This window comes from Castor canadensis, chromosome 6 (genome assembly GCF_047511655.1).
Source record: "Castor canadensis chromosome 6, mCasCan1.hap1v2, whole genome shotgun sequence".
In the NCBI taxonomy this organism is placed as follows: domain Eukaryota; kingdom Metazoa; phylum Chordata; class Mammalia; order Rodentia; family Castoridae; genus Castor; species Castor canadensis.
In genome coordinates, this window is record NC_133391.1 from 45,249,763 (window position 1) to 45,369,322 (window position 119,560).

At 37.3% G+C, this 119,560-nt stretch overlaps 2 protein-coding genes and 1 pseudogene across 10 annotated transcripts; 1 reads left to right on the forward strand and 2 right to left on the reverse strand.

The window, feature by feature from the left end:
* Window positions 1-7,509: 7,509 nt before the first annotated feature.
* Window positions 7,510-87,346, reverse strand: Btbd8 (BTB domain containing 8). 9 transcript variants are annotated; one of them, XM_020159537.2, is made up of 18 exons: window positions 87,020-87,346; window positions 81,047-81,244; window positions 67,581-67,777; window positions 61,520-61,637; window positions 51,166-51,255; window positions 43,398-43,478; window positions 41,658-41,754; window positions 36,268-36,356; window positions 35,780-35,882; window positions 23,209-23,391; window positions 22,339-22,485; window positions 21,358-21,487; window positions 18,955-19,016; window positions 15,152-15,824; window positions 14,718-14,805; window positions 14,185-14,321; window positions 10,383-12,701; window positions 7,510-9,105 (listed from the first exon to the last, which is right to left on the reverse strand). In XM_020159537.2, the coding sequence occupies exons 1-18, from the start codon at window positions 87,163-87,165 to the stop codon at window positions 8,636-8,638; spliced, it is 5,328 nt and encodes a 1,775-aa protein (XP_020015126.1). In that variant the 5' UTR covers window positions 87,166-87,346; the 3' UTR covers window positions 7,510-8,635. The 9 variants fall into 9 exon arrangements, with proteins under 9 accessions (XP_020015126.1, XP_073932586.1, XP_073932587.1 ...); XM_074076484.1 differs by having other exon boundaries at window positions 7,511-9,105; window positions 22,348-22,485; XM_074076488.1 differs by having other exon boundaries at window positions 7,526-9,105; window positions 81,047-81,123; window positions 87,020-87,153.
* Window positions 39,435-39,520, forward strand: LOC141424562 (small nucleolar RNA U13; annotated as a pseudogene).
* A 20,923-nt stretch (window positions 87,347-108,269) lies between the features above and the next one.
* On the reverse strand, window positions 108,270-116,767 carry LOC141424100 (lysophosphatidylcholine acyltransferase 2B-like). The gene has a single exon (XM_074076492.1). The coding sequence runs from the start codon at window positions 116,632-116,634 to the stop codon at window positions 115,051-115,053; it is 1,584 nt and encodes a 527-aa protein (XP_073932593.1). The 5' UTR covers window positions 116,635-116,767; the 3' UTR covers window positions 108,270-115,050.
* Between the last annotated feature and the right edge of the window lie 2,793 nt (window positions 116,768-119,560).

Below are 119,560 nucleotides of genomic sequence, written 5' to 3' on the forward strand. Positions count from 1 at the left end.
CCAAAGAACATCATATATGTATGGAAATATGAGAAAACCCTCACCTTGTACAATTAATGTATACTAATAAAATAATTTAAGAAATAAAATGGTGAAAGATCTGATTAGACATTTCGCAGGTGACATGCAAATGGCCCCAAAGAGATCTGGGGATGTAGCTCAGCAGTAGAGCACTTAGCTGGCCTACATAAGGTCCTGGGTTTGATCTCCAATACCACACACACGAAGCCAAGAACTTGTATGAAAAACGCACATCATCATTATCATCATCAGGAAAATGCAAATTAAAGGCACGAGATAAAGGGATTTCATTATCAAAGAAAAAGGACCATACTGTTTGCAAGAATGTAGGCAAAAGTTAACTCTTATGTACTGTTGGTATGAATTTAAAATGGTATAGCCATTGTGGAAAAAGAGTATAAAGGTTCCTCAAAAACTAAATTATAAAACTACCACATGATCCATCAATCTCCTTGGGGGTAGACTGTGTTTCAGAAGGAAATGAGATCAGTATCTCAAAGAGAGAGCTGTATTCCCAGGTTTACTACATTACTATTCACAACAGTCAACATATGGACTCAACCTAAGTGCCCAACAACAGATAGCTAGATAAAGAAAATGTGGTAGGTACTAAATAGAATCCTAATCAGTTTTTTTAAAAAAGGAAATCTTGTGACTTGTGATACGGATGAACCTGGGGGGACATTATGCTAAATGAAATAAAGCAGACACAGAAAGCCAAGAACTGCATTCTACTTATATGTGGAATCTAAAAATGGTTTAACTCATAGAAGCAGAGTGGAAGGATGGTTGCAATGGGCAGGGAGAAATGGGAAGATGTTGGTTCAAAGGGTATGAAGTTCAGTTATGCAGGATCAATAAGCTCTGGAATTTTAATGTACAGCACAGTGACTACCATTAGTACTACTGTATAGTGTACGTGAAATTTTATGAGTCAGCCTTAAATGTTGTTACACACAGGCACACCAAGAAAATTGTGCCTTATATGAACTGTGGGCACAAAAAAATATGCACACGCAATTTGGGTATTTTTTCTCAGAAACATCTTTCCTTATTAGATTTATGAAGCAATTTTAATCACTGCATAATGCATTATATAGATGTATCATAAATTATCTTGCCTTTCTTCAGTGTACATTTAGTTACTTCTCAACTGTCACTATTATATCTGACTTTCCAATAAGTTTTTTTTTCAAATTCAGTTTTTTAAAAGTTTTATTATTAGCATATAATAGTTATACAGGGAGTTCATTGCGGTATTTACATAATAAACATTATTTGTAGATAAATCTTTGCCTGAGATTGTTATTTTATACTTGGAACAAGGTCGTGACCCTCCTGTCTCAGCCCCCCAGGTGCTGGGACTACAGGCATGTACCATTACGCCCCACTTGAGATTCTATTTCTTTGCTTTCTTCATTTTACTTATTTATTGTTTGGGTGATATTGGGTTTTGAACTTAGGGCCTCAGTCTTGCTAGACAGGGCTCTACCATTTGAGTCAGGTCCCCAGCCCTTTTTTGCTATAGCATTTTTGCCCTGGGCCAGCCTCAGACCTCAATCCTTCTGCACTGCTGGGATTGCAGGCATGAGCCACAAAACTTCAGCTTATTTGTTGAGATGGGAGTCTTGCCAACTTTTTGCCCAGGCTGGACTTGAGCTGCAAGCCTCCCAATCTCTGATTCCCAAGTGACTGAGGTTACAGTCACCATGCCTGGTTCCAAGATTCTACTAATTTCTTAATGGCAGATCCCAAAGGTGACAGGACTAGGTTAAAGATATAAAGTTATGAACACTCTCAATATAGAATTGCTCAATTGCTTACTGAACTCTCCAAACAACATTATGATCCCAAACTTGCTACACTGATTTTCTTAAAAGCCCTTTAAAAATACTTGCAAATTTGAGGGGTCAAAGTAGAATCTTGTACTTTGATTTACCCTTCTCTGATTAGTAGCAAGATTATACATTCATCACTCTTTTCTCTTTACCTTGGCTTCTTGCTTCTATTTCTGAATACTCCTTTTTCAGTCCTCCTTTGGTTTTTTTTTTTTTGACTATTCAGCAGTATTTTTGTCCCTTGAATGTCCCACAGACATCTCAAACTCAGTATGTCCCCAATTAAACTCATTTTCACTCCTACACTTGCTTCAATTTTTGGCTGATGATGCCATCAGCCACCCAGGCATCTTAGTCAGAAAACTAAAGCTTCTAAGATGATTCCCTTCTCTCATTCCCACATCCAGTCAGTAGGTTATTCCAATTCTACCTCCTAGAGCTCTCAAATATATCCACTCTTCTCTGCCTCCATTTTCACGGCTGAGTTCATGCCTTTATTACTATAAAAACTCTTCACTAGTCTCCCTGCCTTGTCATCCTACTCTGTTCTACCTTATATACTTCTACCAGAGGCATCTGATAGAGATCAGTTCAAGTTCCTCTCTGGATTCTACTTTCCTATCCAGTTTCATCTCTTGACCTCTTCATCCATGCCCTTCTCACCAGCCATAAAGGAACAACTGGAATTCCTCAGTGCCTCTGAGCTCCTTTTCTCCCAAGAATGTTTGTCTGCCTTTGTCTTGTGAATTCCTACTAATTCCTAGAGTAAGAGAGCCTATTTGAGCACCCCTGAATCACTTCTCAGCTTTATATACCAATTGGGCTTTGCACAGAGCTTCATTATGACACTTAACACTGCAATTTTACCATTTTTATTTATCAATCTCTTTCTAGAGAGAGATTAGACTGAGATACTCAAAGACATCTTTTTATTTCCAGTCCTAGTGAAGTTCTCAGAATATAGCAGGCTCTCATCATGTGGGATGAATGTTATTTCTGATAGAAAATTTAAAATTCCTTTCCATCTTCTCCTGCCATCTGATCATTCATTAAGTCCTATAATGTCAACCTATATAATGTCTCTGTTACCAAATCCTCCTCCACTCACTATTTCTGAGGCTAACAAAGTTATTGTAATTATATCCTAATAGGTTTGGATGCTTCTCCAAACCAGGTGGTTTTCTTTATGGCTGACAGTTATCTTTCTAAAGCACACCTGGTTATACTGCCTACGTAAAAAAACCAAGCAACTCTGATGATTACTCATTGTCAGTTGTACATGGTTATTTACTAAGAACACAGGAATTAATAGAAGGAAACACAATGCCTATCAAATCCATGGCTTAGAATATTTAAATACCTTGAAGATAGTCAGTACCTCTCAAATCCAGCTCCAGCTTAGCTCAACTATATCTCTTATTACTCTTTCTTCCTGTCCTCAATACCTATCCTGGTCAACATTGCTCAGTGTGCTGTTGTATACAGACTGCTTTATCACCATGCAAATTTTTACTCACCCTTGAAAGCTTGCATCAGATCTCGCCTGGTTGCTCTAAGAAATGGTACAAAGGAGCTGGGTGTGGTAGTACATACCTGTAACCACAGCTACCCAGGAGACAGAGGCAAGAGGATCATGAGTTCAAGGACCAGACTAGGGAAAAGTTAGCCAGACCTCATCTCAAAATCAAAGTCAAAGAGCTATGGAGACAGCTCAATTGGTAGACCTCTTCCCAGTATGGCAAAAAAAGGGGGGCAGGGATAGGGACTTTATTTTTTTTTCTTTTAAATGCTAAAATTTTAATTTTTCTTAAAAATATATACATTATTTAGTAACTAGAAAAGAGCACATGCAAGTAGAATCTGACAATTAAAAAAACTTATTCATTTATTCACATGTGTGTACATTGTTTGGGTCATTTCTCCCCCCTACTTCCCTCCCCCTTCCTCCCCCCTCCCTTCCAGCAGAACCTGTTCTGCCCTTATCTCAAATTTTGTTGAAGAAAAGATAGCATAATAAGGAAGTCATAGCATTTTTGCTAGTTAAGGATAGCTATACAGAAAGATTCCTAGCATTGCCTTCATGTACAAATGTGTTACAACCCACGTTGATTCATCTCTAACTGATCTTTACCCTGGTTCCTGATCCCCTTCTCATGCTAACCTCTGTCACTTTAAGGTTTCTGTATTAGTTCCTCTGGAGTAAGGACATCAAACACTTTCATGTTTTGGGTTTTCTACCTATTCCTGTATCTCCCGTATGTGCTCTCCCCTTGTCATGTGATTCAAGTCCAACCACATGGCTGCATTTGCCCTAGATCTAAAGTCCTCATAAGAGGGAGAACATACAATTTTTGGTCTTCTGAGCCTGGCTAATCTTGCTCAGAATGATGTTCTCCAGTTCCATCCATTTACCTGCAAATGATAAGATTTCATTCTTCTTCATGGCTGAGTAAAATTCCATTGTGTACAAGTACCACTTTTTCTTGATCCATTCATCAGTAGTGGGGCATCTTGGCTGTTTCCATAACTTGGCTATTGTGAATAGAACTGCAATAAACATGGGTGTGCAGGTGCCTCTGGAGTAACCTGTGTTGCATTCCTTTGGGTATATCCCCACAAGTGTGATTGCTGGATCATATGGCAGGTCTATGTTTAGATTTTTAAGCCTCCATATTGTTTTCCAGAGTGGTTGCACCAGCTTGCATTCCCATCAGCAGTGTAAAAGGGTTCCTTTCCCCCCACATCCTTGCCAACACATGTTGGTGGTGGTGTTTTTGATGATGGCTATTTTAACATGGGTGAGATGGAATCTTAAGTGTGGGTTTGCATTTCTTTTACGGCTACAGGTGGTGCGCATTTTTTCATGTGTTTTTTGGCCATTTGAATTTCTTCTTTTGAGAAAGTTCTGTTTAGTTCAGTTGCCCATTTGTTAATTGGTTCATTGATTTTAGGAGAGTTTAGTTTTTTGAGTTCCCTGTATATTCTGGTTATCAGTCCCTTGTCTGATTATAGCAGGCAAATATTTTCTCCCACTCTGTGGGTGGTCTGTTCAGTTTAGAGATCATTTCTTTTGTTGTGCAAAAGCTTTTAAATTTTATCACTTCAAACTATATTACAAAGTAATAGCAATAAAAACAGCATGGTACTAGCACAAAAACAGACATGAAGACCAGTGGAACAGAATGGAGGACCCAGATATGAATCCACACAACTATACTCACCTCATTTTTGACAAAGGTGCCAAAAATATATGATGGAGAAAATAGAGCCTCTTCAACAAGTGTTGCTGGGAGAAGTGGTTATCAGTCTGCAAGAAACTGAAACTAGATCCATGACTATCAACTAAAAATTGATCAAGGACCTTAATATCAGACCTGAAACTCTGAAGTTAGTACAGGAAGGAGCAGGAAACACTCTGGAATAGGTATAGGCAAGGACTTCAACAGAACCCCAGCAGTCCAGCAACTAAAAGAAAGGATGGACAAATGGGGATAGGGACTTTAAACTCTCTCCATAAGCTCAATCTGTCTTCTTCAAACAACCCAATTCAAAATTTAATTCTTTTGGATGAATGACTGGAGTTTTGCAATTTCACATGAACTATGTGTAAAAATATCTTTTCAAAAATATTTATAGTTTTATTGATCTGCAACATACCATGTAGAAGTTCTTTTTAAGAAACTGCATCATCAAGCAAGTCCTTTGGCCTTCACTTCCAACTGATCACTCTAAGTTCCTTCTTTACAGAAATTCTGTTATCTTAAAGTTCTGGGAAATGAACCCAGGACCTTGTGCATGCTAAGACACTCCTGAGCTGTACCCGCAGCCCACTCTTAGAGAAATTCTGAAGCAGTCACAAAACTTGGCTTGACCTAAGTTTTCTTTTCCTGACAAGCTCTATGACTTCTTCTGAGTTCCCATAGTTCTGACCATATACAATGCTATCTTACTAAACAATAATCCAGTGTTATTTTCTCTTTTGGTCTCTTCCACTATGGTAATTCATCCTCTCCATCAATTTGTTCATGTGAAAGAAAAAAAGGGATATAATTTAAAATTTTTTAAAAGTTTCTTTTGTGTAAAATATAGATGGTAAGACTTATCTCAGAACTGTTGTGATAGCAAATGTGCTGATGCATATTTAAAGCATCTGTCACAGTGCCTAACATATAATAAATGCTACATAAATGTCAGGAATTACTTTTCAATATATGATGGAGTACTAGTCCAGAGAGTCCTACAGGAAACAGTGGTAAATACACAGTTCACCAAAGATCATGATATGAAAACACAGTGTGCCCTGAAATTCCCCAAGTGGTAACTACTTAAGCACAAAGCCTTCCCAAAGACTCTGCAAAAGTCTATTTGCAGAGATGACAGGAAATTGAGCATATTTTAATGTACAACAATTTAAGACAAAGTTATTAAGATCTTAAAACTGCGAAAGAATTGAAGTTTCAATTGTAAAATTTCAACCTTCTGAGGATATTAATTAAAACACTTAGAAAATCTTGCATTTGGGAAAAAAGAAACACATCTTGGGTGCTGTCTTTGACTCTACTGTGAAATACATCTTTGTTCTCAGCTTTGGTGAAGTGTGTTGCATGGTAGAGATAACAGCAAACTGGAATTAAGGATACTGGATTCTAGCCCACCATTAACTGTGGGACCTGCAGCAATGTTTTAACTCCTAGGGCTTTAAAACCTCATTTGGAATTTGAAGGTACTAGACTAATCTCTAAATTTCCACACAGCTCTAAAATATAAAGTTTAAAAAATATGTATTAATGTATTGTAAACTTTTTCTTACATGGACACCCCCCCCCACTAGAAACTGGATGCTTTTTAAAAGACAGGAATAAAATCTTATTTTCACATTCTGGTGCCTTCATCCAGTGCCTATTTCTTTTTTTTTTGGCAGTTCTGGTGTTTGAAATCAGGGCCTTGTACTTGCTAGATAGGCACTTTCCTACTTGAACCACACCTCCTGTCCTTTTTTATTTTTTGGATGGTGTTTCAAGTTTTTGACCAGGGATGCCCTGGATTGTGACCCTCCTACCTATGCCACTCACACAGCTGGGATTACAGGTATGTGATCCCAGCATGTACCTGGGTTTTTGGTGGGTTACCACCATACCTGGGTTATTGGTTGAGATGGGGGTCTCACTCAGTTTGTGCCAGGCTGACCTCAAACCATGATCCTCTTGATCTCCTGAGTAGCTGGGATTGCAGGTGAGCACCACCATACCTGGTCCCTATTTCTTTACTCTGAATCAGTGAGTTAGTAACTTTCTCAGCGAGGGGTGGTGCCTGCCTATAATCCCAACACTACAGAGGCTGAGATAGGATAATCAAGAGTTAAAGTCCAGCCTGGGCTACAGAACAAGTATATACACCAAGACCCCATCTCAAAACAAACAAACAAAAAAACCACCACCAGCACCACTACCACCTCTGCCACCAAAACTGTTTCTTAAATGAATGCATGGTCCCCTTTACAGGGCTCCTAGTTTTAAAAAGACAGAAAATTTATGGTATAACAAATTACCTAATACTAACATAATTATGCTATTTTAGAACAAATGATTATGTACTAATCTAATTGTTGATGTTGAATGTATTTAGATTCTATTATTGATTGTATTTAGATTGTATTATTGATCACTGCAGTTTTTGCTAATTTAGAAAAATTCTAACCTAAAAGACTTCCCTATCTCTGGCATATTTTAGAAAAATTATGAGTTAGCTATAAAGCTTTGAGAGAGGCTAACATATGAAATGCTATTATCCTAAAGAGCAATAGCCACCAACATCAAAGGTACAAGCATTCACTTCCCAGTAGCATTTGGAAGAAAAGGTTATTATCTCTGCCTTTCTACCAGAATTACAGACTGAAAGATAGTTTTATCAAGCAAATAAGGAACTAAAATATATAGACATACTGAGAAAGTATGCATACACACATGAGCACACACAATAAAACTCAGCAACTAATCAACTGCCTCATTTACCCATTTTCAAGTTGATATTTAATGCCAGCTTACTGCAGGTGCATTTCAAAAATATTCCTAAATTGAAATGTAAAATGGCATGTGATTAACTGTAAGGGCTGACCTATGTAGACAAGAGTATTTTCCTAGTGCTTTCGAATGAGGGCAAATGCCTCTTTCTGGATATATCCTCAAAAGAGAGAGACAATATATTATATTTCATCTGCTTTAGTAAGAATGTGGTTGATACTTGAGGCGTACTTGCTTCACGATTTCCTGGACCTGAACTATTAGGAAGGCTGAGGGTTTTTTCCCCAACCCCTAAACAGCCTAAAACCACCCCAACCTGAGTTTGAATGTTATTCACAGATTGTCTTTATATAAACTGACACAAGCATAGTAAGTTTTTATTGTTAAATTGTTGTGGTACCATATGCAGAACCAAAATTAAGAGGATTGATCTATTTGCGCATTCACATTTTAAATTCTTGAATAATAAACAAGTTAATAAATGACTAGGTAGAAAGGAAAATGAATCAAGGGTTTCCTTACAAGTCTTCTAATTTCTCTAATAATTATAGAAAACATGCTCAGAACTTTAGAAACACTTTTTCCTACATGTCATATTGAATTAATAAATAAACTATGTTTTCCTCAATAAACTGGAAAGACTGTCAATATTAAGGACAGTCTATATCTGGCTAATGCAATTATAACTTGGATATGATACAGGCATGAAGAATAAAGGGGTGACATAGCTTAAAATTTTCCAGAATGTTAAGATTTTTAATGCTGAGTTTCCAGTTCCAGAATTGTCCATTCCCCTTGAGGTGAACAATCTTCAGAGGAAAAACTAGCCATGGTGATACTTGCTGAGGAATTATCAAGTGGAGATGTTAGTTCACTCCACCTGTTCAAAGTGTCAACATGTGCTATACCCTGAGGTTTTGAGCTGTCTCGTGCTAAACGTAGTGTCTGATTGATTAAATACTGTGCTAAATTTAGGTCTTCAGGAAGAGAATTTGTAATATTTAAGTTTGAATCCTGTTCAGAGAGCAGTTGCTTTAGTAGTGTCCAATCTTGTTTCGCAAAGTGCTGATTATCTTCAAAATCCGTATCTGTAACATGTGTTTCTGATTCCATTTTCTGCTCAAATGCTTCTATTACATCCATCTCATATATTGGAGAGAGGGTTTTTGAAGGCCGGTGGTCAAATATGCGGGTTTGTGCCAGTGTGTCACAATCATCTATGTCTCCTGAAATAATTCATAATACTACACAATGTAAAAATTGTTCATGTTGGTACCGCTCAGAGTTTTGTAGAACAGTATTAACATCATATAACAGTGATAGTTCCTCCCCCAGAAAAACACAAAATGGGAAAAATAACATTTATACAAAATTGACAAAAGTTTTGAGGCATTTATTTTCCTATGTTAAAAAAATTCAAGGGTAATGGTTAGCAGCAAAATCAACATAGATAACTAACAATAGTTCTCCACACTTTAATTTTAAAACTTATGATACAAAAAATAACAAATTATTTAAACTTTTAAACATAGGAAGCACACATATATCTAATTCACTACAATAGAAACTTTAAAAAAAAAGATTTATTTGATAGTGACTTTAAAAATAAGTCAGTTCCAAAGAGGGAATAAATACATTTTATCTAAAGGTTTATTTGTATATTGAACATGCAAAAGAGTTTGCAAGCAAGGACAAACAAACATAGAAGTACAACTTTTAAAGATCTCCTGTTCTTATGATTTTGCTGAATAGGGATTGCTGGTCAATATTTTTCTGTTATGATATACAATAGTTACTCAGTCAGCCACTATTGCATATTTTAAATGTGGGTCATTAGTCTGAATTATTGTAATTAGGAACACAAAAACACAAAACAATTAGACAAGAAACCATCTAAGCATATGAAATAAGCTGGGGCTTTTTTATTATCATTGCTTCTAAATATAATCTCTTTAAGGAAATTTATCTTTTTACTTGAAAATTTTAGAATAGAATTATATTGACCCTGAAAGTCATAATCTATGCAAAATGTATAAATTGTAATAATCCATCTAGTTGTCAAAATATTTCAGTGCATTTAGTTACATATTACTATAGTTATTGCACATCCCTCTTAGATATATACTAGTAGGTCCATAAGTAATATCCAGAGTATAATAAAATTTCTAAGAATTCCTATATTAAATTAGACATAAATAATGAAATAAGAACAAAATTTTGTTTTTTCATGTAAAATCTCCTAATAGGTTATCTCTGTCTAATAAACAACCAAATTTTTTACTAGATGTTAATTCTTCACTGGAATTTAAAGTGAACAATAAAGAATGACTAACTAGTTAATTCTTATATTAAGAAATTTAAACTTTCATTTAAAATTTGAAACTGTTGCTTATATAATTGTTCTATATAACTAAAATATAACATTCAGAATTATGTACAACTTTAAAATTCTATCAACTTATTTTCTTATGCATTTATTAGCATTCCTATTTCTGTACGTTACCTGCAGATAAAGCAATATTAGCTGTTGTTGCAGAATGGCTCTCTTTCACTTGACCTTCCTGAGGCAAAACCTGACTCCGAAAAGAGTCTAGAGATTTTGTAGAACTCATCTTTGGTATGTCAGAATTTGGTTCTCTTTGATGAAGCTCCAAATGGCACGGTCTTTCTTGAGATTTCGTATCACTATCCAAGAATTTGCTACGTTGCTGAAAATCATTATCTATATCACATCCACTGTTTACTTTATTTTCTGGAAAAAACTGTCTGCCTCCTTTGGACAGGGCATCTAATGTGTTCTTTTGGTATGTGGCTGAAACACTCTGTTTATCTTTTCTTGAAAAGTCAGTGCTACTAAGACCCAAGAGAGTGCTTTCATTTTTATATGCACTATTTACTTTATCTTGTTTACACTGTAAAATACTATCTTCACTTTCTTGTGAGAATCTAGAATAGCAGAGCCCTCCACGATGTTCATGAGAAACACCATCAAAAACATCAGAAGGTGAAAAAGAATCTCTAGAAGGCTGAAAGGGAGTATGGACTTCCCCTTCATCAGACCCCAGTTCTTCACATTCATCTACTGAGAGCAAAACAGACCTTTTAAACTTTTTTGTTGCAGAAAACTCACGACTTTCGCTTTCAGCTCCATCTTCAAAAGCTAAGTTAATTATTCCCTGAAACTGCTGGGGAGCTGGGTTAGAAACAGAAAAAATTTCTGCAACATTTTCTGCTTCAGATCTTTCATCTTCTGTTTCATCTGCTGAAGAAGAAACCTGATCTATTTCCTGAGCAAACTGGACACTGCCTCGAGGATTATTTTCTTTTTCTCTCAGGTGAACTATTGTAGACCGAGACCAAATTTCTGGCCTTTTCCTAGGAATCTCATCATCACTTGTTGAGTTAACTTGGAAAAGATCATTACTACTTTGCTTTTTCATTTTTACTTCAATTCTTAAGTTACTATCATATATTTTTAACTCTTCAGGAGTACTGGTATCACTGCTACTTCTTCCAAGAAAATCACGGCACAGCATAGTGCCACATTTAGAAATGCCTCTGTCATTTGACCCATCATCATCTTGTGATCCTCCAGCATCATAGTCTTCAGATCTGGGCTTTATGTCATCAGAGGATGTGGTAGCACTGCCAGTGTCAGATTCAGGACTCTCTCTCTGGTGTATAACACTGGTACTCAAATTCCAATGACCCATGAATGGACCATCTGGAGTTTCATGGCTCTCCAGAGTTTCTGATATTTCCATATTTTTAGGAAAATTTTTTTCTGATGGTTGTACCAAAAAAAATTTGGAGGAAGCATCTAAGTCTGATTTATCATGTTTATCTTCCTTCATGGCAAAGTCACTGCACATCTGACTAGAAATTGTTGTTTCTTCAACATTAATTTTAGATTTTCTGTCATCTTGAACAGAATCTAAGGTACCATTTGTCCTTTCAGGAACAGAAGACAAAACATCTTTCACACATTTCATGCTTAATTGCTTGTTTGTATCCTCTTTCCCTACTTGGTTCTCTCTATCTGATATGAAATGGATTTGCTCTGCATTTATTGAGTTTACATTCCAAACTGGATTAGAGTTTAAGGAGTTTTCATCTTGACTTGAAATCATAGATTTTAGAACAACTGTGCAATCAAATTTTGAATCTACATTATCACTCCCACCAGAATGAGAATATATTTTAACTGTATTGCAGTGATTTGTACCTTTTTGATTGAGAAATTTTGTTTCACTTTTATCTGAACAAATCTGTTTTGATTTCAGTTCGTGCTTTATTAATTTACCCAGCATTGAGGTATTTTGGCATTCTAACACCAACTTCTCTTTTTCTTGGTTGCTTAATGGCATTTGTGGGTCAAGTCTGCATGAAGACTGGAATGCTTCTGGGCCACTGATCTCAGATGGGAGATCAATCAGAGGTCTATGAGGCTTCTGTTCAGAAACAATGCACTTGTTATTATCATGTATATCATGAGGCATACTTTTTTGGACAACAGATGCTTCACTTTTTAAAAGTCTTTGAGAAGAAGACTGAGTTTTCAATATAGTCTGTCCAGGAAGAATTTTTTGCTTTGATTCTTTATTATTCAAAGTTTCACCTTTCTTTGATAGAGTTAGGTTTTTAGGCACTGACACCACTTTTGCATTAACCTTTGGCAAAGCTGTATACCCTTGTTTGACAATTTTTCTCTTAGGTGTTTGTTTATCTGTAGTTGTACTGTGGTTCAACTTTGTCACATTTTCATCAGACTGCCTTGAAGAGACTGAAGATTTTACTGAATTTGGTGACTCTCCTTGGGAACCTAAGAAAAGAAAGTTCAGAAATACAATATACTCTAATTCTGAGTGAAATTCAGTATGTTTTAAAAGTCACCATAAGAAAAATAAAAACAAAAAAGGGTAATATTTCCAATATCTATAATCAAATGGACAATTACATATTAGGAGTTAGTCACATATTAAAACTGAAAAAAAAAAAGATTTTTCTGCTAAAAATATAACAGAAACTATCCCAGGTCTTAGTAAAAATTGTTAAAATAGGATCTCTCTTCCTCAGTAAAGAACCTTGAACCTTGTATCAAAATTGGATTTGCCTAAATAAATGAGGGTAGAAATATCTGGTTTTCTTATAACAAGAAAGGTCTTCCCTTTGAAAGTATTTTGGGTATAAAAAAAGAGAAAAAACTGTGTTCTACATGGCTAGAAAAGAGAATGAAGTCAAATATAAAACAGAAAAATTATTACAGTTCTTTTTTCAAGCATGAATAAAACCATTTTACTTCTCATAAGATCATTATTATTGTAGATCATTTGGGTTAACTACTTAGATCTGCAGTGGAAAACAGAGCTGTTGATTAGAGGGAGCAAGGGATTCATTTTGGAACTTCATTTGTTTATCCTGTTAAAAGTCTTAGAGATGTTATTCTGGGAATTTAAATCTGTCAAATAGAATTACCTTTTGTTTTTGTTTTGGCAGTACTGGCAGTTGAATCGGAGCCTTGCACGAACTAGGAAAGTATCCTACCACTGAGCTATACATACAACCCTATCAAAAACTTTTAAATGTTTAATTTTCAACTATTACTGAGATATGAATAATTTTCTCTTCCTTATTTTTGATTGACTTTCAGTGTTAATTAATAATGAAAATCAAAATTATTTTTAGGATTTTACAAACTGCTTTTACATATGTGAATGATTAACACATAAAGAAAAGTAATTTTAATAATCAGTTATCATTATATGTATATTAGCAAATTATGCAACCTAATCAGTACTTTTTTTTCTTTCTTAGAACATTGAAAAACAATGGGCAAAGCATAGATTCCGGGCAAAAAATTCTTCCTCCCTACATGTTACGGCTGATTAGATCACAGCATTATTTTAAGTGCTCTTCAGTGCTAGTTTTGCAAATGGGATTCCTATGAAACTTTCAAGAAACATAGGCATACTCTATTAAAGATCAGAAATGCAGGTAAATGTGTGTCTTAATTAATTCTACTATAAAGAACAAAAACCAAATTCATGCCTCCCCAAACATAAAATACTTGTCTAAAACGTAAAAGTATTAATTCTCACCTCTACAGTGTGAAACAAATGTTAAAAAAGTGAGTGCCTGCCTACCAAGTGTGAGACTCTGAGTTCAAAACCCAGTACCAAAAAAAAAAAAAGTAAAAAGACTGAAATCATGTTTTATCTTGCTTATAAAGTTCCAAGTCAGAGTTTGCTTATCCAGCTTACACAAGGAAATAATACTCATGAGACTCAGGACTATTTCAGCTTTACCTGGAGTTTTAACAAGATTAGATGAGGCACTCTTTGTCCTTTGCTGAACTGTAGTACATCCATTACTACTTCCTCTTTTCTTGAGAATTGCTTGTACTGGATCACCACATCCTTTGCCAATGACCTTCTTTATTGCACTAAGAAAAATGATTTGCATTTGCCATTACAATGAGATTCCAAAGCATGAACTTATAAAAGATCTATGAAATATGTTTTCCTCAAGAAATAAAAAGTATGCTGCTTCTGAAAATGGAGGAACCATATGTTCATAAGCCTTTAAGTTTTAAAAATATAGGGTCAAGTATGATAAAGCAATGCATGATCACATGCTATAAGTATAAAGTAAGATACCCCTTTAATATGCTGTTGCATCAATCCTCTTGCATAAATATGAAAATCATTTAAAATATCACTGTATAAATACATTAAATTTTTTAATGATGAAAAGATTCATTATAAAATTTTAGCTAGTAGTATATATAATTAACTTTCAGAAAGTTAACATATAGGTAAAGCATTGAAGGGAGATCTACCTATTATTTATGTTAGCGTCTTGTTCTTGAATGTTTTTTTTACTGGAAGTTCCATTGGTAACTCTTGAAACAGGTCGAGATTTTAGTGCTATAAATTAAGAAAAAGTCAGTCAGTCAGTCATGAGATAGAATACAAGAAATATGTGACAAATTAATGACATTTACTGGTTAGATACTATAAACAAAACTAAGTGTTAAAATGGAAGAACTACTTTTTACACGAGTATATATATATATATAAATACTTTTTGGTATTCAAAAGTAAATAAAAGCCCCTAAGGACCATTCTTTCTAGGAACTTTAACTGTCAGGAATTATTTAAAATTAGTGTGCTTAACCTCCAACACAGGAAAACAAAACAAAACACAAACAGTGTTGAAGGTGTGCGTGTGCACACACTCAAGGTTAAAAGCATTACAAGTGCTAAAACCCACCTGCAGTGGAACTTTTGACACCTTCTATACTGTTTTTCACCATACGTCCTGGAGGATCGCAAAAGTTTAGCTTTGGAGCTGAAGACTTTTCTTCTCCTACTGATCCATTTTCTTTTGGTTCATCCAGACATGTAGGAGGAATCAATACCTCCGCACTTGAATTTATAGATCTACTGGAAGGTCCTGGCCCTTTTTTCAGTTTTGCTTTGGCATGCACATTTAAGTTTCCAGAGAGTACCTTGGGTCTGGCTCCTGTAATCTGCCCTTCCTGATTTCGTACTCCTTTTCCATTTAATGAATTTTTCTGTCCAGGTGCTGCTGCTGCTGATCTTTCCACAATTTCTGGTGACATGCTTTCCAACTTTGCATTATCATTGTTTTCTGCTTTGGGCTTTATTACAGTGTTGGGATTTCCAGAAATATTTTTCTCCCCAGTTTTCAATTCTTTTGTAACCTTAGATGTCACTTTTGTACCATCCTTTTCCTTTAAATCATTATGCTTCAAAGTTTTATTTATACTATTTCTATTGGTATTTGATGAACGTGCAGATGTTCCTAATCCATCGGATTTCATCTTTTGATTAGTAGAGAGATAACTCCAACACTCTTTTTTGTTATTTTCCCTCCAAGATTTGTTTTTTATAACACTAGAGTCAGAAACTTGTCTCCTTTGCTACAAAGAAGAAAAAGAACTCTGTAAATTGACTAAAGTATTTGATAGATAGCATTGTTTTGATAAACCAATTTTTCAGAGGAAAATATAGCAAAGTTCATAGAATGATTTAAGATCACACAAAATTCGAATTATCTTTGATACTTTTCATTAAATTTTTTATCTCTGACCATATTACCTTAGTCAAATCTCAAATAGAGCATTAAATGTTTATATAAAAGGCACTTTATTTGAATTTATGGGGTTATGATAGAGTTAATGCCTAAAGGTTCAGGATGTTTTGAGTAAATGATGAAACCCAAAATTTTTTTTGAAGGCCTACCCCCAGGTCCATACTAAACCTTTTTCATACATCATTTTATTTAATCCTTACAGCAATCTTATGAAATTGCTCCTGTATTTATTTTCATTTCAAACACAAGAAACTGGGAAGTAAAGCAGGTATGTGACTTACCCAAGGTCACATGCTGTTAGGGCAGGATTAGGACTTGAGCTCATAATTTATTACCTCAAACATACAGTAATCTAAATGGCATAATTTTAGGGGAATTATAAAGATTTTCACCCAAAATTCTCTCTTCAATTCTATCCCAAATGTCAGAAATTTTATTACTAAAGACTTAAAACTATGATAGTTCTGGAGTCCTCATTAAAAAAACACTCCCAGGAAACACAACATATTACATTTGAAAAGCCTGGTTTCTGAAAAAGTAAGACAGTAGTACAGTATTGGCCACCTGGAGGATGTGGAGGAAAAAAGTTCTAAAAACAGCTAAAATGGAGAAAGGAGGAAAACAGAAGGTACTAAAGACAAACACGACTACATTTTTCTTAGCCACCTTGATAAAGGAAAAGAAACATTTTTAAAGTTAATCAGAATTTTAAATTAAAATGTTAAGATTGTCATTCCTTCTGTATGTAAATGTTTATGTTTTCCAATGCAAAACTGTGTGAGACTGTAGAAGTATGAGGCAGAACCTATGTTGTATTCATCTTTGGCATTATTATTATTATTATTGGCGGTAGTTGGTTTTGAACTCAGGGCATCCCACTTGTGAGGTAGGGGCTATACCAATTGAGCCACACCACCAGACCCATCTTTTGTATCTATTCATTTATTTATTTTTGTGGTGCTGGGACTGAACCCAAGGCCTTGAGTATGCCAGGCAAGTGCTCTGCCACTGAGCCACACCCTGAGCCCCATCTTTTGAATCGAAAACCCTTGGCCCCATACCCATAATATACTAGGGACTCACAAAAATGTTGGCTAACTGTTGTTAAATAGTTATAACTGTATACTGATATACAGTTCAAAGTCTATTTCTAAAAATGAAAGCTTCTAATTACATAAAAATTGTCTAAGATAAACTAACATAAATATGCATGCACATGTAAGTATGTGTATACAGACAATAAACAAACACACAAACTTGGCTAAATTTAGGGAAAAACAAAGTATGGTGATAAAGAAATTACTAGACTCTGATCCTGGCTTTGTCTCTAACAAAACTGGGATATTTAAGAAGTAACCAACATCTCTGGGTCTTAGATTTTGCATGTCTACAGAGTGGGAATGATCTTCTTCAGAGCAGTGTTCTATGATTCTAACATTTATAAAGTTCAAATAGGCTTGTTCCTCATTTTTATTTTCCTGATCAAGTCTTAGCTCAAAAAAGAACACTTCTCTATTTTTTAATACCAGCCATGTTCTGCTTTTAGACCTCTTTCTCACCTTTAAGACTGATCCACGTAAGAGGTGGGTATCAGAAAGATCAAGGTTTGAGGCCAGCCTAGGGCAAGAAGTTAACAAGACCCCATCTCAACCATTAAAATCTGGGTGTGGTGGAAGCACAAGTAGGAGACTCAAGGTCCAGGTCAGCCCTACCTCAAAACTAACCAATACAAAAAAGGGTGGCAGAGTGGCTCAAGTGGTAGAGCACTTGCCTTGCAAGTGCAAAATTGTGAGGTCAAACCCCAATACTGCCAAACAACAATAACAAAAAACCTGACCCTACTTAATTTATTTTATCCTTAAATCTACTTTGGAGTATGCTTATGGGTGAAACTTATATGAGATTAAATACTACTTTAGAAACTTCACCATAGTATGGTTTGATGAGGATTCAATGTATATGTGTTTCTAAGCAGCATCTGATTTATAGCTGCAGAGTTTATATATAGTTCTTATAAACACAGGAACAACTGGGAACAGTCACCACATTCTATTGCTAAAAGTGAAGAAAAAGAGGATTAACCCTCTAAAGCATTCTTCTTACACATCTCTTCCAGTACTATTCTTTTCTTTTGGTTAACTTTTTTCTTTTTTGAGAACAGGTCTTGCTGTATATCTTAGGCTAGTCTTGAATTCTTGATCCTCTCCCCTCAGTCTCTGAAGTACTGAGATTACAGGCACACACCAACCACACCTAGCTGGGTTAACTTTTTATTACCAAAAAATTTAAACATAATCAAAAGAAGTTAAAGGTGCTAATATCCACCTTTAACACTTGCCAATTCATGGCCAATTTTATTCCGTATATACCTGTACCCATACCCATTTTATTTTGAAGCAAATACCAGATATCATATTTTATCCTTAAGTACTATAGCACTATCACAACTGCCTTTTCTATACCTACCCGTCATCCCTATCCCTGGCAATCACCATTCTACTTTCTGTTTTTAAGAATTTAATTACTGAAGTTAAGAATTTAACATTAAAGTATAAAACACAACTGTGCTCTTGGTACTTTTTACACATAAAAATGTTATGTAACTTAAAATATTAGAAGAAAGAAAACTAGAACAATTAAACCCTTCTTTTGTTAGAAGTAGGTTAATTAGAAAAATAGTGAATTAGGTCTAGAATGCTAAACAATTCCTAATGCACAAGAATAGCTCTAGCATGATACTTGCCAAAAAAGGTTTTCAAGGAAATGAAAAAGGCAGATACTGCCCATGCCAACTAGATATAAAAAATTCACATCATTTAAAATTTATATTAAATATTCACTGATAAAATAATTTTAATCAAAGGCCATATTTTTAAATTATTCAGAAATATAAAATAGTAAAATTTAAAACTGTTTGGTATCTTTTTCATTGGGATCTATAAATTTTGAAAGTTTACCTGAGAGCTACTGAATATAGGCTTTTTGCCAAGTCTTCGATCATCACCTTTATCAAATGCAGCTGTAGAAAAAAAGTGGCAATTTATTTTTATAGGAAGCATTACTATTATTATTATCATAAAAGTACTGGAAAAACAGAATGCCAGCAGAAAAAACATTATATTTTGATGAAAATAACACACATACACAAAAACCCTGAAACCAAACTAGTATAGAAAAAATGTCCTGCTAGAATTTTAGTTTTTTTAAAAAAGAATCTCACTTTTCAATGGTCCTTAAAATTTTATATTTTTTACAATTAATAAGAAATGTAAAAATCTCACATTAAAGATTCAAATATGTATAGAAAAATCCAGTTGTTTTCCAAATTTCAAAAAACTACATCATATTATGTAATATTTTATAAACAAATATGAGAAAATATTTATCCTAAAAATATAAAAATGCTCTGTTGAAATTAACTAAAAATGTTTTCTGGTTTTGCAGGTATCATGATAGAGGAAAGAGAAGAGAAAAAATCATGTGTTTCTGAAAATAAAACAAGAAGCAATCTTCAAATTTCAATCACCCTTTGAGAGTGAAATAAAATTCATTTTATAAGGTAGGTTTACATGGAACTATTGGGGAACTCCTGTTTGCTCTAAAAATAAGAATTTGAATGGTACCAGGAAAATATATAGGAATAAATGAGAGCTATAAATATTTTAGTGAATATATTTCTTTTTTTGAAGATTAAGGGCTTTAAGACATGCTTTAAAGAAATACACATAATTTCCCCAAACTGTGTCATTTTTATTAGAACAGCTAATAAAATATATTAAATTATTGGTAACTCCATCACACATCTTCTGCAATCTCTGTTCTATACGGCATGTGCTGTAACACAAAGCAAAATCCTGGAAGTGGCATAGTAAAGACTGACTTGCCGCAACCAAATGACTGCACAGTGATATAGAGAAAGACATCAATAAAAACTTCCCCCAAAGGTCAGTAACTCAACAAGAACATAAGAACACTACAACAAAGACAATTCAGAACCACTCCTTTATCAGACTTCCCAATGCCTAAGTAAGGATTCATTATAATTCAACACATTTAAGATTTAAAAATATTACTAAACTGATGCAGTATAACAGAATGAAAAGTTCCTATGCTAATTAGTTGTATTACCAATGCCATTTTGTTTAGATATGTGTGTGTATATATATATATATGTGTGGGTGTGTTTACATGTATTTGTAATTAGAACTTTCAAGAATTAAAGAACGCTGTCTGAAATTCAACTTAGCTATGAATCCTCTAAAGTAGGGAAAAACAAAGTTTGCTACCAATCAGAAGAGGGTGGAAGGACACTGACTCAAGCAATGCTCATCTTATTTTGCTTCTTCACATTGTATAGAATTTGTAGTGAAGATAAACTGGATAGAAATAAGCACAAAAAAAGTCACAAGAAAAAATTTCCAATTTCTAAAGATCCCATGATTTTTATTATTTGTAAACATAATTTCTTTGAAAAGTGCTCTTCAAATTACATCTAGTTTTACCATCATGTTATAATGCAAGACAGAGCAGGTCATATTCTGACTATACCACTAAAGAATTTAATATACCTATGCATTATCAAGAATATATTTTATCACAGATGGCTTCCATGTTTCATAGTATTAAAATATTTTCTACATAAAATACAGTCTCTTAGCTTAAAATGTTTTTAGAGGTATATCTGCTCAATATGCTAGTATTATTTCTAAGGCACCTGCTTTAGCCCAAAAAATAGTCATGAAGCCATTTTTAGTTCCACACCCTGAATTTTTTATTTTAATGTTTTAAAAACAAATATGCACTCTGATTAATGTATGCTTTCTTTGATGCTGATGTTTCAAATGGTACCTATTAAATGTCAGAGACCACTGTGCAGCATCCTGAGGGACACTCCGCAATAGCACACACCACATCACTGAACCAATCAATTGTGAAATAAAGCCATCTAATCTAGGCAAAAACTATTAAGAAAAAAATAGGAAAATCTTTAAGGCAAAATATATTTTAAAAGACAGAAAAAGTATGTATGGTAATCTATTCTTTGTGGATCATATTCTTTTATACTTCTAACCTCTTCATAAAAATGCTTTTAAGAAAATTTGGCTGGGATATTATTGCTAATATACAGTAGGATTAAAAATTGGTATCATACACAAAGGAAATGAGTTTCATTTTCTAACAGCAAAAAATAATGATTTATTAAAACTGCCCAACATTCTATCACTAGTTTTGGTTAGCACCCTATTACTGAACAGAAGCACACAAATATTAATCTGAATAATGGATTCAGAATGCCTTCAAAATATCTGCTGTCATAAAGATCATAACCTGAAAATAGAAACATTTCAAGGCTAACATACCTGCTTGAATTTTCTGTTGATCATCTGTGCTCATTAGTTTCCAGCTTTGTGTGTGACGAACAGCATAGAAAGACTGAACCAGGAAGATCCACAGCTTATCACGCAGAGCCTGGATCTTGCACGTAAAACCCTGTGTTCAAGCAACAAATCAGCAGCTGGTGAGAGCCACATTGTCATAGCAACCAGTCATTATTCCTTTCTGAATCTACTTACTCCTAAGCTAGATCAATGATGTCATCACTTAGATTTTTAAGATCGCTGAGTACATGTTACTTATGAAGGCTAGTTCATTAACAGAATTTTAAAGGGAACATTAAGCTAAATCTTATCCTTTCAACTAAACATTACTTTAAAGCACCACTGACTATTTTATGAATATCTTCTATAGCCTTTTCAAATCAACTATGACATTACAAGGTCAAATACTATATGCAACAGTAACAAACATGATGAAATATTTTATCATTTTTATAGAATAAAAATACAAATAATTTATAATTAGCTTATTGTCACTGATTATATTTTAAAATAAGTCATTTTAATTTTTGTTTTTCATGGTTAATATAATTTTAAAATATAACTTTTTGAAGAGAAAAAGGAATTAGGGCAAACTAATAAAAGTCTAATTATTAAAAAATTCTAAACTGCACACTTTATATCTATAAATTTAATATAGTGATCAGAGAGAAATACTAGACTTACATTTTGCTAAATAATATTGCTAAGTACCAAACTATGTTTAGAATCAATGAGCCAAACTTCCAAATTCTAAACTTTTATAAAAGTCCATTTGGAGGGGAAAAGAATTAAAAATTTTTTATGTTATGAAAAAATTCCAAACATACACAAAAGCAGAGACTGTAATTAACTTCCAGGTGTCTACTGCTCAGCTTCAATGACCCATGCAACATTTCAAATGCACATGCAATTTAAAATCTTAAAACATGTCAAAAATTACATTATTTTAATGAATTTCATTACATTTAGTACCATTTCTTTTGTGCTTTCAGAATTCAGTAATGTGTCCAGAGCTATAAGAAGATAGCAACTATTTTCAGTGGTAATATTTTCTTCAATAGCTTTTAAAATTTTGTCCAACAGATCAGGCGTGCTGCTCATTGCTTGTGACTATAAAACACAGAAATTGCCATTTAATAGAAATATATGTAAAATATATAAGAAACACGGAAGTTTGGCATAACAGCAGAACCACCATCAAAACTGGCTGTATGAAGACAATCAGAAATCATATTTGCTAACTCCCTTTCCTTTGTTAAAAACCTTGCATTATATACCTATACCTTCATACACACTATTATTACGGTCCAAATAGTATAAAAACAGAACTTAGTGATATGCAATAGGAGTTCTTTATTCAATAACTAATTTTAGAAAAAGTAGCTCCTCAGTAAGACAGGGAATTCTGCATGGATTATAATTATATTACTGATCAAAACAGTATCTTGGGCTGGAGGAATAGCTCAAGTAATATAGTACTTGTCTAGCAAGCATAAAGCCCTGGGTTCAACATCCAGTACCAAAAAAAAAAAAATAGTAATCTTTCTGATTTGGTTTCTAAAATGTGGCTATGGTGATTGAGGGACAGAGTTGGCCAGAGTTACAATGTGCCTTGCCAGGGCATTCAAACCTGTCCCTCCTGCCTTCCTTATCTTGTGAGCCAAAAAACATGTCCATCACTGCTCTACATCTGCTGTTAACATGCCATCTGCTATGGAATTTATTTACGTTGTATTAATTTAGTAAAAGGCAACTTGTATTTAAACACTCTTATGTAATTAAATCAGAACACAATGATGGGACTTAAGATAGGTATAATTTTAGACATCATACCTGTAAGAGAAGAGTGAAGTTTTCACTCTGAATGATCTTGGAGAAGTTTTCTACCACAAATGCAATGCATTCATCTTGGAGCTGAGATGCCATAGCTAACGCTGTTTCTGTCCACTTTACTCTGGGTAAACTGATGATCAGTTTGTCACTTTCCATCAGAAGAAAAGCAGCATTCTTATCATTCTAGAATTTTAAAAAGATTGGGAAAAAAGATTAGGTTGTATTAATGCTTATAAAATAACTCTCTAAGCAAATCAAATACTTTTATTTTGTGATTTTTTTCTACAAAAAAAAACAATCCCAAAATTCCAGGTCGGTACTATCTTTGTCATTAGTTTTACTTTAAAAAAATGTATGTATTCACTCAGAATAAATTTATGTGCCAAAAGCCAGTTATAGTGGTACAGGCCTGTAATCCCAGCATTCAGAAAGTGGAGACAGGAGGACTGTGAATTTGAATTCAGCCTCAGCTGCACAGACAGATTCTGTTTCAAAAAACAAACAAAATAACGTGTGCCTATAGATATCATTTAATTGCAGGGCTACACTGATTTGGCTTTAATTCTTTTATGTATATAAAAATATCTTCCGTTTTTTTTTTCTTGGTGATCAATTGTACTCAAGGCCTTGTATTTGCTAGATAGGTGCTCTACCATTGAGCCACACCTCTAGCTTTAAAATATGTTCTTTATTGCAAATTTAGAAAGGCTAAAAATTACTTATAGACCCTCATAACTTTCTTCCTTTTCTCTAATTTGCTAAGATTCTACTTCTTATATTTTATTCATTTAACAATGATTTGTTTTTGTCACAGAAAAAATGTTCACAAATACTGAATTCTATGAAAAATGGAATGGCAATTCACAAATTCTGCGTGCTCCAAGAGAAAAAATGGCAAATTAAAAATTACTGTATTCGGTACTGATTTCTAGTTCTTAAAACAATTCTTAGTAAATAACTAATTTTTAAGTAACTATTGGACTGTAGCAGATTGAAACAAAACATGACCACAGTTCTTTGCTGCCTCAGTCATCTCTTTCCTTATGCCTTGTACATGGACTGGACTTTTCACTTGCTTTAACAAATAGTGGTGATGTGCAAGTTCCAGAGCCTAGGCCTCAAGAAGCCTTGCAGCTTCTGCCTTTACCCTCTTGGAATGCTGGGACCACCAGGTCATAAAGAAGCCTGGTAAGAATGTCTATGTGGGCTGGGCATGGTAGATCACACCATAATCCCATATAGATGGGAGGCAGAGATTAGGAGGTTTGCCGTTCTAAGCCAGCTCAGTCAAAAAGGTACTGAGACCCCAATTCAATCAGTAAACGGGTTATGATGATGTACATTGCAATCCCAGCTACTTGGAGGAATAAATAGGAGGATTATGGTCTGAGGCCAGCCCTAGGCAATAACGCAGACCCTATCTGAAAAATAACTTAAGAGGAAAAAGGCTGGGAGTATGGCTCCAGCAAGTATGAGGCCCTAAATTCAAACGCCAGAACTATGAAAGAAAGAAAAAGAGAGAGAGAGGGAGGGAAGGAGGGAGGGAAGAAAATGAGGGAGAGAGGGAGGGCGAAGGAGGCTCAGCCTCTCAGTCTCCAGCTTAGCCACCAGCTCAGGCAAGACCAACTAAGCTGTAGTTTTAAGCCATTTAGTTGTGGGATGGATTTGTTTACACAACAATGAAAACAACAGACAGAAATACTTAACACGAACTGTATGAGGTGGACTCTACATACTGTCTATAACTTCAGATTTCAACCACAGCACTGTCTTCCCTAATCCCTACACCTGTATCAGAGTTCTTTTACCTCAGAGAACCTGTTCCTTTTTTTTTTAAGTACTTAATTCAATTGTAATTATTCAAAGATGAACATAACATGACTATTCATCTCCCTCATTATGCTGTGTGTTCAGTGAGTGAGAAACTATGCCTTGTTTTGCTCACTATTATATCCCCAGGACCCAGCTGGGTCAGCAAAGATACTCGAGTACTCACTGGTATCTTACCATGACCAGAGACAAAGAGTCTATAAGTGAATTTCTAAGATAACTTAAGTTTAATTCTTGAACATGAAAACCTTAAAACTTTACACTTGGCAAGAATTCATTAAAAATTAAAAATGTATATGCTAACACTGCTTTAGTAGAGGAAAAAAATATTATGATATAATTCGAGGGTTTTTTAAGTACCATTATCTTTCCTCCTATGTGACCTCCTCAGTAACTGTGCAATTACTCAGAATGTTAGGCAACAAGCCCATTCTGCTCTACTTTAGGCATTACTTTGATAGTGGAGCCAAACGTAGGCTATGCAAATAAATTTGGCAGCTATCTATGAGTGCTTACTATATGCATAATGCTATGTGCTCTGGCAGGAATATTTTTAAAAATACAGTCACAGAGTACAGTTTATAATTTAGCTTAGAATCTATTAGAAAACTAAAATATGGACACAGTTAAGTGACAACATACATGATATGTAATTTTCCATAGTGATTTGAATATATGACAAACATTAAATGTTAGAATACCTCAAAGAAGAAAAAAAAAGATTTCCTGGCCAAACAAAATTTTAATTTAAAATTTCACATGGTTCAAAATTCAAATATTAAAAAAAATGTATAAAGAGTATTACTAGAAAAAGTCTTATCTCAAACCACTGATTTTCAAACATACATACATATATATATATAATTTTCCCCTATTTTATTCAAATGGAGGCATTCATGCACATTAATTGAACTTTGCCTTTTACATCACCATACATCTTGAAATTTTTTTCTAAATGATGTATAGAAAGCCCTCTTATTGTTTTGGGTTTTTTTATTTTTTCTTTTTGTGTGTGTGTGTGTGTGTGAGAGAGAGAGAGAGAGAGAGAGAGAGAAGACAGGAGAGATCAGGAAAAGAGGAGAGGAGAGGAAAGAAGGAAAAGAGGAAGGGAGACAGAGGGAGGGAGATATCTGTATCTATCTATATCTATATCTGTATCTATCTATCTAGAGAGAGAGAGACAGAGAGAGGGAGGGAGGGAGGGAAAGAGAAGTATCTGTCTAGGCCAGGCTGGCCTCAAACTCCTGACCCTTCTGCCTTAGTGTCCCAAGTGCTGGATTATAAACATGAACACCATGCCCAAGTAGCTATGTAATAGTCCATATTATAGATGTAAATCATTTAAATAGTCCTCTATATGGATATTTTCATTGTTTTGAATGTGGGTTTTTTGGTGTAATTCATTATTCCTTACATATAGTGTTATTTTATATATGTGCAAATATATCTCTAGGCTACATTCCTAAAAGTACAATTAGTGGGTCAATACTACTTGTTTGAACCTGGGTTCCATCTAAAAACTGAGTCTGAGAAATAAGCTTCCATACAGACAGCTTATTTTGGGAGATGATCCCAAAGGCATTCAAGGCCCTGGAAGAATGAAAGGGAAGGGAGGAAAGCAAGTCCAACAGTGTGTCTTCTAGCTTCTTGCTAGAAGTGTGATCCGAAGCATTAGCTTCAGCTAGAACTTGTTAGAAATAAGGAATCTGTGGGTCCTCCTTTTATTGAGTTAAAATCTGTACTTAGACATACCCCATAAGTGTTTCATATATACATTAAAGTTTGACAAACACTGATAGAGTATATAGGTGACCGGGACTCAATCTTGTTCAGAACTTCCTGAAGAGTCATAGAGGATGCATTTTGAATTAACCAACTCAAGACACAGAAAAGGAGTTAACATTTCACCACTGGCTCCCATTACTTTGGGTCAAGACTTGCCCTCTGGGTAACACTCCCTTTACTTGCCAGGATTACACAGGTTCAGAATTGTTAGGCTGAGGATATAGCCCAGTAATAACCCTGCCTAGCATGTATGAGACCCTTGGTTCAATCTCTAGCACCGCAAACAAACAAATAATATTAAGTCCAGAATTGTTGAGGTGCAGGTATTCCATGTGGAGCAGCACTAAAGTGAGCACAGAGGTAAGAAAGATGTGTGATGAAGCTGAGGGATTACTGCTGTGTGCAGTTAGATGCTGCAACAATGGCTGAAGTAGAAACATGGGACAAGAAGACATGAGGTGGGATACCAGGGGTCTCCTAAACACTGACAACATACATTCAATGGGGCACTGAGGTACAAATGGCAGATTCTTGAGTAACCTAGAGAAATGTATTTAGTGGTTCATAATCAGTATTAAAAAAAAAAACAAAGAAAGAAGGGGGAAATAAGAAACATCCTATATAATAAGCATATGAGTATTTTGGTGAAACTTATGTTTCAATTCTATATCTATTAGTATATGGATTACAACAGGAAAAAAATTTTTGTCTGGGTCAATCAAAAAGGGTCACAGCCAAAAAAGTTTGGAAAATAGAGCAAAAGCTGTGCTAATTTATTCCCTTCCAAGAATGAATAGCAGTATTTATTCTCTACATTCTAACTAATATGATACAGATTTCCTTACTTTTCATTCTGAAAGGTAGAAAATGATACTATAGTTTTAATGTCCATTTCTCTTAAAAATATGAAGCTGAGGATCTGCTCATAACATAAAACAGATATTTACATTTCCTTTTAGAATCACTTAATTCTATTAGCTTTTATTTTTTTGGCAGCATTGGAGTTTTGAACTTGAGGCCTCATTTTTGCTAGGCCAGTCGGCACTCTACCACTTGAGCCACAGACATAGTCCATTTTTTGCTTTAGTTATTTTTCTGGTAGTATCTCACATTTTGCCCCAGCCTGGCCTCAGACCATGATCCTTCTGATCTCTGTCTCTCAAGTAGCTGGGATTATAGGCATGAGTCACCATACCCAGCTTAACTTTTATTTAAAAAAAAATCAACTTATATAAACTCTGTGTTAGGGAAATCCTTAAAACTAATAACATAACATGTGTGTATATGTGTGTGTGTGTGCTATTACTAAAGTAAAATTGTATGTGCATATATTGTGGTTATAATCAGCATTCAAAAATTAAATAAAACATACCTATTTTTGTTTTTACTTTTCTAAATTAAAACTTCACAATTGGATTGTTTTTAAAAACTGCTTAAGTGAAACAAACTATTTAAATGATGACTTGAAATAGTACAAGTTGTTTCATAGTAAAGTTGATAGGGAAATTTTACTTTGAAGCTGGCAGGGAAATTTGAAACATCTTTTCACTAGAATCCCTACCTCTGGCACAGAGGTATCCAGCTCCTAGCTTCTTCCTGGAGAGGCAAAGAGTTGGACCAAACAGTAAACATCCTAACTTTTCCAGGGTCTTCCCAGAGAAGTGGCTATCTCTTGCTTGTCTTGGGGCAGTGACAAAACCCGGAAAAATTTCCTGGGGGCTATTAAGAACAGAGACAGTAGTGAGGTTACCTGGCCCAAAAGACCAAAAATCGTATGTTCTCCCTCATATGTGGACATTAGATCAAGGGCAAACACAACAAGGGGATTGGACCTTGATCACATGATAAAGCAAGAGCACACAAGGGAGGTATGAGGATATGTAAGACACCTGAAAAACTAGATAGCATTTGTTGCCCTCAACACAGAGAAGCTAAAGCAGATACTTTAAAGCAACTGAGGCCAATAGGAGAAGGGGACCAGGAACTAGAGAAAAGGTTAGATCAAGAAGAATTAACCCAGAAGGCAACACACATGCACAGGAAATCAATGTGAGTCAACTCCCTGTATAGCTATCCTTATCTCAACTAGCAAAAACCCTTGTTCCTTCCTATTATTGCTTATACTCTCACTTCAACAAAATTAGAGATAAGGGCAAAATAGTTTCTGCTGGGTATCGAGGGGGTGGGGGAAGGGGGGGTGAGTGGGTGGTAAGGGAAGGGGTGGGGGGAGGGGGAAGAAATGACCCAAGCATTGTATGCACATATGAATAAAAAATAAAAAAAAAAAGAGAGCAGGTAACAAAAATCAAAAAATTAAGTGAGACTGTATCAAACTAGCAAAGGAAACAAATTAGTAGAGTGAAAAGTCAGCTTATAGATTGGGGTAAAATATTTGTAAACCATACATCTGATAAAGGGCTAAATCCAAAATACTTAAGGAATTCTTAAAAAAACACCCTAATACCCTGACTAAAAAAGAACTAAAGATTTGAAAGACGTTTTTCAAAAGAATAATACAAATGCTCACAGGCATATGAAATGATGTTCAAGAGCACTAATCACAAGGGAACTACCAATTAAAACCATGATGGAGTGTCACTACACAACCATCAGGGTAGTTAAACTAATTTATTTAGAAAAAGACAAGTGCTGGTGAGAATGCGGAGAACAAAAATGATGCAACCACAAGGGAAAACAGTACAGAGAGTCCTGAAAAATTAAAAGTAGAACTATATGATCTAGCAATCCTTCTAAAGGGTATTTATTCAAGAGAACTGAAATCAAGATACTGAAAAATATTAGCACTCCCAGGTTTACTGCAGCACTATTCACAACAGACAACATGTAGAGGCAACTTAAATATCAACTGAAGAACAGATAAAGAAAATGTGGCATATACATACAGTGGAGTATTACTCAGCTTTAAAAAGAAGAAAATATGTAACATGGATGAACCCTGAATACATTATGCTATGTGAAATAAGTCAGACACATAAGGACAAATACTGCATGATTCCATTCAAATTTGATATCTAAAATATTCAAATTCATAGGATTAGAGAATGGAATGGGGCTACGGCATTGGTGGGAAATAAATGGGGAATTGTTATAAAGTTATAAAGCCTGTTAGGTAAGATGAACAAGTTCTAGAGATCTTCAATACAATACCGTCTATAGTTAATAAAACTGTAAATACTTAAAAGTATTTGTGAAGTGGCTGGAGTATCATTCAGTGATAAGAACAAGGCTTAGCATGTACAAGTTTTCAGTTTAACCCCCAGCACCAAATGTTAAGAGGACAGACCTTATGTTTAGGACAAATGATAAGCAAATACATGTAAAATACTACTAATGAAGCAGAATGCTAACCTGTAATTTGTATGTTAGGTAAATTAACTCCCATAGGTAAAAACCATATAAATAAGCATCAGTCATAAGCAATGCTTTGTGAGATCTGAAATAAAAAATAAATTTCTGAAATTGCAATTCATTTTTAGTTGACATCAAGTATATAAAAATGTAACACAATCTGGAATTCTTACTTTAAAAAGTAACATTACTAATATAATATATACATATTAAAAGACTTTCTAAATGGCCAAATGTTTAAAAAAAAGGAGACTACTTATTCTTTTTTTCATTTTTCTGGATAGCATTTCAAATTTAAATTTGAAAAATTAAAATAATGCTATTTTTATCAGTACAGCTAAATATATTTTATTCCTATAACAAAATAAAAAGATCATATCAAATTAATTTTTCTTAAAACCTTAGTATCAGACTAGAACTAGTGTGGCTCAAGTGCAGAGGCCTGCCTAGCAAGTGCAAACCCAGAATCCACAAAGCCCAGTGCTGCCAAAAAAGAAAACAAAATACAAACCTGAATATCCTCAAAGAAAGACAAAATTTCAAAGTTTCACAACAATCGCCACGATATCAAGTCTACTGATCAAACAATGTGTTTGGCTATTCCAGTGTTTGACTTTTTTGTCTGTCTTGAAAGAAAAAGTCAAGCATTCACAAAATTTGTAAGGACTTAATTAGACTTATAAAATAAAAACAAAATAGTGGAGAGACATAGTTTGAAGAACTTCTTCCATTAAACTCTCATACCACTTATGAAAAAATCAAACTCATTAACAAGACATTTAGTTAAAATTCTTTCCAACCTAATCTTAATCTGTCCCTAGACTCATTTCTCATTCCAGAGATAGCACAGTACTGACACTACCAAGTCTCCATATCCCTGGTCACATTACTCATCCGTAGAAATAACTTAACCTAGTTCTTTATTTTGAAACTGTACTTTATCTTCTGGTTCATTCAAATTGCTTCTTTTATTATTCCAGTCAGATTGATTATTTTAAACTCTGTGATCCTATGTATATATTTAAATTACAAATTATACTTATTCATTTACTTATCTATTTGACAATTTATACTGAGTGCCTACTATGTGCTAGGCACTGTTAACTAGCTAGGTTAACCTGGGAAATAAAGCTGACATGAGATTTAACACTAATACCCACCATAGTCTAACTTATGTTTTAATGAATTATTTACATGTCCATCAATTTGTGAGTCTCCCAAAGACCCAATCTCTTAAAAAAAAAATCTTTGTGCACATTGAGTTTTATATTATCTCTAGGAATGGCAGAAATTGGTTTTAAACCTGGCTTTGTCATTTACTGACATTGTGAACCTGAACAAAGTACTAACTCCCAGGTTCCCTTTTCTCATATGTGAAACAAGGATAATAGTACTTAACACTAAACTTTACCAAAAAAAAGGCCTGAAAAAAATCCACTAAATAAATGGATGTACTAAATAATTACTAATGTAATTATTAGTAATTACATTACTAATAATAATAATTAATTAGTAATGTAATTACTAGTAGTAAATATTTCTACTTCTATTGAACTTAATTATAGTTGGGACAACTGTTTGCCTTCATGAACAGGGAGTAACAATTCAATTACTAAGGAAACTAATGCTTAAACAAGCAGTTAGCTTCATTATTTGAATGAATAATGACCCGTGACTTGGGTGATATAGGTATCCTGCAGATTATGGCACCTTTCATTACCAGGTTGAAGGCATACCTGATGAAACGAAAGAGAAGCTAAAGGAGGAGGCAGGGCAAATTGGACTAGTTACCGGCCTGACTGCTGGTTCATGCCCACAAATGAGCCAGTAAGTAAGCAGCAACATGAGACCTAAAAGCACCTGCCTTGGATACAAAATCAACTTACATTGATTACATTAGTTTTTTCTATACACCAACAATGAACAAATTGAGAAAGAATATATGGAAACAATTTCATTTACAATAGCCTCAAAAAAAGTCAAATACCTGGGAGTAATCTTAACAAAGGATGTGAATGACCTCTGTAAGGAGAACTATAAACCTCTGAAGAAAGAGATTGAGGAAGACTACAGAAGGTGGACAGATCTTCCGTCCTCATGGACTGGTAGAATCAACATAGTAAAAATGTCTATACTACCAAAAGCAATCTACATGTTCAACGCAATTCCCATCAAAATCCCAATGACATTCATCACTGAGATTGAAAAATCTACCTAAAGTTCATTTGGAAACACAAGAGAACATGAACAGCCAAAGCAATATTCAGCAAAAAGAGCAATGCTGAAGGTACCTGACTTCAAACTATATTATAAAACAATAGCAATAAAAACAGCATAGTACCGGCAGAAAAACAGACATGAAGACCAGTGGAACAGAATAGAGGAACCAGATATGAATCCACACAGCTATGCCCACCTTATTTTTGACAAAGGCGTCAAAAACATACGATGGAGGAAAGACAGCCTTTTCAACAAATGTTGCTGGGAAAAGTGGTTATGTGCCTGCAGAAAACTGAAATTAGATCTATGTTTATCACCCTGTACTAGTATCAACTCAAAATGGATGAAGGACCTTAATATCAGACCCAAAACTCTGAAGCTAGTACAGAAAAGAGCAGGGAATACTCTGGAAGCAATAGGTATAGGGAAAGACGTCCTCAACAGAACCCCAGCAGCTCAGCAATTAAGAGAAAGGAAAGACAAATGGGACTAAAACTAAAAAGCTTCTACACAACAAAAGAAATGGTCTCTAAACTGAAGAGACCACCCACAGAGTGGGAGAAAATATTTGCTAGCTATACATCAGACAAAGGACTGATAACCAGAATATATAGGGAACTCAAAAAACTAAACTCCCCCAAAATCAATGAACCAATAAAGAAATGGGCAACTGAACTAAACAGAACTTTTTCAAAGGAAGAAATTCAAATGGCCAAAAAACACATGAAGTGCTCACCATCTCTGCCTTAAAGGAAATGCAAATCAAAACCTCACTAAGATTCCACCTCAACCCTATCAGAACAGCTATCATCAAAAACACCACCAACAACAAATGTCGTCGAGAATGTGGGGAAAAAGCAACCCTTATACACTGCTGGTGGGAATGAAGCTAGTACAACCACTCTGGAAAACAATATGGAGGCTTCTTAAAAAACTAAACCTAGATCTGCCATATGATCCAGCAATTCCACTCCTACGGATATATCCAAAGGAATGTGACTCAGGTTACTCCAAAGGCACCTGCACACCTATGTTTATTGCAGTGCTATTCACAATAGCCAAGTTATGGAAACCAAGATGCCCCACTACTGACGAATGGATTAAGAAAATGTGGTATTTATACACAACAGAATTTTACTCAGCCATAAAGAAGAATGAAATCTTATCATTCCAAATAAATGGATGGAACTGGAGAACATCATCTTAAGTGAAGTTAGCCAGGCTCAGAAAGCCAAAAATCATATGTTCTCCCTAATATGTGGACTTCAGATCTAAAAAAATGCAGTAATATTATTAGACACATGTCACATGCTAAGGGGAAGACACATACAGGAGGAATAGGGAAAGGGAGGAAACCCAAAACTTGAAAGTGTTTGATGTCCCCACTGCAGAGGAGCTAATACAGTAACCTTAAAACAACAGAGGTCAATATGGGAAGGTGACCGGGAAGTAGTGAAGAGGTCTGGTAGAGATGAATCAATTCAGGTTGTAATACACATGTGCATGGAAGCAATGTTAGGAATCTCTCTGTATAGCCATCCATATCTCAAACTAGCAAAAATGCTATGTCCTTCTTATTATTGATAATGTCTTCTCTTCAACAAAATTGGAAGAGGGCAGAACAGGTTCTGCCTGGAAGCGAGGGGGCAGAGGGAGGGGGCAGGGGAGAGGAAGGGTGGGTGGGGCAGGGGGAGAAATGGCCCAAACAATGTATGCACATATGAATTAAAAAAAAAAAAGCACCTGCCTTAATTACTTCTGCCTTTTAAATCTCACATCAAACTGTCTTGTGGCTCCATTAACTGAAAATATACACAGAAGGAGATTTTGGAAAGATCATCGTAGCCAGGCTAGCATGTTATAAAGACAATATAGTCAATCCTTGTTAACCTGGCAGTCATACTTGGTTCACAAAGGAAGACAATATATCAGTTATTTTTCTGCCTATAATGATATAATAAACCCCATCCAATAAACATGCTAACATTTTTCTAAAACAGAAAAGTTTTTTGTTTTATTTAGTATTTGTTTATTTGTGGTACTGGGGTGTGAACTCAAGGCCTTCACTTGAGCCACAACCATGGCCCTTTTTTGCTTTTAGTTTATTTTTCAGGTAAGGTCCTGCTTTTGTTTAGGGTCAGCCTCAGACCATGATCCTCCTACCTATAATTCTCTCATAGCTGAGATTACAGAGTGTAACACCATGCCTCACTTATTGAGATGGAAGTGGTCTCACTAACATTTTGCCTGAGCTGACCTCAAACTATAATACACCCAAGTATTAATAATACTTGGTATATTGTATGTTTATATTCTAACTTTGCAGTACACACTTCTACAACTGGTACATAGTCACAAATGTTATTTATAACTATATTCTTCCATTACCCTCCATATTCTCTTTGCCCTCAGCAAGTACCTCTGCTGTTTATAGTTCCTTACCTGGTAGAATGGCCCAAATATTCATTCCTGAAGAATCTGGGCCATTATCAGCACTGCTGAAAAATTAGGTGGTTATAGGTTTTTTTTTAATGGATTTTACTTAGAACCTGGTAGTACTACATTCCAGATGTGTTCTTCCTTCCCATAAAGTATAGCAACAAGCCAATTTCCCCTTATGGTCAGACTCACCTATCATTAATTCTCATTTGCATGTGGATTTACAAAGTGCCAGAGAAAGAAAGTCTCAACTTCCAGTTCAGTAAGTCATTACTATGTTCCTAAGGTGGAATCCTTGTCTTTGGAATGAAGAGAAATAAATATATGTGTATATATGTGTATCTGTAACACATATATACACATACATACATACATACACACACACACACAAAAACACCCCCCCACTAATGGTTTTGCCTCTTTGAACCCTGACTGCAATTCATGAATTGGATGCTGAGAGTAGTTTCATAGGAACAGAATGTTTTTTGTTGTTTTTTTTTTTTTTTTGGCAGTACTAGGGTTTAAACTAAGGGCCTCCTGATTGCTAGGCAGTTGCTCTGCCACTTGAACGTCACCTTCAGGCCTAGAGGAACAGGATTTTAAGGACAGCAATCTGGAATTGCTTTTCTTATCTTGCTTTTATAACAACATTCTACATTTATTTTTAAATCATTGAAAATATACAAGCTGGGTGCCGGTGGGTCACACCTAGAATGATAGCTACATAGGAGGCAGAGATCAGGAGGACCATGGTTTGAAGCTAGACCAGGCAAAGAGTTTGCAAGACCTTATCTCAAAAATACTTAACACAAAAAGGGTTGGTGAAGTGGCTCAAGGTGTAGGCCCTGAGTTTAAGCCCCAGTACTGCAAAAAAAAAAAAAAAAGGTACTATACAAAATTGAATAAGCTTTTTGATGGTTATACTTACTAAGGACTGAATCAACATATTAAGACAACTTTTCTGAATCTCAGGGGGTACATTTGAAAAGCTTCTTTCAGACCAAAACCTTGAAAAATGTTTTATAATCCACCTGTTAAATAAAAGGATCCCAAATTAGAGTAATGAAAATATTTTTCATGTTAAAAATCAATATTTTTGTTTTCAATTATATAAATTATACACATACATGTTTTAACTGACCCTTACTGTTAATTTTGATCTCTATACTTGCTTTTCTAGAAATACACATATTTTAAACCTATGTTGGGTTATGTGCACAGATTTTAACATAACCATGATTCAATTTAAATAATATCTAAATCAATATTTCTACCCAATTGGTACAGCTAGATAAGCAATAAATTCCTTGCATTGTGCCCAAGAAAACAGACCAAGTCAAAAACTGCCAGCAAAACAAGGAGAATAAAAGAATAAAAATCCCTAAATTAACAGCAGCACTGCTTGAGATAACTTACTTCATGCAGTCAGCAAAAAGGCTTTCCACTCCAACTGAATGAGCAATAATTAGGCATTCTAGTATAGATGTCAATGTTCTGGGAACAGGCTAAAATTGATAGAAAATATCACATTTATTTTTTTCAATTTATAGAAGGTGAAAGAATTTGGCTTATAAACATGATTTGATTTATATACCTCACCTGTAGAATACATACATACAATTCATTTTCTACACTTAATTTGTTATCTGGAATCAACTTCTGCTAGTATTCTATTTGTAGTCATGCTATAACCAATGTCTTAAATTTTTTTCTTAAAAACACCTTTCTATACAAAACCTGTAGGGACACAGATATTTACAGCAGCTTTACTCCTAACTGCCAAAAACTGGAAGCACCAAGATGTCCTTCATGAGAGGAATGGATAAGTCAACTGTAGTATATACATGCAACAAAATATTCAGCATTGAAAAACAAGCTATCAAGCTATGAAAAAGGAAGAAACTTTTTCATATGAAAGGAGGAAACTTTCATACATATTATATTAAGTGAATATTAAGTAGAAGCCAAACCAAAAAGTTGGAATATGATTCTAACTATGTAACAATCTGGAAAACAGTCTGTGAAAATAGTAAAAAAAAAACAAAACAAAACAAAAAAAAAAAAACGTTGCCAGGGGATAGTGGAGAGGGAAGAATTTTTAAGGCACTGAAAATACTACATAATGTTACACATTTGTCCAAACCCACGACTGCAGAACACCAAGAATGAGCACTAATGTAAACTTCAGACTTGGAGTGATAATAATGATGTGTCAATGTAAGTTCATTAATTGCATCAAATGTACCGCTCTGGTGAAGGATGTTGACAATGGGCAGCATGCGTTGAGGAAGCTGGTAGATGGGATATGTCTGTACTTTCCTGTCAGTTTTGCTATGAACCTAAATTGCTCTAAAATTCATCTTTAAAACTGTTAGTCTTTTAAAATCAAGTATCAGTGATAACTTCTACTTTTATAGACTACCATTTGAGCTTTTTTAGTTGCCAGAATGTACATAATTTTTATTCTAACTTCTTTTTAGTAAAGAAAAATAATATAATAATTTCTAAGATATTACATTGCAATACAATGTATCTAATATGCTTCCTAAAGATAAATGTAACAAAGTACACATGCAATGGAAGACCCCACACCGACCTCAGAAAAAAGAGAAAACTTGGTCTGGCACTGTTGGCTCAGACCTGTAATCCTAGCAACTCAGAAAGCAAAGATGAGGAGGATCAAGATTTGAGGCCCATGTGGGCAAATAGTTCCTGAGACCCTCTCTTGAAAACACTCCACACACACAAAAAAGGGTTGGCAGAGTGGTTCAAGTGGTAGAGTGCCAGCCTAGAAAGCATGAGGCCACCAAGTTCAAACACCAGTATCACCAAAAAAAAAAAAGGAGAACTTAGTTAGATCTTAATATATAATGTATTTTTAAAGAACATGTATAGAAGTAATGAATTAAAGTAAACAATTAAAATGTAGATAAAAGTAGGAAAAACAACTTACTGCTCTTGCTATTAGGCATCTGTGCCCATGCCATGTATTTTCAGGGTTTCAACTATGCTCCTAGGCACACTTATTGCCAAACTAGGTTGAAATTCTCTTCATACATATTTATTAGTTGTAGCTTTGGGTGTATGTGCTTAAAGACCAGTATAAGCCAACTTGTCTATCTAGTATCTAAATATGTACTTCCAAAGAGCCCTTGCTCTCAAAGCAAAACAAAAACTTCTTTGGAAATGCCTCTAGCAAAGTCCTAATAAGGTCAGTCATTTCCAACTTTTAAATTATGAACTGCTATTAATTTGATTTTCTAATATTCCCTCCCAAAAGACATGATATTAATTTTTAAGAATTAAATGTAAATATTTTGCTCTGCATATTGATTAATTAGACAATTAAAATCCATGTAAGATACAGGGTAACCTAGTTACTCTAGGTTGTCCTAAAATCAGAAATGACTATCACTATTATATAGATTATACAGTGATAATTCTACAAAGTTAGTTTTTTTGACCCACTTCAGATGAGAGTATCAAATTAGTACGAGAATAGGGGCTACTTGTGTGGACATACTTTATAGCCTAAAAGCACCCAGAAGTCTGAAAAATTGCTGAAGTATAAACAAGAGTTAAAAGTTCCAGCAGTGTATTTTACTTAGGAATTATCAGCTTCAAGTACTACAAAATCTACTATTTGATACAAAGCAAAAATAATTTTCATAAAAATTATCAAAATACAAAATAATTTGCTGCTTAAAGCAGAGGCTGGAAAACTACAACCTGTGGACCAAATCTAATCTATCACTATTTTATTGAACCCTACCATATTATTTCATCTATATATTACTGACAGCTGCCTTTGCTCTACAGCAGCAGAGTAGCTGTGATAGAGACCATATAAACCATAAAGCTTCAAACATTTTCTATCTAACCTTTGACAGAAAAACATGCTGATTCCTGGCTTAAAGGAACAACTCTGGCTATCTTGAGAATTTATTTATATGAAAATGCTGATGCCTAAGTGTTTTTGTAGTCAGAAATCTGACCTTCAGTGATTTTCAAGACCTGCTTATAGAATTTGGGAAGACATAAAAAAAATCATTTTTCTGAAATACATTTTAATGGATAGTAAAAAATATTAACATAAAGCCCATTATAGCCCTACAAATGAAGCCCAAAATTTCCCAATTGTGTAAAGTCCAGTTTTGTGAAATTAATATAACTAAGGCTAGCTTCAATCAGGTGTTCTTGGGCTGGTTTCCCACATTATACTCAAATTTGTACTACTGTAGAGTATTATTAGAAATTTATGACATTTGATTAAAAAAAAGAAATTTATTATATCTGTAAGTCACTGAAAGGTGAGAACTAAAATTAAAAATTATATATATTCAAAAAGTATACATAAAATATATCATTAAAATATATAAAGTAACAAAGTTTAATGATGAGATAAAAAAACCTCAGAACCTATTTTTTTCAAATATCCATTGCCACAGTAATATAAGACTATATTAAAATAAATGAATTATAGTAAAAATTTTTTCATCAAAATGCCATGCTAATAAAAAAACCCTTCTTATTGTTTTAATAGAAAACAATATGCCCTTTGTGTTTGTTTTAATTAAGTAGAAATCCTTTTGTGGTTCCTAAGTGTGATGATTGGGTTTTTGTGACTCTCAAACTTTGTTACAATGTCAGCCCATGACCTGTCTTGACTTAAAAAAAATTAAAATTAAAAATAGAATAAAATTAAGAAGATTATTGAAAGTAAAATATAAGAAGCTACATATAATCACTACTCATAAAATATCAAAAATAGAGGCAAAAGTACAGGGATTACTCATAAAAGAGACTATTTTTTCAATAATAGACAGATGTATTTGGCTTCATAAGGAATCTCGGCTCAAAGGAGATACTAAACTAAAACTTCTTTTTCCAACTAGTACTTTTAAACATGTTATGTCAAATGTCAGATACCCCCTCTTCCATCCCTTGATGACATTATAAGCTGATTTTGTAACTTTCTGGTTTTATTGGCAGAGTGGTTCAAATAAAGTACCTATCTAGCAAGGCCCCGAGTTCAAACCCCATACCACCAAAAAAAAATTGTAAATCTTCCCTCCCCATCATGGACTAGATTTATGGTTGGGCAAATTTGGAATACAGAACAGAAACATGTTCTTATTTCCTGCTCTTTCATTTTTTGGATCTAACTCCTGTGGAGTTCCATTGACTGGTCCTATGGCTATGGTTGCCTTACGCAATTAAGCAGAGACTAAGATGGTAGTAGGATTTTGGTCCTTGATTTTTCTCTAACTTAAATGCTGGTGGTCACTGCTAATTTAGGAGCTCTTTTAGGAGTATCAAGCTTCACTCTAGACTATGTATGGGTAAGGACTCCTCCCAGGGGTTTATAATGCACAATGTCTCCCTGGGTGAAACACTGTCACTTGGCCCTGTATCATTTGCCTCTAATATATATTCTGTACTCTAGTGTAACTGGGGTAAGAGTGAACTCGCCATTATTGTCCCTCTGGGTAGTACTTACCACTACAATAGTACTCACTTCCCCAGCAAACCTTCTCCCTTTAGAAATCTCCACACTCAAGGATATTCTCACTGGCTTCTCAGGCCTATTCTAAGCTTCCTCAAGAAAGCTCTTATTTTCTTTTCTTCTTTGATAGAATATCCATGGTGAAATGGTTTTACAGATACAGTAAATGTCAGTAAGAAGACATCATCTCCTTATTGCAGATATTCCCTAGCTTTAATTTTTGTGATTCACTTGGATATTCTTCCTAACTTTCACTGATTAGGAAGATGGGGGAGTGATATGATGGAGAAGGAAAAGCCTACTCTACAAAGCTAATGATACCACAGCTGTCCCCCTTCTTTCAATTCCCTTATTTAAGGAGTCTGGAGTGAATTGTTGGTTAAAGGTAGCTGAGGGGTTTAATTTTCAGTAAACCTTACACAAGGGGTAGTACTACCCAGTTGTTTGACTCTTTTTTTAGCATGTTAGTGTTTCCTTAGATACAACCTGTAAAGAGGTAGGAAATACTCTACCCAACACAAAAAGCTATTTAAATGTTATTAAAATAACCAAATTAAAATTCATACAATGCATATTATCTCAAGTACCAAATAAGAGGGAACTATAATGTAAATGATTCTCTTATGATCTGTTTTTTCTTGATTATTAAAATAATATGTGCTCATTGTAAAAAATTTACATAATGCAGAAAATCATAAGAAAAAACCCTACAGTCATATGGTACATGATGGATCTAAGAATAATGTATAAAATAGTATTGAAATGCATAGTATGAGATAGTTCTTTAGACAGTACATTTGCATTTGCATTTGCATTAACTGAAATTAAAAACAATATTCAGACTCCACCTGGGGAAGACAGGTAGAAGAGAGCTGTGTTCTACCTCGAGTATATGCTTCGCAGAAGTGGTAGAAGGAAGGAACACACTTTTTAGAGAAAAGAACCAATGAACCACTTGTGGAGCTCTTTGATAAATGAAAAGGGTAACTGTATTTCTTAACTTCCTTTCTCCTACTATGAAAACATAATTGAATCCCAGCTGTACATTCTATCTTTGAATTATATAAGATATTCTTATAACTTTTCAATAAACTCCTCCCCATTAATGTATCTTACTTAAAATGATTTGAATTAGTTTCTGATTTTTGCAATCATACATGTTATTTCTCAACTAGAGCCCCTATTAGTTACTGATTTAATATTTTTAATATTTAAATCACTAATACTATCAACATTAAAAATCTAATAATAATGGGTAGGTTAATGTACTGGGGAAAGATTTCTGAGACTTAATAATTACCTTCTGAAAGAAATTACAGTAATCTCTTCTTAAAATATAGATTGCTACTTCTTTTAATCCTTCTAGTCCATACATATCAGCCACACTGAGTATCTGACTAAAATAAAAATAGATGTACTGTTAATTAGCAAATTTAAAATCAAACCATAATAAACAGTAATTTATTTATAATACTTAGTCAATTTAGAAAAGGGTATCTCTAGTATTTTACTTTTTTACTTAACATAATAGATATTCCTTACGGATTATAGAAATGATGTGGGGCAAAAATTGAAAGCACTAACATATAATTTGCTTGGTGAAGGATAACAAGAAGCAAACTTGGAGATGTTTCAAATTCCCCTCATATGTTCAATGCCATACAGAACAAAGGAAACTGCTTTAGAGACTGTAACTCTTACAAAAATCTTTGCCACAACTTTGTATAATAAAAGTTCTGAAAGGGAATTTATTGATGCTTATCATATTGAAAGTGCTTATAAATGATTCTAATATTAGAGACAGCATCCAAAGACCAGAGAGTTTTCATTTAGTAATTCTGAAAACTTACACGTATTTTAAGTACTTAGCTTACAAGCTTTGGCTGTATATATTAGCTCATGTCTGTAATCCCTACTTAGGAGGCAGAGATTGGCAGCATTGCAGTTCTAGGGCAGTCCTGGTAAAATGTTGGCAAGACCCAATCTCAATCAGTAAGTCAGGCATGGTGGTGTGCACCTGTGATCTCAACTATGCAGGAGGCCATGGGTAGAAGGATCATTGTCTGAGGCCAACCCTGAGCAAAAATGTGGGACCTTACCTGAAAAATAACTTTAGCAAAAAAGACTGGGGGCATGGCTCAACAACTAGGGTGCCTGTAAAACCCTACAAGCCTTGAGAACATAATAAAATTTCATTTAAGTTGCCAGAGGATAACGCTTTAGTACTTAGTTACTGTGACTCATGGTATGCTATCCCCCAAAATATATTTAGTCAGTTCGTAATTAAAGAAACCCCAACCAGTGTTTAAAGTTAAGCAAACACCTTTAATTGGTCTGATGCTAAAATAGCAAGGTAAGGGAAGACATTTGGAAAATTAAAAGAGCAAGGTGGAACTTCATTCTTCAGCAGTATTTCAGAAGCTCAGATGATATTTCACTACACAACATGTAAGCATCACATAATTGCTGGTCTTTAGGATACCTTATATTCTTTAATAGGTTTAAAGGTTTTTGTCTTGTCTTTTACTGTTTTAAAAAAAGACAAAGTAGCCAAGCATGGTCACACATATTGAAAATCTCAGCACCCAGGAGGCTGAGGTAGGAGGATCATGAGTTCCAGGACAGCCTGGGCTACATAGCAAAATGCCATCTCATAAAGATCCCAAAATTAAAAAATAAAGCAACAAAATAATATTCAAAGCTTTATTGATTGATCGACTTTATTTTATAAAAATCTGTCATTTACATTTCAAACAAAAATAAGGTTCTTCTACTATAATTAAATCTAAAAAGATTTTTCTTAATCTTATTATTATGAGTTGTTACCTCATAATACCTCATTTACCTTTTCTTCTAAATAAGGTGATTTGCTTATTATTTTCAGCTATTCCCCAAACATACTCAAAATATGGCAAAATAGATAATAGAAGTGGAGCTTCTACTTCACTGACATTTTGTAAAATAGTTCAACAATAGTTCAATAATATTTTGTAAAATATTAACATTTTTATATCTAAACTTATTAAAATGTAATACATACCCAACATTAGCTTTGTCTGGAAAATCCAATGTCCCTCCATATATAAAATGCATCATAACATTCATTTCCACATGGTTTATACTGCAAAAATAAAAGAAAACCCAAATCCAGAAATAGTTAAGGTTTAACTATTATCAGTAACATTCTATTTTTCCATAAACTTTTAGCTAAGATAATGTTCTAACTTCCATTCTTCAAATAACTCCATGTACATATATCATTAATTTAAAATAAACTGCAGCTATAGATTTTACATGTTATAAAATACTGTAAGTATAACATCATTTTTTATTTTTTGAGCATCTTCTTCTACAGACTTCTGTAGTTAGAAGGGACTTTAGTGTAACCTCTAGCTCATTAAGGAATTTTCTGCTAGGAACCTAGCTTAGTAGTACAGTTCTTGCCTTGCATGAGTGAGGTTGTAGGTGTCATCTCTAGCACCACTCACACAAAAAAAATCCCCTTCTCAACACCTTTGATAAATAGCTTCTGGTCTTGCTTAAAGATAAACAATTCTATTTTATGCATACACATTTCTTAATTTGTAATACCTATCAGTGGCCCTAGCTCGGTCTATGTCCTCATTATACAACTGAAAAAGTAAAGAAATATATGACTTACATAGTTCTGGAGGGCTGGAGGAATGGCTCCAGTGATAGAGTGCCTACTAAGTAAGTGGAAGGACCTGAGTTCAAACCCCAGTACTGCCAAAACAACAACAAAAATAGTTTGGAGTGATGACCTTTTTTGAGCTACTGTTTAAAGTGAATTGATGGATTCTACTGTGGTTTAAACATAGCTTGTTCCCTCCAAAATTCAAGTTAAAATTTAACCCCCATTATGAGACATTAAAAAGTAGGACCAGGTGATAATGGCTTGGCTGTCATGAATGGATTAACAGATTAACAGGTTATCTCTAGAGGGTCTGCTATAAAAGACGTTTTGACTAGGTCTCTGATTCTTCCCACCATTGGACACTACCAGCAAGAAGGCCATTATCACATGTGGCCCATGGATGTTTGTGGGCTGACTCAGAGGGATATAGTAAACAAGCCAACTTGGGTTCTTGCATTCTAGGTTTTTAACAGTAATAAAATAAATTTTCTCTTATTTTATATGCTGATTGATTCTTCTGTTTCATTCTGAACAGGAAGAAAATATGCTATTTATTGGGTCCCCTGAAAACTCTCACATTATTTATCTAGAGCCCAAGTCAAAATCTGAGGTTAGCCAGGTGCCGGTGGCTCATATCTATAATCCTAGCAACTCAGGAGACAGAGATCAGGAGGATCACTGTTCAAAGCCAGCTCAGGCAATAGTTCCCAAGACCCTATCTCAAAAAAACCCATCACAAAAATGGACTGGTAGAGTGGCTCAAGGTGTGTGTAGGCCCTGAGTTTAAACCCCAGCACTGGGGGTTGGTGGGGAGGAGAATCTGAGGTTAATCTTAGTTCTCTCCCTCGTTATATTCTGTCATTTATACCTTCAAGAATTTCCTGAATTCAGCTGCTTCCCATTTTCCATCTCCTGTCCTGCTTCAGCTTCATATTTTCTCCCATCTGAACTACAACAGTATCCTCTCATATAGGTTTCCTGCCTGAAATCTTCTGCTTGCATTCCATTACCCACACTGCTATTAGAGTGCTTTTGCTAAAATGCATATCTTATATAGTCTCCCACTTCTAAACCTCCGCAAGTATTCTCCAAAGCCCATTAAAAAGTCCAAATTCCTCAGCTTGTTACATAAAGTCCTTTGTCATCTACCTCCAGTTCTCTCTAGTAGCTTTTCCAAGATAAATGAACTTAACTCATTTCCTATACTTAAACTATGTGAAATCCCTTATATATCCATGCTTTAGCACATGCTGTTCACTGTGCTCAAAATGTTCTCCATCTTCATTTATTTTAACTTTCAGACACAAGACATATGGCTATCTCTTGACTATTTCCCTAATGCTCCCAAGGCAAAAACAAAAACACACTGAGTGTCAAAAACAGTAACTAACATTTATTGAGCACTTAGTATAAGCCAGCTCCTAAGCTATTATATACTTTGAATGTTACTGGCTCATTTAGTTATCATAACTCTATAGCAAATACTATTATTAGTCTTGTTTTACAGATTTAGAAACTCAAATTAAGTAATTTACTCAAGGCCAAATGGCTAGCAATCCACTGGAATTTAGGCAGAATCATTCCAAAGCCTTGCCTCTTAAGCAGTATTCTACACATACTTTTATTATCATATTTACCAAACTGACTTGTAATACCTTTGCTTATATATTTTTTCTCTTTCTAAACTGTGTTCTGTAAGAGCAATACTCATATCTTATGTATCCTTGTATTTCTGTTTCCAGAAGAGTGTCAGCACTGAATTAAGGCCCTCTAGACCAGAAGGGAGCCTTGTAGTAGAATCTTGACAGTGCCAATAAGACCCTCACAGGTTGTTAAGCATAGTAGCTAATATTTGCTAAAGGACCAAAACAAGGAAGGAAAGATAAGAAATGGAGTCCCAGAGGGAAGGACTCAGTCAAGTGTCTACTTTGATTTTCTGTTCTTAAATAATATATGTTCAGTAAATGTTTGATGAACGGTTAAATGAATGGCTTATTTGGACACTTATAGAAGAACCCAAACCTTCACAGGAAAAGAGTTGAAAATACGTGAATATTAATTTAATAAGTATTTACTAGCCTCTAATACAGATAAGTACTAGTTTCTGCTTATTCAAATCTCTGCAGCTTTAATACTTAGGAAAAAAGTGAAATAACTAAGATTCTCATTCATACACTGTGGCTGTAATAAGAATTAATCTCAAAATAATTAAGCCATATATTACTTATAGTTTGTTAATCTAAAACACTAGCATAATTACTACAATGTACACACTATCAATATAGCTTTCTTCAGATTTCTCAAGAGCCATTCATATAAACATTAACAATATCTGGCTATTTATATTGAAAGAACAGTTTAAGACTTGGTATGTTTAAGCAAAAGAAAATGACCAAGTAAAAATAGAAGTCATTTAAAAGTAAGCAGCATAATCTAGACATCTGATCCTATATATCAATATATGATAGCTATAAAAACAGTAAGAAACCATTTTCCTACTGTCTTGGCAGATGTTTCATCAAGCTGCATTATTATTATGTTGTAAGTCATTTGTGTTTTTACTAAAAGTGTTTATAAAGACATGATTAACTGACCTAGAAAAACAACAAATTACTCCAATAGCCCACAGTTTAAATGCAAAGATTTAAAGCATTATTCCAACTAAGATGTTACCAGGATAAAAACTTATAGGAGATGAAAACATTATAAATAATCAATTAGAATAAAGAAATACCGATGAGAGAGCAATAATCTAAGATCAGTGACTGAAAATACACTTGGTATATGACACCGAAGTGCTTTATGTATGCTTTCTAAAGTTTCAGGTTGCTATGTATGTGGGATAAGGTAACATATAGACTCTAATTGATTCAGTTAATCATTCATCTGTTTAATCTGTCCATCCATTCTCATTCACTCATTCTTTACCAAATAGGCTCTATTCTAGACCTTGGGATACAAGAGGCTCACATTCTACAAGGAGAACATGGAAAATAAATATGTAAAAAATATATGAGGAAGATGTTTTTGATGGTCAAAGTGTCATGAATACTATTGGGTAATATAAAAGAGACCAAGTGATGAATTGGGCTGTTGTTATATTAAGTAGGGTATTCTTGGAAGGTGAAACTTGATCTAAGATTTCAAGCATTAGAAGCCAATTATACAAAATAGTAAGTAAAAAAAAAAAATTTAGGCAGAAAGGATAGTAGGTACAAAAGTCCTGAGACAAGAATGAGCTTAGTGGAGGAAAGACCAACAAATAAAGAAAAGAATGATTAAAAAAAAAAGAAAAGAAAGAAGCCAGATCATATAGGTTTGTAAGTTTTTGGCTCCAGCAGTAGAGAACCTGCCTAGCAAGTACAAGGCCCTGAGTCCAAACCCCAGTACCACCAACAAAAAGAGTTTGGATTTAATTCTAAGTGTGATGAGAAGATAGAGCAGGATTTTAGTCAGGAGAGAAATATGATTTATATTTGAAATGATCATACTGAAGGCTCACAACAATCTTAGAAATATAAGAGAGATGAGAACTCCAAATTTATGCTCCAAAGCCTAAGTCACCTCTGTAAGCCTTCTATTTATAAAAATGGAAATACATGGAGTTCCTTCATAGAAGCGTTGGTTGTGGTTCAACTTTCATTCTAGCATGCAGGCTCTCCCCTTCATCTTATTAGAACAGGAGAGAACTTCCTTCCAACTATACCCTTCCATTCCCCAACTCTGGGGCATGGGTGGAATTGGGATTATAGGACTATACTGTTCAAACCTCAATTTATTGAAAAACGTCATGTGTATTATGTTTCTGAATAACTAACATTAAAACACAGTGGTCCTTTCTATAAGGACAGACAGGATTTAATTCTAATCTATTTCTGGACAACATCCTGTAGACATGTATCAGCTGCACAGTTCCAAAAGCTGCTGATGATCATGCAAAATAGGCACTGCTATCCTGGTATTAGGAATGGTCCTCATTTAAACCTTTTTCTCTCTAGAAAATGAAAAGATTTAATCTAGAGAAAGAAGAAAAAGACAAATGTTAATTAGCACTATGTTAGGTACCAAGCAGAATGCCAGTCTTTCCTTACTCTATCTGTCTTAATACTTTCAATAACCTCAGGAAGCTCAGGAAAAGTTAAGGAATGTCCCTAAAATCATATAACAAGTTAGAGATGAATATAAGATCTCCTGTAAGGACACCAAAGTTCAAAATCTTTCTATTAAACCACACTCCTCATAAAAACATCTAACCCTAACCAAGTTTAAAAATATGTTAATGGGAAAATGGAATTTATTTTGTAGATTACCTTATTATAATATAAAATTCCTAAAAGATAGATTTTTTTGAAAAGTAAAGTTTTTCACAACAGCTTTATATGCTATGATACTAGTCACATTTCAGGTGGTAATGAGACAATCAGTTTGCTAGGTGACACAACAGGAAAGGAAAGACATATCATAGAATTGTGTGATGATAATAATGATAAAGGATGTAGATAAAGCCATGTACCCATTATCTTTCATTTTAGTGTTAGAAAACCTTGCTTTATCAAGGAAGATAAAAACTGCTGAACCAAAAAAAAATGTATCATTATTTCCAGTACAAGAGCGTTAGGTAAGTGCTAATGAGCCAATTAGGAGTGAGTCTCCACTGCTAATGAGGAGCTTTGGGTAATATGAACCAGTAAAGATTACCAAAGAAGTGAAGGGAAAATACTGTAAGACGTGTGGGCCTGGTTGTGGTTGGCACTAATACAACATACAGTTTGCTTATTTTGATGACACTTTTTTGGCTACTTCTATTTTGCTTGAACAAGCTACTAAAATTGGTCAGTAATTAATGAGCCACACTGTAAGAAGGCGTATTTATCTACTACTTCCATTATGAATTAAAAATGGAAAATTACAGGTGAGAAGAGTAGAAACTAGCAGTAGATGCCACTGTTTCTTTCTTATCCACTGACATCTTTAAAAGCTGAGTGTGTAAATGCTCCATCATTTCATGAGAGGTGATTAAGGAAAAAGGCAAAAATAAAGTATTCCCCTTGCCTTCATTCCTAAACTAAACTTAGAGGTCATTTCAAACTATGTAAAACAGATAAAAGTTGAAGGAGCACTCGGTTCCAAATGGTCTTCCCCTTACATCCTAATCCCATACCTGTTTCCTAACACACTTCCCAGGAACTTTAGGGTTTAATGAGACAAATTAAATCAGTCATTGAAAATGACTGATTTTAACAGTAGAGAAGAGTCTCTGAGCTAGCTAAAGAATACAGTATGCCAATGGGAAAATTTTTTAATTTGTTCGATGACTGTGGCAGAATGAACTCTTAATTAAGAATTTATATGTGATTTACAGTCAGCATAAGCACTTACTAGAAAAGAAAGACATTTAACTTTTCTGGTCTTGTTTATACTCATTTGAATTTACCTCATCTCAACAACTAACTGTAAAAAATTAAAGAGCATAGTGAATGTAGAAGTATAGAAACTATAAAATGCAATTGTCATGCATGATTACTGCTGAGGACAGGATCTATTTGGAGAAAGGAACAAAGATATACATAATAGGTGTCAGGTAGTTAAAACTGTCACTAACCAACTGGGCACCGGTGGTACGCCTGTAATTTGGGAGGCTGAGATCAGGAGAATCATGGTTCAAGGCCAGTCCAGGCAAACAGTTTGTGAGATCTCAATCAACATGTGGGTACGGTGACATACACCTATCATCCCAAGCTACCTGGGAGGCTTAGACTGGGAGGTTTGAGACTCCAAGCTGGTGAGACCTCATCTCAAATCAAAAACAGCTGGGCATGTCAGTGCATACCTCTCATCCCAGCTACAGCACGAAGCATGAAATAGGAGGATCATGGTTCAGGCCAGCCTGGGCAAAATGCAAGACCCAATCTCCAAAATAAGTGGAGCAAAAAAAAAAAAAAAGGGCTAGAGATGTGGCCCAAATGGCAGAACAAGAGGGAAGCCCTCAGTTTAAACCCCACTACCACAAAAAAATAGTATGAAGAAAGAGAAAAACAGGAAAAAGAAATAAAGAAAAAGTCACTAACCTACAAAAGGGAAAGATTAAGCTTGTGCTCTCTATAAATGACTTTCTCCTGCTGAGGAATAAGATTCCACAGTCACACATTTCTTTTGACTTTTGTCAAATAGAGAATCATGTAATGAATACCAAAAAGCTGCACTCTGAGTCAAACTAATATTTTCCTTAATTCGAATTTTTATTGAATTCAGTTCTAATAAGAGTGGGTTGACTCTTAGTAGATCTGGTCAGGTGTGGTGGTACATGCCTGTAATCCCACTTACTTGGGTGATGGATACTGGAAGGATCATGATTTGAGGACAGCCTGGGAAAAATGTTAGTGAGGACCCCCCCCTTGCATCACAACAAACAAGCCAAGAGAGGTAGTTCATGCCTGGAATCCCAGCTACACAGGAGGCATAAGTGGGAAGATTGCTGTCAGTGGGTGGGGGGGAGGATTGCTATCCGTGGCTGGCCCAGGCCAAAATAAAAAAAAATATATGCAAGAATAACTGAAGAATATTCTGAAGAACAACTAAAGCAAAAAGGGCTAGAAGTGTGGTTCAAGTGGTAGAGTGCTTGCCTAGCAAATGCGAGGTCTTGAGTTCAAGCCCCAGCACCCCTTTGCCACTTTCACCACTTTTGACCAAGTCTAAAATATATGAAATGCAAGCCCTGGACAAAAGGCCTGTGAAATTACACAAAAGTAATTATCCTTAAGAGTATCACAGTTCCCGCCTAACTTCTAACACTACCTTTCTTAAATTTAGTGTATATTTTAATACTCATCTAAAAGGAAGAGATCTTATCAGTATGATACTTACAACTTTCAAGTTGTTTTTTGACAGTGATGACAACCAATAGAGCCATCCTTTACCCACAGGATAATAAACTCTTTAGCCTGGCACTTAAACTTCCATAATCATAAACTACCTGTATGGACTCTATTACACAATGCTCCCTAACACCTTATGTTTCAGAAAATGCACTCTGTTGAGTTCTACTACACAAAAATATTTCACTGAACGGAGGTCAGATTCATAAAAAGTGCTTTGTATGAAGTGTTATTTGCCATCACTTGCAGTCAAGCTGCCTCATAAAAATTATGCTTACCCTTGAAGAATAATATACTCTTGGGAGCTTTCAACCCAACAGCCACTCAGCATTGCAGCAAAATAACTAGATCTGGCAGTTAAAATGGCCCTAAAGGGAAGAAGGGGAAAAACACTAGTAAACACTTATATACTGTGCAAAACGTAAATTTATAAAACTTTTCATCTTTACCTCTTAAAACACAACAATCTATATGCCTTGTTTAAATTCACTGGTAAGATTATTATAACAAAAATTGTAAGGTTTTATTTATACATAAGTATTTTATTTGATTAAAACACTAATTCCAGAACTGGGTTTAGTAGTGCATCCCTGTAACTCTAGCAGTTGGAAGGCTGAGGTAGAAGGATCATGAGTTCAAGGCCAGTTTGGGCTATATCACAAGACCCTGTCTCAAAAAGTTAAAAAATAAAACATTAATTCTGAAAAGCCCTTATCATTTTACTTTCCCCATGAAAGTTCTTTTGTTTTAATAACACTTAAAACTATTTCAACGATTAGGATAATCATTGAAACTACAAATGCAGAAATAAAGATCAAAGACGTTAGCAGCCTCTTCAACAAAAACTGCTGGGAAAACTGGTTAGCAGTCTGCAAAAAACTGAAACTAGATCCATGTATATCACCCTATACCAATATTAACTCAAAATGGATCAAGGCTCTTAATATCAGACCCCAAACTCTTAAGTTGATACAAGAAAGAGTAGGAAATACTCTGGAGTTAGTAGGTATAGGTAAGAACTTTCTCAATGGAACCCCAGCAGCACAGCAACTAAGAGATAGCATAGATAAATGGGACCTCATAAAACTAAAAAGCTTCTGTTCATCAAAAGAAATGGTCTCTAAACTGAAGAGAACACCCACAGAGTGGGAGAAAATATTTGCCAATTATACATCAGACAAAGGACTGATAACCAGAATATACAGGGAACTTAAAAAACTAAATTCTCCCAAAACTAATGAACCAATAAAGAAATGGGCAATTGAACTAAACAGAACTTTCTCAAAAGAAGAAATTCAAATGGCCAGAAAACACATGAAAAAATGCTCACCATCTCTAGCAATAAAGGAAATGCAAATCAAAACCACACTAAGATTCCACCTCACCCCTGTTAGAATAGCCATCATCAGCAACACCACCAACAACAGGTGTTGGCGAGGATGCGGGGGAAAAAGGAACCCTCTTACACTGTTGGTGGGAATGTAGACTAGTACAACCACTCTGGAAAAAAATTTGGAGGCTACTTAAAAAGCTGGACATCGATCTACCATTTGATCCAGCAATACCACTCTTGGGGATATATCCAAAAGACTGTTACTCCAGAGGCACCTGCACATCCATGTTTATTGCGGCACTATTCACAATAGCCAAGTTATGGAAACAGCCAAGATGCCCCACCACTGACGAATGGATTAAGAAAATGTGGTATCTATACACAATGGAATTTTATGCAGCCATGAAGAAGAACGAAATGTTATCATTCGCTGGTAAATGGATGGAATTGGAGAACATCATTCTGAGTGAGGTTAGCCTGGCTCAAAAGACCAAAAATCGTATGTTCTCCCTCATATGTGGACATTAGATCAAGGGCAAACACAACAAGGGGATTGGACTATGAGCACATGATAAAAGCTTTAGCACACAAGGGAGGGGTGAGGATAGGTAAGACACCTAAAAAACTAGCTAGCATTTGTTGCCCTTAACGCAGAGAAACTAAAGCAGATACCTTAAAGCAACTGAGGCCAATAGGAAAAGGGGACCAGGAACTAGAGAAAAGGTTAGATCAAAAAGAATTAACCTAGAAGGTAACACACACGCACAGGAAATCAATGTGAGTCAATGCCCTGTGTAGCTATCCTTATCTCAACCAGCAAAACCCCTTGTTCCTTCCTATTATTGCTTATACTCTCTCTACAACAAAATTAGAGATAAGGGCAAAATAGTTTCTGCGGGGTATTGAGGGGGGGAGCGGGAGGGGGTGGAGTGGGTGGTAAGGGAGGGGGTGGGGACAAGGGGGAGTAATGAACCAAGCCTTGTATGCACATATGAATAATAAAAGAAAAATGGAAAGAAAAAAAAAAAGCTGTTTTAGGCATAGGTATGTGCTAATATCATGGACTTTGTGAAAAAAGTAAAGTGTAATTATTTGATAAAAAAAAAAAAGAAACTACAAATGCAGAAATAAAGATCAAAGACGTTACTCAGCATCTTTGGAAACATCAGTAAGAAACGGAGTAAAATTATTATCTGTCAATTAAAATTCCTAAAAAGAGAGTCTGCAACTTTATGGTTCTAACTTCTAGTTTAGAACTTACCCTAATTATGCTCAGGAAAGGGTATACCTTAGGTATAAGAAAATGACAGGAGAGCTATTTTCTTCTAAAGTTCCATTCTATTTTCTCAAATAAAATGTTACTTAATTTTTAATCAACAGATACCCACTGGCTTTTCCTCTGTGCTAGGCATTATTCTAGGTGCTGCAAACAAAACAGTAAATGAAGTACATGGAACAATGTTCCATTCCAGTAGACAGTGAGATGGAAGAGTGGACGAGAATAGGAAGAAGGGGGAAGACACGCCAATGGCTTACTTATCTATACATATACATATATGTACATATACACATAAAATCTATACATAAATATATGCATAGAAAATCTATATATGTATAGGTCTCTATATATGTAATTTCTATATATAAATATGTATGTGTGTCTATGTACATACACATATATATTAAAAAAATAAAATGTAACATGATTTGGAGGCATCAGAATACTACCATGGTGGCTACACAAGTTAGAGAAGTTTTAAGAGAAAAGACAAATGAGGCGATCCAAACATTCTGAAGGAATGTTTTCCACTGAAGTGACTGCTGAATCAGAAAGTAACAGCAGTGGTTGGGAGAAACTGAAAATAGCTTCTGGAAATGTTTGCAGGTTCAAAGGGGCACAAACTAGATCTTGGGTACATCAAAGAGGGGTTGGATGAAGAGTGACCATAAACAAGTCTGTGTCAGGCAAGCTTTAATAGTGTAATTCCTAATTGAGACAAAGCAATCACCATCTAGTCTAACTGCTATTCAAAAAGCAAAAGAAAGTCTGGTCTGAATTAAAAAAACATCACCCAGAGTCAAATTATTTCTAAAACAAATTTAATAATATGTCCAGCAATCATCCAAAAACAATAAACAACCAGAAAGTAAAGCAAAAAACACCATTTACACTAGTATCAAAAAAGATCAAATACACAGGAACAAATGTAGCAAAAAAATGTACAAGACCTCCCATTAAAACTATAAAACACTACTGGGATAAATTCAAAAAGGTGTAACAAGAGGGCAAAAGTGTGCTCATGGCCTTGAAGGCTCCAAACTATTAACATGTCCATCCATTCTTCTTAAATTAATTTCCAGACTCAACACAATTTCAGACTAGTATTTTTAGTAGCAATTGATTAAGTTGGTTCTAAATGTACATGGCAATGCAAGGAACTCATAATAGACCAAATAAGCATCAAGTGGTAGGGTGAAGCCCCGACTTCAAACCCCAGTACCATCAAAAACTAGTGAGAAATGAAGGTACAGATAGAAAAATTTAATTATACTTGAAGACTTCGACACTCCCCTCAGAAATTTAACAGAACAGGTAGACAAATATTTAGTTAAGGTTATGTAAGATTTGAACAACACTATCAACCAATTTGACATTTACAGAACATTCTATCTCAGTACAGCTGAATACACATTCTATGCAAGTACAGTGGAACACTTACTAAACCAGACCATATTCTGTTAATTATTAAAATTAGAAAATATTTTTCTTATTTAATTAGCATATATTAATTATAAAGAGGCTTCACTGTGACATTTCTGTACATGTGTATAACATATTTTGATCAAATTCACCCAGAAAATATTTTAAATGAAAAATGAAAACACAACATGTCATGATTTACATATGTGACAGTTGTAAGAATGCACCTCTCTTATCACTAACTGCATAAATGACCTATGCCTCCAGCTAGAGCACTCTGAAATCTAAACTACATTGGTTCTTGTCCACCTTCTGACAAGCTATCTCCTGCCAATGACTGAGCCTGATAACAAAGGCACTCCTATCCTTGGGAGACAGAAATTCTTCAGACCTGGGCCTTTGGCTTAGGAATTTTCCAACAGCTTTGGGGAAAATACTCTAGAATTGCACTGCAGTCTAAGATGCTTCCACTTAGTGTAACTTCTTTCCCTTTCCCCTTCAGATCAGCATGGCAATCTATATCATCTGTATTCCTCCATCATGTTCTCGCTCATGCATTTACTCTAACACATTTCTTGTGGGTCTTAATGCCATCTTTGTGTCAGCTTTTCAAAAGGCTTGAACTAACATAGCATGTCAGCTATTTCCAACTGAGTAAGATTAAAAGCATCCGAGGCTTACACGATTACTGTGACCTTAAAATAGAAACTCAGAAAACATTCCTATTTAATTAGGAAACATGCCTCAAGTTAAAAGAAATAATGCCATAGATGGCATAGTGCATTAGAAATCTTTGATAAATCTTGACTTGCCAGGATTCCAAAAACTGTTTTCTCCTTTTGATTAAGTTTAATTTCAACTGACAATGCTGCTTCTGGCTCTATCAAGATGCCCTAATTTCCCCTATGTTGTTGCTTTGGTACAATGCTATTCAGTGCTTCCAAATGTTAGCTGAACTAGATTCACTGTTTCAGGAGGAATCATGGCCTGAATTACTCCTGAAAAGGAGGGGTTTTTTGTTTTGGGTTTTTTTTTTTTTTTAAACTGAGACTAATTTTTAGTACTCTCACCCCAAGGAGGGAGGTGAGGAGAGGCAAGCATATCTAGCTTTAGTTCCATATAACTGAATAATAATTAAATTCAGAGTAGCAAATACAAAATTTTGAAGCTATCACTATTATCCATGCCACTTTTGAGCAAATTTTAGAGACCATTACTTTATAAAAGGAAAGTTAACTTTCTCTTGAGAATTTTATGACATCCACTGACTATAGAGCTTTCATAGGTCTAACATTTCCTAAATTGTAAATTGAAGCAGAAGTTCCATTATCCAACACAATTAGGACTGACTGATAGTTGATTAATCAAAAAATCAGGAATTTAAAAACAATTTCTATATATCATAATCCCTTTATCACACCTTAAAAAATAAATACAAAGGTCTGGGGATATAGCTTAGTGGTAGAGTACTTGCCTAGCATGTATGAAACCCTGGGTCTGATCCTCAGTCCCATGAAGGGAAAGCATTCCTTCATAAGTCTTTCACTATAAGGCAAGCCATATTTTAAGATGTGGTTCACTGACTGATACTCATCTTTGCTGCAAAAACTACACTACATACACTATGATTTGTAGTTCAAATTTCTCCAAAGTGAAGAGATAAAAACTTTTGTGAATTAATCTAATAGAATCATTCTGAATTTTTATAACTTTCCTTTGATTTTTTTTCTGGTAGTGGTACTAGGGATTGAGCCCTAGACAATGGTCCTAGGCAAGCATTCTACCACCACTCCACATCTCCAGCCCCTCTCCTCACACTTTTATATTGTTGCATTTATAGTAAATTCAATGGCAATTTTTAAATGCTTCTTCCTTATTAAGTTTTTCCAAAGCATTCACCTTAGATTTCACTGAAATAACTCTTTTCATACTTCATGTATCATTGGCTTATATGGTATTCATTAGTATATGTCATCAAAATGATAAACTCACATGGCATAAACAGGCTAGGAATAAACCCAAGCAAATCTTGGGCACAAACTCATGATAAGAACAGAGGTAGAATGAATAAAAGTGACAGTAGGTACACTAGAGAATAGTCTCCTAGCCATGAGAGTTCAGTCTAACACATCAACATGTTCTCCAGAGGGTATCTGGAGAGCTTCCTAGATGGAATTCAGTTAGGGAGATTCTAGTATAGGTGGTTTGTTTCCTTCTGGGTATGTAATGTCTTTTGCTTTTAGTTGCCTATCAGAACCTCCTGCAAAGCTAGTGGTATCAAGAATTTCACCTCTTTTCCTTCTCTTGTTTCCATACCTAATTTATCATTGTTAAACCTCTTATGTAGACACAATTGATAATTTACCATTAATAATTAATATTAAGATGATAGTAACTATTATATGATAACTTGGAATTTTGTTATGATTATTTCAAAAAAAATTAAAAATTCCTGCAAATCCTAGTAAGATATAGAACAGCAAACTTTTTCTGTAAAAGCCCACATATTTTTGGCTTTACAGGTCCCTACAGCATATTCTTCTTGGTTTTTGTTGTCTCATACAAAAACAGGCAACTTACATATCTGGGCCATAGTCTGCTGACTCCTACTATACAACAAGGTATAAGGAACAATACTGTATTTCACTTATAGATATTTAATTCGTACTTATAGTAACTAACATTTACTTTCAAAGCTTACAATATGCCAGACACATTAAGGTATGCTAAGTGTTTTATGTGTACTGTCTGATTCAAACCTTATAGCCACCTTATGTTATAGTTACTATTATTATTCCTTTTACAAATAAATAATTGAGACTTAGAGAGAGTAATTTCCCAACAATAAGTGGTGAACTCAGAGTATCAACCCTGAAAACTGAGATCACAATTACTAAACTCTACCACTTCTGAAAAAGTTTTCAGTTAAACGTATCCAAGGACATACAGATAGTGGCATGGCCACATTGATCTTCTGAATAAATATTCAGAGAAGCCTACATTTTAAAGGGGGATTTGGCAACACAGTAACCCAACAAATAAATTCCAATAGTATAATATTAATCATTGATAAGAAAGGAGTATCAGTCAGTTGCTGGTGGCTCATGCCTATAATTCTAGCTACTAAGACGGTAGAGATCAGGAGGATCGTAGTTCAAAACCAGGCTGGGTAAATAGTTCACAAGACCCTAACTCTAAAAACCCATCCAAAAGGGCTGTGCCTTCTTTTTCAGAAAGGCAGCAAGAGAATCTCAATTATGGAAGACAGATGTGCGACAAATAAATTATCTTAAAAATTCACAGATTCAGTTTGTCTTATTGAACATTAAAATAATGAAACACACTCTAAAGTGGAAGGCCAGCAATAGAGCAGGTCAGGTAGCTGTTTAGGGGTAGACTGACGTTGACAGGAGGAAACAAGCCAACAAAAATGTACACTATCCAGATGGCATTCATCTGGTAATTAAGAGGAATTTGGGCTGGAAGGTATGTTACAGAGATCCACAGCAAGGGGTAATACGCTATAGAATCCTAGAATATAATATTCAGAAAAGTAACAAATGTGATCTAGGAAAGCTAATGAACTCTCCTTCTATCGTAACCCTCCCCCACACACATACACACACACTCTAAATAAAAAGAACTCTCTTCATTTCTGCTTTGAGTAGAAGTGTTGGAGATAAAGACAAAGATGGGAAAAATGACAAATTATACTTTGGAGAGGGAAAGGCCTATGTAGCAGAAGTGTATAGTAAATGTGACCTTCTTTGGAGGCCTACTGCTATCCCATTCCTCCTTGGATTACAATGAAATGAAACTGACTCAGACCATGATTCTCTGCTCATTACACATAACTAATAGTCATACAGACTGCTGCTACCATCTACACAAAAACTTGTATATCAAAAGCCTATCACCTGGATGGTGATAATGATGACCATATTTGTGCCATATACTGCTCAAAGTGTTTTAAGTATAACAAGTAATTTAATTCTCACACTATGAGATGACTACATTTATAATTCCTACCCTTGTTGAGAATGCTAAGCACAGAGTGAATTGTTAAATGGCTTGCCCAAATTCATACAGCTAACGATGGTGAAGCTGGAATTAAAACCCAGGCACACTGGCTCTGCAGTCCACATACTCTTCACCACCTGGTTTAATTATGCCACCACAAGCAAGTGATTGACATCAGAGTATCTTTTACCATATAAAGTATTCCAGGCATTGCACCCCGGATTAAAGTAAAGAAAGAAGGCTAATCTTGGAAGAACCAGGTTATCAGGGATATGTTTGAGGACATTACTTAAGCATGAGAAAAAGATTAATTCAACAGAAGAGAAAATGACTGTATTTCCATATCAATTTGACATACTAAATTAGCAAACTAAACTGTTTTAAATACTGAGATCTAAAGTGAATATAATTCAGATCATAAATCCTAGTCCATTGTAAGTGCTTGATCTTTCCACGAGTCATATAATGTTTTTTAAAATTAAAACAGTCATGTTACAAATTTTGAACCACACTACTAGAAGAAATGCTGATAATCATAATTTAGAACAAGAATTTAAATAGTTCTGATGTTAGGCTTTCAATGAATATGTGGGTTTCATATGAAATATTGACTTACTGTTCTTTGAACTGCATAATAAAATTATGCACTAAACAGAGAAATGCTCTGTAATCTTGGGATTTAAATTTTTCTATTTTCAGTCATATAAGAGCAACAAAGTAGGAAAACTTAAGGCAGATCTTGAAACATATGCTCAGGAAATTTCTTTCCTAGTTAACATGAATTTTTTTTTTTTTTTTGGCTAAGGTGAACATGAGCAAGAACTTTCTTGGAATACAAACCTAATATTCTAGATCCAGCTCCTACAACACAGTCCTGGTCCTGTTAGTTCATTCTCAAGCAACAAACAGGGCAAGTCCAAATATAAGCAGTGAGGACAAATTGCAAAATGGTCTTAAGATCCTGCCTTCCTTGGATGACAGCAATAGCCTTAGATTTCTATAAGCTGAACTTTACTGGGATGCCTTAATGGTCTTAAGAATAATCTGGGGGTGGGGAAATGACCCAAACAATGTATGCACATGTGAATAAATAAACAAACAAACAAAAAAAGAATAACCTGGATACAAAATAAAATTAATTTGAAAAAAAATAGTTTGTATTAGCAAGAAAAGAGAGAAAAAGATAGACATGCAGTTTAGGAAATGTATACCTATGATATGGTATACACTGATCAATCTATATTAAATTCTATATTTTACTATACATATTGCAGATCTCATAAGAATTAGGAAAGTGCCAATGCTTTCCTAATTTCCTCAGCACTCAGGAGGCTGAGGCAGAGGATCAGGAGTTCGACCCAGGAGGATCAGGGTTTGAAACCACCCTGGGCAAACAGGGTTTATCTCGAAAAACCCTTCACAAAAATAGGGCTGGTGGAGTGGCTCAAGGTGAAGGCCCTGAGTACAAAGCCCAGTACTACAAAAAAGGAAAGTATGAATATGTGTGTACTTATATTATAAAATACATGTTACCAAAAAGGAAGCCAAATTCTGAAGAGCAAATAGTATGGTTCAACCTGGCAATCTTAGAGTTTGACAACGTACTACTGTCAATTAACTAGGAAAACCAATATGATTTCTGAGCTTTGTAGCTTCTTGTAATCTAATCCTACTGTTAATTTTATTAAGGGTTATGGACCCTTGACCCTAGGAAATTGCTTAGCGACACTGCAAAGTCTGGTTGGTCCTCCTTCAGGAGCACAAAATAACTTTCAACACTCATGTTTGAAACACGAACTGTTTGAATTCCTCAGGTCTCTGGTTGATTCTAGTACACAGTAAGGCCCAGCTGTAGCTATATTTCTTTTTCCTTGAGTTCCAACAGATAATCTGTATATCTTATTAAAGTTTTTTTTTCTTCTGACTAAAGCAGATTTTAGCTACTTACACTCAAAAGAGCCTAACCAAAATAGGCAGCAGGCATTAATTTGAACTCTAAAAGTCTGGAATGTCTAAGCAACCCAATTCTAAGCAGAACAATGGTTTTTAAAAAGTAGATTGAAACATTAAACCTCCTAATCAATGCTATTCATGAATGTCTTCTATTTTGAATCACAGAATTTGAGCCAAAATGCATTCAGAAAAAATACATGCCATTCATGGAAAAATAATCATTCTCAATACATAATGTCTGTAAAATTAAAAACTGCATTTAACAACATTTTCTGTGACAGTGGCTTTCAAGTTTATTATAGGCAACAGAACATTTTCTTCCACTGGAATATTAGGTTTATTCCCAATGCAAAGAATAGCAAAGAATTCAGAGAGAAGATATGTATTGCCTGAAACCTGCAAATATGCATGTCTGGATGGACCCATGCATGCCTGTATAAGCTTGCAGGCAGAAAACTTTGTGTAATGGCCAACCTCTTCCCATGTCAGAGACCCCTGAGGAATCATTACAGAACCCTGAGGCTTACATGAACCACAGCTTGAAAACCACTGTGTTAGAAAAGACAGCCACTCTTCTATACTCTAAGATCACAAACAAGACCAAATCAATCACATTTCTACTTACCTGTGGGCTTTAAAATTTTTCCCATCAACATAAATATCAATATCAGGACAACAAAATTTCACATAAAGCTTCAATAAATCTTCTCCTAATTCAGATGCAGGTTCCAAATCATAATTATCTTTAAAAAAATATGCAAAAATAGATTCTTTATGATTAGAAGCATACCAAAATTGTTTTCTAATATTACCAAGAGGTTTTTCTACATAATTATCTCAATTAGTTAGAATATTTAAGTAGCACATTTAAAACAAAACAAAAATTTTAAATCATCTACACTTTCTGCCTTGAAATACATATTTCTACTCATACTTAAATATATGTTTGGGGATTTTTTTTTTTTTTGCATTTTTCTTTTTTGGTGGTACTGGAGTTTGAACTCAGGGCTTTGCACTTACTAGGAAGTGCGCTGTTACCACTTGTTCTATGCCTCCAGCCCAAACATACCTCTAAATATACATATTAAAATACAAGTAACTTATACTGCAAAATTATATAGCAATAATGAATTTACTACATGAACATATGAATTAGAAAATCAGAAAAATTACCAATTTTGATATTCTTTATTTGATTTTCCAATAAAGGCTTGGTGCCCTTGTTGGTGCTGTGGACCTTTAGAAGGTAGGGCTGAGCAGGTAGGTCACTGGGAGCCCATGAAGGGAACTGTGGGACCCTAGCCTCTTCTTCTTCCTCTTTTGCTTCCTGGCTATGAGTAAGCAGGTTGTTCTGTCAGGTGCTCCACAACATTGACATCCAACACACCCACAACAGGCCTAAAGTAATGGATCTGCCCAATCACAGACTGGAACCTCCAAAACTGTGAGCCAAGATAAACCTTTTCTCTTTACAGATTAATTATCTCAGGTATTTCAATAATGGCAGTAAGCTAATCCATCCTACTTCATGAATATACATCTAGAATGACGTGCAAGCTGATAGAACCATTTTTATTACAATTTTAATGGGTTTTATTATTGCATTTTCATACCTGATAGAACTTCAACAGAAACCAATGAGTATTATTAGAGCACATACTGGGAGGTTAGGACTACACATAGCATGAAGAGATAGAGAAAATAAGTATTTTTTTTTTAAAACTCTCTTCTTCAAAAGATTCAACATTTTTGTAGCAGGAAACATATGACATGTATGGATTGTTCCTTGTTGAAGTAAACTGAGTTAAATTTACTTTGTCTAAAGATTTTCTGTTAACAACTATATATCATACTTTACCAGTCCTAGCACATCTGGTGAGGATTAAATCAGTGGTAACAGATTCCCACTGACCAACCATAAGTGTAGAGTATAAACTACAATGTCAATATTGGCTCTATCATCAAAAGAGATTCAGAATTTAATCACTACTTAATATACCTCCCCTGTTATAATCTAGTCCAAGTTATCATCATCTCTTATCTGGATTTCTATGATAACCTCCTAATAGGTCTCCCACTCTTGACCCCCCCAAATCTATTTTCAACAAAGCATCCAGAGGTATTAAAATGCAATTCAAATCATGGTCTGTCACAGTTCAAAACCTTCCTATTGTTCACTCCACTTCTTTTACCATGGTCTTACATGTCCCCACAGTATATGGTTTCTCATTATTACTCTGACCTCAATGCCTACTGATTTGCTCTTTTCCATATTTAACTCCTTCTCATTCCTCCAACATGGCAGGTACATACATTCTCATTTTAGGATCTTTGCACTAGCGTTTCTTACGCCTTGAACATTCTTCTTCACAACACCCAAAATGGGGGTTTGCTGAACCATCACATTTTCAATGAAACTGAACCTAACTACTCGATCTAAAATTACAACTTCATCACTACCCTTCCTAACTCCCTTTCTCTACCAAATTGATTTTTCTAAAATATTCCAACCTTCTAACTTCTTTACCATGTTTATTATTTACCCTCTACCCTACCCTATCTTCTCCCAAATGCTTTTTTTTTTTTTTGTGGGAGTGGGGTTTGGACTTCCAAAGTGGGCACTCTACCATTTGAGCCATGCCTCCAGTTCAACCCTATCTCCTTTAGCTAGAATGTAAGATTCAAAAGGACAGGAAATCTATTTCAGTATTGAGGTATCCCTGGGACCTACAACAGTACCTGACACATAATAGATCCTCAATAAATATTTGTTTGCTGAATAAATATATCAACCACTACATATAAAAAATTTTAAGAAAAAAACATAAAACTCTAACCAGAATTAAGCAGTAGGAAAAAAGAGAGATCCTAGTACTTCAACGATTCTTACAGAAGACTTAAAACACATAATTTAGTGAAATGATGAATTTCCCCTTAACATAAAGGGAAAGCCAAGAAACTTTTAACCAAGTTAAATTGACAGATTATACTATATAATGTATCACAACTCTCATTTGTGTTCTCAAAATAACCTACTGAATTTGAATTATCACAGTGTAGTATAATAAAAAATATATATTTGGTCTTTGTCCCAGGTCTTGGCGAGTTCTGAAAACCCCTGGAATTTCCTGAGTCAAAGGAGTGTTTGTCAGTCATAAATGAGCTCCTTTTGACCATATCTAAGTTTATGATGAGGTAAATTATGGTGGGGCAGGGGGCCTAAGTAATCTTCAACACAGGAGAGTCTCCAGAAAGACCAACAGCACCCCCCGCCCCTACACACACACCACCACCACTAGGCAGAGGTAGAGCTGAAGACTGAAGTATAAAAACTCTTGAGGCCTGGTGCCAGTGGCTCACACCTATAATCCTAGCTACTCAGGAGGCACAGAGATCAGGAGGACTTCAGTTTGAAGCCAGTCCAGACAAATAGTTTGAGACACCCTATGTTGAAAATACCCCCCCCAACACACACAAAAAGGCTGGAGGAGTGGCTCAAGTGGTAGAGCACCTGCCTAGCAAGTATGAGGTCCTGAGTTCAAAACCCAGTACCACCAAAAAAACCAAAAAACAAAAAAACTCTTGAGGAATTTGTGTATGTGTGTAGTGTTGGGGATTGAACTCAGGGCCTCCAGAGTATGGTAGAAACACTCTAGCACTGAGCTGCATCACCAGCTCAAGTTATAAAACTCTTGAACATTGAGATTCAAGGATCTTCCAGGTCACTGAACACACTGATATGCTAGGAAAGTAGTATACCTGGAAAAAGCATAGAAGCTTTGTGTACCCTGCCCCATGCCTAGCCATGTACATGTCTTCCATTTGGTTGTTCATGAGTTGCATCCTTTACAGTAAACTGGTAAACATAAATTGCGTATTATTCTGAGTTCTGTGAGTTACTCGAGCAAATTATTTAGCACATGTATAGGAGAAGCAGGTATCATGGGGCCTCTGGCATTTGTAATCAGCTAGGGACAAGTGTGGGCAGTAGCCTGGACACCCGATTTGAAGCGGATGTCTGGAGTGGGGGCAGTCATGTGAGACTAAGCCCTTTAACTGTCAGGCCTGTGTTAACTCCAGATAGTGTCAGTATTGAATTAAATTTGTTAGATACTCATTTAATTGGTGTCAGAAGTAATGTTAGGAAAAAAAGACAACAAAATCATAATACCCCAAAACTTCATGTGTCCTAATCTGAAGTCATCACTCCACCCACCTTTTAACTTATTCTCCTTATATTCCTTAAAACCTGCAAAATAGTACCCTCCAAACTCCATAGAAAATGGTTTGTAAATAAGGTTATTATGTTTTGGGTCACCTGGAACAGTCTCAGTTAATTCCTGTTGCCCCAGAACAATTATAGTTGATCCTCCCTATCTGCAGGTTCTGTATTCACAGATTCAAGCAAACACAGATCAAAACTATTTGAAAAAATGAGTAGGAATATTGCTCAGTGGACGGCATTTGCCCAACAAGCACAAGGCCCTGAGTACAATCGCTAGCATCACCCCCAAAAAAAAAAAAAAAACACTATTTGGAAAAAAGTTAGAAAGTTCCAAAAATCAAAAGTTGGATTTGTTATGCAACAAGTACTACCCCAAATTCACACAAATAAAATTATATACAGGCTGTTCCTGCTATAGCCCTCCTGCCATTTCACAGATCTTGTGTCTCTCTTGGCATTCATTTGAGAAGTATTCACCTTACTTCTCATCTCTCATTACTGTAAAATATACTTAGGGCTAGGATGGTTACATATGTATTGAACATGTATAGACTTTTAGACTATTAACATAGCATCTACATTGCATTAGTTATTATTAGTAATTCACAGATGATACAAAGTATACTTTCACAAAAGTGCAAAGTAAAGCATATACAAAGTGAAGTATATAAAGGAGGATGTGAACAGGTTACATGCAAATCCACACCATTTTATACAAGGGACTTGAGCATCAGCAGTTCGGTATCCCAAAATAGGTAAGGGAAGATCCTGGAACCAATCCTCTGTGACTAACAAGGGATAAGTGCATTAATAGCAACCCTTTCACTCTGTCAAATGTGTCCTAGTTTGGACAAAAAGTAAGGTCACCCTTCCTATAACACTTCCCATGGCGTGGCTTCTGCATACATCCACAGGCTCATTTCTTCTCTTACCGCATCCATTCCTGGCCCCTAACCCCCTACTCCCACAACAAACCATTTCTGGTTTTCCAAATATGTTAGAGGTCTGATTCTTTGCTTCCAGGCAAATAATCATGTTTACTTTACCCAGGATACTGCTCCCTTGAACTGTTTTTGCCTCATTAACTTCTGTTTATTCTATGGGATTCAACTAAGAAGTCATCTCCTCCACTTACTCTGGAAGCCTAAATTCAGATTATATATGTTCAATTTGTGTCCTATTAACAACCTACCTGATTATATGTGCAAGTAAACTCAGGACAGGAACACTACTTGTTCATTCTTACATCTTTAAAGCCAGTTAAAAAGTGTGATGGACAGAATGACATTCAGGAATAAACAGAAGTGCAAAGAAGACACAAAGGTGGGTGAACACATTTCTTTGGTGGAAACACTAGCAGAACAAATTTCCATTGAATTTCAGATAATCAGCTGTTGGGAGACTAAAGGAATATCTTTCTGTCTCCATGGCTAGCCTTTCTGAACAAGATGAACAAGAGAGTACTGGTATATCTGGTTAAACTGTGATTAAAACAGTAAACGTTCCTTAGAAGCTAGAGATAAAATATTGCTGGAGAAAGAAAGAGACTTATCAACCAAAGAAGCCATTTCCTTAAACTCCAGGGTAGAGAAAACAACATTCTACTCCCCTCCCCAGAGAAGATTTACATTCCAAAGTCAAGGCTGGCATCTCCTCCCTCTCCCTTTGAGGATGATGGACAGGTTTGCCAGCAGCCTATAAAAGCTTGGAGTTTCCTAATTTTGGTTTTCCTCTCCTGTGGCACAATAACTCTGGACAGGCAGGGTAATAACAGGCATTGTCTCATGGGGTTTCTGACGACAGAAAACCGACACTAATAGTGGTCTATTTTTTTGATTCAGAGGTTATAGGTTTCCTGTCAGAATGTCCATTCAAAAGAGAAAAAAAAAGAACGTCCATTCATCTGTCTGTATGTCTATCTATCTAATTCATGTTCTCTTTCCATCAATTCATAATAATACACAAGTTGCAATGCTTCTGACACTACCTCCACAAGCAAACTTAGGGCCTTTTTCCAGGGAAAATATATTATTATAGTATTTGTGTATTTCTTAACCATGTAATGTGTAAAACTATGCTGCCATTTTTATTAAATATCTTTCATAAATGTTTCATAATAAAACTTTTGTGTAACAGCAATTTTTATGTTGTTTATTGAGAGGTGGGGATAGGATATTCTTAAGAACTATATATACTGTGTTATAACAGAACTGAGTATAGTCTGCTAAAACAAGGACAATAACGTGCAGAGGCCTAAGTAGTCAAAAAGAAAATTGTGAATTATGTGTTGATTTATTCACAATAACCCCATCTCCAATTACCTGATAAAACTGGGAGTTGACCAGACTAGTATTTTCCTTTCTCCATGCATATTTTTAAAGTATTCTTTTCTCTAATTATAGTGGACTATAATTATTTTCATGGATATAAAATTCATAAAAATTCAACAAAAATACCTCACCATTGGAAATTAAACTGTCATCTCTGTTAGTGACATCCTCTGGAATTTCACGCTTCTCAAGAGAACAATCAGATGAATTTTTACACTTTTGAAAATTGAAGTCAAGTTTTTTTGGTGGTATCTCATTTTCCACTTTCATTTTCCTAAGAATTTCCTCTTCATAGTTTTTTATGCTTCTGTTTGATGAATATACAATCCTAAAAGACAAAATATAAAATGTTAAATAAAATAAGGGTGATTCTTAAAAAGAGAAAAACTATTGTTCCCAATGTGCTGCTTTCATATGACATATAGAAATTACATACAAAACATTTACACATAATTATATATATTTATGCATAACAACTTAAAAGCCTTTTTAATTTGGACAACTATGGGAAGGTCAATCTGAAACAATTTGAAGTTTGAAAAGTAGACTATCGAAACTTTTTATGTTAAAAAGTATTATTAATGTCAGAAAATTAAATAACCTAGATGAAATGGACAATTTCCAGAAAGACAAAAATTACCAAATTTGACTTATGAAGAAACAGAGTATCTGAATAGACCTTTAACAAACAAAGAGAGTAAATTAATAATCAAAAACTTCCCACAGAGTCTGGGGATGTAGTCAGTTGTCAAGAATTTGCCTAGCATGTATGAAGCCCTGGGTTAGACACTCAGCACTGCAAACAAAACAAATAACAAAAAAGCAGAATGAAGTGGCTTCACTGGTGAATTTGACCAAAATCTTTTATAAACTCTTCCAAAAAAAAAAAACCAAGGAGGGCCGTGATACACCTCAGTAGAAAAGTGTTTGCCTAGTATGAGCAAGACCCTGGATTCCACTGACAGCACTGTGAGGGGTGGGGAAAACTGAAAAGGGAACAAACACTTCCCACCTCATTCTCTAAAGCTAGTATTACTGATACAAAAGCAAAGACATCCCAAGAGAAGAAAAACACAGACTGGTATTCCTTACTAATAAAATAAAAGCAAACTGAATCCACCAACATAAAAAAAGGATTATACACAATGTCCAATTCCTATCTTGGGAATTCAAGAGTAGTTAAACAAGAATATCAATGTAATACACCACATTAAACCACATAGTAGCTGAGAGTCGGCACTAAGGGCCTACTTGAGGTTCACAGTCATGAATTTAAACTGACACTAATTTACATGGTTATATTTATTTTCCAGCCACATTTAGCTATGTGGACACAGGAGTAGAATAGTCAAGGAGTTAGATATAATATTTGAGGCCTTGACATGCAAATAAAACAAATTCAAAAGATTCAAAGGAACTGAGGCTATATGCAAAAGGAGTGACACAAGGATAGGCAAAGGAATTTAATCTGAGTAGAGTAAAATGAAGACATGTAACAGGTACTTAAAAACATTTTTTGCTGTGAAACACAGGCTCCTTACTTGGGCCAACAACTAACTGAAGGCAGGATAAAAGCTTGGCATCCCTGCTTCCATTTTGTATTAATCTTTGTTTTAAGCCATTTTCTCTGTATTCAGTTTGAATCACCTTGGGTTTCAGGAAAGACAAGACCAACTGATAATGTCTTTATGACATGGGACCAAAACTACTGCTAAGGAACAGCAGAGCTTTGCAAAACAGACACCCCAAATAGGAGCAATAACCTCATGAGGCTGTACCCTGGAGCAGAAGTAATCATCTTATGGGAACCAGATTGTTCCTCTCAAGTTATGACAGCAATAATTTCTCATGACCTCCTGGAGAACCAGAACTGAGATAATAATCAATCAGGCCACACTTAGCCCAGGACTGTTTAACTAGGTAACCCTTTCTCCCCTCACCCCAATTCTTCCTCTATTTAAACCTAAAGCTCAGGCCTGTATCCAACTATGGATGGAAAGGAACTGAAATGCTGTCTCCCATGGCTGCCTGTGCCATGTATTAAACCTCCTTTCTCTGCCCTTCAACATGCCTCTTTATTTGGCATATAGGGGAGAGTGGATGGACCTGACATATGGAATCCCAGAAGTTTGGGTCTGGGGCCTAAAACTCTGATTTCAGGAATAAGAATAAAAGAGACTATAAAAATCTGTTAAGATTAACTGCAGGTCCTGGTAAAGTTAATGAATGCTATGGTTTAGATACAGTTTGTCCTTACCAAAACTCATGTTGAAATTTGATTCCCATTGTGGGTAGTGTTGAAAGGTACAGCCATTGGGAAGTAGCTAAGTTGTGAAGGCACTGCCTTCATGAATAAATAAATGTTTTTCTCCAGAGACTACATTAGTTCTTGTGAAATGGATTATTAGTTCTTCTCCACAGGTTGTTACACAGTAAGCCTACACCTCTCTCTCCACTACTTTCTGCCACAAGGCCTCACTACAAGCCGAGCACATACCAGCATCAGGTTCTTAGTCTTTCATAATCATGAACCAAATAAGCCTCTTTTCTTTATAAATTACTCAGTCTTGAGTATTCTGTTTAGAGCAACAGAACATAGAACCAGAACATTGACTTATTACAGTTGGAGTCTTAAAGGGAGTAAGAGATAGGAGGTAGAAATTAAAGAGTGCTAGGAACTAAGATTATGAAGATTATGAAGTCAGTTATTGGTAATGACAGGACTGAGGATCTGACATGGTAGTAAATAGTTGAGATTTATGGATTTAGTTTGACAGATTACAGCATCTTGAGTTGTAACTGCCATGATTGTCCCAGAATAATCCTAGCCAGTTTTTGCTACATAGTTTCCCAGCAAACTACAGACAAGGCACTTGAGTGGTACGTAAGAGCTTTACAATTGGACCTAGCTCCAAGACTGTGCCTGACTCTGACTTTATCTTAAGATAAACTAGTACAAAATCACTAACACATACCTAGACAGATGGAAGTCACTTATGTCCTAATACGCTCTCTTTCTGACCCAAATTGCCAAATCCAACTGGTCTTGCAGCTGCCTAGGACTAAGCTCCCATCAGTAAGTCCCCCAGTAAATCTACTCTGTATAATTTTAGATCTGTCTCCTTTGGTCTCGCTGTATCTTGGAGCTGATCCTCATATACTAGCACTGGGTGGCTCTGGAACATGAGATAAAGTGGAAAACAAGAAAGGCACAAGGCAGCAGCCAGAGGAACCAAAAGGCCAGAGTACTGGAAACATCATCTATGTAGCAGTTAAATTTATGAAGAAAGAGAAAGGGACGATAGTAAGTAGCTAAAATCTTTTGAGAAGTGAGCAGGATTGACCTTGGGGATGGGGGCATCTGTGGATGATCATCCAGTGGTATACACTGGTTAAGACGAGATTCAAAACCAGAGGCTTAGGAATAAGGGGAGGAGAATGGCCTAGAGGCAGCAATGACATTCACAAGTGCTTTCAACTGTACTGGGGATTTTGGTTTTGTTCAGGTATAACATCAAGAGAGCAGGAGATGATTGCCATTGCAAAGATAATCTGTTACTTATAATTCCTGAAAAGAGGGGCATACCATGCCATACAGAGCCACATGGGGAAGCAACAGAATTGGTCAGGAGACAGAAGGAGCAGGGGAAAACATGGATAAAGCTTTTACTGTGGGTTTTGTGGGAAGGCATGGATGTGGTAAGCAACAGAACAGTTTTAGGATTAAATAGTGTGAATAATGTTGGCAGGCTCCTGGCTTAGGGTGATCTCTAGTTGTCTGGTACCTGGCCCTGGGAGATTATGGGAGAAGAATATTGCCTCCTGGAGTGTAAGAGCCAGAGAGAGGAGGTAGTGGTAAAGGCTGGTATATGAACTTGGGGTTGGTTGATTTGCAAATCAAAGATAAGGTCACATGAAAGTCATTTACCATCTCTAGGAATGAGCGAACCCTGGGAGGGGCAGTCTTTCCCCAGTCAGTAAGGCCTGGCTAGCAGAGCAGAAGAGTACATACATAGCTGGAGCTGAGCACACTGGCACATGTCTGCAGTCCCAGCTACTTGGAAGTCTGAGATGGAAGGATCACTGGAGACCAGGAGTTCACGGCCAGCCTGAGCAATACACTGAGACCTCACCTGCCCCCCAAAACAAATAATAACAATATATAGCTAGGGGTGTATTTCACTCCTATACAGTAGACTGTGTAGCCCCATTCCCCAAAAATGCCAAAAACACAGTTAATACAAGGAAAACATCGATCCCACCCATTCCCAGCCCTAGTAACATAAGAGATGTAGTAGAGAGAAAATAGGTATCACCTAAGAAAGTTGCTCTGTGCTGTTTCATGTATTTATCTGATTGATGACTTATTCTAGCACTTCTCGGTTATTGACATTAAACTGAAAATACCAAGGTCCTCATTCTTAGCTTTCCCTTTCATGCATATACAACTCTCACAACAGTAACAATGGTAAGACTCCTTGAGAGATCACAGATTCTTATGATCTTCAGTTGAATTCACTACTTTCCATTTATACTTGAGCCATACTTGAAGTCACTACATATAAAACAACTTTTCAAAAACTACACACACACACACACACACACACACACACGTATCCATGTATATTTTTTGGGCTGTACTAGTGTTTGAACTCAGGGCCTTGTGCCTATCACTCGAGTCATACCCCCAGACTTTTTTGCTTTTCATTTTTCAGGTAGGGGCTTGCGTTTTTGCCAGAGACTAGCCTCAGATTGTGATCCCCCTATCTATAGCTTCATGTATAGCAGGGATCGCAGATGTGCACCACCAAACCTAGCTTGTTTGTTGAGGTGGGGTCTCACTAACTTTTTGCTGGGATCACAGGTATTGAGCCACCATGCCTAGCCTCGAAAACTATATATTATACCCTAACTCAAGTGCACACCAAAGGACTTACAGTGGAATAAACTGCAACATAAAAGAATATTTAAAATGTTTATCAACTATTTAAAGAGACCAGAATATAAATTGAAGGGACATATAAAGGACTGAATTTTATACAGTAAAAATTCAAAAATCTACCTTATCAGAATTTTTACAAAAAAATTTTAATCAATATTTTCCATTATAACTTTCCTCATGCTTTAACATAGAGAAATTTCAATGCAATCTGCCACAAAAAAACCACTTTCTATGTGCAAGACACTAGATGAGATGTCATTTGTGATGTGCACATCAATGAGTGAATCTAGTATCAAGGAGCTTACATAACAACAGACATACATGACTAACTTAATATATAAATAGAATGTAATTAAATGCTTGAAATATAGACCTATGATGCACAAAACCAGCTACTCCAAGAAATTATAAAACAGACTAATGCATAGCCAGGAGAAGGCAGACCTCTTTATTGCCACCAAGTCCAGGGCTTCTTTCACTTTCTTGATAGTACTGTTTGTGAAATGACTTTTTTTTTGACACTACATCTTGAAGTATACCACCAGTCCCAGTTTACAATTTTGAGGTAGCTCAGTTTACCTAATCTTTTGTCATTTATGTTTTTGGTGTTAGAGCTAAGAAACCATTGTCTAATCCAAGGCCATAAAGATTTACTCTTATAATTTCTTCTAAGAATGTTATGGTTTTGGGGCAGCACAAAAAAAAAAGAAAGAAAAGAATTTTATAGTTTTATACATCTGGCTGTTATATTTAGGTCTATTACCCATTTTGAGCTAATTTTTGTGCATGGTATAAAGAAGGGGTTTAATTTTATTCTTTTGTATGTGGATACCCAAAGTTGATCTGTCTTTATTTTTGAAGAAATGATTTTCTCCGCATCAGATTATCTGGATACTCTTTTTGAAAGCCAGCTGCCTGTTGGTATGGACTGAATTATCTTCCCCTGAAATTATATGTTGAAGCCCTTACCCTCAGTGTGATGGTGGTTGGGGATGGAGCATATAGGAGGTAGGTAGATTGAGGAGAGTTTGTGAGCATGGGATCCTCATTAAGATTGGTGCCTTTTAAGAAGATATACCAGGAAGCTTGTACTGTCTCTCCATCCCCACCATGTGAGGATACAGCGAAATGGCAACTCTGGAAGGCAGGGTTGACCTCACCAGGTCAACCATACCAGCATCCTAATCTTGGACTAGCCTCCAAAACAGTGAGAAACAAATTTCTGTTATTTAAGCTACCCAGCTTATGGTATTTGGTTATGGCAGCTTGAGCTGATGAGCACGCTTACAAATGTGAGGATTTATCTGCTGTCTCTTAATTCTGTGCTGTTGGTCCACATGTCTGCTGTTACGCTAGTGCCAATGATCACTGGCGACTTTTATAGAAATCAGAGTTGGATTTTTGTGTTTTCTGTTCTGGTCCTAGTGCTTTCTAGATGCTAATCCCTTGGTTAATTGCTGACATGCTTTCTGCCTGTATTCGGAATCATGTTGACTTTAGCATACAAGATTCTCTTTAGATAATTAAAAGACAACTCAAAGAATGAAAGAAAATGTTTGCAAATTATAAGTCTAGTATTCTACATATGTAAGGAACTTAATAATGTAATAACCCAATTTTAAACATGCCAAGGATAAGAAAACAGAAAATTCTCAAAAACAAAAAGATGTAAGAAAGACAAATAAGTGCATGAGTATATGCTAACGTTATTAGCTATCATGGAAATAAAAATGAAAACCACAATGAGATACAAGCTTATATGTACTACAATGACTATAATTAAAAAGACAAGAGTTGCTGAGGATAGGGAAAAATTGAAACCCTCATAGCATTGCTATTGCAAATGTCAAAATCATACAGCCATTTTGGAAGAGACTGGAAGTTCCTCAAAAAGGTGAAACACAGGCTGGCAGAGTGGCTCAAATGGTAAGACCACTTGCCTAGCAAGTATAAGGCCCTGAGTTCAAACACCACATCCAAAAAAAAAAAGGTAAAACACAGAAACATAAAGCTAACATATGACCCAACAATTTCACCCCTAGATGTTTACCCAAGAGAAACGAAATCATAGATTCACGTAAAAACTTGTATGAGCTCAGTGGTAGAACATTTGCCAAACAAGTACAAGACCCTGGGCTCTACCCTCACTACTGGGGGGAAAAAAAGACAAAACAAAACTCATAGATGAAAAGTTCATTAAAGCAGTACACTGTGCTATGGCCTGGTTGACTGCAAGTAACTAGAGACCACATTGTGTCCATGGGACTCCCAGTGCCACTGCCTGACAAGTCTACCATTTCTAACTGTGTGAACTTAGCTCTCATCTCAAAAGTGGATATAATAATATCTGCCTCAAAGAGTTGTTGTAAGTTTTAAATGTGATAGTTGCAAAGCAGTTAGCACAGTGGCCTGGCATACAGTAAGCAATGACCAAATTTTAATATTGGGTACTGTGAAATTATGCATTTCTGCAGCTGCTGAGTGTATGTTTAATAGAAGATCTTGGAGATAGGTCAGAATTGTATACATTAGGGAAAGGGAGAGATTCTGTCAGTATTATCCTTTATTTGTTGTCATTAAAAGTGGTGAAGAATAAAAAGTGGGAAAAACTTGGAGGATCCAAGATGGCAACTAGGGTGCAGAGGAAGACAGCGTGAGCACCATGAATCAAAAATCTTGCTGAGATGCTGGAGCCCCACTTGGCAGAAATAAAACACCTAGGAGAACCAAATCTTCGACATCCTGAACTCTGAGTCCATAGAAAGCTTCTCCATGCCACATTATACTGAGAAAACAGGAGGGCTCCCACGGACACCAGATGCCGCCCTCCAAACCTGCTTGGAAGACATTTGGCATACCAAACAGGATTCAGAGGGAAATGAAGAAAACGGATACCCTGTTCTGGACTCCAACAAAATAAAGATAAATGACGCCAAGGAACCCAATGGATGTCCACAAGAACATCCTCAAAGAAGAAATCCTGCAAGTAATCACTGAGAGTATCATGGAGATGTTACTAGACATGGTTAACCAAAATATACAAGAGGCACTCAAGAAATTTCAAGACACCAAAAATAAAGAATATGAGAAGACACAGAAACAAATAAATGAATTCAGAGGAGCTCTAAATAAACACCAAAATGAAACAGAGAACACTATAAATCAGAGATAAATGAATTAAAGAAGAAAACTGACAATATTAAAGAGGAAGTGACCAATGATATGGAAAATGTAAGAAAAAAGAATGAAACAGAAACACAAAACACATGGAAGGTCACTCCAGCAGACTTGAACAAATGGAAGACAGAATCTCAGAACCTGAAGATAAAATGGAATTTAAAGGAAAAACTAAAGAGCTATTAGTCAAATAACTCAAGACCTGTGAAAGAAATATGCAAGAACTCACTGACTCCATCAAAAGACCAAATCTGAGAATCATGGGCATTGAAGAAGGAGAAGAGGTGCAAGCAAAAGGGATTCATAATATATTCAACAAAATAATTAGAGAAAATTTTCCAAATCTAGAGAAAGCTATGCCCATTCAGATACAGGAAGCCTCCAGGACACCAAACAGACTTGACCAAAACAGAACTACCCCATGACATACTATCATTAAAACAACAAGCACAGAGAATAGAGAAAGAATATTGAAGGATGTAAGAGAAAAAAAACAAATAACATTCAAAGGTAAACCCATCAAAATGACAGCAGATTTCTCAACAGAAACCTTAAAAGCAAGAAGGGCATAGAGTGACGTATTTTGGGCACTGAATGAAAATAACTTCAACCCTAGGATACTCTCCCCAGCAAACTATCATTCAAAATAGATGGAGCAATAAAAGTCTTCCACGATAAGCAGAAACTAAAACAATATGTGACCACCAAGCCACCACTACAAAAGATTCTCCAAAGAATTCTGTACACAGAAAATGAAAGCAAACAAAACCATGAGAGGACAGGCAACATCAAACCACAGGAGAAGAAAAGATAAGAAATCAGATAGTAATACTGATTCAGCTGCACACAATCAAATCCTTAAACAACAAAAACAACTAAATGACAGGAATCACCACATACCTATCAATATTAACACTGAATGTCAATGGCCTCAACTTCCCCATCAAAAGACACCATTTGGCAAACTGGATGAAAAAAGGAAGATCCAACAATCTGTTGTTTACAAGAGACCCTTCTCATTGACAGAAACAAGCACTGGCTTAGGGTAAAAGGCTGGAAGAAGATTTACCAAGCCACTGGCCCTGAAAACAGGCAGGAGTAGCAATACTTATCTCAGACAAAGTAGACTTCAAACTTACGTTGATCAAACGAGATAAAGAAGGACACTCCATACTAATAAAAGGAGAAAAACACCAAAAGGAAATAACAATTATCAACCTGTATGCACTGAACGTCAGTGCACCCAATTTCATCAAAAATACTCTGAAGGACCTAAAAACATATATAAACTCCAACACAGTGGTAGTGGGAGACTTTAACCACCCCCATCACCAATAGATAGGTCATTCAAACAAAAAATCAATAAAGAAATTCTAGAACTAAAACACAGCATAGATCAAATGGACCTAGCTGATGTCTACAGAATATTTATTCAACTTCCGCACAATATACATTCTTCTCAGCAGCCCATGGAACTTTCTCCAAAATTGATCACATCTTAGGGAATATAGCAAGCCTCAACAAATATAAGAAAACAGAAATAATCTCATGCATTCTATCTGATCACAATGCATTAAAACTAGAACTCAACAACAAAAACAACAGTAGAGAACATACAAACAACTGGAAGCTGAAAGACGCATTGCTCAATGATCAGTGGGTCACCTCTGAAATAAAAGAGGAAATAAAAAGTTTCCTCGAAGTTAATGAAAATGAAAACACAACCTACCAGAACCTATGGGACACAGCAAAGGCAGTCATAAGAGGAAAGTTTATAACCATGAGTGCATATATTAAAAGGACAGAAAGATCTCAAATCAATAATTTAATGCTACATCTCAAACTCCTAGAGAAACAAGAACAAGCAAATCCCAAAACAAGCAGAAGGAGAGAAATAATAAAAATAAGGGCCAAAATTAATGACATAGAAACAAACAAAAAAAAGAATCAATGAAACAAAAAGCTGGTTCTTAGAAAAAATAAACAAGATTGACAGACCCTTCGCAAACCTGACTAAAATAAGGACAAAAAACCCAAATCAGTAAAATCAGAAATGCAAAAGGGGAGATAACAACAAACACCACAGAAATCCATGAAATCATCACAGACTATTTTGAGAACCTATATTCTAAAAAATTTGAAAATTTTGAAGAAATGGACAAATTTCTAGATACTTATGACCATCCAAAATTGAAACAAGAGGATATCAATCACCTGAGTAGATCTGTAACACAAAATGAAATTGAAGCAGCAATAAAGAGTCTCCAAAAAAAAGAAAAGTCCAGGACCTGATGGATTCTCTGTTAAATTCTATAGACCTTTAAAGAACAACTGATACCAACTCTCCTTAAACTTTTCCACAAAACAGAAAGGGAAGGAACATTGCCTAACTTATTCTATGAAGCCAGTATTACACTCATCACAAAATCAGACAAAGACACCTCCAAAAAGATCTACAGGCCAATCTCCTTAATGAACATCGATGCAAGAATGCTCAATAAAATAATGAAAAACCAAATCCAACAACATATCAGAAAGATCATTCACCATGACCAAGTCAGCTTCATCTGAGGGATGCAAGGATGGCTCAACATACACAAATCCATAAATGTAATACAGCACATTAATAGAAGCAAAGACAAAAACACTTTGATAAGATTCAACACCATTTCATAATAAAAGCTCTAAGAAAACCTGTACTAGTATCAACTCAAAATGGATCAAGGATCTTAATATCACACCCCAAACTCTAAAGTTGGTACAGAAAAGAGAAGGAAATACTCTGGAATTAATAGGTATAGGTAAGAACTTTCTCAATGGAACCCCAGCAGCACAGCAACTAAGAGATAGCATAGATAAATGGGACTTCATAAAACTAAAAAGCTTCTGCTCAACAAAAGAAATGGTCCCTAAACTGAAGAGACCACCCACAGAGTGGGAGAAAATATTTGCCAGCTACACATCAGACAAAGGACTGACAACCAGAATATACAGGGAACTCAAAAAACTAAACTCCCAAAATCAATGAACCAATAAAGAAATGGGCAATTGAACTAAACAGAACTTTTTCAAAGGAAGAAATTCAAAAGGCCAAAAACATATGAAAAAATGCTCACCATCTCTAGCAAAAAATGAAATGCAAATCAAAACCACACTAAGATTCCACCTCACCCCTGTTAGAATAGCCATCATCAAAAACACCACCATCAACAGGTGTTGGCAAGGATTTGGGGGAAAAGGAACCGTTTTGCACTGCTGGTGGGAATGCAAGCTAGTGAAACCCCTCTGGAAAACAATATGGGAGCTTCTTAAAAAACGAAACCTTGATCTGCCACATGATCCAGCAATCCCACTCCTAGGGATATACCCAAAGGAATGCGACTCAGGTTACTCCAGAGGCACCTGCACATCCATGCTTATTGCAGCACTATTCACAATAGCCAAGTTATAGATACATCCAAGATGCCCCACTACTGATGAATGGATTAAAAAAATGTGGTATTTATACACAATGGAGTTTTACTCAGCCATGAAGAAGAATGAAATCTTATCATTCATAAGTAAATGCATGGAACTAGAGAACATCATCCTGAACGAGGTTAGCCAGACTCAGAAGACTAAAAGTCATATGTTCTCCCTCATATGCAGAATTTAAAACTAGGGCAAATGCAGCAATGTTGTTGGACTTGGGTCACACACTAAGGGGAGAACACATATGGGAGGAATGGGGATAGGTAGGAAACCCAAAACTTGAAAGTATTTGATGTCCCCACTGCAGAGGAGCTAATACAGTAACCTTAAAACAACAGAGGTCAATATGGGAAGGTGACCAGGAAGTAGTAAAGAGGTCAGGTAGAGATGAATCAATTTGGGTTGTAATATACTTGTGCATGGAAGCAATGCTAGGAATATCTCTGTATAGCTATCCTTATCTCAACTAGCAAAAATGCTATGTCTTTCTTATTATTGCTTATGTCTTCTCTTCAACAAAACCGGAGAAAAGGGCAGAAGAGGTTCTGCCTGGAAGCAAGAGGGTGGGAGGGATGGGGGGGGGCAGGGGGAAGAAATGGCCCAAACAATGTATGCACATAGGAATAAATGAATAAAAAAAAAGTCTGAAAAACTTAAGTGGCCATCAACTGATGAAAGGATAAAAAAAAATGTGGTATAGCTATACAATTAAACACTACACAACAAATGAAGGACAGATTAATTTACTGGGGATTAATTTAAACTGGGGATTAATTATTTAGCTGATAAATTCTGAGTTCACTAAACACATGAATCCCCAAAACTACTAAAAAGTTTAACTGATATTCCATTTTCAAAAATCTTAGCTCCACATAAACTGCTATAAGTTGCTATATAGTTTGAATGTTTATGTACCCACCAAATTCTATGTTGCAACTTAATCTCTAATGTGGCAGTATTAAAAAGCAGGACATCTGAAAAATGAATGGGTTTAGTGTTCTTTAAAAAGAGACCTGAGGGAGCTTATCAATACCTTCTGCCAAGTGAGGACATGTACAAGGTGACATCTAGAGGAACTAGTCCTCACCAGACACCAAATTGGCAAGTGTTTTTTATTCTGGACTTGCCAGTATCCAGAACTGTAGTGATACATTTCTGTTGTTTATAAGTTACCCAATCTGAGGTATTTTACTACAGCAGCCCAAATGGAGTAAGACCTAAGCTAGGAGAATAAAAAATTATCTCATATTTTTATATACATGCATAATTTATTTAAAACTTTGAATACCAATACAAAAGTCAATATGTAGCAATGGTTCTCAACAGGGGGCAATAACCCCACACACCAAAGAAATCTGGCAATGTCTGAAAACATTTTGGCTGTCACAACTAAACATCCTAAAATGCCCAGCACTGGCCCTACAAGGAAAAAATTAACCAACCCAAAATGTTAAAAGTGCCACTACTGAGAAATCTTGGGCTAGAATAATTCAATGAAATTCCCAGAGAGGGCTGGGGGCTGGGGATGTAGCTCAGTGGTAGACCACTTGCCAAGCATGCACAAGGCCCTTGGTTTTACACCAGCACCACAAACTAAAAAAAAATTTTAAGTTACCAAAGAGCACACCATTAATTTCTCCTCTATGAGGACGCCCCCCCCCCAGGGGGTTGACTACTGAGCGACACTCCTGCCCCAGGATGAGATAGTTCTCCTGCCTCAGCCTCCCAAGTGCTGGGACTGCAAGCTTGCACCACTACACTCAGCTTTGGATCAGTTTTTAAGTTTGCCTCTACCAGCATTGAGCCTCTAATATTAGTACTTAAGACTCTACTAATACTAATTACTAAGATAATTTAAATTTTTAATGAATGGATTTTCCTTATTAGGTTATAAAATAGATATGGAAAGTAAACACACACACACACACGTAAGTTTAAAATAACCAGTTATATATTAGATATATTACAGGCTTAATATAAGAGGGGAAAAAAGATAAAAGCACTTACTGTAAAAATGTTCTAAATTCTGACGCTTCAATATTCTCCACAGGAACAGGCTCATGATTTGTTAATCTATTTGATGTCTGTCCAATAATATGAAAATAAAAGTCAGGAACTCTTGCTAAAAGGACTGGTTTGTGTACTTTGAATAAAATACAATCTATAGAGAAAGCAATATCTGCATGAATTTCTTCCCTTAAAAGCCTGTGAGGAATAAAAAGGAATCATAGCTTAATGAATATTGCTAAGAAATATTTAATAATTTTTGTAAAAACAGGTTCAAAATAACATATAAACAAAAATACAGAGGTAACAAATAAAAATAAATTAATAGAAAAATCAGTTTGTTCTGAGTTCATTCCAAAAAACACTGTTTAACATGGCTTAGAATCTAATTTTCTAAAAATTTATAGTGAAAAGAAAGATAATTTCACTAAAAGGGCAAAACCATTTTTTAAATATCTTTTCTTATTAATTCATTCTAATAAAATTTATTTTCTGCTACTTACGTTATTTTCTTTTAAAATGTACTTTCTTTACATTTATTTTGAAACACAGAGCATAAAGTTAACATGACTTCTATTAAAAGGCTGTTTTAATTTACTAAAATTGAAGGGGAGAGTAAACAGTCAACATCAACAAACCAGATATAACAATGGACAATTCAGATTAGAAACTGGTATACTTTGTTCTGTTAATTATCAAGTCTGAAAATACAGGCTTGGAGGTCAAGAATATGACATTTAAGACCTTTTCATCGCTTCCAAATAGAATTAATCATGTTCTAATCAATTATTTAAAATGATGGGCTCAGGGCAAACTCATTCAAATCCCTTTGCCTAGTATATAGACATGGTAAAATCCACTGATTTCATGTACACATAAAGTGATGGAAGAACAGAAATCAACATCATAATAGAAACTTATTATAAAATCTTTTGCCTCTATGAAGTAACTATGTATTTGTATTCTCTAAATACGAAATACTTTGCATCAGTATCACAACATCATCACTATAGCAATACTATCAGTATCATTAAGGTATGTATTCTCAGAGGACTTCTGTATTGAAGAACATAATTGGCAATCACACCAGTACACCATAGGAGGTACAAGTAATGGGTAATGATATCCATTACAATGAGAGTTTGGAAAGTTGCTAATAACAATCACATTCCCCCAAGACCAAGCTAAGAGCTCCTTCCTCTAATCCCATTACACTCAATACATACCTCTATTATGGCACTTCTGCTATAACATCATTATTATTTTTATGTGTCTTTCTCCCTACCTACTAGACAATGAACTCCCCAAGGGCTTGTTAAAAGATCCGTTTTTTTCTTTTTTGTTTGTGGTACTGGGGTTTGAACTCAGGGTCTCATGCTAGGCAGGTGCTCTACCACTTGAGCCATTCCCCTGGTCCTTTTTGCATTGATTATTTTTTTAGATGGGGTCTTGTTTTATACCCAAGGCAGGCCTAGAACCCTCCTATTTGTGTTTCCCTGGCGTAGCTGTGATGACAGGCATGCACCACTGAGCCCCACCACTGGCTGAGATGGGATCCAGCAAACTTTTTGCCAGGGCTGGTCTCAAACCAAACTGTGATCCTCCTGATCTCTGCCTTCCAAGGAGTTAGGATTACAGGTTTGAGCAACCCCGTCTGGCTTTTAATGATCCTATTTTACCCTAAACAAAGCAAATGCTTCAGAACACAAAAGCTTCCAAAATTTTGAAAACAGTAAAATAGATCTTAGTTTGGTCAATAATTTCATCAATAAATTATTTTATAGGAAACTTTAAAATTATACAAAAGTGTGTTGTTCTCTCAAACTTTAATTAAAAACTCAAACTGTACACTCTTGTTTTTTTTTCCTCCCTCCCAGCCATCTTCCCTCAGCCCCCACTCCTCAAGGGAATAAAGAAGTGTTGCAGGTGGTAGCCAAACAGCCATCACTAGCGTATCCTGTTCACAATAGATGCCTATGAGTATTTGTTAAGTGGGAAAAAAAAGTAATGTGCATAAAATTGTTAGTGTGTTGGCTCACGCCTATAATCCTAGCTACTCAGGAGGCAGAGATCAGGAGGATTGCAGTTCGAAGCCAGAGCAGGCAAATAATTTGTGAGATCCTATCTCGAAAACCCATCACAAAAAAGGGCTGGTTCAGGTTACTCCAGAGGCACCTGCACACCCATGTTTATGGTGGCACTATTCACAATAGCCAAGTTATGGAAACAGCCAAGATTTCCCACCACTGACGAATGGATTAAGAAAATGTGGTATCTATACACAATGGAATTTTATGCATCCATGAAGAAGAATGAAATGTTATCATTCGCTGGTAAGTGGATGGAATTGGAGAACATCATTCTGAGTGAGGTTAGCCTGGCCCAAAAGACCAAAAATCGTATGTTCTCCCTCAAATGTGGACATTAGATCAAGGGCAAATACAACAAGGGGACTGGACTTTGAGCACATGATAAAAGCGAGAGCACACAAGGGAGGGGTGAGGATAGGTAAGACACCTAAAAAATTAGCTAGCATTTGTTGCCCTTAACGTAGAGAAACTAAAGCAGATACCTTAAAAGCAACTGAGGCCAATAGGAAAAGGGGACCAGGAACAATATGAAAGTGCTGGTATCTGGCAAGGGCCTCCTTGCTACATTATCTCATGCAAAAAGCAAGAGGGAAAAAAAATATCGAGGAGACTGAACTCATTGTTTTGTTTGGTTTGGTTTAGTTTTGAGACAGGATCTTGCTATGTAACACAGGCTGGTCTCAAACTCTAGATTCTCCTGTCTCATTTGAGATTTTAGGCCTGTATCATTCCACCCAGCTACAAACTCAGTCTTTAATAAGGGCACCAGTCTTAACCATAAGAATGGAGGCCTTATGGCCTAATCACTACTTAAGGGTCCCACCTCTTAAAACTGCTACAATATCCGTTAAATTTCAACTAGAATTTTCGAGGAGACAAATATTCAAATCATAGCATAACCTATCTAAAACATTTTAAATTGCTGATAAAACCAGTTATCACTAAGCATTTATTGAGCATGTACTTTATACTAAGCACTAAGAACACAAAAATGATTAAGACATAATGCCTGCCCTCCGGTTTATAATATAGTAGTGAAACCAAGCCTGAAAAATTGAAGAGTATGATACATTAAATGGCACAAATACATTTTTTCAAGGTACAGATATAAGAGGAGCTCCTGGCTCCATGTTCCCTACAAAGGTTAAGTGTGAGTATGGAACTTCAAATTAGTCTGCTTGGAGTACTGAAAGAAAAAGTAGCAGATGAAGCTGCAGAGAAAAGCAGTAAAGAGCTTACTCTATCCTACCATTGAAAAGGAATCACCAGATCGTCTGAAACAGGGCAAATTTGTTATTTGAAATAATACCCAGTGTTGTGTACAGGAGGAGTTAGAGGAAAATAAGAATAAAGATGAGAAAACGACTATGTAGTTGGATGGATGTAAAGGGCTTCGGCCAGGAGAAGAACAACTGTGATAGACGATGGAATAAAACGTATTTGGATAACAAAATTGGGAGGAGTTGATGATTGTATGGAGATAAAGGGAAGGAAATAATTTTGTTTTGGATAACTGGGTGCTGTTGATATCATCAACCTTTAATCTATACCTGCTAGTCTAACTTTTCTCTTCAACTCTAGGTAAATTTCCTATTGTCTCCTGATTAGCGCTTCCTGAACATTCATTATATAACTCACTTTCAAATATCCTAGGATTTGGATCCACTTTCCATTCTTCCTTTTCCCAGCTCCCCCACGTTTTTCAGTCACCAACCCTGTTAACTGTTCCATTCCACTGCCAGTATGTATCCATAACTCTCATAAAAACAAATGATCTGTTTCCAATTTCTTTTTCAAATTAAGATCCAATATGTTAATACCTCTTTTCAAAATACCAATGGCTCTCTCCATTGCCTATAGAATATATTCCAAACATTTCAGTGAAGACCTCTGCTATCTAGTTTTAAAGTATCCATTCACCCTCATGTGCTGTCACTTTGATTGCCTGTCAAACACACAACCTTTTTCCCAATAAAGCAGCCAAATTCATTATTTATATACGGCCCTGGTTTGTACCAAATATTCCTATACTCTAGTCACATCTAAACTGGAAAAGCCAAACCAAGGTTAGCATTGGCCAAGGGAGCAACAAAACTTCAGCAGAGTCTGTGATAAAGCGGGACAAATACACAGCACTCCCAAAGCATTCCAAAGAAAAATCCACAGTACAGCAGAAAAAGAAATGGGTAAGGAGGGCTGCCAGAATGTCTCAAGTGTTAGAGTGCCTGTTTAGCAAGCTAGAGGCCCTGAGTTTAAACCCCACTGTGCCTCCCCCCCAAGAAAAGAAATACCTAAGGAGAGAAGCAGAAGTGAAGGGACAAAGTTAGTACAAGATCAACTACTGTAGAGAAGGCAGACTCTTGGGTTGAGTTCATATTCTGGCTCATATTCTAGCCATGTGACCTTGGACAAATCACTTTAATGTTTCTGGAGTCAGGTTGTTAAGATCCTTATTCTGATTCCATCATTTTGTTTTGGTTTTACTTATAATAGGAACTTGGGAGTCCAGGGTCCTATCCTCAGTTGCTATTAGGAGGATAAATTGTATACCAGTTATACCTTCAGTCTCATTTTCTTTATATAAACTAGATCTGTTGCCTTCCTAAAATCCATGATACTGGGTCATAAATTAGCCAGAAGAAAAAAGCCAGGTAAGGAAGGGAGCATCTCCTTAAGAGTAACCTTAGTGGCCGAGGATGGGTGGTTCATGCCTGTAATCCTAGTTACTCAAGAGGCAGAGATCAGGAGGGTCTAGGTTTGAAGCCAGCACCAGCAAATAGTTCAAGAGACCCTATCTCGAAAAAACCCATTACAAAAAAAAAAAAGAAGTCTGGTGGAGTGGCTCAATGTGTAGGCCCTAAGTTCAAACCCCACAACCACAAAAAAAAAAAAAAAGTCACCCCAGAAACAGAACTGCAGTTTTCCACCATGTGTTGGTTCATGGGCCCAAATTAAGGGGAAATTTTTTAGTAGGTAAGATTAAATTTAAGCTACAGGAGCCTTCAGAATGGGTAACTTTCTAACAGCAGTGCTTTTTAAAATGAATGCTAGTTCACATGTTAGTTATCAATAATTCTGTTCACTCTATTCAGTGATCCTCAGAGTGTGACCCTGCAAAATTTTGGACCTCATCCTGCAGCAGCTGAATCTGAACTATGGGCTAGGACCCAGTAAAACTATTTTTCTGTTTTTGTTGTTTTTAACAAGCCCTCAAGGTGATTCTAAAGAGAATCAATATTTTGCTGGAAATGGAAATTAGCTAGGTAATTATTTCTCAGCCTTTTTTTAAAGAGCTGACTTTAACTAGAGTCCTTACAAGCTGAGGTGGAAATTCACGAGGGTTACAAAGATCAAACTTTAGGACAACCCTTCATTTGCTTGGGTCCTCGCAGTGCTGCAAGTTGCTGGGAGCTATAGAGTATTCTAGGTGGAGAGGGGAAGCCAGGTTGCAATTAAGTATGTCCATATGAGCATTTGCAGCAAACTGTTAAAGAGAACGCATAAGAAAAAGAGCTCCAGGGCTCCAGTAATTTGTTGTATTGTTCTTCATTCCAAATAAATACTCATTTACCTAATTTTATTATTTTAGGATTTTTAAAAAATGTATGTTTCAGGACTTGGAACCACTCCGGAGAATTGTCTTTCAAGCAACAGCGGGTGCGTGTTTGAATATTTTAGCATCAGGTGGTGTTTCACGTTAACTACAAGTGTACTGTTTTCCTTCTGAATCTGGTGCGTGGTATCAGAAATGCTGGAGACCGTTATTTGGAGGAGGAGCAGGGAGACCGGCGGGACACGGCGGGGAGGGGACAGGAGAAACCGCAGCTGGGAGCCGAGGAGGCGCTTTGGAACCGAAGCGGCCCGAGTTCCCGCCGCCTCCTACCTGAGCAGGTCCTGGCTGAGCTGCTCCGACACCATCGCCTTCAGCCGGCGCCGCTCACACGGCCCCTTCCTTTGCAACCCCTTACTGCAAACTCCAGGGAGCCCCAGGAGCACCTCGGGGGCGCTGTCCTCTTTGCAGCGGGCCATGTCCCCCTAAGGAACCACGGCGCCGACGGTCCAGCGTTCGGACTCCCTGGTCCAGGCCAGGGGGAAGAGGGGGCGCTTTTCCACCGAGCGCCGCACCGCAGCCGGAAGACACCTCAAAGCGAAAAGGCTGCCGCCAATCTCTGCTGGCAGACGGAACCTCAGCGCAGCCGCACGGCCCTCGCGGGAATTGCGCAGGCGCAACTCTCTGTTTGCCGCAGCGGAGGTCCTCGGGGCCGCCACTCGGCCCTCTCAGTAATGGGCGGGGCAGCACTACCACGTCAGGCAGACTGCGCAGGCGCACACTCTATTTACAGCCGCTGCAGCCCCAGCGGTAAGGGGCGGAGCGCCGCCAGCACGTGACCTGAAGGTACGCAAGCGCACTCGCTGTTTATCGCTGCTGCAGGAGATTTTTGTTCTTCAGGAGCCGGCAGTCCAGGGCGGGATTCCACCATCGGTGTTGAGCCGGGTTTTGTGTGCCGTGTCTTGCCTTGTCTGCACTTTTTTGGCTCTCAATACCTAACCAGCAGCGAGTCGCACCCGTTCATTTTGCTTTCCAGTTCTGAAAGAATGTACTTTGGGCATGAAAAATTGGGGGTATAGGAAGGCGTTTGTAAACTGAGTCAGAACAATCCTGAATCCAATTCAGAGGGTGTTTGGAGCGTTTAGAAAACCCCATCCCCTTATCCAAGGAGTGACAGGTCAGAATATATTACAGGACTTCATTGCATGCACAGCCTTAAAATTTATGACCAGGAAAGTAGAAAGAGCTGAGAAGGGAGGGGCGGGCTTCAGTTGAGCAAGGAAGTGCATGGAGAAGCTATAGAATTTTGAATATTTTCCCCTTTGAAAGTCACTTTGAGACAGAAGGGATATATGAGGAGACAGGGAAATTATATAATTTTAATAAATAAAGGGCGAGGCTCAAACATTGGAACAAGGAAGTGAAGGCTGGAAAGCAGAACAGCTAGCCCCTCCCATCTCCTTTTAAATGCTAAGTTACAAGAGCAGGGAGCTCTAGAGGAACTACCTGCTTCTGCTTTCCTCTTTGAGAGGTTAACAAGCTGCAAGGATCCTTGAATGGGTAGAGAAAAAGGCTTCTCTGGCAAAAGAAAGACCTAAAACTCGCCTATTGTCCCTTGTGTTTTGGGTAGTTCTAGGTAATTGCTTCATATTTTATAATAAAAAACAGCACCCATCTTGGGCACTCAGAACCATTATCTAATGGTTAGAATTACTAGACCTCTGGTGACACGGATTCTCCCATCCAAGGAGAGTATAAGACCACAGACACTGAACCACCATTTTGAGTCTTTGCTCCTATTCTCCCTCCACCCCCCCCACACACCTTATCTATACTTTATCCTGTTATACTAAAATAAATCCTTGCTAACACTTCTACCTTGTGTGACTCCTTGTTGTGAGACACCTTGAAAAGTTTTTCATGTTTGTGGATCTTAAGGACCTGTAATTTTGCATGCAACTGGGAAGTTGTGGGTGCCCCCTAACCCCCACCATGTGTCCTCTGGTAACAATTTGATATCTTTTACTTGATGACCTCCTCAATAGTTCATTCACAAGTCCTGCACAAAGTAACAAAGAGTAATTGCTTGGATTTTAGAAAATAAGAGGTATTTGAGGTAGCCATTTCTCCAAATGCTGGACATTGCTCTTCTTTCCCTGTATGTACTAACTCAATCCTAACATTAGCCATCTAGGTAGGTACTGCCTTGAGCTCCAAATTGCAGATAAGGAAGCTGAGACATAGAGAGGGTCACTAACTTGGCCAGTAAGTGGCAGTCTAATATTAAAATCCAGACAGTCTATATCTTTCTACTGATTAACTTACTCCATTTACATATACTGTTGGTGGTGAGAATGTGAATTGGAAAGAAGTATGGAGGTTCCTCAAGTTTTTTAAATAGAGTTATCATATGACCAGGAATGCCCCTTCTGGATATGTGCCCAAAGGGAATGAAATCAGTTCAGAAGGGCCAGAAAAAAGCAAGCAAGTCTGTGTCCTGATAATGTAGCAGGAAGGAGGGGATGGCATAGCAAGGAGATAAAACTTAAAGAATCACATAGCACTGGGGGGTGAAGTAGCCAATAGAGTTGCGTGCAACCATATATGGGTTAAACCTTGCCTTTTGCTTCTGCAAACTGCTTTCAAGTTGAGACCCCTTTGTTCTTAGGGCTCAGCCTTCTTTGGACTTGAGTCCACTGAGTCTGTACTGGCACAATAAAACATTGCTTCCTGCTGAATTCCTTAGTGTCCCATGTCTCTGTTCAGGATTCCCACAAGTTTTCTTGGGGCTCATGTCTGGGATTTCGGAGATGGTGGCTTTTCACCTTCCTTGTCACTGGCATGTGTCCCCTAGACTGCTGGGAGAAGTGATCCCACAAGACACCAGTGGATGGTTTGATCCAGAGGAAGAACTCATCCTTTTGGCAAGTTGGGGTGAGGTCCTTGGATGCACAATGGAACTTGGTAAAGTGCAGGAACCAGCGAGGGGAGTGCTGCCCATCAGACTGGTAAGAACCTGGGTTCAAATATTAGGCTTGCCCCTAAGTGGCAGAAGGGAAGCTTGATCAACTCCCGGGGTCACTCAAGTAACTTTGAGTGAAAGCGAAATCATGATTCCTAGGTGCTCAGTGCAGGGCAGAAATGTTGGATGCCTGCATGTGAACATGTGTGAATGAGACATAGGTTGGCTACAAAGTGAGTGTGGAGTCCTGATCTGAGGCTCTGTGGCAAGCTCATATGGTCTAAGGTGAGCCCTAACAGGGCCTCCTGTCTATGATTTATATACTCACTACAGCTAAGATATGCCTAAATCCCCATGAGGGGAATAGCTTTTGATGGACAAAGAGAGTGGTGTTATTTGTTCTCCCTTGTGTGTTGGAGAGGAGGACCCCTTACCTCCTCTCCACACCCTTACCTCCCCTTACACCCTCTCCTGGGGGGGTGTAAAAACACCCCCCTAGGGTACATGCTTAAGAACTTTAAAAAGGGATTTAATGGAGATTACAGAGTCAACGGACTCCCAGGTAAACTTAAGACCTTCTGTGAAATAGCCTGGCCTGCCTTCAGTGTAGAATGGCCCTTGAAGGGGTCATTAGACAAGGTCATAGTCAATAGAGTTTTTGAAGTGGTTGTAGGGGAACTTGGACATCCAGATCAGTTTCCCTATATTGATTGCTGGTAGGATGCAGTCCTCAGTTGGCCCATGTGGCTAAGGCCCTGTCTAGAGGAAGCAGGTAAGGTCATGGTAGCTAGCGTGGCCACAGCCTCCAAGTGTAGGGTTAAACCTAAAAAGCTAGAAAAACCTGTATTAGTGGGGGACCTTGAGGAGACCCATCCTCCTAGGCACCACTGTAAATACCTTTGCCACTGCCTTACACCCCCTTGCCTCTTTGGAAGGGGAAGCAGCATCAGATGGGGAAGCTCCAGAAGCAAATACACCAACAAGGCTGGGCTCAGGAGTCCTGGAGACCACAACAACCCCAACTTCCTCAGGTCCCTTGAACCTCATGCTCACTCCAAGTCTGCCAGTTCTTATGCTGAAGCCCCCTGTGAGACTGGCCTCTAGGTTCAACTAGAAACATTTAAACAGCCCTAACAAGGGCCTCGCCCTCCCCCCACCCCAAGATGCATCACCTTGCAAATGCCCCTGTTTCACCACAGACCTCCTGAACTGGAAGCATCACACCCCCCCTCCTTCATGTAAAAGCTTCAGGTTCTGACTGATTTGATGCAGTCTATCATCCAGATTCACAAACCCACATGGACAGACTGTCAACAACAGCTTCTTCTGACTTTATTTAATACTGAGGAGCAATGCCATATAACGTTGGTGGCTCTAAAATGGCTAGAAGATCATGTCCCTGAGGGTACTTTAAATGCCCAACCATAAATACGCTCAGGCTCATTTCCCTGAGGAAGACCCACATTGGGACCCCAATGATGAGTGAGACTACCAGAAGTTTGAACGGTATCAGGAGCCACTATTAGGGGGCATGAAAGAAAGAGGGAAAAAGGCCACGAATGTGAGCAAAACATCAGAGGTCCTCCAAGGCTGAATAAGAATCCGAGCCAGTTTTATGAGCGTTTGTATGAGGCCTCCACTTGAATACCCCTGGTGACCCAGAAGCCACTGAAAACCAGTAGATGATTAATGCTGCTTTTGTTGACCAGGCCAGGGGGACATAAGGCAAAAATTGCAGAAACTGGAGGGATTCACTGTAATGAACACAGTGGCCACAAAGGTTTTTATCAATTGAGATCAGGAGGCTAAACAGGAGACAACAGGAAGATGAAAAAGAGAGTGGGCCTCCTTGAAGTACCCTTGCTGAACAGTCAGGTGGGCCCTGGCAACTAATCCAGGCAGAGGCAGAGGCAATCACATGGACAGCGACCAATGCCCCCATGAAGCTCCAGCCCTAGGGAGGAACTAGGGTGAAATCAATGTGTCTATTGTAGTCAGGAAGGGCACTGAAAAAATGAATGCCCCCAATGACCCAGGGAACCCCAGAAGGCCCCCCCCCAGATCAGAGGCAGAGGCCAAGTTGTTGAAGGAAAGTATCAGCCAGCTCAGGGGAAGGGCAGACCCTGAGAGGAAGACATTGTTGGGCTGGAAACTTTTGAGGATTATGAGGACTAGGATGAACCAGGCTGCATTCTACTGGGCCTCCAGGAGCCTATGGTCCAAATAAAGATAGGGGACTGTCCCATTGACCTAATGGTGGACACTGGTGTGACTCATTCTGTTGTAACCCAACCCATGGCCCCCTCTCACAGAGACATGTGACCATTGTTGAGGCCACAGGGGATCAGACTTGCCACCCCTTCCTGGCATCTATAAAACATAATCTTGGAAAGCATGAAGAGAAACATGAGTTCCTGTATCTTCCTGATTGCCCTATAACCTTGATGGACAGAGACTTGTTGTGCAAACTAAGGGCACAGATAAGTTTTGACTGTGATGGCTCAGCAGCCTTGAAGCTGAGGGGGCATGAAGCCAAGGTTCTAATCCTCATGGTTGTGCAGGAGAAGGAATGGCAACTCTATACTTCTAAGAAAAAGATCCCTGAAATTCCTGAGCTTCCCTATAAGATTCCAGGAGTATGGGCTGAAGACAATTCCCGCCCAGTTTGGCTCAGAACATGCCCCCAGTGGTGGTAGAACTAAAGCTGAGAGCCACTCCTGTTAGCCAGAAGCAATATTACATTCCCTGCAAGGCCCAAGTTGGAATCCAGAAACATCTTGACAAGTTCCTAAAGTATGGGATCCTTTGGCCTTGTCAGTCTTTCTGGAACATTCCCTTATTGCCTGTCCAAAAGCCAGGCACTGAGGGCTTCAGGCAGTTCAGAACCTTGGTGCAGTCAACTCAGCAACTGTTACTCTACACCCTGTGGTCCTATCCCAGCTGAGGCAAAGTTCTTTACCTACCTGGACCTTAAGGATGCATTTTTCTGCATCTTCCTGGCCCCACAGAGCCAACCCATCTTTGCCTTCCAATGGGAAAATCCCAATAATGGAGAAAAGGGACAACTAACCTGGACTTAATTTCCACAAGATTTCAAAAATTAGCCCACTATTTTTGGAACTGTCTTGAGATCTGACCTCAAAGCTTTCTCAGCCAACCAGCATGGCTGCACACTCCTCCAGTATGTACATGAACTTCTGCTGCTTGGACCAACACAGGAGGACTGTATGGAAGGAAATCACCTCCTTTCTCTTTTGTGGAAGGCAGGATACAAAGTCTCTAGGAAAAAGGCCCAGGTTTGACAAAACACTGCCAAATACCTCGGCTTTCACCTGTCCTACAGGCAATGCTGGCTTGTCCCTGAGAGGAAGTAGGCTCTCTGTTCCATCCGAGCCCCTAAGACCTGCCGGCAAATTGGAGAGTTTTTGAGAGCTGCAAGAATCTGGACCCCTAATTATTCCTCCTCGGCCAAACCCCTCTATGAAGCCATAAAGAGGGGAGAACAGAAACTCTTAGTATGGTGGGAAGAACAAGAGAAAGCCTTTAAAGAAATAAACAGGGCACTACAAAATGCCCCTCTTCTAGGCCTGCTGGATGTGATGAAGCCCTGTTCCTGTATGTCCATGAGAGATAGGGGACAGATATTAGGGTCCTGACTCAGTTCCTGACATCATCCAGTGACTTACTTGTCAAAACAATTCGATGCTGTCTCCTGAGGCTGGCTGCCTTGCATGTGTGCCCTAGCAGCCACTGCTGCCCTGATGGCTGATGCAGACAAACTCACTTTGGGGCAAGAACTCACAGCCCGAGTTCCCCCACTCTGTCTTGACCCTTATGGAATATAAAGGAAATTATTGGCTAACAAACTCCTGAATGGTCAGATACCAAAACATGTTATATGAGAACCCGCACATCTGGCTAGAGGTTAAGACTCTAAACTCAGCCACCCTGTTGCTGGTTGATTCAGGCCCCCCCAGAGCATGTCTGCTTAGAGGTTATGGATGAAGCTTTCTCAACTGGCCAGATCTAACTGATCAGCCTATTGGCCATCCAGATGTTAAATGTGTCACAGATGGCAGCAAGCTTTGTCCAGGATGGCACACGTTCTGCCAGGTATGTGGTGGTGACTCTGGACTGTCATTGAGGCCCACCCACTGCCAGCTGGAATATCTGCACAAAAGGCTGAACTGGTCACCCTCACATGGGCACTCCAGCTCACTGCAGGAGTATGGGTAAGCATCTACACTGACTCCAAGTATGCCTTCATAACCATTCATGTCCATGGGGCCTTATATAAAGAGAGGGGACTCATTAACTTAGGAGGAAAAAGTATCAAGTGTGGGCAGGAAATCCTCAAACTGCTAGACACCATATGGGCCCCTACATGGGTAGCAGTTATGCACTGCCAAGGACACCAAAAGGGAGAGACAACAATTGTCTGGGGAAACCGGAAAGCTGATAGGGAAGCCAAATGATTAGCTCTCATTGCAGGACAGACTTCAATCTCACTGATGGCTGCCTTGTTCCAGTGTCCTTTACATGAACGGGACCCATGGTACACACCACAAGAATGGGCTTGGCTTAAAACTGAAGAAGGAAGTTTTCTGCTGGACAGGTGGTGGAAATTTGCTGATGGCCACATCACCATTCCCAAGTTGCTGGCACTTGCATTTGTCAAGTTCCATGAAGGGACTCACTCAGAGTGGACAGCTGTTGAGATTACCTTGACCCAGCATTTTTATGTCCCCAAGCTCTCCATCATAAGTAAGACAGTATGTGAAAGATGTAGCCTATGTGCTAAAAACAATCCCCAACAGGGGCCAAAAGTGCCACCCCAGGTGCAGAGTGTTGGAGGAACTCCTTTTGAGAACTTGATTGTAGATTTCACTGAAATGCCATGGGCTAAAGGATACAGATAACTACTGGAATTTGCACCTCCTCAGGATGGGTGGAAGCCTTCCCTACTCGAACTAAGAAAGCCCAGGAAGTGGCCAGATGCCTGTTAAAGGAAATCATCCCTCAGGTCAGAATACCTATGTCTATTGGGTCAGACAATGGACCGGCTTTCATGGCTGAGGTAGGCATTTGATGGCTAGGACCTAGGGGTAACTTGGAAGCTGAGCACGGCCTACAGACCCGAGTTCAGGGAAAGTAGAATGTATGAACAGGATTCTAAAATTGCAGTTGGGAAAATTATGTCAGGAGACCCACTTACAATGGGATCAGTTACTTAAAATAGCTTCTCTCAGGATCAAGTGTAGCCCCACCAAATAGACAGGGATCTCTCCTTTTGAAATAAGGCCCCCTCCTTTTGACTAAAGGCCCCCTTTAGTCAAGGGCCTGCAAAAGGACCTTGGGGACATAGGTGACTTCACCCTAAGACAGCTGATGCAGGCCCTCAGGTTGCCTCTCTCAAAAATCAACAACTGGGTCTGGGAGAGACATCCTGTTAAACTGCCAATTCCTACACACTCTTATAAACCAGGGGATGCCGTCTGGGTAAAGGAATGGAATGTCCAACTGTTAAAGCCTCATTGTAGGGGCCCTTTTGTAGTTATTTTGTCTACGCCCACAACAGTTAAAGTTTTAGAGACTGTTCTTTGGATCCACCACAGCTCTCTTCAATGGGATGCATCCCTGACCTAACCTCACTGTGCAAGATCACCTTCAGGAAAGCCTATGCTCTTTCCCAGAAGAACTCTCCTCTCCAGGAGACAGCAGGGGACCAAACAACGGGATGACAGCCCTTCTCTAGACACTCTGGAAGCTGACTAGTCTATGCACAGTGGAAGCTCGAACATGGGACACACCCCTGTTTTCCTCTACACACTTGGACTCTTACTTTTTGGATTGGCCCTCGCAAGGTCAACCTTGCAAGATTTCCCCCATGTACCAAATGTTATAAGAAAGCCTTTATTGGGATCTCTGCACAACCATACTTTGTATCATACACCCGCCAACAGGTCGGATGTTACATTGGCTCGTACACTCTTCAGGTTTGTAAGGTTGTTGGTAGGCAATACTGGAAGTCCCAGAGTAAGGGAAACAATATAGGTTACATTTGTCATGGAAAGTGGGGAGAATGGGTGTGCTGGACTTCTTTGGGATATTGGGGAAGCTCTGATGGTGGGGGAGTCTGGAACCTAGCTCAGGAACAACTTGTTAGAAAGACAGCACACCGAGTGTCAAAGGTACTCTCACCCAGACCAGGTCTGGCTGCCAGTCAAAGTGCTGGACCACTGTATAATAAAATCAGAAGCGAATTAGGCAGAGGATTAGCCCTTTTCCAACAACAGGGGAAAAGTCTTTTTGTAGACCTGGCAGAAGGGATTGCTAAAGAACTAAATATCTAAACTACTGGGTGTGTGGAGGTGCCCTCATGAGTGAGGGATGAATGGCCTTTAAAAGAGACCACTTTAAATGCTCACCAACTTTCATTGTGGAATCAATCTATAACTAGACAAGAGAGTAACTGACCTCAGACCTGTTTTCTCACATCAGAGATAATTGGGGAAGAATGTATCAAAAGAACTGGGGCCAAGATGTGAAAAGTAGGGGGAGAAGCCCCTCATAAGAGGGTCCTCTCTTGGAATGTGACTAATCTAACCTGGGGCCTGATGGGCCTACATGGTATTGGGCATTGCCCCCATCGGAAAACGAGTCCCAGTGTCATGATTCTCCAACCAATGACAGCCTCTTAAATTGCTCTACTACTGGTGAGGTGAATCCATTCTGAGGCGTCCCTAAGATTGGCAAATATTGGAGTAACCTCACCAATACTGACCCACGGTGGTGGAGGGCACAGATGGGTTATTTTGGATATGTGGGAAACAAGGACTTGGAAGGGAAGCTGTACTGTAGGAGTTATCCAGCTGGGATTTTTCCTCTTGCCCAACCACCAAGGAGAATAGCTGGGAATTCCCCTTTTTGAAACTTTGGGGCCTAGCGTAAAAAGGGACCTCAAGGTGGGGGGGCCACAGAGATGGGGAGAAGATAAATGGCCTCCCCAGAGGATTATCAAGACCTATGGGCACAGGATGGGGGCTGAGGTTACCGGACTCCTTTTTATATGCTCAATAGAATCATTAGGTTACAGGCAGTCATGGAAATTATTACCAACCAGACTGCCTCTGCCCTAGAACTACTAGCCAAGCAACAGACCCAAATGTGTCTGGCTGCTATATATTAAAATTGCCTGGCCTTGGATTATCTCTTAGCTGAGATGGGGGAGCATGTGGTAAGTCCAACTATTCAGACTGTTGCCTCCACATAGATGACAATGGTCAAGCAGTAACAGAAATTGCCTCTAATATTAGAAAGATGGCACATGTATCTGAACAGGTGTGGAAAGAATGAGACCCAGACAGTCTGTTTGGTGGGTGGTTCTCTGCCCTGGGCGGATTCAAAACCCTTATAGGATTGGTGGGTCTAGTTCTGACAATGTGTCTGATGTTACTCTGCTTGTTTCCCCTGGTATTACAGTCTATGAGGACCATCATGGAAGCCACTATAGAAAGAAAAATGGCCATCCATATAATTATGCTGTAGAAACACAAACTCCTAAATCAGGATGATGCTCTTTGACTCTAGGTGGGTCCAAGCATCAAAAGGGAGAGTAATGTAGCAGGAAAGCAGGCCAGAAAAGAAGCAAGCAAGTCTGTGTTCTGTTACAGGGGAGAGGGGATGGCATAGCAGGGAGATAAAACTTAAAGAATCTAAACGTGAAGAAGGTCACATAGCACTGGTGGGAGTGAAGTAGCCAACAGAGTTGCATGCAACCATATATGGGTTAAACCTTGCTTCTTGCTTCTGTAACCTGCTTGCAAGGGTATATAAGGTGAGACCCCTTTGTTCTCGGGGCTCAGCCTTTGAACTCGAGTCCACTGAGTCTGTGCCAGCGCAATAAAATGTTGCTTCCTGCAAAACTGCCTCAGTGTCCAGTGTCTCTGAGATTCCCGCAACACTCCAGGTGTTATGGAAAGCAGTATAGAGGTTCCTCAAATTTTTTAAATAGGGCTATCATATTTAAAAATGACCCAGGAGCCTCCCCTTCTGGATATGTGCCCGAAGGAAATGAAATCAGTTCCTCATAGAGATAGCTGCCCTCCTATGTTCATTGCAACATTATCAACAATAAGATTTGAAAACAACTCAAGTGTCAGTGGACAGATAAACTACAATAACTGGAAAGTAGAATGGTAGTTGAGGGTGGAAATGGAGAGATGTGTGTTAAAGGATACAAAGTTGTGGTTATAAAAGATGACTAAATCTAGAAATCTAATGTACAGCATGAAGACTATAATTCATATAGTGACTGTGACAAAATACATGACAAAATGACTTAAAAGGAGAAAGGAGGAAAGATTTATTTAGCTCATTGTTTCAGAGGTTTTGGTCCATTGTGGTGGAGAAGGTGTGGCAGAGTGGAGCAGCTCACATCATGGTGGATAGGAAGCAGAGAGAAAGGGGTTTGGGATCAGGCATAACCTTGACAAGTATGCCCCAGTGACTTACTTCCCCTAGTTTCCATCACTTCCTAAAATAGTGTCACCAGCTGGAACCAAGAGTTCAACAAATGAGCCTGTGGGAGACATTTCTCACTCAACACATAATTGTGCACTAAAAATTAAGTAGACTTTAGGTGCTTATACTCCACAAAAAACGTATTTGTAAACTACTACTATGACGAGTTTGTTGATTGACTTGATTGAGGCAATCATTTCTCTATGTATATCAAAACACATGCTGTACACTTTAAACACCTATAATTTAAAAAGAAACCAGTACAACAAATGTGTCCTAATTAAAAAAAAAAAAAGAAAGAAAGAAAAGAAAAGTAACCAGGTAGTCTAGCACCAGGCTCTTTGTCTCCAAAACCCATCAGCCTCTTTATTAGCTGATAAATTAAAAACTAGGCTACTTATTCTGTGGCTGGGAATGAGTGAAAGAATGATTTCTGGCCCTGTAGCATAATTATTTTAAAACTACCTGAGACACCTTAGGCAGCTGACTATGAAGCCCTGAGTTCAAACCCCAATACTGGACTGGAGGTGTGGCTCAAGCAGTAGAGAGCCTGCTTTGTAAGCATGAAGCCCTGAATTCAAACCCCAGTCCCACCAAAACAACAACAATAACAAAAACAAACAATAAATAAAACACAAAAATCTGGGGATGTAGCTCGGTGGTGGTGCTTAGCACATGTGAAATCCCAAGTTCAATCTTCCAGCACATGCATATACACACTCAAAACTTTCATTGATGTCCACATGTCACTATTGAGAGTGTTTTCAATTAAAGCATTGTTTCTATTTTAATCAATGACTTTGTTTTAATATTTAATAATAGAACATTTTTATTGACAACTGTAGTCATTTATCCCTTAATGTGAGTGAATTTATCAGATTTTTTTTCCTGAAAGACTTTTTGATCAGGAAGAAAATAGAGTCCTGAGGAACAAGCAATGGGTGCTTTGCAGGTAAACTAGCTAACCCCATAGTTTCATTTAGGATTATCCTTAGCTATGATCCTTATGTATGAAAAACAAATATAAGTAAAATTGTCTTTGAAGGCAGAAACTACTTCCAAGGACCTCATGAAAGCAAAGTGATCTTTTGATGCATTATTTTTCCTTCTTGCAGAATGTTTTAATATGAAACATTTCAGACAGATAAAGTGTTAGGGTGAACAAAAGTGTTAGGGTTTCATGTTGGAACTAGACCTCCTCCCCCTTGAAGGTGACTTATTGAAAACTCTCCACCTGGTCTTAAAGAAAAATAGACATCTGTCTTAAGCCATGACCCACTCATAATCCATTATCTCAGGAAGCTCAGAGGGTCATTGAGGATTATCCTGTCCAGTGACCTTTCTGGAATTTCCTCACCCATCTCCTTTATCCCCAGTATGCAAGCGACTGGGAACTCCTGCTCTCTTGCTGGGGTCTCCTCTGCAGGACCACTTCACAATAAACCCTGTGCTGGCGTATGAGCCAGCTCCCCATCTATCCATTCTGTGCTTTCTTTTATTCTAACACAAAGGAATAAAGAAGTACAACGAACCCAAATATACCCATTACCAAGATTGAGAACTATAATTATCAGGATTAGACATATAAGCTCCATTGAGTCGTCTTCCCTTCTTTTCCTTTCTTATCTTCTTCCCTTCCTTTTTTACCTTTTTTACCTTCTTTCCCTCTAAAAAATGTTTAAAACTCCAGATGTCATTTGCTTTTACTCTTATGTACTTCCATATGCTGTGCTAGCTAAACAATTATGTTTTCTTACATTAATCACAATGCTAATATTATCCCTTATAAACTAACAATAACTCATTTACTGTTCAGTCTGTTATAGCCTGAAATGTGTCCTCTCCCAAATCCTATCCTCAATGTATTTAGAGATAGGGCCTTTAGGAGATAATTATAGTTATCCTCAGTATTTGTGGGAGTAATTCCATCCTCCACCCTGCCCCATGGACACCAAAATTCATGGATACTCAAGCCCCTTATATAAAATGGTATAATATTTGCAACCTACACATAACATAGCCTCCAATATACTTTAAGATAGCAATGAATTGCTATTAATACCTAATGCAATGTAAATACTGTGATTTGAGTATGAAATTTCTCCCACAGGTTCATGTATTGAGAACTTCATTGCCAGCTGATGGGCTTTGGGGAAATTATTGGATCCTGAAGTCTCTGACTTAGTCAGTGGATGAATTCATAGTATGATGGCATTATCAGGAGGTGGTAGAAAGTAGAAGGTGGAGTATAGATGAGGAAGTACATCACTAGGGTTATCCTTGGGGTTATATCTTGCCCTGGCCTCTTCCTGTATTCCCCTTTTTCTACTTTTATTTCACCATGAGGTGAATAGCCTCTGCTACCTGCTCTGCTGCAGTGATGTTCTGCCTTGCCATGGGCTGAGATTCATTGGATCCAAGACTATGGATGAAACCTCTGAAATTCTGAGCTAAAATAAACTAACTCGCTTAAGTTGTTTCTGTCGGTTGTTTTTGTCACAGTGATGAAAATTCTGATTAACACTATCTAAATAGTTACACCATATTACTAGGGAATAGAAACAAGGAAAACATTCTGTCTGTGTTTAGTATAGGCACATTTTTTTCTGGATATTTTTAATATGGCTATGGAGGGTCAACTGTAAGGTTAAATGATGGCATAAGGATGGGGCCCTAATCTAAAAGGACTGGTGTTTTCATGAGAAAGGGAAGTGACACTAGAGATCTCTCTCTGCACACACACACACAGGAAAGGCCATATGAGTTCAGTGAGAAAGTGGCCATCTGTAAGCCAGAAACTGTGACCTCACCAGAAAGCAACCCTGAAGGTTGATCTCTAAGATCAGAAAATAAATTTCTAATTTTAGGCAATCAGTCTGTGGTATTTTGTTAGGGCAGCCCTATCAGACAAATCACAGCCCACTACAAAAATTTCCCAATTGCCCTTAAAAAATACCCTTTACAATTGGTTTCTTTGCATACTTTTTCAAACAAGATGCATAAATTTAATTTGGTTCTTATGTCTGCTAAGTCTTCTAGTCTAGAACAGTTCTGTGTCCCATTTTTCCCCTGTATGTTCTGCAGAAGCCCGGCCAACTGATCTATAGAGCACCCCACATTTTAAATTTCACTGTTTATGTCCTCATAGCATTACTTAACATGTTCATCTGCCATACCTATTCACAGAAAATAGAAGTTAGTTTTAGAGACTTCATTGGATTTAGGCTCAACTTTTTAGCAAAAAAAAAATATTCTTAGGTGGTATATTAGTTTTCAGTTGTTGCTTTCACAAACTTAGTACAAACACAGTGGATTTAAAACCACACAAATTTATTACCTTCTGTTCTGTCAGTTAAAAGCCTTACATGGGCCTCACTGAGCTAAAAGCAAGGCATAGATAGGGCTATTTTCCCTTCTAGAGATTCTAGGTAATTTGTTTCTTTGCCTTGTCCAGCTTCTAGAGGCTGCTGTATTCCTGGATTCATGGCTGCCTTCTTCTATCTGAAAAGTCAGCAACAGGGACAATCAAGTCCTTCTTACATCACAAGACTCTGACTTCTCTGCTTCAGCGTTCTTCCCTTTTTAAAAACCCTTATTACTCTTCATCCAACTGGATAACCCAAGATAATCTCTCTGTATTGAGGACAGTTAGTTCTTTCTATAACATCAATTCCCCTTTGCAATCAAATAGCATATTCGTAGGTTCTGGGATTAGAACACAAACTTCTTTGGGGAGGCCATTATTCTGTCTATGACCTGTGGTAATTCATTTCATATCATACAACACAATGTCTGGTTGACCCCATGTCTTTATCAGTTTAGGGTGTAACAAATATCATTGACTGGGTGACTTAATATTTAGTTCTCACTGTTATGGAGTCTAGGAAGTAAAAAAACAAGGTGCCAGCAGATTTGATACTTGGTAAAGGCTCCCATTCTTCTTCCAAGATGGGGTCTTGTTGCTGCATCTGACACTCATAGTTTTTTATAAGGGCAGTAATCCCTTATAAATTCATGAAGGCAGATCCCTCATGATTAATGACTTAATCATTTCTTATGGTCCTCACCTCTTAACTCTGCCATCTGGGCAATTAAGTTTCAACATGAATTTGGGGGGGGGGGGGGTGACACATTCAGACCATAGCAGACTCTTTGCTTTTAAACTCTATTCTCTTAACTAAAGCAGATACCTTAAAAGCAACTGAGGCTGATAGGAAAAGGGGAACAGGTACTAGAGAAAAGGTTAGTTCAAGAAGAATTAACCTAGAAGGTAACACCCACGCACAGGAAATCAATGTGAGTCAATGCCCTGTATAGCTATCCTTATCTCAACCAGCAAAAACCCTTGTTCCTTCCTATTATTGCTTATACTCTCTCTACAACAAAATTAGAAATAAGGGCAAAATAGTTTCTGCTGGGTATTGGGGGGGTGAGGGAGGGGGCGGAGTGGGTGGTAAGGGAAGGGGTGGGGGCAGGGGGGAGAAATGAACCAAGCCTTGTATGCACTTATGAATAATAAAAGAAAAAGGAAAAAAAAACCTCTATTCTCTTTATTCTGTACAGAAAAACTCTTAGTTCTTAACAACATTTAAAATGTTGTTTATTTGTTTTATCTATAAAATCATTAGTTTCAAAATAATTATTATAATGGTATTATAATAATTGCCTTGCTTATATTCAGTTTAAAGTATTTTTGCATCTCTATTTGTATATAGAATAAATTTGACTAAGAATGTACAATCTAAATACTATATTCTAAAGTTATTTAAAATAAAGCTTTATCTATGCAGTTGTGTCACTATTTGATATACAAATAGATCCCATCTTTGCTTATATAAATGGATTTCAGTTGATTTTTAAAAATTTCTTTTTTATCCTTTTGATTTAATTTTAAGTTTGTATATCATATTCCATTTTCTGTTGTTAATAACACAATACCACAGATTAGGAAAGTTCTGAAGAAAAGAGGTTTATTTTAGCTCAGGATTCTAGTCCAGGGCTTAAAGGTCACATCTGGTGATGGTTTTCTTGCTGTCAGAGTCCTGAGGCAACATGGCACATGATATGACAAGAAACAGGGAGCACATATGTGCTTTTTAAAACAACAGTATTCCATCATCAGCAACACCACCAACAACAGGTGTTGGCGAGGATGTGGGGAAAAAGGAACCCTCTTACACTGTTGGTGGGAATGTAGACTAGTACAACCACTCTGGAAAAAAATTTGGAGGCTACTTAAAAAGCTGGACATCAATCTACCATTTGATCCAGCAATACCACTCTTGGGGATATACCCAAAAGACCGTGACACAGGTTACTCCAGAGGCACCTGCACACCCATGTTTATTGCGGCACTATTCACAATAGCCAAGTTATGGAAACAGCCAAGATGTCCCACCACTGACGAATGGATTAAGAAAATGTGGTATTTATACACAATGGAATTTTATGCAGCCATGAAGAAGAATGAAATGTTATCATTCGCTGGTAAATGGATGGAATTGGAGAACATCATTCTGAGTGAGGTTAGCCTGGCTCAAAAAACCAAAAATCGTATGTTCTCCCTCATATGTGGACATTAGATCAAGGGCAAACACAACAAGGGGATTGGACTATGAGCACATGATAAAAGCGAGAGCACACAAGGGAGGGGTGAGGATAGGTAAGACACCTAAAAAACTAGCTAGCATTTGTTGCCCTTAACGCAGAGAAACTAAAGCAGATACCTCAAAGCAACTGAGGCCAATAGGAAAAGGGGAACAGGTACTAGAGAAAAGGTTAGATCAAAAAGAATTAACCTAGAAGGTAACACCCACGCACAGGAAATCAATGTGAGTCAATGCCCTGTATAGCTATCCTTATCTCAACCAGCAAAAACTCTTGCTCCTTCCTATTATTGCTTATACTCTCTCTACAACAAGATTAGAAATAAGGGCAAAATAGTTTCTGCTGGGTATTGGGGGGGAGAGGGAGGGGGCAGAGTGGGAGGTAAGGGAGGGGGTGGGGGCAGTGGGGAGAAATGAACCAATCCTTGTATGCACATATGAATAATAAAAGAAAAATGAAAAAAAACAAAAAACAAAAAACAACAGTATTGCTCAGAAAAGCAGAAAAGGTGGAGAAGAGGTCCCAATTCCAAGATGGCAACTAGAGGGAGGAAGCAGAAAGCGTGCTTCCTAAAGTAAAATATCGGAGAGATGCTGGAGATACACCTTGCAGGAAAAACCACCAAGAAGAGGTAAAACACCAACACCACCCCACCCCCAGCCCACGCATAGCATCTCCACTCCATGTTAAATGGAGAAACCAGGAGGGCTGTCATGCTGCCAGACACCAGTGCCTAACCTGCTTGGGAGAAGCAGACCACCAGGTGAGCTAAGCGGCACGCGGTATTCCCCAGACAAACCTGGGCCAGATCAGCATAGCCCCCTGGACAGACTGACCCCCACCCAGGGAAAAAAACAAACTGAATAATAAACAAGCAGCTGGAAAAAAAAAAGACATGTAGCAAAGAGGGTGGAGTGTCCTGAGTGCTGAAGTGTGGGGGATCCCTCATGGAACTGTAAATAAACAAGCCAGCCAAAGAAGGCAGGAGTGGCGGTACCCACCCAGCAACCACGAGTGGGAAAGCTTGCAAAAGTGGCGGTGGGAGGAAAACTCCACAGGAGAGGGGGGAAGGGACACCTCCCACATGAACTGTAAATAAACACGCCGGCCTGAGAAAGCAGGTGCAGTGTCACCTCTGCCAGTGTACTTCGAAAGGGGAAAGCTTGTAGCAGTGGTGGTCATGCCCCGGAGAACTCTAAGTAAATAAAGCCTGCGGGGCCAAGTGAATGTTAAGCTCACTCCTGAGATCTGTATAAATAAAGCCTCCAGCAACAGCAGGGTAACAGCAGCAGGCAGGTGAGCTGCAGCCTCAGATAGCCATTCATAGAACTGTCTCCAGACTCTTTTTTTTTTTTCTCTTTCTTTGATGAAACAACAACCTAAATACACCTGCATGCTGAAAAACTTACTGAAACTGTATTGCATCTGAACTTTGGGACACTTTGTTGTGTTTTGTTTTGTTTTGTTTGCTTTTTTGGTTTGTTTCAATTTGATGAGACAATGACAGAACTACTTCTGAGACACCATCTCCAGGATTGCAGGCTGAGGAACTAACACCAAAATTATTAAGACTGAAACTTTATTGCATTTGAACTTGGAGATTTTTCTTTAAATTATTTTATTTTACTTTTAATTTTTATTTTGTTTATTTTTTTATCCTCTGTCTCTCTAATGCCTGTTTAGCTTACTGTTGATTAGTACACTATCTCTCCCTGTTTACATCTTTGACACAGTTTTTTTGTTGTTTTTTATACTTGTTTGTTTATTTGTTTTTCCCTTTTTCTTTACCTTCTTTGCTTTCCTTCTCCTCTCACCCTTCCATTCTAAATATCACCATTGTTATTATTACAAGCTAGAAAATACTTAATTGCACACAGTACAGAGACAATAACAATACCAAGGGCAATGATAGGAAGACAGAAAAAACAGGGAAACCAGTTCCCCACAGCAAACAATTAGTACAGGAACAGGAGGAAAATGAAGAAAACAGATACTCAGATACAGACTCCAAGAAAATGAAGATAAACAATGCCAAAGAACCCAATGAAGTAATAAGAATAATCTGAAAGATGAAATCCTCCAAGTAATCAATGAGAATTTTATAGAGACGATACTGGATATGGCCAACCAAAATGTACAAGAAACACTCAAGAAATTCCAAGACAACAAAAATAGAGAATTTGAAAAAACAAAAGAAGAAATAAAAGAAACCATAGAAGCACCGTATAAACACCAAAGTGAAACAAAGAACATGATTAATAAAGAGATAAATGAACTCAGGGCGAAAATAGACAACATTAAAGAAGAAGCAACTCAGGATATGGAAAACCTTAGAAAAAAGAACGGAACAGAAATGCAAAACAAAGTGGAAGGCCAATCCAGCAGAATAGAACAAGCAGAAGACAAAATCTCAGAACTCCAAGATGAAATGGTAATTAAAGGAAAAACCAAAGAACTATTAGTTAAACAACTCAAGACCTGTGAAAAGAAAATGCAAGAACTCACTGACTCCATCAAAAGACCAAACCTGAGAATCATGGGCATTGAAGAAGGAGAATAGGTGCAAGCAAAGGGAATGCGTAATATATTCAACAAAATAATTACAGAAAATTTCCCAAATCTAGAGAAATCTATGCCCATACAGGTACAGGAGACCTCCAGAACACCAAACAGACCTGACTAAAATAGAACTAACCCACAGCATATTATCATTAAAACAACAAGCACAGAGACTAGAGAAAGAAGGCTGTAAGAGAGAAAAACCAAATAACATACAAAGGTAAACCCATCAAAATCACAGCAGACTTCTCAACAGAAACATTAAAAGCAAGAAGAGCTTGGGGTGAGGTCTTCCGGGCACTGAATGAAAATAACTTCAACCCTAGGATACTCTACCCAGCAAAACTATCATTCAAAATAGATGGAGCAATAAAAGTCTTCCATGATAAGCAGAAACTAAAACAATATGTGACCACAAAGCCACCACTACAAAAGATTCTTCAGGGATTCTGCACACAGAAAGTGAAATCCAACATAACCATGAAAGGGCAGGCAGAACCAAACTACAGGAAAAGAAAAAGCAAGAAAGTAGAGAGTACCCTCAACTTAGGTACACACAATCAAACCTTCAAACAACTAAGACAACTAATTGACAGGAAACACCACATACCTATCAATACTGACACTTAATGTTAATGGACTTGATTCCCCCATCAAAGGGCACTGTTTGACGAACTGGATTAAAAAGGAAGATCCAGAAGTTTGTTGCTTGCAGGAGACCCATCTCAACGACAGAAATAAGCACAGGCTTAGGATGAAAGGCTGGAAGAAGATTTACCAAGCCAATGGCCCCCGAAAACAGGCAGGAGTAGCAATACTTATCTCTGACAGGGTAGACCTCAAACCTACATTGATCAAACGAGATAAAGAAGGACATTCCATACTAATAAAAGGGGAAATAGACCAAAAGGAAATAACAATTAGCAACCTATATGCACCTAATGTCAACGCACCCAATTTCATCAAACATACCCTGAAAGACCTGAAAGCATATATTAACTCCAACACAGTGGTTATGGGAGACTTTAACACTCCATTATCATCAATAGATAAGTCATCCAGGCAAAAAATCAATAAAGAAATCCTGGATCTAAAATATACCATGGATCAAATGGACATGGTTGATGTCTATGGAACATTTCATACAACCTCTACACAATATACATTCTTCACAGCAGCCCATGGAAACTTCTCCAAAATAGGTCACATCCTAGGGCACAAAGCAAGCCTCAGCAAATATAAGAAAATAGAAATTATACCATGCATACTATCTGATCACAATGCAATAAAACTAGAACTCCACAACAAAAGTAAAGACAAAAAACATGCAAACAGCTGGAAACTGAATAACTCATTACTTAATGAATAATGGGTCATTGATGAAATAAAAGAAGAAATTAAAAAGTTCCTGGAAGTCAATGAAAATGAATACACAACCTACCAGAACCTATGGGAAACAGCAAAGGCAGTCCTGAGAGGAAAGTTTATAGCTATGAGTGCATATATTAAAAAGACTGAAAGATCTCAAATCAATGACCTAATGATACATTTCAAACTCCTAGAAAAACAAGAACAAGCAAATCCCAAAACAAACAGAAGGAGAGAAATAATAAAAATAAGAGCTGAAATCAATGAAATAGAAACCAAAACCATACAAAGAATTAATGAAACAAAAAGTTGGTTCTTTGAAAAAATAAACAAGATCGACAGACCCCTGGTAAACCTGACTAAAATGAGGAGAGAAAAAAACCCCAAATTAGTAGAATCAGGAATGCAAAAGGGGAGATAACAAAAACACCATGGAAGTCCAAAAAATCATCAGAGACTACTTCGAGAACCTATATTCAAATAAATTTGAAAATCTTAAAGAAATGGACAGATTTCTAGATACATATGATCATCCAAACTGAACCAAGATGATATTAATCACCTGAATAGATCTATAACACAAAATGATATTGAAGCAGCAATCAAGAGACTCCCTAAAAAGAAAAGTTCAGGACCTGATGGATTCTCTGCTGAATTCTATTAGACTTTTAAAGAAGAACTGATACCAACCCTCCTTAAACTGTTCCATGAAATAGAAAGGGAAGGAAAACTGCCTAACACATTTTATGAAGCCAGTATTGCACTTACCCCAAAACCAGGCAAAGACACCTCCAAAAAAGAGAACTATAGGCCAATCTCCTTAATGAACATTGATGCAAAAATCCTCAATAAAATAATGGCAAACCGAATTCAACAACACATCAAAAAAATCATTCACCACAACCAAGTAGGCTTCATCCCAGGAATGCAGGGGTGGTTCAACATATGAAAATCAATAAACATAATAAACCACATTAACAGAAGCACAGACAAAAACCACTTGATCATCTGAATAGATGCAGAAAAAGCCTTTGTTAAGGTCCAACACCATTTCATGATAAAAGCTCTAAAGACTAGGAATAGAAGGAAAGTACATTATAAAAGCTATATATGACAAACTTATAGTCAGCATTATACTTAACAGTGAAAAACTGAAACCATTCCCTCTAAAATCAGGAACTAGACAAGGATGCCCACTATCTCCACTCCTTTTCAACATAGTACTGAAGTTCTTAGCCAGAGCAATTAGACAAGAACAAGGAATAAAAGGAATATAAATAGGTAAAGAAACTGTCAAAATATCCCTATTTGCAGATGATATGATCCTATACCTTAAAGACCCAAAAAACTCTACTCAAAAGCTCCTAGACACCATCAACAGCTACAGCAAGGTAGCAGGATATAGAATCAACATAGAAAAATCATTAGCATTTCTATACACTAATAATGAACAAACTGAGAAAGAATATATGAAAACAATTCCATTTACAATAGCCTCAAAAAAAAAAATCAAATACCTAGGTGTAAACCTAACAAAGGTTGTGAATGACCTCTACAAGGAAAACTATAAACTTCTGAAGAAAGAGATTGAGGAAGACTATAGAAAGTGGAGAGATCTCCCATGCTCATGGATTGGTAGAATCAACATAGTAAAAATATCTATACTCCCAAAAGTAATCTACATGTTTAATGCAATTCCCATGAAAATCCCAATGACATTCATTAAAGAGATTGAAAAAATCTACCATTAAATTTATATGGAAACACAAGAGGCCACGAATAGCCAAGGCAATACTCAGTAAAAAGAACAATGATGGAGGTATCACAATACCCGACTTCAAACTATATTACAAAGCAATAACAATAAAAACAACATGGTACTGGCATAAAAACAGACATGAAGACAAGTGGAACAGAATAGAGGATCCAGATATGAATCCATACAACTATACCCAACTTATTTTTGACAAAGGCACTAAAAATAAATGATGGAGAAAAGACAGCCTCTTCAACAAAAGCTGCTGGGAAAACTGGTTAGTAGTACAAAAAACTGAAACCAGATCAATCATTATCACCCTATACCAGTATTAACTCAAAATGGATCAAGGACCTTAATATCAGACCCCAAACTCCAAAGTTGGTACAGGAAAGAGTAGGAAATACTCTGGAATTAATTGGTATAGGCAAGAACTTTCTTAATGGAACCCCAGCAGCTCAGCAACAAGAGATAGCATAGATAAATGGGACTTCATAAAACTAAAAAGCTTCTGCTCAGCAAAAGAAATGGTCTCTAAACTGAAGAGAACACCCACAGAGTGGGAGAAAATATTTGCCAGCTACACATCAAAGGACTGATAACCAGAATATATAGGGAACTTAAAAAACTAAATTCTCCCAAAATTAATGAACCAGTAAAGAAATGGGCAAGTGAACCAAACAGAACTTTCTCAAAGGAAGAAATTCAAATGGCCAAAAAACACACGAAAAAATGCTCACCATCTCTAGCAATAAAGGAAATGCAAATTAAAACCACACTAAGATTCTACCTCACCCCTGTTAGAATAGCCATCATTAGCAACACCACTAACAACAGATGTTGGCGAGGATGTGGGGAAAAAGAAACCCTCTTACACTGCTGGTGGGAATGTAAACTAGTACAACCACTCTGGAAAAAAATTTGGAGGCTACTTAAAAATCTAAACATTGATCTAACATGATTTAGCAATACCACTCTTCGGGATATACCCAAAAGAATGTGACACAGTTTACTCCAGAGGCACCTGCACACCCATGTTTATTGCGGCACTATTCACAATAGCCAAGTTATGGAAACAACCAAGATGCCCCACCACTGACGAATGGATTAAGAAAATGTGGTATTTATACACAATGGAATTTTATGCAACCATGAAGAAGAATGAAATGTTATCATTCGCTGGTAAATGGATGAAATTGGAGAACATCATTCTGAGTGAGGTTAGCCTGGCCCAAAAGACCAAAAATCGTATGTTCTCCCTCATATGTGGACATTAGATCAAGGGCAAACACAACAAGGGGATTGGACTTTGATCACATGATAAAGGAAGAGCACACAAGGAAGGGGTGAGGATAGGTAAGACACCCATAAAACTAGATAGCATTTGTTGCCCTCAACGCAGAGAAACTAAAGCAGATACTTTAAAGCAACTGAGGCCAATAGGAGAAGGGGACCAGGAACTAGAGAAAAGGTTAGATCGAGAAGAATTAACCCAGAAGGCAACACACATGCACAGGAAATCAATGCATGTCAACTCCCTGTATAGCTATCCTTATCTCAACTAGCAAAAACCCTTGGTCCTTCCTATTATTGCTTATATTCTCTCTTCAACAAAGTTAGAGATAATGGCTTAATAGTTTCTGCTGGGTAGCGAGGGGTAAGGGGAGATGGGGGGGGAGGTGATAAGGGAGAAGCTGGGGGGGAATGGGGGAGAAATGACCCAAACAATGTATGCACATATGAATAAAATAAAAAATTTTAAAAAACAAAACAACAACAACAACAAACACACCAGTATTCAGTCCTGGGGACCCCATCCTGATGATCTTATCTAATCCTAATCACCTCCCAAAGGTAGTCACTTGACCCCAGGAATTTGAGACTAGCCTGGGCTATATAGTGAGAACTTGTCTCAAAAAAAAAAAAAAAAAAGGGTCAGGCACAGTGGCTCACACCTGTTATCCTAGCTACTTGGAAGGCAGAGATCATGAGGATTGAGGTTGGAGGGCAACCTGAGCAAAAAGTTCACAGAGACCCCTCCCCCATCTCAATTAATAGCTGGGCATGGTGTGTGCCTGTCATCCCAACTATGAGAGAGGTGTAAATAGGAAGACAAGGTTAATGTCCAGGCCAGTCTGAGCATAAAGGTGAGACCAATTTGAGCAACACCTAAAGCAAAAACGTTGGGGTATGGCTCAAATGGTAGAGTGCCTGCCTATTAAGCATAAGGCCCTGAGTTCAAACTCCAATGCTGCCCCCCCCAAAAAAAACCTGTATGAAAGAAGTCTTACACCCTTCCCTTTCCTTCTATTCTGTTAAGCGGTTCCCTTCCCTTTCCTTCATTTTTATTAGCTTTTGGTTTATCCTTCCAGTTTTTCTTTGGGGAAGAACTACATTTAAAAATTCAACTGGGCCAAATAGATAAATGTAAAAAGTAAAACTACATATTACTAGTAACAAAATGGGTAAATTTCTTTATTATCTGAACATAAAGAAAAAGAGAAGGATAACTGTGTGTGTGTGTGTATGGATACACATGCATGTATATGTGAAAGGTGTCAGTTTAGGCTTCACCCAAGGGTGAAGTTGTATTAATCAGTGAGTAATAGATGTAGCACTGAGCATCAATAACTTTAAACATCATGGGAGAAAAAACAGATAATATATGCTTCTTGAGGAAAAACACATTGCATGTATGGCCTTGCCAAAGGGATCTGACCTGAATATGATCAAGGCTTTGGATTCCAATCTGCAGAAAATACAGAGGACAGAAATAGAAGCTGATAAATGTGCTGTTGGCAAAGGAGATTATGGGAGGCTCCATAAATCAAATAACCTAGGTTCTACAATGAATAAATTGTAAGCCAAGTAAAGGTATGGAGGGGAATGCTGTAGATTTAAAACACCTTTAAAAATATCATATGTAGGGCTTGGTGATACACGCCTATAATCCCAGCACTTGGGAGGTGGAGGCAGGAGGGTTGTTTGAGGCCAGTCTCACCTAACGAAACTGTGTCTCAAAAACCTACATAAAATAAACGGCAAAGGATCTGCGTCATGCAATTTTGAAGGGTTGGCTACTCCAAAATCTGCAGGGTAGGTCAACAGGCTGGAGACTCAGGGAAGAGTTGCACTTTAAGACTGTAAGTCTCCAGAGGTGGTATGGTTCTGTAATTCCAGCTACTTGTGAGGTTGAAGCAGGAGGATCACAAGCTTGCACCACAGTGAGATCCCATCCACCAAAAAAAAAAAAAAAAAAAAAAATCCCAAGGGACTTTTACCAGTATGCTTGCAGAATGCCCTCTTCTTCTGGAGAGGTCAGTGTTCAGGTCTCCGTTTCCAGGGATTGTATAAGCACCCTCTCATTATGGTGTGCAGAAATATGTTTGACTAACCATGTGGGTAGCATGGCTTAGCCAAGCTGACCTATAAAATGAACCATCACTGTATCAAAGCATGCCCATTTGAATTATAAAAATATAAAGAAATAGAGGAAATGAAACTATAAGTCAGGGAAGTAGTTTAATTTTGTAAAGAAGGGGAAGTTTGTAATTATAACCAGAGGTGACTGGACAAATTTTCTTTCTTTCTTCTTCTTCTTCTTCTTCTTTTTTTTTTTTTTTTTGCATTCCTGGGGTTTGAACTCAGGGCCTACACCCCGAGCCTCTTCACCAACCCTTTTTCTGTGATGGGTTTTTTTCAAGATAGGGTCTTCAGAACTATTTGCCAGGGCTGGTTTCAAACAGCAATTCTCCTGATCTCTGCCTCCTGAGTAGCTAGGATTATAGGCATGAGACACCAGCACTCATTCCAAATTTTATTTCTTGATCCAAGTGTTGATTGTGAGAATATTCATCTTAAAACAGATTATATTTAGAATATAATTTAGAATATATAATATAGGTTTTTTTCTGCTACTGGGGTTTGAATTAAGGGCCTCACACTTGCTAGGCAGGTGCTCTACAACTCGAGCCACTCCACCAGCCCATAGATTATTTTTGTAACACACAGATGGCTTTGTGTATCCACAGCTTTCTTAGCTCAGATTCCACTAACCTTGGATTAAACATAGTTGAAAAAAAATTCCAGAAAGTTTTTTATTGTTATTTCCTAAACACTACAGAATAGAAACTAATTATAGAGCATTTACATTTTATTAGGTTTAAGTAATTTAGAGATGATTTTAAATGTACAGAGGACATTTAGAGATTATATGCACGTACTATACTGCTGTCTAGGAGGGATTTGAACACCCTAGTAATTTGGGTGTTGGCAGTGTATGGCTGGGTAATGGAACGAATCTTCTGTGGATACCAAGGGACATAGATAGCAATTATTATTAAGTACAGATGTGTTCGGTGTGATTTTCTGTATCTATATTTGTTTCACACAAAAAGATTTTTTTGTGTGTGATTCTAGGTATTGAACCCAGGGTCTGGCACTGTGGCCTTGCACTTGCTAGGCAAACACTCTGCCCTTGAGCTGCACCCTCAATCCAATATTTTTTAAATGTTGTGTTAGAGGGTTTAAACAAAGCTGTGTTAAATATTTTGAGCATGCAATTATAAGTATAATTTTTGTGTGTTTTAATGAGACTTATATAAATAAAATTTGTTATAATTCCTGCATTCATAGCCTGTGTTTATGTTAGCTTTCCAGAAATTGTAATCTACTACAATTTCTTTTTTTTGCTGTTGTTCTAAATAATCACTTTCATAATTTTTTTGGGGGGGGGTGGGACTGAACTCAGGTCTTTGCAAAGCAGGCGCTCTACTGCTTGAGCCACACTGCGAATCAGTTTTGCTGTAGTTATTTTGGAGGTAGGGAACTCTTGAAGTGTTTGCCTGGGTTGGCCTTGATTCTTCCTATTTCAGCCTCCCAAGTAGCTAGGATTATAGGCGTGAGCCATTGGAGCCCAACTTCCATACTTTTAAAAAGAGGGCAAGTCATATTGTGTAGAAGGATTTCAATATAGTCCTAATACTATTGTCTCGATGTTTATATTGTCTTATAAAATAAGAAAGTTTAGGTTGTTTTATAAAAGAGTGAAGAAGTACTTATCTAGTGGATCTTTTATTTCTGAGGGAATGCAAATGGTAATTTAATGTTCTTATTTACTGCCGGTGGAGCTTTCAATGGGCTATTTTCTTCTGCAAAAGGGAGGGAGAGGTAATGGGCTACGATGTTTCTCTGGCCGTACTTTAGTAATAAATAAAACTAAGACATGAACTAGAACTCTGAAAAATGAACAAGGTTTATGACTAGATCATATTCCTCCATATTTGGTCACATTAAAACATTACCTTATTACTTTTTTAAATCTGGATCTGTTTGCTAAGTTGCAAAGCCATCCTCTTGCCTCAGCTGTCTTCTGGATAGCTGGGACTATGGACACATGCCACCAGGCCTAGCAAACATTATATTAAGAAAGGAGAAAAATAGGTATTCTAAAAATCCAATCAAAAATATCCCTCAAGCACATTTTAGATATCATAATTGAGTGTCTAAGCTACTTAGAGTAAAAGCTATTGAATTGTTCCTCAAAGGATGCTTTTTATTTCAATCATAGTTTCTACCTGGAAAGTACTTTCACATTTTCAGTGCTACTGTAACATTTGAATCCAGCGACTGAGACTGTACTTCTTGTGGTAATGAATAGATATAGGCTGTCTGGAGGTCTAGATATGAATTAAGTAACTTGGCATATGCTGGATGCTTCAGGGCAAATCTCCTAAAAGTCTTGTATGAAATGTGTGTTGAGTTCTTTCCAGCTATTTCGCAAAAGAGTCTGGAAACATCAAGATCTGGCACTCCAAATGCTGCCTGAAGTATAGCAGTGAATTCCTGTTCTGTTATGAAACCATCCTCATCAAGATCAAAAAGCTTAAATGACATTTGCAGAATCTTTTCAGTGTTGACAGGATTGCATAGGACAGTCAAACCTATCACATACTCTCTGAAGTCGATGGCGCCATCATTATTTCTGTCAAAGAAAGCAAAAAGTTGTCTTAAGGGTTCTGTAACTGGGAGCTTTAAATAACTTGAAAACTCTTTAAGTCCAATTTTCCCTCCTGCAGAGGCAACTGCGATTGTAGCATATTCGTCTAAATGCTTGTGAATATCATTCCAGTCTAATTTCAATTTCTGGCTGATTTTTGTAAATTCCACCAAGCCAGCTTCCATCGGTAGCCAAAGGGTACCAGCGGAAATCATCAGTCTGCAGTCTTCGAAGGTGTGATCTGTCACAGGCACGTGCAGGGCGTTTGCCATGTTGATGCGCACATTATTGGCAAAGAGGAGGGGTTGTTCTTTTTCTTCTTCATTTGGGATATAAACAGGCATAAACTCAACTTCCACCCTGGTGAAAGGTTGACTCAGGGTCAACACGCAGGCCTGGAAGCCTGTGAACCCCTGCCAGGTCCAGGTCACTGTGTCCAGGGTGTTTGGGTATCTGAGCAGCACTGGCTGTACAGGGACACCTGGAGAGAAGGCTCCTAGTTTAAAAGTGATGAGACAGGACCGATTGGTGCACACTCCTTCTGGGAAAATTAGAATCTGTGGCCACTTCCTCTTGGATGTCACTTGCTTCAGGATTTCATTTCGGGTATTCTTCCTTGACTGGGGGTCTTCTCGGGTCACAAGCACGGGCTGCGTGCACAAGAGGAGCCTCCCAGCCAGTGGAATCCGTATGTTCTGACTTGCAGACACCACCGATGGTAACCCCGCCACGACACAGGCGATTGCGTCAAAGAAAGTAGAGTGTGGTGCTGTGACGAAGATGGGGGCCTCGTCTCGGGTTGCCCTTCTCCCTTTCACCTTAACCAAGAACCCAGCCAAAAAGAACACCACCTGAAACAAGAACCGAAGGGCTGGCTTCGTCAGATTTCTTTGCCAACTCTTGGTGGGCCTGGCGGGTTGAGTGGGAAGGTTAGCGGTGGAGAGCGCGGCCACCGGCCAGATGAAGATGAAGAGGACAGCAATGCAGGACACCCGCACCGGCAGCAGCACGGTCCCCAGGAGGATGGTGCAGGCCCAGCGCCATGTGCTGATGCGCGTCTGCTGCAGGAAGGGGTTGTCCACCGCTGGCGGGTACAAGGACTTGCTCCTGACCTGGGCCACCCTGGCCTCCCACATCTGCCTTACCGAGTCCGAGTCTGTGGTGGACTGAGACATGAAGCCTGCTTCTCAGACACTCAGCATCTGGGGGCGGCCTCTGGTGTGCACCCCTTCCCCACGTTCAAGTGCTCTTTCTGTTCGCACATATCAGAATCCTTAGAGGTAATCGTGAGTTAATAAGAAAAGATGTATTACCTTCAAAATCAGAAAAATCAAAGATAGTAAATGTAACAGGAGAATAATGAAACTGGTTAATAAAAAATTTTTTTAATGTAGCAGGAGAATTAGAATCCTATCAATAGCATGTTTTTCTTTTTTAACTCCCCGCCCCGCACAGAACTGGGGGTTGAAGCCAGGACCTCACACATGCTAAGCAACTGTTCTGTCTCTTGAGCCACACCCCCAGGCCTTTTGTTTGTATTTTGGCGATACTAGGATTTAAACTCAGGACTTCCGATTTGCTGGGTAGGAGTTCAACCACTTAAGGTACACCCCCAGCTCTTTTTGCTTTAGATATTTTTCAAATAGAGTCTCGTATTTATGCTCCAGCAGTCTTGGACCACACAACCCTCCTAGCTTCTCATGTAGTTGAGATGATAGGCACTTACTACCAACCTAGCTTTTCTTTGTTGAGATGGGGGTCTCTTGAACTTTTTACCCAGCTGGCCTCAAACCTCGATCCTCCCAATCTCTGCCTCCTGAGTAGCTAGGATTACAGATGTGAACCACATCAGTTGGCTTTGTTTGTATTTTGTTTTTGAAATGGGGTCTAACAGCCTGGGCTCCCCTTAAACTCAAGATCCACGGCCTCCCAAGTAGGTGGAATTCATGATTTACAAACATCTTGCTTTTGAAATAATGCTTAATTTTCACATAATTTCTGGGATTTGTATTATGCATACATTATGTACCTACTAAAGCAATATTAATTTGAATAAATAAATATTAATTACAACATTTAAATTTACTGTGAGCTGCTTTGACAGCTAGATTGTGAAATTCATTACTCTCCCTACAAACTGGTTTCTATGGAAATGGTCAAATATCTTTAGCCTGAGAGGTTTAAGTAATGGCACCCTGAGCCTTCATGTCACGAGCACTTTCCCATACACACTCATTAGAATAAGCCAGAGTTGGTGATAGCACATTCGGCTCACTTTCTTAACATTACTCCATGTAAGCCAGTTAGCATTCCAAAAGGACCTTAAGTAACAATGACAAACTTCAAAATCAACTTTGTCAGTAACAGGTTTTGATCAAAATAAGTCAGGCCTACTTTATTGTGTCAACAAACACAGTCTACAGTCCTGCTCCTTCCCTGTTGCTGTCCTTTGGAAGTGATCAGTGTGTGTGTGTGTGTGGGGGGAAGTTGGTGTGAATGGGGCTTCATCTGTACCCGGTAGCACATGCAAATCTGACAATGCTATATTTATACTGAAAATTCCTTTTTCCTGAATTAAAATTCATATTGTAGGTCTCTGAGTTTCCAGATATTGAAATATACCAGATTCCTGCTACAATAGGAAGAGTGGTGTGGATGCCAAAGTCTGGTAAACAAAATGTGATCTAAGTGGAAAATTGTGAGTTTTACAGTCAGATGTATCTCGATCAGTTCCTGGCTCCAACACTTTCACTGTGAACATTGGGAAAGTTATTTGTTAAACTTCACTTTTCACATCTATAAATTGGTGATACTCCCTACCTTGCACTGTTGTTATGAGGCTCCAGTACAATGCAAAGAATTGAGATTTTATTGTAAGTACAAGTTGCTATAATACAGTAAGAATTCTGAGACATTCCACTTTCTCTGTCACTATCAGAACTATGCTTGGTGAGGAAAATGTTCCCTTCACCAACCTAGGGTTTATTTGGGAACACAGTGTAGTCTCTAAGGTGCCATGACTTGGCACTGTTACTAGCTGTCTCCTATTAGAAAGATCAACCCACGACAATGAGTAGCTGTCCTTTGACCAGTTATCATTCCCTTTTTGTGTCTCTTCCCACTCTTACTTGTAACATTCATTTCCATGTTTTAAGCTTTAAGTGCAGCCTACATATGCCTCTGAAGGGTAAGTTTCATGTTATCATGTCATCTTTCTCTTATATCCCCCTACAGTGCCTAGCAGTATTTCAGATATATTATAATATTCTATTATAACATTCTATTATAAGTCCCTCCTTATCTGTGGTTTCAGTTATGTGTGATTAATTCAGAAATAATTCATAAGTTTTAAATTGTGCGCCAGTCTGAATAGCATGATAAAATCTTTCACTGTTTAGCTTCGTCCCACCAGGAGGTCAATCATCCCTTTGTCCAGCATATCCAGGCTGAATGTGCCTCTTCTCAGAAGTTACTCACTCAGGAGCCCACTTATTAGCCATCTCAGTGATCGGATCAAGTGCTTGTGTTCCAGTAGCTCTATTTTACTTAATGATATTTAATTTTATTCATTAATGGCTCCAAAGTGCAAAAATAGTGAGGCTGGAAATTTGGAAGCACCAAAGAGAAGCCATAAAGTACTTTAAGTGAAAAGGTGAAAGCTCTCAATTAGGAAAGAAAAAAAAAATCCTATGCTAAGATTGCTGAGATCTATAATAAAAACAAAATCTGTGAAAATGGAAAGAATGAAAGAGAATTCCATGCTAATTTTTATGTCACACTTCAAACTGAGAAAGTTATGGTCCCAGTACTTGCTAAGTGCTTAGTTAAGATGGAAAAAGCTCACTGTACAGGGTTCGGTTCTAGCCTTTCAGCCTTCTCTGAGGGGTCTTGAAATGTGTCCCCTGAGGACAAGGGATGACCACTGCAGTCATTCACTAAGCAAATATTTGAGTGCCTATAGCATACCAGATCATATTCTAGACTCGGGATATATGTCAGTTTAAAAACAAACAAACAAATCCTTGCCCTGTGGAGCACGAACACACAGGAAGTGCAGTATTCAATCCTTGCATTGAATGAATATTTTGGTTCTTTTCCTAA

Coding starts and splice junctions, on each gene's coding strand:
- LOC141424100 (XM_074076492.1), bottom strand. CDS start 116,634: ATGTCTCAGTCCACCACAGACTCGGACTCGGTAAGGCAGATGTGGGAG.
- Btbd8 (XM_020159537.2), bottom strand. CDS start 87,165: ATGGCCCGCTGCAAAGAGGACAGCGCCCCCGAGGTGCTCCTGGGGCTC. Junction 21,488..22,338: donor CAAAAGAAATGGTACTAAAT/GTAATGAAATTC, acceptor GCTTGAACACAG/GGTTTTACGTGCAAGATCCA. Junction 14,806..15,151: donor TGTCAAAAGTTCCACTGCAG/GTGGGTTTTAGC, acceptor CTTAATTTATAG/CACTAAAATCTCGACCTGTT.